We start from the raw sequence: 121,896 nt of genomic DNA, 5'->3' as shown, positions 1-121,896 counted from the left end.
CCGGTAAAAACCCGGACCTGTAAATCCGCAAAAGCAGCCACCGCCCGCGTGAGGCTTTAAGTGTCCTTAAACTCGAGGTAGTGGGCGGCGCCGGCAGATGATCCTGTCCACCCCTCCCATTGGTTCCCGGGATAACAGACAGGTATCTTCAGCCAGCTCCACCCAGAGAACGACAGAACAGACGCTCGCGGCTCGCTAGTTGATCCTCCGAGCGCCGGGCTGGAGCGCAGCCGGAGACTCCGAGACAAGAGGTTACGCATGCGTACAAGGAAACACGCGCTCCTACGCCCCCTCCCGCTCTGAGAAAGGGAACTAACTGCTCCTTAGGGAACTACCAAGGCTAGACCCTACCACCAACAGGGCCGAATCCTCTGCCGTTCTTTGCAGCCTATCCATCCTGCGACCTACACTCCAAATTCTTTAGGACGAGATTTCCTGTTGTGAAACTTAAACCACTTGCGCTGCAGCTTCATTTTATTTCTCAAAAAATACCCTCCCCCACCCCCGTGGAACAGGCTATGAAAACATCTTTGATCCAGAAACGTGCTCCAGTGCCCTCCCTACCCCACCTAAGTTCTGCCGTGGGTCTCCTGGGCCCTGGTTCATCTCCACACACCATTTCTTCGCTTGCCTCCTTCAGGAAACCTTTCCTGATTAACCCCGGTGGGACCGCAGCCATCCCAATTACTCGGGAGAGAATGCAAGGCCAAGATGAAGGCAGAGATTCGGGGGCAGAGGCGCCTAGCGAGCGGACCGGTTCCCGCCCCGCCCCCTCCGCTAGGAAAAGTCAGGCACGGCTCGGGGACACAGCTGTATTGGGAAGCGGAGGCTCCTACACAGTAGGAGGAGGCACGTCCCGGGAGGCCCGAGGAATCTGTACACAAACGCGCGCGCGGCCCCAGCCCCGTCGGTCTGTCCATCCGCCCTGCGGCCCGCCCGCGGCCCTGTCTATGGAGGAAGCCCGGAGGGGCGAGTTAAGGCAGCTTGGCTGAGGGAGGGGGGAGTGGGAGTGCGCCAGTTCCCCCCGAAAAGCTGGTTCACTGAGGGGGCGAGCTTCTCACCTCCCACTCCTCTCTCGAGGACAGGGGGAAAGACGTCAATAAATAAACCCGAGGCGGGCTGGGACCCCGGGAGACTCTCAGAGTCCAGGAAGGCTGGAGGTGTGGAACACGGAGAGAAGGAGGGCCTCTGTCCTTGGAGATGAGTCCACGCTCTTGGCCTTTGAGGGCACGGGCTTCAAGGGCGCCATCCGAAGACGTGGCTCAGCTCCCTTTTAAAAGTTAAAATGGCTGCCGTTGGGGACAGCCGGCTGGGAAGAGGGCGAGACGAGGGGAGGCTTCGGGGGCAGCTGGGGTTTTTCGACGTCTACCCTCTTCAGAGCGCGGCCCCGATACCCCTCCGGCCGGCCCAGGTACAGGAGATGTCTCCCGGGACCCCCGCAGTACCTGGAGGGCCCCCCCGAGGGGACCCGAGTGAGCAGGGCGGGGGGCGCCCGGTGCGTGGGGAAGGGCATCCTCCGACTGCTTCCGACCCCTAGCCGGGGAGCAGGGGCGGAGAGGGCGGGCCGGGTGGACGGCGCAGCACACTTCCCCTCGGGGGGCACGTCCAGCCTCAGAGGCGGTCCGCACTCCCGGGGGAGGAGGCTGGAGCCCGCAAAGAGGGAGGGGGCGGGGGTGGGAACCCGCTCTGGTGGGAGCGCCCGCGAGGTCAACGCTGCCACCGCCGGGGCCTCGGCCCCTTTCCTGGACGGCTGCGGGCCGTGCAGGTAGCGCAGCAGTTCTTCCAGGGTGGTGACTTCCACGGCCTGCCCGGGACAGCCAGGCGGTGGTGGCCTCACCAGCACTCGCGGCGCTGGCCCTCCCGCTGCGCTTCCGCCCCGCGCGCGGCCGGGGCCCTCCTTGGCGTTGTTCCCATTCTGGTTCCACTCCCAGGGCCCCCCAGCGTGGCGTAGGTGCTTGACGGGCAGCTCGGGCGTGGACTCCGGCGTGGGCAGGCAGGCCACCTCCGGCGGGGCTACGCCGTCGGGGGGAGGCAGGAAGGTGGTGTAGAGCTGGGGCACCTGCGCCGCGTCTCCGTCCTTGGGCGGCAGCTCTGGGCCCGCCCCGTGCAGCCGGGCCAGGCTGCGAAGGGAGAGAGGGCGCGGGAGCCCCGGAGTCTCGACGTCCTTGCTCCGACGTCTGTGGGCTCGGCGACAGGCGCAGGAGACCAGGAGGCCAGAGACTGAGGCTCCCAGGGCGAAGGCTGCAGCAGCACAGGCCAGGAGGAGTGGGATGGGGACGGAGAGGGAGGCTGAGGCTGGGGGGAGGTCCCGGCGCACGCCTGCTGACCGAGAGGGGAGGAGGGAGGCTCAGCCAAGGTAGGTGGGCATGGAGGGCAAGTTCGAGTTTCACCTCTCTGCTGCTGCTGCTCAGCTTCACTCCAGCACGGGCTGACCGTCCTCATAATGACACTCCCCCCCTCGCCCCCCCCCCCCCCCGCGCTCAACACACAGTCAGTCCACCACACTAGACATCACACACAGGCTAGGGCTTGGGCCTGGGGAGTACCCATCCCAGCTCCCGGCCCTGTAGCCATGCCAAGAGCCAGTTCCAAACTGCCAGTGCAGAAGGCGGTGGGTCTGAGCAGCCCAGCTCTGGGGAGAGGAAGCTCCAAACAGGCATTAGTGAGCACCAAACGCGTCAGTGAGGGGCTTAGAATTCTTCAAGACTCACCAGCCCCATACTTCACTCCTATCCCTCCCAGCCAGCCCCCTTACCCTGAGTGTGAGCTCCAAGAGTGGAAGACTGGGGCCAGGGGTGGGCATCACTGGGGGGGCTGGGGGTCTCAGGGGAAGGGCCAGGACCCAGAAGCACTGGTGACAGAGACCAGGTCAGAGCCAATGAGGCTCCTGTTTTTTACCTCTGACACCCGTTCAGTGGGTCCTCCCCACCCCTGCCCCCACTTTGGAACCCAAAGGTCCAGAACTCCAGCCTCTACTTTCCTCTGGGCATGGGGAAAGGCTCACCATGCAGGACATTCTTTCATGTATTTTTTTCAAAAACTATTTATTAAGCACCCTACTGTGTGCCAAGCACCAAGCTCTATGCGGGCTGTTTGGAGGATGCCAGCCCTCATCTGAGACCTAGTGTGTGTGGGCAGCTGTCTGCTGCCGCCATGGAGCACAGACGTGGGTGCGTGGGGGCCAGGCAAGGGAAGATGGCGTTGGGATAGGCAGACTCACCATAAGCAGAATCCCCTGTGCCAGACTGACTCCCAGTAGCTCCATCTATGAAGAAGGAAGGCAGAGAGTGACGATTGGGGGGGGGTGGTAGCTTCATGAAGAACCGAAGGGGGCGACTGCCACACAAGTACGTAAGCCCACACCTGGGCTGTAGCTGATGGCCGTCACAGCCTTGTGCAGCTATGGCTATGGCTGTCCCAGCCCTCTTTACCTTGGCAGTCGCCGTGCTCCGTGAATTCCTGGTTCCCAGCTGGGTCCACATCAGTCCTAGCAGGAGACGGAGGTAGCATAGGGTGGTTACATATCTTGCCCCCAGCCTCCACCCTGGCCCTGAGCTGCTTCATTGAGTGGGGCAAACAGAACTTTCTCCTCAGGAGATTTGGGGGCCCCTCACTTACCCACCAGGTCCCCTGATATCCACACAGCCTCTGGAGCTGTGCCATCCACAGTATGGGTCCTGAGAAGCCAGGCAGCTCCTGGGGAAACGGAGTCATATGAGTCTCACCGCTCTAATCCCATCCCATGGCCCTGCCCTTCCAGCTCTCACCCTGGCCTGCAGGAGGCCCCTGGCCCCATGTTCCCATCTTGTCCTGTCCCAATGCCTGTTCTAGGCCCTGGGCATTGCCCACCTGCACAATGCCCGGCGCACCCTTCCCTCCCAACCACCCCCTGCATTTCCCTGCCGCACCTTCCCCCATGCCTGTGTTCCCAGGCTCCTGTTGGCCCTGGGGGGGGTCAGGCCCCTCTCACCTCCGACAGGCCCCGTGCCGGGCACACCGGCTGAGAGGGAGGTAGATGATGCAGCCAGAAAAAGCCACAAAGAGCCTGTGACCTTCAGTGTCCAGCTCCAGCCCTATGACCCGCCGTGCTGTTTGGGCGGCCCGCTTCCCACTGCATCTAGGATGAGGCAGGAAGGAATCAGAGAAGGGGCAGGGGAGGCTCCATTCTCCCTGGGTCAGTTAAAGAACAGAAGATGGGGAGGTGCCCAAAACTACAACTCCCAGTGTTGCCCCACCACACTATCTAGCTTCTTACCAAACCCCTCTACCCTATAGCTTCGGCCACGTGGAAGCCTGCGTTGGAGTCCCCACCACATCCCCACATCCCAGTCTACCAGCTCACTTCCCATTCCTGCTCTGCAGGGTGATGATGGGGGGCGGGGAGCACTGCCAGACCAAGGCCTCACCTGAAGGGGCTGTAGGCATTGATTTCCTCCAGCAGGATGGGCTCACGTCCTCCAGAGGGCCCCCCCCGGGGGCAGCACCTTCAGCACGGTCCCATCATTGGAGCCCAGGAATAGGACTGTGGTGTTCCTGTAGGGACCAGCCCTACCATCCACAGCTAACTGGGTCAGTAGGGCCCTGGAGGGACAGGCCTCAGTCAGGGCCCCCCGACTGGTGGAATCCGGAGTGTCTCAAGGACAGTCCATGTATCCTGGTACGCACTCCTGGGTCCTTCCCCCCTCCCAGACATTCCTTCATACCTCTCTCCCTCCATGTTCTTGGGTTCTTCCTCTCACCAATGTGACTGACCCGTGTGAGGTCAGAGGAGAATGGCTGGGGCATGGGGGTTGGTCAGCAGTTGTTCTTTTAGTGGCATACCTGCTGGTGAGGGTGAGCAGAGGCTGATGGGTGGCCGGTGGCACAGCGGGGTCCAGCAGCGGGTGAGCCTTGATGAAGGTCAGGACATCATCGGGTAGGTCTCGAGAGGAGGGGAACAAGGCAGCCACACCGACTCCGGCACAGGATCCTGGCCTGGGAGGCACATGGGAAGGGGCAGCATTAGGACAGGGAGCCAGGGTTCAGTTAGGCTCTGTGCCCCCCACCAACTGCTCTCAGATACGATCGGTAACCCTTGCTCTCTCCCTTCACACAGATGTTCACACTACCGCTTCCCCCTTCTCTGCAGCTCACCAGTCCCATGCCAGTCCGCTAAGCCCTCTCCCCATAATCCCACAGACCCTCTCTTCATAATCCCATGTGGGAACTCGCTGCTTGCTTCTGCCCCGACCCCAAAAAAACCACTCTCATCCTGGGTACCTGGGGGAGGGAACCCTGTCCTCAGATACAGGTGTCCAGGCCCCATCCAGACTCCTCTGCTCTTTGAACTTGCCCTCAAACCCATGCTCGATATCATCCAGGTAGAAGGCACAGACCGCAGAGCCAGGGATGCTGAAGGAGCCAGAAAAAGATGCGGGCTAGGTGTTGGAAGGGATCACACAGCTCCTCCCAGGTGAGACGGCAGCTAACCTTAAGCACCATGTTAGGGGGCGGAGCCTGAGAGGGCGAGGCAGGCCCCCTGGGGGCCATGCTGGGAGAAAGAAGGTCAGAACAGCGAGCTGGCTTTGAAGGGAGTTTCCCCTCCAGGTAGGGGCATCGGGAGGCTTTGAGAGGGGAGCTTAGACGCTGGTGGGACAAGGACAGATTGGACCACATTGGTTAGTCTAGTACTAACCTATTGGTCTGGGTGGTGAAGACCCCAAAGAGAGCGGAGCGGCCATACAAGTCCACAGGCCCAGTTAAGGCCTGTAAGACGTCAAAATAGAAGGTAGAGTCCCCAGGGACAGAGCAGTTGAGCCTCAGCTTCAGGAAGGATGTCCAGTGGCGGTCCAAGGCCCGAGGCGAGCCACCCATGTCACGCTTACACACACGGGCAACTCGGGAGAACTGTACCTGGGGTAGGAGAGCAGGGGATGCGGAGAACAGTGAGGGCCTCAGGGCCAGTGGGGCAGGGTGCGGGTGTTGGGGGTATCTGGGAGCACCAAGGGACAGACGCCAGGGCCACAGCAAAGCAAGGGTATAGTGTGGTAGATCAGACTGGGTCAAGGATGAGGGACACAGCAGGATGTGGGGGCAACTCCAAGTTGGGGCTCAGAGTCCAGGGGATTGTGTGGTGGACATGAGGTCCAGCAGCTCTCCCCTGACTCTGACTGGCTCCTCAGGATCAAGCAGAACCCTCTAGCTACCCCCACTGGGGCCCACCTCCTTACCCTTCCCAGCCGGGCATCCTCCACAGAGACCTCCCGGAAAAAGAAGTAGACATGGTCTCCATGCTCCAAGGCATGGACAAAGTGTGGCTCTGAAAGGGGAAACGGAATGGTATGCTCAGAAACGCCCAGCCCCACGCAGCCTCTTGCCTTGGCATACAGGAACCGTACCAGCGGCCATCTGCCCGCTCCCTGCCACAGTCCTCCCCCTGCACCTCCTCCCCATGAGCAGCCAACCTCCCCCAGGCCCGGCCCTGACCTCTGAGCCACTTGGAGTCGTACTTGGCGGAGCGGAGTGGGGGCTGAGGCCCGAGGCTTCTGTAAACTACAGCATCACTGGCCTGGAAGTCCGCAGCCGTGGCTGAGTAAAGGCTGCCCTCTGGAGGGGTGGGTAGGGTGGGGTCAGGTGAGGGCCTAAGGATCTGGCTCTTCTGGGGTTGCCTAACCCAAGGCTTGGGTCTCCCTCAGCCTGACCCTGCCCCCAGCTCAACCCTGCACTCGGGAGCATGGGCAAAGATCAAATTGGAAGAAAGGCTAAGGCCGGAGCCCCCTCCTGCCACAGGCCCGCTTCTTACATGCCTAGGTGCACACCTGCAAAGACAGCCACGTTGGACTGGGTGGCATCAAAGGGGCATCGAGCCTGTCCACTCAGCTCTTCACCCTCCTGCTGCAGCGAAGTTATCTGGAGGCAGAGGAAGCAGGTTCTTGGAATCCTTGGTGTCTTGGAGTCTGGCTCCACAGCCCACTCCCTCATGTCCCTTTGCCTCTTTCCCCCACCCCTTCTGTACCCTTGCGCTCGGCACTCCCAATCCTCCACCGTGGCTGGCCTGTCCCCACCAAACTGGTCGCCCATCTTGGGTTCTCTTCCCACTCCCATCCTGACCTCGCTGCCACCCGCCTCCGCCTTTGTACCCCATAGCTGCGGCACACGGGGCTGAATGAATTCGTTCCACAGGCAAGGAGTGTCTGAGAGTCCCAGGGAACAAGAACACGAATGTAGTTGTGGCACTCGTCCTAGAGAATCCAAAATTCTAGGTCAGCAACAGGAGTCCGTAGGATTGGGACAGGGGGCCCAGGACGTTAAGGCCGCCTCCCTGCAGCCAGTCATAGCAATGTGGGTAAAGTCCCAAGTAAGCTAATCACTGCCCCACAACCTCAGGCAAATTCTTGGGCCTGCTGGAGCCTCACTTTTCCGGGAAGGAAGGTGAAAATCATTCATTCCCTTTCCTGCACATTTCCCCTATGGCCTGAGATGGAAGTGGGTGGGAAAGCGGGCACAGTGCAGGACCGCTCGGACAGAGCCTGGAGGCAGGAAATTCTCCCCTCGGAATTCTCATCCCACTCCTCACCGTCAGCTTTCCCCGTACAGCACAGTTCTCCATGTCTTGACTCCGCCATGTCAGATACTGAAGGGACAAGTAAAGGAGGGAACATCATGGGGCAACCTGGAGATCCCCTCACATTATGGCTCCTTTTGGAGTCCTCGTCCCCCCCTGCTTTATCCCCACCGGACCACTCCCAGCCTCATCTCCAGGCCTGCACCTCCTCCCACACGCCCCTCACCTTGTTGGGCACCAGCCCTGTTCCTTCTTCCTGAGCTTGAAGATCGAAGGAGAAAACGTGATCCCTGAAGGGACAGGTAAGGAAGGATCAGAGCCAAGCCAAGGCACCCCACCTGAGCTCCTTAGCACCCACCCTGCTCAGGTGTAGCAGCTCAGAGACAAACAGCGCAGATCTCCTGCCCTCTGTCCTCCCCCTTACTCCATGCCTTGGCATTTGTGCCCTGGGTCCAAGCATGTCCATGTCCCATGGCTTGTACACCTGCATGTGTCCCCTGCAAGATACTGCAGTGGCCATGCAGGTCCCATGGCTGCTCAGGAGCATGCATGTTGGCCCCACAACTGTGCCACGGTCAGTTTACCGGGCAGCCACTAGCAAGGTCCGGTTCAAGGTCAGGAATTTCTGAAAGTCCAGCCCAAGTTCTGCAACCACAGCATCATCCTCCAGGCCCCGGAACCAGGATAATGGGGAAGTACCTGGAAGACATAGAGATGTGGGGGATGAGGGCCAGCCAGACCTCCCTTCCTCAGTATCCTTCCCGACAAGACAAAGCTCAGCCGTGGACGTCGTGGAAGAGTGAGGTGAGTTGTGAGGTAAAGCTATCAATACAACTATTAAATAATGCTTGCTCACTCTGAGCACTTAACTTCTGCCAACCACCCTGTTAGTACTTGAGAACCGCCTAGTTTAAATACAGCTCTGTGAAGGAAGTACTAATAGTGGCCCCATTTTACAAATGAGAAGCCTATGGCCTTGAGCCATTAAGGAATTCGCATAGCTCGATTAGCTTGGAAGTGGCTGGTACTGGGGTTCCAAGTCAGGTCTGTCTGACTCCAAAGCCGAACTCAGTTCCTTCTGGGGAGGGCAGTGGGGGGGGGGTGTGGCGAGTGCTCCTCTCTAGTTCCCACATCGCACGCTGTCCTATCTGGAGCACTTACTCCATTTCTCCCAGCCCTTAAGGTTCTTCAGAGGCCACCTCAGCCCTCCCTGGTTCCAGCCTCCCCTGACCCACTCTGGCACCCACAGGCCTGACCATGGGCCTGACCATAGGCCTGACCATGGCGACCAAGATCTTCAGCGCTCCAAGGGAGCTCAGAGTTCAGGAATTGATGTCTTAGCATTTGCAAGGTGCTTAGGCTAGCGTCTGACACACAAAAGTGCTACTGTTATCCCCCAACCCTCACTCCCAGTGACCCAGCTGTGGTTCTTTCACCCTTAGAATTACTCAAAATCCTACATAAATAACAGGAACTTGCAAATAAAGTTTTTTCTTCTCAGAAAAAAAGTGGGTGTATGGTTTCCCTCACAGCAGGACCCCGGCTTAGTTGTGGCACAGATGGTGGAGAGGGAGGTGAGAGGTGTGGGGGCACCACCGAACCAGCCCCAAGCCTTCGTTGTGTAACTAATAATAATAGCAAACACACAGAAAACACTGAGTGTGTGCCAGACAGCGTTCTCGGTGCTTTCCGAGGATGCCCTCACTTAATCCCTAAATAACTCTAATGAGGAAGAACACTATCTGTTATCTTCATTCTGCAGATGAGGAGACCGAGGCAAAGAAAGGTGAACCACCTCAACCGAGATCTGCAGCTCCCAAGCAGCTGGGCAGGGATTCAAACCAGCTAAAGTATGTGGTCCGGCTGGGTTGTCAACCCCCTAGCTGGGTCTGTGCTGTCAACCCCTGCGCAACAGTGTGGCCTCAGAGTGCAGCAAGTGGGCCCAGCAGCGATGGGCAAGGGGCTTGAGTGCCGCCCCCCCTCCACTTCCCTCCGCTGTCTATCTTCCTGCACCTTATCTCCCACCCTCTCTCCTCCCTTGCTGGGGTCTTGAGTGCTGAGCTCACACAACAGGGGGGTGGGCCGAGGTCACTCACCTTGCAGGTCAGAGGTCAGCAGAGGGAGGGGGTCCTGGGGAAAGGCCGCCTGGGTGTGGGGAAGTGAGAGCAACAGCAGCAGAAGCAGCAAAGGCATGAAGTGGGGGGGCACGGGGCATCCTGTGCGGGGCAGCTCAGGCCCCAGGGGGTACCCCCTCACCCATATGCCAGCCCTGGAAGGAGACAGACAAGAGTGGGGACGGGGCTGAATCCTTCATCCTTAACACTGGCAGGCTGCTCCCCTGATCTATCCCCAGAAGACCCTGTGGGCTGGGGGAAACAACCCTTTCTCTGGCACTGCCTCGGTCCCAGCCAGCTGTCACTGTCACTCAAGGCGTTTCTCTCTCCAACTGGCCCAGACTGGCTAGTGTGAGGCCTGCAGGCATGACCCCAGGTAAGGACAGGGCACACCCGCTCCCCTTCCAAGCCTTCTCACTCAGCCTCCTCTCTTCTCTCCTGACTGGGCCTGGGACATTCGGTAGGTGACACCTCCTGGCCCCCCCCTCTTGCTAACCCCTTCTCAGTTATAATTAGACACCAAAGCCTTAAAATTATAAATAGTGACTCCTTGGCACTGGGAGGAGGAAGAGGGCACTATGTCTGCCTCCCCCTCCCTCACAGACCCCTGCGGCACCCTGGGAGCCATGCAGGCACTGTGCCCAGGCAGAGGCAGCTATGAAGAAGCTATCACCCTCGATAGGGGTGAGGAAGAACAGAGTCGGGGGAGGAAACCTAGGGGTCACCATCCTGGTCTAAGTTCATGGTTCAAGGGATCTTCCCATTGCTGGGGAGAAGCTGGGTGGGGAGGAGAGTGGTAGTGGGGGGCTGCCTTAGCCAAAAATGAATCTGCATCAAAGCCAGATCAGAGGCTAAATTTAGCTCTGGCTGCAGCTGTCTGCCCGACCACTGTGCCCCCTCCCAGCTTCTCTAGCCCCCTGTTCCCTCCTGGCTCCAAAGAACCAGTGCTCACACTTGCCGAGGAAGAGCAGAACCACCCCCCTACGAGGAGCCAGGCAGGGAACTGGCTGTCCTGGTGAGGAGAAACGGCTGCACATGTATGTCCCTCTCTCCCTTCCTTCCCTCTTCGGGCTGCCTCAAAATGGAAATATAAATAATTCAACGACAGGCAGGCAATGGTAGCCCAAAGTCCAGGAAAAGATGGATATGGTCGGAGGGACGGGAGACAGCCGTCCTTCCCACCAATCAGCACCATGGCCCACCCCCAGCTGACCCAGGTGGAACCCCGTGGAAGGTGTACACCAGCTTCCTGCCCTCCTTCCCCTCGAACTGGAGTGAGGGGCTCAACCGCTCCGAAATCAGGGCAGGAAGGGTGAGAATCCTTTCTTGCTGTGAACAGACTGCTATTCTTCACCCATCCTTAGGTGCTCATCCTGCCATGTCCCCTAAACAAGCGACCCTGGGCTTCCAGAACCAGCCCATTCCGTCTGCCCAATTCCACTCTTGAAGCCAGGACCCAAGTGTACCCCACCCCCAGTTCAGCGTCACTGGTGGGGAGGCTGACGTCAGATGGGGTCCCAAGAGGGCTGGAGGAGGGGAAGGGGTAGGAACACCTAATGATGACCCCCCCCCCCGGGGCCGGGCCGGCAACCGCCAAACAACCACCCCCCTGGTTCTGAAAGGCCAAGCCCCCCTACCCGCGCACCCCCCCCCCACCCCGCCATGTTTCCGGATGCTGTTGGTCCCAAGGGAAGAGAAAGGGACACAGCCAGTCTCCTATCCTCCCCCTCCAAGTTGCCCTGGGCAACTGGTATCTTCACCCAGGAAACAACTTTGGTCTCTGGCAAGTGGGGAGAACAGCCAGACCCTCTTCCTGTTCCCAGGCCATGCCAGCTTCCATCTCCTGCCCTCAGGAGCTGCTGCCCTTTCCTTACCTGGGGTGATGACTCCTGTGGGGGTTTGAGGGGAATAGGAGACCTCTGACCTGATGAAAGAGGGACAGGAGGGAAGAGGCTTAGCTACACCTCTTTACTACATCCCTTAAAAGAAAATGTGAAAATTCAGAAGTCTACTGAGGCCAGGGTAGGGGACGTGCTGCCCTGGAAGAGTGTGTGTGTGTGGGGGGCGGGGGAAGTTGACATTAAGCTTGATTGCAAAGGTGCTGGCCGCTTTGTACCTAAAGATGTGAGGGCAGGGGCTGGGGCTGGCTCCTAGCCAGAAGCTCCTGGAATTGCATGACCAGTCCTGGGGAAAAGGTTGACTGGGAGAGTTTGTGGGGGCAGGATGACCACCCCCACATTAAAACCCTCAGAATCCAGCAGGCTTCTTCGCAAATGCGCCCTAGCTGGGGACAATAGAGGCTAATTTCCATCTCATTTACATGCTCTTCATTTCTAGGCAAAATGCTCTGATAGCAAGCACCCCCAGCCCCTTTCTTCTTCCCTGAGAGAGCAGGTCCTGCTCCCTCCCACCCAATGTCTCTGCACCCCAACCCCCCAACTTAGACTGGATTAGTCCAGCCTCTGAAAACACTTGGTTGGCCTTTGCATTGGCCCCCTAGACTTAAGTATAATACATCTTTAAGAGGGCTTCCCATATCTGTTTTTGGAGAAGCAGTATCTAAGCAGTCCCCATCCCACTCCAGGCCTGGGGAAAGGCTTACTCCGCTGGGACCAACCCCAGCTGCATAATATCCCCCATCTGAGGAAAATGGCGGGGGGGGGGGGGGGGGGGGGGGGCTGGCTGTCTCTATCTCCCCCTCCAAGGTCCTCCCTTTGCTGGGAGAGGAAACAGCCCTTCTCTCTCCTCCTGGCCCTTGCAGCCACCTCTGGGGAGTGGCCAGGTCATAGCCAGAGTCATAAGCAGAGTCTTAGGGGAGGCTGGGGAAGGGATGGAGAAGGGGAGACTGGGCTGGGGACAATAGCAGGAAGCTCTCAGGCTGGTTGCCCACCCCAGTCCACCTTCCTCTGGGGGAGTAGAGGAGAGGTAGAGGGGGTGAGGGGCGGTCCGAGAATCCTCGAGGAACCGGCTGAAGGCGCCTTCCCTTCTCCAAGACATTTCCCCCACCCCCAGCCCCTGGCTCCTAACCTACCCTCCTTCCTACCCAGCCCCCAACGAGGATAATCCAGGTGTCTAGACCCTGGCATAAGGTGGGCCCAGGGCCAGGGGCTCGACGTGTCTCCCCTTCACTGGATCTGGGGCTCCAAGAGGGGCGGGTAGCAGAGTCTGGGCCGGGACCGGGTCCCAGAGCCACGTTAGCGGGAGGAGGGGCTGGAGGGGCCTGCGGGCGCAGACAGAGTGGGGATGGGAGCGGGGATTGAGGAGCGGAGGCGGGTCTCCGAGGCCAGAGAAACAGGGCCAGAGGCTGGGAACAGAGGAGGGCAGGCCTGGGACCAGCGCTGAGCGGGGTCCTCGGGCTCAAGGTGCAGTCGCCAGCCAGGCTCTTCTCCTTCGGAGACCCCGGTCTAACAAAGCCCCGGGGCGAGTGGGGTGAAGGAAGGAGGAGAGCATGGAGACTGTTGTTTCTCTGGGGGGGGCCCCCCTTCCCCCACTCTGCCCAAGCCAACCCCCTGAGAGGTGCTCAGACTCCCGTTTGCACAAGGACAGAGGTGCAGGCGTCACACCAAAGTCCGAACGACGCGTCCCCCTTCCCATCCCTGTAGGGACATCGAGAGGGTCCAGTTCTCCGCGGGTCTCAGAGCCTTAGTTTTCCTGCTGGGGAGTCAAGGGACCAGATTTTCCACCCTCTGTACGGTGCGCCCCTCAAATAATCGCCTTTCGCGCTCCGCAATGCAAAGGACGCGGCTCGGAGAAACCCGGTGGGAAGAGGCGCCCGGACCCTGCGCCCAACAGTGCATTGACAGGGTTCGGCCACGGTTCCCTCCTCCCTCCGTGCACCCCACCTCCGCTGACCCTCTCCGTTAGGCAGGCACACAGCGCGCTGGCACCCTCCCGGGTCCCTCTCGCACTTCGGAAGGTTGTCCCCAGCCTGCGGCGCCCCGGGTCCTCCTCGCCTCCCTGCAACCCCATCCCCGCTCCGGGGTACTTGCTCGGAGATCCGGGTCAGCGGGACCAAGATCGCAGCGGGCGGACAGCGGCCCCGCACCGCGCCGAGTTTGCAATCCGTGATTGGGGCTCTGGCGAGACGTGACGAGCGTCCGAATGGGATGGAGCTCGGATCTGACCTCGCGGGCGCAGTCGGGTCGGGCGAGTCCTGGGTCCCAGTCGCAGCCCCCACTCCCGCCGCTGCTCCGCGCAGGAAAACAATGCGACCGCCCGGGGCTCTGGGCCGGGCCCCAGCCGCCCCGCCCGCCTCCCGACTGGCCCCGCCTCCGGCCCGCCTCTGGGTCACCGCAACCAGTCCGGCTCTCAGAAGCTGTCTGGACACCGCCTTCTCGACACCTCTCCACCAGTAGTCCTTCTTGGGGGCGGAGCGTAAGGAGCACCGCCCACCGAGAGGGCCAGGCCGGGAGGCTGAGCCTGAGACCCAAGCCTGGCGCTAGATGGAGAGACCCGAGGACCGTCGCTAAGACTCGGACGGAGGGGATCACATGCTTTAAAATGGAGAGGCCTCGGGAAGAAATCTCACAAGAGAGGGAGGAAGAGAAGCTGGAAGGAGCGACAGACGAAAAACCCGGAGACCTTGGCTGGGCTGAGCTGTCAAAGCCGCGCGACTTTCCCTCCCTCCTTTCTCCCCAGGGGCTTTGGCTATCCTGCTTCCGCTTTGAGAGTCTCCCTCCTCAACCTCTACTCTGCCCCAACCCTCTGTCCCTCCTCTCTACTGTTTTTACTTCAACCTCCTTATGTCTCCCCACATGCCTCCTCCCTGTATTCATCATGACCCCAATAAGGGAGGCCTAGCATGCACTTGAGGGCTTGAAGCCTGGGAAAGGAAAGGAAGATGTCACCAGGAGGTTTTTCTTGTCCCCATCATCTCCTCCCCTCCCACCCTGTCAAAGCAGCATGGGCTTGGGCCACTAGGCCAGGAACTAGGGAGCCAGGAAGCCAGGGTCGCTGGCAATCAGGCTGTTGGTTGATGGAAGAGGACAGGTGAGTGGGGCTCAAGCCAAGAGAGAGATGTGGAGATTGGGACAAACTGACTCAGAGAATCACACAGAAAGAGGAGTAAGGTGGAGACTCCAAAGAGGGAAAGTGACCAGCTGTCCCAACCCCACATAGCCTGACTGACCCCCAGATACAGGATAAGTGTTGTTCCATCTTCCTTTAGAGAGCCCTGGAGATTCTTCAGACAGCAAAACAGCTCCTTCTCCATCTCCATCTCCACCCTCCATAAAGACCCTTTGATTCTGGGAAGGTCAGCAGGGAGGGAAAATGAGACTACTTCAGACAGCACTGCTTGGCTCCCACCTTGGTATTGCCTCCTTAGATTTTTCCCTGCGTGGGGGCTGGGACAAAAGACGTTCTCAAAATTCCCAGGATAGTGGGTGGCCTGGGAGATACTGGCATTCTTGGATAGTTTTATCTGAGTGGGCACCTCCTTTCCCCTCCTCCTACATACTAGTCTCTGAACTGGAGGAGAGGAGGGGCAGGGGTTTGCTACTTATGGCCAGTCTTTACTGAACTGAGATCAGGATGGGTAGCATCGCTGACTGGGCTAAGCCTCACAGCGAGTAACCAAGAAATATAAACATACACACACATGCACACACACACAGAGACATGGAGATGGAAGACCAGGTGAACCAGTGAGACTAGTCAGAAACAATAGAACAATACTTACACAAGGCTAATTACAGAGGGTCTTGGGTCCAAGGCAATTCGGTGTTTTAAAGGTTGTAAAGAGGTTTTGGGAGAAAGACAGCTCAAAATATAGAGGCACTTGGAGGTTGAAAGAAATCTCCCCAGCTCTTAGCAAGGACTTAGGTAATCAACTATATGCTCATTAAATAGATTAGTGAATGGAGATTGAGCTGTAATTTTTATTTTATTTTATTTTTTTAATTTTTTTAAAAGATTTTATTTATTTATTTGACAGACAGAGATCACAAGTAGGCAGAGAGGCAGGCAGAGAGAGAGAGGAAGGGAAGCAGGCTCCTTGCTGAGCAGAGAGCCCGATGCGGGGCTCGATCCCAGGACCCTGAGATCATGACCTGAGCCGAAGGCAGAGGCTTAACCCACTGAGCCACCCAGGCGCCCCAATTGAGGTGTAATTTATTTAAAATTTTAGGGCCCAACTAAAATCTCAGTTCCATCCAATAAGTATTAAGCACTTACTTCAGGTACAATCCACTGTGGGATGTGGTCCCAGTCTTTAAAAAAATGACCATCTACTCTCCCACCAGGGCAGCCCCAAGAAGGAGTGCCCCAAGACCACCAGCCCATGACAGCCACAACTCCAGCCAGCCAGCCAGCCAGCCAGCATAAGTCACCAGGCACACAGTCTATACAAATGGTGACCATACATAAGGCCATCCCTTTAAGTTTAAGAGTAGTAGCTATTCCACTAACTCATAGAAACAAACACAGAAAGGGGTGCCTGGGTGGCTGTCGGTTAAGTGTTTGACTTTGGCTCAGGTCCTGGTCTTGGGGCCCTGGGATGGAGCCTTTGTCGGGCTACCTGCTCAGCAGGGAGTCTGCTTCTCCCTCTCCCTCTGCCCTCCTCCTGCTTGTCCTTGCTCTTTCTCTCTCAAATAAATAAAATCTTTAAAAATAAAATGAAATCTCGAAGGTAAGAAAAAATAAACAAAATGGCCATTGGGGTGCTTGGCTGGCTCAGTAGGTAGAACTTGTGACTCTTGTGGTTGTGGGTTTAAGCCTCATACTGAATGTAGAGATTACTTAAAAATAGAATCTTTTGGGGCACCTGGCTCAGTCGGTTAAGTGTCTGCCTTTGGCTCAGGTCATGATCCCAGGGTCCTGGGATCAAGCCCTGCATTGAACTCCCTGCTTCTCCCTCTCCTCCCTGCTCATGCTCTCTCGCTATCTCTCTTTTGTGTGTGCAAATAAATAAGTAAAATCTTTTTAAAAAGAAAACTTTGTTTTTAATTAATTAATTATTTTTATTATTTAAGTAGGCTGCACACCCAGTGTGGGGCTTGAACTCATGACCCTGAGATCAAGAGTCGCATGCTCTACTAATCTAGCCCGCCAGGCAATCCAAAAATAAAATCTCGGGGGGGGGGGGGGGGAAGAAAATGACCATCTATTTGAGTTAAAATAAAACTTACATGCACTAAATGATTAAAATGCAATACTAAGTCTCAAGAAAGGAAGAAAGAAAGAAAGGTTGAGTATGATTTCTAAATGAAGAAAAAACTATAAATCTTTTTCATGATGACTGCAAGGAAAGATGTTGGATACATTTTATCATGGGGGATGGGAGAATTTTGGTGGGAGTTGGCTTGGTGCAAAAGAAAGGAGAAAATGTTCCAAAGAGTAACATAGCTTAAACAAAAGTTTGTACTTGGTAAGCATTGAGCCTGAAGCATGGATAACAAAAGGCTGGGTGTAAGTAATATAAGAAAGACACTAGTTGGGCGCCTGGGTGGCTCAGTGGTTTAAGCCTCTGCCTTCGGCTCAGGTCATGATCTCGGGGTCCTGGGATTGAGCCCCACATCAGGCTCTCTGCTCAGCGGGGAGCCTGCTTCTCCCTCTCTCTCTGCCTGCCTCTCTGCCTACTTGTGATCTGTCTCTGTGTCAAAGAAATAAATAAAATCTTTAAAAAAAAAAAAAGAAGAAAGACACTAGTTACAAGCAGAGGAAAGGGAAAAGGGAAACAAATTATGGAAGGCCTGGAACACTAAGGTGAGTAGGTTAAAATAATCTGACAGGAATAGGATGTTATTTTAAGTTCTCGAATAATGTTATTATTTGTCAAAATGCTTTATTTTAGCAAGAAGACAAGGAAACCTACTAGCAAGAAAATAGGGTGTTTGAGGATATGGGGACAGAGGCAGTCAGGTAAGGACAGCGGCACTGGGTATGGAAAGAAAGGGATGAACTCCTTCAAAGGACAAATCCAAATGACTCTGTTCTACTCCTCAATGTCTTGTGGAGAAAAATCCCACAGTCCCACAGATTGGAGATTTTAATAAATTCAGGGTCTCTAAGCTTAGAAAATCACCCTCTCCCAATCCTTAAAAGTAGTTATTTCAAACTTCCACCTCATTCCTCAAATTTCTTCCTTACTACCTCTTCCCTTATCTCAGCAGAACCTACATGCGTCTTCAGAGAAAACAGTAGTAATGTGAGAATTCCACCAACCACTTGGGCCCTCTCCAGATGCACTTAGCTGCATCCTCGCATCTCTGTCATCCCAGTAAATGAGGCACCCATGTTGCCTGTCCAAGGTTCACCTTCCCACGTTACCATCAGCTCTGTGCACACAGGGCCTAGCTAGGCTGTGTTGCTTGTCTCTCTGCATTTTGCACTAAGTACAGTGCCTGACACATAGCAGGTGTTCACAATTAACACATTGGTCGCCTAAATCTGTCCCATCTCCTACTCTGGGACCTTATTCCACATGTCTTCAAATCCTTTCTCCTTCATTTAAAAAAAAAAGATTTTTGGGGCGCCTGGGTGGCTCAGTCGTTAAGCGTCTGCCTTCAGCTCAGGTCATGAGCCAGGGTCCTGGGATCGAGTGCCGCATTGGGCTCCCTGCTCTGTAGGAAGCCTGCTTCTCCCTCTCCCACTCCCCCAGCTTGTGTTCCCTCTCTCGCTGTGTCTCTCTGTGTGTCAAATAAATAAATAAATAAATCTTAAAAAAATAATAATAAAAGATTTTTATTTATTTATTCGAGAGAGAGAGAGCAGGTGCAGGGGGAAGAGCGGAGGGAGAGGGACAAGCAGACCTCAGCCTGAGCCCAACTCAGGGCTCGAGCTCAGGACCCTGAGAGCCCAACCTGAGCTGAAGCAAAAGTCAGGTGCTTAACTGAGCCACCCAGGTACCCCTTTCTCCTTCATTTTTTCAGATTTTCTTTATTTATTTGAGAGAGAGAGAGAGATCACAAGTAGGCAGAGAGGCAGGCAGAGGGGGAGGGGGAAACTGGTTCCCTGCCAAGCAGAGATTCCCCATGCGGGGCTTGATCCCAGGACCCCAAGACCATGACCTGAGCTGAAGGCAGAGGCTTAACCCACTGAGCCACGCAGGCACCCCTCTCCTTCATTTTTAACCTTCCTTTTCCTACTGACATTTTCCCCTCAGTATCTACACATGCTCAAGGATTTTGTGTACTTAAAAAAGAATTCTCAACTTTCCCTTGATCCTTGTCTGTAATTAACTATCACTAGGTTTCTTTCTTCCCTTCACAGCTGAACTACATAGCCACCTATACTCTTTGTACCCATTTCCCTATTCTCATTCACTTCTCAATCATCTTATTTTTTATCCCTATTAATCCACTGAGATTGTTCCCCTCAAGGCCGTTAATGACCTCCCTGTCACATTCAGTGAACAGCTCTTCTGTCTTTATCCTTTTGCCTTCTTTATGGCGTTTGACCCCAGTAACCCCTCCTTCCTTGAAATGCTCTCCTCTTTTGGCTCCTGGGTAGTTCCTCTTGACAGAAACTAAGAACTTAATAAGTATATATTTTTAATTAAAAACTTTTTAAAAAATATTTATTTACTCACTGTAGACTAGAGTCAGAGCACAAGTGGGAGGGGCAGAGGGAGGAGAGAGAATCTCAAGCTGACTCTGCATTGTGCCCAGAGCCCAAGGTGGGTCTCAATCTCACAACCCTGAGATCATGACTTGAGTGGAAACCAAGAATCAGACACTTAACCGACTGCGCCACCCAGGTGCCCTAATATGTATTTTTTAAATGAATGAATGACTTTACTTCTGTTAGTATAACCTCTCTTTCTCAGCCTTCTCTGAACTCTCCTTAAATGTTGGTGTTCCCTAGGGTCATGTCCTTAGCCATCTCTTCTTGCTCTACACATTCTCATTGGTCAAGATAACCCACACCAAATCTTACAATAGTGACTTATGCAGGGTGCCTGGGTGGCTCAGTCAGTTAAATGTCAGACTTTTGGTTTCAGCTCAGGTCATGATGTCAGGGTGGTGAGATCAGCCACAAGATGTGCTCTATGTTCAGCATGGAGTCTGCTCAAGATTCTCTCCCTCCCTCTCCCTTTGCCTTTCTCCCTATTCATGCTCTCTCAAATAAATAAATAAATAAATAAAATCTTAAAAAAAAAATGACTTATGTATTCCTCATAAAATCTACCTATTCAACCTGGGTCTTTCTCCTAAGCTCTAAACTCACTTTTACAACTGCTTATTGGATACTTGCATTTGGATTTTCCATAGGTTTTTACCACTCAGTGTAAAGACAGGAAGCTTGTCTTTTACCTTTGTATTTCCAGCACTTAGTCATGACGCCTGGCATTTGGTGCATGGAGGAAGGAATAAAAGCATCAAAGATGTGAACTACTTCCAGCTATGTCAGGTTGAAGTCTGGCCTGACTACTTCAAATGACACTGAACTCTCTCTTCCTAAAATGATTTGAGAGTACTGATCTTTTTTTTTTTTAAAGATTTATTTATTTATTTGACAGACAGAAATCACAAGGAGGCAGAGAGGCAGGCAGAGAGAGAGGAGGAAGCAGGCTCCCTGCGGAGCAGAGAGCCCGATGTGGGGCTCAATTCCAGGACCCTGGGATCATGACCCAAGCCGAAGGCAGAGGCTTTAACCCACTGAGCCAACCAGGCGCCCCAAGAGTACTGATCTTAACCATGATGCAATTTCAGCTAAACAGAAGCCTAGGAATGTTCCCTTCTGCATATTGTTCCAGATAACTGAAGTTTATCCAATTAAGTTTATCTAATTAAACATTTTCATTTAAGGGGCGCCTGGGTGGCTCAGTGGGTTAAAGTCTCTGCCTTCAGCTCAGGTCATGATTCCAGGGTCATGGGTTGAACCCTGCATCAAGCCCTGCATCGGGCTCTCTGCCTTCTTGTGATCTTTGTCAAACAAATAAATAAAATCTTAAAAAATTATTTTTCATTTTAAGTGTTTCAAATAGGGATTATTCAAAAAGGTATTATTAATTTCCTGTGGATTATATATAGCAGTAAGACCATGACTGGGTCATTAATACCTAGACTGAGCTGTAGAGTATGACTTTGGATAAATCACTTCTCTCTAAGGCTGCGTCTGCCATCTGTGAGCGGCCACTTTCCCTGCTTGCCTACCTCACAGGCTCAAGTAAAGTAATACAGGTGAAATGTTTCATAAATCCAAAAATGTTTCACACATTTAAGGTGCCATCACTTAACCAGTTGTTTCCTTACTCAGAGGAAACACTGTGAACTTAATTGTACAGGAAAACAGCGAGGATACCAAAGTCTAGAATATACATGGTTAATACTATGTGCTCCTGTTCTATATGGCCACAAAAGCTAGTTTTCATTTGTCTCCTTTTTTGTTTTCCTAGTCCCCTCTTTTGATCCGTGTGAATTTTCTCTCTTTTAAAAAAAAAAAGGTTTATTTATTTATTTGAGAGAGAGAGAGAGAATGAGCAGGGGGAGGGTGAGAGGGAGAAACAGATTCTCCACAGACAGGGAGCCAGACGTGGGGCTCCATTATAGGACCTTGGGATCATGACCTGAGCCAAAGGCAGATGCTTAACGGATTGAGCCACCCAGGCACCCTGATCTGTGTGAATTTTCATTGTTATCAGTGCTCTTGCTTCAAAAGCTCCTCTTTCCTCTTTAAAAAAAAAAAAAAAAAAAAAAAAATTGGGCGCCTGGGTGGCTCAGTGGGTTAAAGCCTCTGCCTTCGGCTCAGGTCATGATCCCAGTGTCCTGGGATCGAGCCCCACATCGGGCTCTCTGCTCTGCAGGGAGCCTGCTTCCTCCTCTCTCTCTCTCTGCCTGCTTCTCTGCCTACTTGTGATCTCTGTCTGTCAAATAAATAAATAAAAAAATTAAAAAAAATATTTATTTATTTGAGAGAAAGACAGTGAGAGAGGGGAGAAGGTCATAGGGAGAAGCAGACTCCCTGTGGAGCATGACCTGAGCCGAAGGCAGTTGCTTAACCAACTGAGCCACTTAGGCACCCTCCTCTTTCCTCTTTCAATCTGCTGCTAATTATATGCTGTGGATTCAGAGGTTACTCAAAATGGGTATAGATTAAAAGAAAAAAAGAGAAAGAGTTCCCCATGAATGAATTAAATGCACAATATAACCTGCGACTGTTATGTGGCTACTATTTCCCCCTTATCTCCTGGTGCTGGGATGCGTTTTGAATTTATTCTTTCAGCCAATATTGCTTGAGCACAGTGTATGCCAGGCACTCTGTGGCCTCTAAGGCATCAGCTCTGCCCTCCTGGAGTTTATAGGCTAGTGGGGATGTAGTTAATCAAGTCACAAATTATAGCGAAGGGAGTCATTCTAAGAGGGAGGTAGACAGTTCTAAAAGACTATGTATCAGAGGGGTCTAATACGATTTAGGGACTCGTGATGGCTCCACAGATTTGACTACCCAGCTGAGACATGAATGCTGAGTAGAAAGAGAAGAGGTGTGTGTGGGAAGTGTTCCAGGCAGAAAAACAAGAAGTGGCAAAGTCTAGAACACAGGACAAGGTGGAAGGAGAGGGACAGCAACCACACAGGGTGAGTACTGGAGGAACCGAGAGAATTGCAACACATCTCCCGTACAACGAGCAGACAGAGCTGAGAGCAAGGGGCAGACTCAAGGAGAAGCCAGGACGTCAGTGCATAAGGAATTGGGAGAAGCATTCTGGATTCAGCAAGTATCACTGTATTTGCATCTTCCTGTATTCACACTTCCCTTATTTTTCAATTGGATCGCACATTTCTTTTAAAAAGGACTCTTGCCATCCCTGTTGTTTTGGCAGTGTCACCTATGACTGTCCCGGAGGACATAGGATCAGTGACTTCATCAGAAGAGGATGCCACATTCATTATGAAGTCGAACTCCCTCCTCATAATCTCATGAGGTAATGAGCAGGAAAGGCCCAGGTTGGGGAATCACACAAGGCCTTCTGTCGGCCACTTAACTAGCTCTAGAATTTGGGGACAGGTTATCTAACCTCTCAAAGCCTCAGGCTTTTCCCATCAGCAAACAGGATACGGCGACATTTAATTCATAAGAGTACCAGAGAGTTATAACATGAGGCAGAGTGCACTCAACAAATGCGAGCTCCGGTCTCTCCTCACTATCCTCTCCGGAACTCCAGTCCACTCTTTCCATCTGCCCCCACACCTTGCTCCTCAGCCATTCCCTCTCCTTTGCACTTTGGAAGCCTTCCTCTCCACTTGCTCCTTCCGCTCAGCCTACAAATGTCCTCAAACCCCAAGATATAAGTAGTCCCTCTAGGGCACCTGGGTGGCTCAGTTGGTTGAGCGACTGCCTTCGACTCAGGTCATGATCCTGGAGTCCTGGGATGGAGTCCTGCATCCGGCTCCCAGCTTCACGGGGAGTCTGTTTCTTCCTCTGACCTTCGCCCCTCTCATGCTCTCTCTCACTGTCTCTCTCTCAAATAAATAAATAAAATCTTAAAAAAATAAAAAAATGTCCCTCTCTCAGTCCAGCTCCCCACCCCCTTAAGTTACCTGGAAAGTAGCTTGCTTTTCATCCCCTTACCATCATACTCCTCAAAGGAGTTGTCAGGAAAAAAAAAAAAAGAGTTTTCAGCATTACCCAGTCTAGGTTGTATCAGGGGCACTTGGGTCTAGACCCTGCGGTGAGAGATGGAAATAAGGAAGAGGCCAAGACTCAACCACTATCTCCAAGAGGCAGAACCCATGATTGCAGCGTCCAAGCTGTGAGGATGGCTTCTACTTCTGAACTTCAGTTTACTCTTCAACTTTTGCCAGTCGGCCAATGGTTCCAATTCTTCCCCTTCTGCTGCAGCTTCTTGTAAAATTACCAAAGCCCGAGATCTGGCCTCATCCTGTGCTGAAGCAAGCTAAACCCTGATCCAGCAGGCCCTCCCACAGCTAAAAACTTAATGAAGCCTCACACCCATTCCCACTGAGCTCCTGATACTCTCCCCTGATGAACCGAAATGCCGAATGTCTCCCTACTGCCCACAGATGTGGGAATGCTTGAGCAATTTGTTAAAGCTTACCACGATCTGCTTTTCCTTCACTTCTTTCTCAAACAGCCCGGGTTGCAGACATACTGAATAAATCAGCACTTCCTGAGTATGCCCCACATTACCTTTTTTTTTTTTTTTTAAGATTTCATTTATTTATTTGACAGGCAGAGATCACAAGTAGGCAGAGAGGCAGGCAGAGGAGGTGGGGGGAAGCAGGCTCTCAGCTGAGCGGAGAGCCCGACTCGGGGCTCGATCCCAGGACCCTGGGATCATGACCCGATCTGAAGGCAGAGGCTTTAACCCACTGAGCCACCCAGGCACGCCCCCCCCCCCACATTACCTTTATTTGTTGAATGGCTTATGCTAATTCCCATCTTCAGAAGAAGCACTTCTTCCCCATCTCTGCCTAGTAGATAGTTGAACCCACCCTTCTCATTCTGCCTCTTCGGCCCTGGTATCAGATATAATCTAAACTTCCCTTTATTCTAATTCTTCTTCTAATTTCTATTAAGTTAATGACATCATTTGACTTGCACTGTAGTTACATACACTTAAGTTTATCTCCCTGACAAGGCTGTCTGATTCTTTTTTTTTTTTTTTTAAGATTTTATCTATTTATTTGAGAGAGAGAGAGAGAGAGAGCGAGAGAGAAACCAAGCATGGCAGGGAGGGGCCGAGGGAGGGGAGCAGCAGACTCCCTGCTGAGCAGGGAGCCCATCCCGAGACCCTGGGATCACGACTTGAGCTGAAGGCAGACTCTTAACCGAGTCACCCCGGGGCCCCAAGGATGATTCTTGATGGTAAATATTTTGGCCTCATTCAGAAACTATAACTTACCTTCTTTTCTGCATCCCTGTAGCAGCTACAAAGCAGAGGAAGCAGGTTTGTTGCCTCTAGTGCTTCAGTGCTTTGCTGACACCTGCTGGTCACATCTGGTTGGGCTGCTGTGGCCCCAGCACCTTGCTCTCTAAAGTTGGGGGCAGGAACAGTCCCTGCCTTCCGTTACCCAGACAGGTACTGGAAGCCTGTGCTCAGGTACTATTGCCCCAAGCACCGCCCTTCCCTGGAAACTCCAGGAACATACTCACGTCTGCTGGCCTCTGGCCCAAACTTTTCCCACTGACTCCACCGTAGCGGTTCGTACTTCACATCCTTCCCAAAACCACAGAAATGTAAGATGATCCCAAGGAACTGGGTATCAAGGAAATAGAGGCAAACAATTTGAGTGCAGAGGATGTGCAATCCCTCTTCCTAACCTCACAAAACCACGGCGATTTCCTGCAGACTGCTATTCCTTTTGACCTTTGTTGCATTTCTAGGAGGTTGCTGGGCCACAGGCGGTCTTAGGGACAGTGTGATGAACCGGAGGTTGAGCACAGGGTAGGAAGGCGGGGCTTGAGGGGTGGGGCCAAGCCAAAGGGCCTCTCACTTAGGAGCTTCTCCATTCTGTCAGCTCTCCCGGAACGTCCAAGGCAAGACTGGCACCCAGCGCACGAGGCAGGTGAGGGGCTGTCAGTGACAGAAGGGTGCAGGCTTTAGGCGTGATGGTGGCAGAAGAGTCCCAGCTCTGTCAGCCTGAGCCTTCCATGTTGTGAGACTCCCTTGCCAGAATTCTTGGGTCCCCAGCAGAGGCCCAGCTCAGCCTGCCCCGGGGCAGCCTCAGAAAGGAAGACATGGTTTGGGATGGTAGAGAAGCAGGGTGGAGGCACAGGGGTGATATGGGTGTGTGACAGAGTACTGAGAGATGTGAGGACACCGTAGGAGACATGGAGGTAGACATAAGGGCCGGGGAAGAGCTTGGCTAGAGGATCGCAGGGCAGGACCCAGGCAAGAGAAAAAGGGAGGCTGAAGCTGGAGGGACAGGACAGTGGACCAGATGTGAGAAAACCATGGGTGCAATGAAGAGCTGGGTAACAGGAAGGCCAAGGAGGAAGGAAGGCTCACATGGAGCAATCTCCTCTTCCGGCTGTGGAGCCCAGTCCAGAAAACCCCAGGCAAGCCCAGGAGCAAAAAGCAAGGCTCCAGGTTAGCACTGGCCTGATACGGCGGGGGAAGACTCTTCCCGCCACAGTGCCCATCTCCCCTGTGTCTTCAGACTCCCATTTTGGTTTGGGGGAGAGGGCGAGGCTGCTCCTCGTTGTGGTAACAGCCACATCCTGCAGAGCAGGGGAGGGGGAAGTAAGAAGCAAAACAAGCAGAACCGCGGGCAAGGACCATGGGGAGAGCACCCTGGATATGCGGTGGTGATGTGCCACCAGGAGGGTCCTTGGTTCGGTCCCCGCAAAAGACTGTGGGCCTCCATTATCACCTGCCCCACCGAGAGGTGTCTCATGCTTCTTTAGTCCGCAGCAACCCATTGAAAGCATTCCCGGGAAGGAGGTTTCTGTGGTTGGAAGCCCATTTTAATCATTTCCTAGTGACTTTGGCAGAGTTGCTTGATTTCTCTTAGCGTCAGTATTCTCATTGCAGGATGGGGACACCTACCTTACAAAGGGTGGGAAGACTGGGACAGTTCCCATAAAGCAACTTGGCACATAGGTTCTCCATAAATGTGAGTGAGCATTTTTATCCACACTCCTGGGACTCTCATCTCACTTTCTTAAAGGCAATACAGCACACGAGCTGCCACTGACTTTTCCAGAGTCAGGAAGAGGGTTGCATCTGACCTTGGGTCAGTTATTTAAGGCAAGCCTCAGTTTACCTGGCTGTAAAACAAGGAGAGTAACAGCCACACCTTATAGATGTCTGGCCCCTGGTTAGTGGCGGCCATGGTTGCTCTGAGAACTAGCTGCCAGGTAAGCCTTATCTTCTACCCTGTAGGCCAGCAGCAGCCAACTAACTTCCGCTTTGGGCTGCACTTGTGGGGGCTAGCACCCTGTATGCCCTCAGCCCCCCGCCAAAGCTGTCACTGCCCTGCTGGGAGGGGTGGAGCTCAAGATCTCCTCCAGGTCCACAGGAAAAGAAATGGGAACAAGGCATAGAAGACTGAGGAGGCTCAGGGGGGAAAAAGATGGCAGAGAAAGATGACAATGAGATAGAAACCAAGACAGGGAAAAGCCATTGCTGTCTTTCTAAGGAAGCCTGTGGCCTTCCCTCCAGTGACTGACCACAGACCCCCCACCCCCTTCTTGCTCCCCCAGGAACTATGGAGTCCTTCAGCTCAAAGAGTCTGGCACTGCAGGCGGAGAAGAAGCTCCTGAGTAAGATGGCTGGTCGCTCTGTGGCGCATCTGTTCATGGACGAGACGAGCAGTGAGGTGCTCGATGAGCTCTACCGCGTTTCCAAAGAGTACACGCACAGCCGGCCACAGGCACAGCGGGTGCTCAAGGACCTCATCAAGGTGGCGGTCAAGGTGGCCGTGTTGCACCGCAGCGGCTGCTTCGGCCCCGGTGAGCTGGACCTGGCCGCCAGCTTCCGCCAAAAGCTGCGCCAGGGTGCCATGACGGCGCTCAGCTTCAGCGAGGTGGACTTCACCTTCGAGGCAGCAGTACTGGCCGGCCTGCTGACTGAGTGCCGGGATCTGCTGCTGGAGCTAGTGGCGCGCCACCTCACGCCCAAGTCCCATGGCCGCATCCGCCACGTGTTCGACCACTTCTCCGACGCCAGCCTCCTCACGGCCCTCTATGGGCCAGACTTCACTCAGCACCGGACCAAGATCTGCGATGGGCTCAGGAAGCTGCTGGATGAGGGCAAGCTCTGAGGGCCCAAGCCCTAGGGCCGTCCACCCGAGCCGCGTGGCCGGACTGAGAAAGTGACACCGAAAGGGCTCTCTTGCCCTGCTTGGTGCACTGATGCTTTTCAAGCCTCAGGCTTCAGTCTTTCTCCAGAGTGCTTTTGCCTCTGAGACAACCCCACCCCCAAACTGCTGGTGGAGAAGCAGCAAAGCTGAGTGTTGACGCCTCTCCCACTCCAGCCCTGGGACAGGAAGCAAAGCTGCCTGAAAAAAGACGAAGTGAAACTTGGATCTCTATCTCCCCCCAACCAAGGGACATTTGAAACAGGGAAGCCCCCCTCCCTGGTGAACCAGGGGAAGAGGGCATAGCTCATCTAACCCTTCAGGGGACACTAAAGACAGAAGGGGGAATGGGATCCCAGACCTCCAGCTCCAGGCAGAGCCTGGACAGATACCAGAGGCTTTGTTCCAGAGCGCAAGAAGAAGGGGTTAGGGCAGTGGAGAGTCTCACAGGGGAAATAAAACTACTGAAACATGCACAGGGCTCAATGTTTAATCTCTCCAGCTTCTTATACCTTACGACCATCACAGAGGCAAGAGATAGAGAAACACCACTCATCTCTCCTCTCACCATTTCCATTATGAGAGACTGAGGCATATTTCCAAGTATCATTGGGGTCTCCTTGCCTACTTCTGCTTAAGAAACTAAAAAACAACAACAAAACAACAAAAAACCCAAAAAACCAACTGTACTGCAGATCAGTGCTACAAATTGCAAATAAATATGCAGTGAGGAGCAAGGCATAGATCAACAGGCTCTGGTGGGGAGGGAGTGTAACAAAGAAACTCCCACAACAAAAAGTCTCCCCCAACTGTCCTCTTCAAACTCCAAGGTTAATTCTTCTTTCATCCCTTAGCCTCGCATAGGCTGAACAGAGGAGCAGGTTAGAAGGGCGAACTGGTGGCATGGAGAGTTCTGGTCCCTACACTGCTGTTTTTCCTCAGAGCAAGAGTTATGAAAAAGTTATGAACTGGTTAGTCAAAACTGAGCCCAAATTCTTTACTTTGAGATTGGGGGACAGGCCCAGCACTATCTGCCATTCTCTGCAGAAGGGCTAGATCACGGACTGCCCCATCCTCAGTAACATGCTTGCCTAAGAAGGTGGGGAAGGTGGGGAACCAGTAGTCACTGGCTCACTGTTCCCGGATTCCCCTCACTCCAGAGCTATAGAAATCCTCTTTCTTCATTATAAGAGGGAAACAGTAAGATACAGCAAATAAATACTATAAGATAGCACCAAATAAATTAGGTAATACAGTCTGAAACGGGGAGGGGGTAGGGGTTGGGGGAGTCCTTGTCTCCCTGCTCTAAGGCCAAGGAATGGTAAAGGGGATGGGAAAGGCAGCAGGGACGTAAAAAGAGCCTTTTTTGAATCTAAAATACAGTTCTAGATTCAGCCCAAGAACTGAAGAGGGTTCTGTTCCCCATCCCCAATAAAGTTGGCCCAGGCCAAGGAAATCTAGATCGACTGGAGGCTGGGAAGGAGGCAGGAGGGAGGGAGGTAGGCTGGGAAGCCTTGTTCTTCAGCTTCACCTCGGGCTCCTCTCCCCCGTCAAATTGCTCCTTCAACATCTTGTTTTCTCAATCAGTTCTGGGGACATCAGAGTTTGAAGATTTCATCCTCCTGGTCCCGAAGCATCCGGGTCCGAGAGGTCCGGGTCAGAGGCACTGGCCCTAGGACTGCTCGCTGCTGCATCCGAGGGGAGCTCAAGTGAAGGCCTGAATCCTCCCCAGGTACCCTGCAGGTGAGGAAAGGAGGCATGACAGGTCATGGGAAGAACCTGAGAAAGGGCTCATGGGAAGCTGTCCTCCCCACTAACGTACATGAGCTGCTAGCTCCGAGATGGAGTCTCATCACCCTCTTGATAAATTCTCACCCTAATGCTCCTTCATGATCATCGGAGCTACAACGACACCTATTTTACCCCAATGAGAACGAAGAACCCTTTCCTGCTGCTGTACCCATCCCAGCAGCCACTGGCTCTGCTGTTGGGACCCTTCCCCCCACGGTGGGGGACAGGGTGAAAGGCTTTACCTTGTTTCTGCTGACATTGCGCTTGCTTATTTGTGTGACGGGTCAGGTTAGGCTGTAAGGATGAAGAAGTCTGCGGAGGGGCTTAAAAGGAACCATTCAAGACTCACCCACTTTCCCCCTTTCTCAGCTTCTGGGCAGCAGCCTTCTTTGACAGGCTGATCTGTGAATCAAGCTTCTTAAGGAAATCAGAGGCGGAGAGGTCATGGATAGGAGTTGGGGGTTCCCGGCCAGGTGTGGGAAGGACCTCCCCGTTAGCACGTGCTGAGCCTGTCTCTTGTTTCTTCCTGTCAGCTCTGTGTGGCGGAACTTCATCCTTACTTGACTGGGCCTCTTCCTCTCCATCCTTCTCTTCCTCAGAATCCAAACCATTGAACAGGTCTCTGGGCTCTGTCAGGATGGGGATGTAGAGGGTTTTCTTCAGGAAGATGGAGTCATTAGTATAAAGGCGGTTTGCACGCTTAATCTGTTCCATCTTTAAAAAAAAGTCACCACAATTAATGACAGTAAGAATGATCAATCTTCTACCTGTTCAGTATCTCATCCCTTTTAAAGTGACTGTACAGGGCGCCTGGGTGGCTCAGTGGGTTAAAGCCTCTGCCTTCGGCTCGGGTCATGATCCCAGGGTCCTGGGATCGAGGCCCGCATCGGGCTCTCTGCTTGGCGGGGAGCCTGCATCCTCCTCTCTCTCTGCCTGCCTCTCTGCCTACTTGTGATCTCTCTCTCTCTGTCAAATAAATAAATAAAATCTTAAAAAAAAAAAATAAAGTGACTGTACAGAGTCTTATGTGACCCTATCACAACCAAGCTAAAATACAAAGGGCTGATATTAGTATCATTCCTATTTTATTTTTTTATTTTTTTATCATTCCTATTTTATTGATCAGCGGTTACCATACTTTTCAGTGTTAGGGTCCCTTTACATTATTAAAAACTATTGAGGAAAAAAGCTTTCTTTATGGAGGCTATAGTTATCAACATTTAAGGTATTATAAATTAAAACTGAACAAACTGAAAAATGTGTATTTATATAAAATAACCCATTAGGGGCGCCTGGGTGGCTCTGCTGGTTAAGCGATTGCCTTCAGCTCAGGGCATGATCCCAGGGTCCTGAGATCGAGCTGTGTTGGGCTCCCTGCTCAGCGGGGAGCCTATTTCTCCCTCTGCCACTCCCCCTACTGTGCTCTCCTGCTTTCTCTCTGTCAAATAAATAAATAAAAATCTTAAAATAAAATAACCCATTATGGGGCACCTGGGTAGCTCAGTCAGTTAAGTATATGACTCTTGATTTCAGCTCAGGTCATTATCTCAGGGTCGTGGGACTGAGCCCCAGGTCAGGCTCCTTGCTCAGCAGAGGGTCTGCTGGAGCTTCTCCCTCTCTCCCTTGGCAACCCCCACCCCATGCTTGCTCTTGCTCTTTCTAAAATAAATAAATCTTAAAAAAAAAAAAAACCATTACATGTTAACATAAAATATTTTAATGAAAAAGGACTATTTTCCAAAACAACAACAAATGGAGCAAAAAGAGAGGCACTGTTTTACATTTTTGCACGTCATTTAAATGTCTGACTTAACAGAAGACCACAGAAGATTCTCCTATCTGCCTCTACATTTAATGGGCTATAATATTAAATGTCATGTAGCTTCTGGAAAATGTAGTTCACTCATGAGAATGAGAATGAAAAAGACAAAGCCTTATTAGCATTACTATGAAAAAATAGTTTTGACCTTGTGGATCCCTGGAGAGTCTCTGGGACTCCTAGGGATCCCTAGACCGCACTTTAAGAACTTCTGTTAAAGATGAAGGAACTGAGGCTCAGAGAGGTTAAGTTACTTGCATAAGACTATCCAGCAAGCTAAGGACAAAGCTAGAACTGGAATTCTGGGCCTTTTTACTCCTTCTGGGCATGCTTTTTCATACTGATATTAATAATTTCACTGACCAAATATTTATTACCTATTTTATTCATCACCAGACATAGTGATTGGCATTACCTTCCACTTGCCATCCAAGGTAGAAATATCAATGCCATCCTTAAGTTGCTCTTTTCTTTCACCACCTGTGCCCAAATGGTCAATAAAAATGCTGCAAAAATCTCTCCCCTGTCCAGTCTGACCTTCATTTGACCACCATCACCTTAGAACAGATTCTTAATATTTCTCATCCGGGTATTGGAACTGTTTTTTTTTTTTTTTTTTTTAACTGGTCCTCCTCTCTCCATTTCTATGTATCTCCACCTTGCTAACATCTATCTTTCTAAAAAAATTAATCTGATCAACCTACTACCCTGCTTATCAACCCCCTATGACTTTCTATTGGCTCAGAGATAAAATTCAAATTAGCATTTCAAGGGTTCTCAATCTATCTCCCTAAGTTTGGCCTCCTCTCTCTTCTTCTCCCATCTATACATTTTACCATCTTGAACTTTTCATTTTTTTTTCTGAATATTTTAGGATTTTTCACACCTTCGTGTCTTTATCTACCTAAAATACTTCTCCACCATCCCCTTCTCTGCTGAGAAAACTTCTTCTCATCAACTATCACTCCCTTTGTGTTACCTTCTCCAGGGCTCCCAAGGTATACTGTAAATATTGCCATATAATACCTACCCTATTATATTGTTATTCACCTCTTTGCATATTTGTCTTGCCCAAACTCTGTGAGTCCTTTGAGGGCAGGGATGCTGTTTCTGTATCCTAAGGCACTCCTCAGCATCACACAAACCTGGCACACAGCAGAGGTTCATTAATGCTTTATGAGTAAATAAACTAGGTAAGAAAATATAGAAACCACCAATGTAGTATGTTAGTAAAAATCTTATGCTATATATAAAGTGTTTCAAATAAAACTGGATTAATTTGAACAATAAAAAAAGTTAAAATTGGCTTGCAGTTTTTAACCTTTATTTTGCAAAGCACTTTGATGCTATAAATTTTATTTTGCCTAGATTAATATCCTAAGTCCCTACCTTCAAGATGCCATGACTTCTGTGAATTTTCTGGTGCCTTTATTATTTCCTAGAAGTGCCATATAAGACTACATCATTCCCCCCTTAAAAAGGGGCTCAGTGGGTTAAAGCCTCTGCCTTCGGCTCAGGTCATGATCCCAGGGTCCTGGGATGGAGCCCTGCATCGGGCTCTCTGCTCAGCAGGGAGCCTGCTTCCTCCTCTCTCTCTGCCTGCCTCCCTGCCTGCTTGTGATCTCTGTCTGTCAAATAAATAAATAAAATCTTAAAAAAAAAAAAAAAAAAAAAAAAGGATGTAACCAAAGCCAAACCCCAGAGGAGTCCTAGGCTGCTGAGCCATCGGCTGAGCTAGAAAGGCCATTAGAATCTAGTTAGTTTAACAGAGCAGTTCAAAGTGAGGATTTTAGAATAAGGTATCCTGGTCTGAATCCTAGCTTTACAAAGTAGACCTGTAGTCTGTAGCAAGTTATCTCCCTAAACCTCACTTTCCTTATCTTTAAATATTTGGGGACTAGTTATATCCACTTCATAAAATCTTACAGAGATAATAGGAGATGATATACAGAACTTGGCACATTCTAAATGTTCCTTAATGACAGGTAGGTGATAACTCAAGTAATTACCATTATTCAATACCTCTTCCTCATTTTACAAATGGCAAGGAAACTGAGGTCCCAGAGAGGTACAGTGACTTATGCAGCCACTCAGCTAGTAAGCAGCAGAATGAGGCCAAAACCTGGCACCCTTCACTAGACTACAGGGCTTTTATGTACTCAGAAAGGTACAGGGCTGTAAGAAAACCTCCATAAATAATTGCTAATTTACCAGTGGCACGGTTTCCTTCTTTGCATAGCTTCTGAGCCTCTGCTGGGATTGAGGGGCCACTTAGTACTTTCTTATCCACTTCCTTTGTTTAGGCCATGGCCTCTACTTGAAATGTTCACTTTCCTATCCTCCCTGTCTCCACCTGTGGAAATCTTAGCCATGCTTCCATTCATTCAAAACACATCTATGAGCTTCTATGTGATGGGGACTATGCCAGACTCCAGAGATAAAAAATTGAAAGAAAATAGTTCTGGGCACCTGAGTGGCTCAGTGAGTTAAAGCCTCTGCCTTCGGCTCGGGTAGTGATCCCAGGGTCCTGACATCAAGGCCCGCATCGGGCTCTCTGCTCCGTAGGGAGCCTGCTTCCTCCCTCTCTCTCTCTGCCTGCCTCTTTGCCTACTTGTGATCTCTGTCTGTCAAATAAATAAATAAAATAAAATAAATAAAATAAAATTCCTTTAAAAAAAAAAAAAAGTTCTGTCCCTTAAGGAAAGTACAGGTCATTGGAAAGACAAACATGTTAAAGGTATGACCTTTTATAGGTTTGTAGAGGAGCTACAGGAAGGAACTTCTAAATCTTTCAAGGCCCCTTAAAATTTCTGTAAAATCTACACTTATGTCCTTCCTAATCCCTTTCCAAATACAAATTAATCTTCTTTTCTGATTTCCAACCCTTTGTTAATATCTCTATAAACTCATCACATTCTGTCACCTGCAATCATTATCTGTGTCTCTTTATTTCTCACTAGGCTGCAAATTACATGAGGCCAATGGCTACACATTTTATTTATGTTTCTATCTCTTGGTAAGTCTAAAACAGTGCTTAAACATAGGGCTCCTGGGTGGCTCAGTTGGTTAAGCGACTGCCTTCAGCTCAGGTCATGATCCTGGAGTCCCAGGATTGAGTCCCACATCAGGATCCCTGCTCAGCAGGGTATCTGCTTCTCCCCCTGACCCTCTCTCCTCTCATACCCTCCCTCTCTCTCATTCTGTCAAATAAATAAATAAAATCTTTATTTAAAACAAACAAACAAACAAACAAAACATACCAAGCATAGAAATATTGGCTAGGGTGCCTGGGTGCCTGGGTAGCTCAGCTGCGGTTGAGTGCCTGACTCTTGAACTCTGCTCAGGTCATGATCTCAGAGTTGTGAGATAGAGCCTGGCATCTGGCTCCAAGCTTAGGAGGGAGTCTGCTTGACACTCTTTCTCTCCCTCTCTCCCTGCCCCTCCCCACCCCGTGCTTTCTCTCTCTAAAATAATAAATAAATAAATCTTTTTTAAAATGTTGGCTAAAAAAAGTTGTAATAAAAAAAAGGAGGGGCGCCTGGGTGGCTCAGTGGGTTAAAGCCTCTGCCTTCGGCTCAGGTCATGATCCCAGGGTCCTGGGATCAAGCCCCGCATCGGGCTCTCTGCTCAGCAGGGAGCCTGCTTCCTCCTCTCTCTCTGCCTGCCTCTGTGCCTGCTTGTGATCTGTCTGTCAAATAAATAAATAAAATCTTTAAAAAAAAAAAAAAGGAAATGGTGGCTAAATTTGACATGATATGAAAAAAACTCATCAATTTCAATGCAATGTATTTTTACACCTATTAAACATACCACATGCATGGCCTGAAATGCCTGGTGTAGAGAGTGCCTGTTTTGCACCATGGAGGGCACCCTACTGGAAAGAAGGCACAGAGCTGAGGAGTAAAAAAGAACCAGAAGAGATCGAGTTTACAAACTTAGAAGTAGGGGCGTCTGGATGGCCCAGTCGATTAAGCGATGGACTCTGATTTCTGCTCAGGTACTGGCCTTACAGTCCTGGGGAGGGCTCCATGCTTGCCTGTGAGTGGGCTTGGGATTCTCTCTCCCTCTCCCTCTGCAATTCACCTCCCCTCCCCCAATATAAATACATAAATCTTAAAATAACAACAACTTAAAACTAGAGTGGTTAGAGTTCTGGTCTCATAAAAATTTAGAATTAGAAACCAGCTCTCCATTGCTTGCTGTAAATGTTCAATCACTTGCAATTAAAAAGTTTTTATGTGGTTAATAGTATGAGCTTTGGAGTCAGACCTGTTTTAATTCCCGCTCTAACACTCGTTAGTTATTTGACCTTGGTTAAATTGGTTAGCCAATCTAGGTCTCAGTTTCTTCGCCCATAAACAGCAGACAATAATTGTATGCTTGGTAGGGATGTGAAAACCAAATAGGCCAATGTATGTAAAGTCTCTAGGATAGAGACTGACAGAATAAATAGAAGCAGCTCCTCTCCACTGGTATAGTGGCACAAGATTTGTCCCAACCAGACAGGGCAACACTGAGATGGGAAAAGAAAAAGATAAAGGTGAATCAGCACACAACACAATTAGGAAAATTTCTGGGGAAGTTGCCTAGAAGGGTCACTACGTTCTAATGAAGAATAAATTTCTTCTAAATAGTGTCTGCATTCCGATTGTGGAAGACTCACCGTTACCCCGTATTTGAGTGCTAGTCCAGCCAGGGTGTCTCCGGGGCCCAACTGATGCTCCAGGCGTCTTTCCCTCACCGGGGAGCAGGCAGATTGCACCAGGCTTCCGTAAGAACGAGCCCTGCTCCCTTGCAGCAGTCCTGACCCCCCGAGTGGGGCCTGTCTAGAGGGAGAAGCCATCTCCTCACCCTGCCGACAGCTGGGGTTGCAACTAAGGGAGGCCTGGCTAAGTGCCCGATAGTGACGGGACTGAGGTCTAGGAATGGATAACCAGGGGATTCCTCTCCCCTCCTGCCTCCTCTCCTAATTCTCCGCCTCCCCTGGCACTACGCGCCTCCTGAGCTCTCGTTTGTCCTCCTTCCAAGCCCCCTTCCAACAAATCTGCGCCCTGAATATTCAGTCCCTACCTGAGACTACCCTTAGCACCCTACTGACTTTGGATCCTCCCACCACAATTCGCTACGTTGACCTCTGACTTTTGAACGGTAAACCTTCTTCCACACTCTGCTCAGTTTCCCCCCTGCCCCAGTTCTGGCAGCCCCGGCCTCGGGGTTTACCCCCCACACCCAGGCTCCGTCCCGTCCCGGGGCTGGCCCGCTCGTGTCAGGAATAAATCCGGCCCATCCCTGGTGGGCTGTCGGCGGCAGAGGAGGCGCGTGAGGGCCGCGAAAGAGTTTGTAGTACACTTTCCACTCAGAGATCCTCCAAGGCCCGCTCCGCATCAAATCCGTCACAGCATCAAAATCGGTCTCCCCGTTCAGGTTCTTGTCTCTCCGGACGCCTCGAATCAGCCAAGATGCAAGGGTCGGGAGGCAGCCGAGCGGCAAGCTCTTTGAAAAAAGACTTCATATCCCGAAAGGCCCCGCGCATGCGGGGTCGCCGGATCGCGCAGGAAGTGCGGTTCCCTCGGCGGGCTGTGGGCGGGCTTTCGAGTCGCGCTGTGAATGCAGGGAAGCGCTTCCAGGGAAGTAAGGAGGCCAACCGGAAAGAAACCCTAAGGAAAAAGGAGACGCCCCATTTTTTCTACGGTGGCCTGGAAGGAGTGGGGGAGGCGGCTCAGGAGAATTGCTCGCTTCTGGGAGTCAGTCGTAATGTCTTTCAAGAGGGAAGGGGATGATTGGAGTCAACTCAATGTGCTTAAAGTAAGCGGAGAAGAGAGGAGAGCATCGGGAGCAGTTTCACTGCTGGCGGAGGGAGCTGTTTTTGTTGCTCTGGCAACAGCTGCGGTGGCGGGGGTGGGGCGCGAGAGGGAGAGACTAGAGCTGGGTAGTGACCCTCTTCTTCGCCCTGTGATCTCTGTTCTCATGGGCCTTATTCCTATTCAATCCTGGTCCCTGTCGTTTCCCTTCCGTCCCGCCCTCCTATCCCGCCGATCCTGCCCCATTCTCCCCTGTAGAAACGAAGAGTCGGGGACCTGCTGGCCAGTTACATCCCAGAGGATGAGGCGCTGATGCTACGGGATGGACGGTGAGGGCGAGGAGTGATCAATCCCAGGGTTCTGCGGTTAGAGGCTTAATAAAATTTTGTTATTAAGAGGAAGAGCGGAAGTATCTGGATTCTTTGGTGGGGAGTGAGGGACAGGGATTGGGTGGTGGAGATTGGGAGACGTCAGAGTTTGGCTTTGGAAAGGATTGCTAGGTCAAGGTGGGACCTACAGACCAGACCCCACTCACCCAGAACCAAATATCTTCTTCTCCCCTACTACCCAGCTTTGCATGTGCCATCTGTCCCCACCGACCTGTACTGGACACCCTGGCCATGCTGACTGCCCACCGTGCAGGCAAGAAACATCTGTCCAGTAAGTTGGAGGGAAGACGGAGTTAGAGAATAAACCCTCCAAATCTCTGAAGATCACTCTTGCTATTCTGTTTTTTAATTCTCTTCCTCTCTGTCTTCAGGCCTGCAGCTTTTCTATGGCAAGAAGCAGCCAGTAAAGGGAATGGAGCAGAGTCCAAGACAACAGAATGCATTGAGGCGATCAGAGACCAAGGTTGAGGTAGTCAGGGAGGGGGGGATGTGTGTTTCAGGTGGGCCTGCTGCACACCTTAGGCTTGAAGGGCTCTGACATGTTTCTAGCTCTGAAGACTCTGACTCTGTTTCCCATCTCCATACCAGGCTCCTCTGTTAACCCAGACTCGACTTACCACCCAAAGTGCGCTGCACAGAGCTCCAGACTATAATAGTTGCTGCCGCCGGAAGTACAGGTCTGTGGGGTAGGAAAGCCAGAGGTAGGGAGGGACAGAGGAGATAGATGGCTCTAAACTGATGGTATTCCAAACTGTATTCTCAGGAATACTACTATTCCTGAGATGTTAACTGGTATTTCAGAAAAAAAGAGAATTTTGTCTTTTTTTTTCTTTAGTTTTGGAAGTGGCACTTTGTAATCTACTTGAAGAGTAGTAATGTTAGTATATTTGAAGGTCTCTACAAAGTCTTAAGATAAAAAAAAAAACCTCAAAAGTTTTAACCTAGCCTTTTATTTTTTTTTTATTTTTTATTTTTTTTAAAGATTTTATTTATTCATTTGAGAGAGAGAGAGAGATCACAAGTAGGTAGAGAGGCAGTCAGAGAGAGAGGGGGAAGCAGGCTCCCTACTGAGCAGAGAGCCTAATGCGGGGCTCAATCCCAGGACCCTGAGATCATGACCTGAGCTGAAGGCAGAGGCTTAACCCACTGAGCCACCCAGGCACCCCATAACCTAGCCTTTTAAAAATTCATTTGATTCCGGGGCGCCTGGGTGGCTCAGTGGGTTAAGCCTCTGCCTTATGCTCGGGTCATGATCTCGGGGTCCTGGGATCGGGCCCCGCATCCGGCTCTCTGCTCAGCGGGGAGCCTGCTTCCTCCTCTCTCTCTCTCTCTCTCTCTCTCTCTGCCTACTTGTGATCTCTCTCTGTCAAATAAATAAAATCTTTAATAAATAAAAAAATAAAAAAAATTATTTAAAAAATTCATTTGATTCCAAAATTCCTTGTTATGTAGGATACTTACTAATATCTTGAGGAACACAGTTTAGGAAGCACTGCTATAAGGGGTTGGGAGTCATAGGAAAATTGCCCTTTTCCTTTATCACTTTTATAGACGTTGATTCTTCTCTACCCAGACCAGAAACCCCTCGTCCCTCTGTCTCCCATTCCCCTTTGCCACCCCCAGAGGTTGAGCCCAAGGGTGGGAAGATTACTAGAGAACCCATGCCCGGGACTGGCCCACAGACCAAAGAGTCAGCAACTGTCTCGTCCCCTGCACCCATGAGCCCCACGAGAAGAAGAGCCCTGGATCATTATCTCACCCTTCGAAGGTGAGTATAGAGATTCACTTTCTTCAAGTTTTCTCTTTTCTCTCTGAGTCTCTTTATTTCAGTCCTTCTCATGTTATCTGCACTAACTTAAGCCTCTTTTCATGACCTATTCTGTTTTCTCTGATATTTCTAGCTCTGGATGGATCCCAGATGGACAAGGTCGATGGGTAAAAGATGAGAATGTTGAGTTTGACTCTGATGAAGAGGAGCCCCCTGATCTCCCCTTAGACTGACAGCCTCTTTCCCCTCTCAGTTCACAAATAAATTTCAATGGGCTCTGGGAGCCTAAGTTTCCTTGAGTCTGCTTCCTTGTCCATTTTCAGGATTTCACTGGTGGATTTTTTTTAAGGAGACTGCGTGCCCAGCATGGAGCCCAAGGTGGGGCTTGAACTCATGACCCTGAGATCAAGACCTGAGCTGAGATCAAGAGTCAGATGCTTAATTGACTGAGCCATCCAGGTGCCCCCCATTTCAGGATTTTAAATCTGCATTCTTAGCCTGGCTAACTCTTCCCTGCAAGGTACATGGTTCCCCATACTTCTAACCCCTCCCCCACCTTCTACCAAAGTCATGCCAAGCGTCAGCTGCACGCAGCCCAATGCCCTATTAATAAGTCTGTCAGAAGGAGGTCTTTGCCCTTCATGTTCTCTGCCTTCTTCCTCACCTCCACTCAAAGTCCTTTCCTCCTTTAGATCACATGAGGGTTGTGGGTAGGCACCAGGGGGCCTGGCCACATCTGGAAAGAGGGCTGGGGTAGGTACCCTGTGAGAGCAGAAGGAACTAACAGCATTGGCAGGGCCATGGGGAACACCAAGGGAGGGTGCTCCCCCACCTCTGCCTGGTAACTTGACCCTCCCTGCCTGCTGATCCCCAGAGTATAAATAATCCCCTGATGAACTGGCAGTAATCCTTGGGGGTTAGCGCCAAGATTCCCACCCCAAAGCCCAACGAAGGAGGCAGGCAGAGTGGACAGAAGGGCCTTTATTTACAGGAAGGGGAGAGATGAGGATTTAGACATTCAGGGCTCCCAGCTCTAGTTGGTAAGGGGAAAAGGTAGTGTTATCTCTTTTTTTGCTGGCGACCTATAATGGGAGAGAGTAAACACAAGCCTTTGTTCCATCTTCTCCTTCCTGCAAAGATGCTCTTCTTCCCCTTTCCAGTTCCTCGGCCAGACTCATAAAGAGGTAATGTCTTCGGCCAGCAAGCATACCCATCCCTCATTAACAAAGCAAAATAAGAAATAACATGGCAAATAAAAATACCGTTCCCACAAACAGGTATGTCTAGATTCTTTTCCTCCTTTCTACAGGTATAAATTTGGGGCAGGGGACTTTTCTATCTACTTTCTGGTCACTTAGGACTTCTCATGCGATTATTGCTTTGGCAGCACCCCAGGCTATTAGTCACTAAGTCATCTTTCCAGAGGATCCACTACTTCCTTGCCCTTTCCTCCATAGAACATGTCTGCATTTACTCACGTAGTTCATTGTTCCGGGTCATGGCCTGGGCCGCCCGAGCTCGTGGCCCCTGCTGTGTAAAGTGGTAGCCAAAGCGGACAATGGAGGGACACTGTTCCAGCACGGTGGCCATCTCCATCTCCACTGCATCGCCAGGCCACTGGCGCTAGGGGAGGGAGAGATGAGACCCGTCAGCTACACTCTCTGTGTTGTTCATGGCCCCATACCACCAACCCTTTGGGGGGTCGAAGAAGCTTGTTTCATCACAGTGGGTGATGAGGGGCTGACTTGGCTCCCTCCATAGAAACAATGAAGAGGAGAATTCAGATAAAAGTAGATGAGATCCTGACTCAGTAGTGGCTGCCCAAGGGAAGAGAGTCAGTGAATATTAGCTGAATGCAAAGACCAGAGAAAGGGAATGCTGACCTGGTTGTCTACACGGAGCTCAGTGAGTGTGGCATTTTCCCGAACTGCCTTCAACACAGCCATGAGCCCTGTGCTGCTGATGAAGTTGGATTCAATGTTCAAGCTCTGGAGGCTACGATTTTCACGCAACATGTCTGCCACCGCCTGGGGAGTAGGGACTTGGGTTAGGATTAGGGGACAGTTTCACAAGTGACTGAGGAAAGAGAGAACAGGAGCAAGAGGGAACACAGCTCTTTAAGAAGAGGCCTTGAAAAAAAAAAAAGAGGCCTTGAGGAGCTAGAGGCTAGAGGGAGACAGAAAGGAACACAGGTAGTAGGGGAAACACAGAGGTAAGCTTGTGGTGGAGTCGGTGGGCTGATGAGACGGTTGTGGCTCTCTGAGAAGGTAATCTGAAGATTTCAGAGCGATGAGCCATAGGAGTGAGGGTAGAGTCTCCATCAAGTTACCCTAAGAGAACATGATGGGAATAGCACCCCCAGCACAACCCCTTTGGACAGCCCTGGTCGGGGTACATGTCACGGTATGGGAGGAGGGCTAGGGGTTTCAAGTTGCCTTACATTGGCAATGGGGTCACCACTCCTTGTGGCCACCAGACTGAAGCTCCGGACGTAGGTATTTGTCTTCATTGCTTCACATAACTCTGTTAGCATGGGGATCGGGATGTCCTGTCACAGGGGAAGAGATGGCAGGCTAAGGGACTCACATATCTGGGACTCACATAGTTCAATGGGAAGAATGGCAGGGGGCGGTCAGATACCTGTATGTTATTGAGGTTCACCTCCTCTAGCTCCTTGTCATTGTTTCGAACACTCTTTAGGATCTCCTCGATGTTTGTGGGATTTGGGGGCTCATCTGGCACTGGTTTGTACTTGTCAGGCTGCACCACGCCTGGTGGGTGAGGGCCAGAAGGAAACCCCAGCATGTCCCCCACAATCTCCTCCCCATTGGTTCTCTTATTATTCATGTTTCATACTCTCTCCATGATCCCCCTGTCTCACCCTTCACTACCTTTCCTCTGACTTTGGGACTGCCTGCCAAAGCCCCGGGTGCCATGCCCCCAGACACACTTACTGCTGATGCCTTCCGTGTTGCAAATCTCTCCGCTGCAGATGGCGTCATAGTATTGCTTGTTGCTCATCAGTGTGTACATGCCCAGAATTGCTGGAGAGAGCAAGTAGAGGGGCCACAGGTTTGTTCCCAGCCCCCCTCCCTCCTCATTCTGAATCGGTTGTAGTTTTCAGGCCTGACCTCTTCCACTCTTCCAACGAGGTTCCCACTATCCCTAGATCCCAGAGTTCCCTTCCATGAACTGCTTAAGGTGGTGGTTTTTAAGACTTTGAGACAGGGCTAAGGGTAAGTCCCTAAAGAACCCCTAGAGGATGAGGGAGAGAAAAACAACAATAGCATTTCACATTCAGGAAAAAAAGGGTGTGTGTGTGTGTGTGTGAGGGAGTCTGACTTCCTCCTGTTTTCAGCTGGGGTAGTTCCACTTTTATCTGCCTTACAATCCCTGTAAAATTGCCTTTGAGATGTGAACTATGAAATTAAAAAACGAACGAGTGAATATATAAACCAAAAAAAAATTTTAAACCACGACCTGAGGCTTTCTCTAACATCTGTGTCCTATTCAGGGCCTTCCTCACTAGTCCCATGCCCTGGGTGGAAACCCCTGGCCCTGGTGTCCCTGCCCTCCTCAACTTCCCATAGCAGCCCACCTGCAATATCACACATTTCAGCATCTGTGGCATTGGCCAGTGCCTCTTCCAGTTCAGGCTCCAGGGTGATCTGTTCCTGTGCAGGAATTTCTCTCTTGGGCTGAATATAGGGTTTCCCTGATGGGAAGATGAAGGACGGTTCAGGTAGAGGTCATTCCTCCTAAGATCCTGGTCTTCAGCTTCCTTTCCTTCTCCAGGAGGTAGAGGTATGAGTCATTAGGGGCCACTGTAAAGCTTGAGTCCTCTACCAGCTCAGGACTCCTGGGTCCCCTGATCTCTTCTAAAAGTTGAACAGTGAGGGGCGCCTGGGTGGCTCAGTTGGTTAAGCCGCTGCCTTCGGCTCAGGTCATGGTCCCAGCGTCCTGGGATCGAGTCCCACATCGGGCTCCTTGCTCAGCGGGAGCCTGCTTCTCCATCTGCCTCTGCCTGCCACTCTGTCTGCCTGTGCTCACTCTGACAAATAAATAAATAAAATCTTAAAAAAAAAAAAAAAAGTTGAACAGTGAAAGATGGCATGTAGGTTTCAGGGTGGCCGAGTCCCTGGGCAGCTAGAAGCTGGAAGGTGAGAGGGAAGCTGGAGGGGGTACACTTGAGAGACACCCATTTGGATTTGGGTAGGCATGGTTGTTAGGGTCTCCATACCTTTCTTCTCGCCTGTGAAGGGCACCAAGTCATCACGCTCTTTGACCTCTAGTGCCTGCTGCTCCAGGTACTGCAAAAGGGCATCCCGGTCCAGGGGCCCTGTTGGACTCTTCTTTGTCTGGTCACGTTGTCTTAGTCCAGCTGGCAGGAGCATGTTCTTAGGGATGAGTTTTGGGGAGCAAGTAAGACCTCTGATCTGGAGCACCTCCAGGGCTCCCTAAAACATCTACAGACACCTTTTCCCTGGCCCCCTGGGGACTCCAAGCCCTGTAGGCAGCCCTGACCTTAGCCACCCAGGACCCCTCACCCTTCCCAAATGCCTGGAGACTGCTCCTGGTCGCCTGTGCTGGGGCCCCTACCTCGGGGTCCATCTCCTGTAGCTCGCAGTCCAGCTGCTCTAGCTCCTCAGGGCTCAAGGTCCTTAGGATCTCATCTTCATCTATGTCTCTGTATTTCTCCAGTTCCTTCTGATACGATGACATGATGGTCCCCACCCCCTCCCCACTGTGTGGCACTCAGGGAGCCTGGGGGACATGGGGAAAGTGATTGGATAATGGAAAGATGTTCACAGACGCAGCAGGACATAAAACAGCCGGGGGTAGAACAATGAACTAGATGCCTTGGAGGTTAGAAATCTAGTCAGGCCTGGGAAGATGGGGAGAGGTTAGGTTGTGTAGTTAGAACCAGAGCTTGCTTCTTCCTGCTTCCCCAGCTTCAGCCACTCTGGATGGGGATCCCAGGCATCCAAGCTGGATTTATCTGCCCATTGTATGACAGAGAAATCCTGGCAGCACCCTCCCCTATAACCTTGCCCGTTGGTGCCTCTTGCCCAAGCACAGCTGCCAGGGCCCCAGCCAACACAGCTGGCCCCATGCCCAATTCCTATTGAGAGGAAGGGGGGGCATACAGAGAACTTCAGGGAAATTCCTCCTCTCTTCCTCATAATCCAGCCTTTTCCCTAAACTGGTTTAAGAAAGCAAGGTGGGAGGGTTGGGAGTAAAAGAGACAGTTCTCTTCCTCTACCCTCATTTCCTCTTTTATTGTGGGGGAATCACAATTTCACTTTCTATGTTTGCTAAAATTCTAAATCCCAAGGGAAAGCAAGGGCTCAGAAGAGCTGGGGGACTTCCAGGTTGGGGGAAGGGTGGTACGGTCTCAGAAGGGACCGAGTCCCTACAATTTGTCCCTGGCTTTGGACGGGAAGATGACACCGGACCAATGGGTGGGAAATGCCTTCTAAATGCGATAAAGTTTCTCTAAAAACAGTGGGAAGATTAAACTCACACAGTCTTTTACATTAGGGAAAATACACACAAGCTACACATACACACCATGCCAAATATGAAAGATCCAGAAAGTGTGTGAGATACTTGCATTGACAATGTAAACTACTGTTAATAGATAGGACGGACAGTGGCAGAAACATATGCTGAGAGACAGAGACACACTCCGTATCATTCCCAATAGGAGACACCCCTCTCCTCGCATCTCCCGCCAGGCTCTGATCCATAAGCCCCCTGCCTTCCCCACCTACCAGTCCTGGTGGCCACCTCCCTTCTCACCTCCCCTTCTGTCGGTTGGTCTGTCGGTGCTACTGGAGCACTGTCCCAGCCGCGGGAGGAGCCCAGTGCCGGGGAAGAGGGTGGGGGAACAGTGAGCTCAGCATTTTATTATTTTAGCTCTGGCCAGGTGGGGGGTGGTGGGAGATCACATATACACAGCCCCCATACCCTGCCCGGCCCGGAGAGCCTCTAGTGGCCACCAACAGCCATGGCACTTCCTTCCCCTCCTGCGTAGCAGCCTCAGTCCGAGCAACTGTTCTAGGAGAATCACCCAGTTCCTACTTATTTGGTGCCTTGCTATATTTGAAGCAGTGACTACAAGGTGATATAAAGGTAGGTATAAGAATTTTGTTTGGATGTCTAATTTAAAGTTGTTTATAATCCAGCTGCAGGAATGAATACTTAGAATTTTAAAAAGGAAGCTCACGATCAACTCTATTAAATAAAATGAAGACCCTTATATACTCAGACATTCACAAAGACTTCTTGCTCCCAACTCTAGATCAGACACCAGACAAACGGGATGCTTCTTTTTTATTAGATTAAAAAACACAAAACCAGCAGGAACCGGGGGGGGGGAGAAATATAGAAAAGGGCTGGGCAAAGTTCAGAGCTGACAAAGGGGAAAAGCAGGGAGACAAGGGGAAACGTGAAGAGCCCCAAGTCAAGGCAGGAGAGGGGTTTCCAAGGACTAAGCATCTTATTTGATGACAATTTTCTGGCGCAAGGCTCGGGGCCCAGAACCAGGGAGGGGCTCAGGAGGCGGCGGGCCAGGGCCCAGCGCTGAGGCAGTGGGCGGCAGTCCGTGGGCAGTGATGTACTTCTTGTAGGCCTCACGGATGATCTTGAAGGCTCGAGCAGTGGCATAGGGGATGTCTGTGACAGGGTCCCGGTACAGGGCTGGCCGATGGGTGACAGGGCAGACCTCCCGAACAGGGACCTTTGGGGGCCGCCCTTGGGGAAACCATTCCTCAAATGTTGCATCATCGCTAAAAGTGATGAAGGTACGGGAGCAGCGAGCTGGAGGGACGACGGGTCCAGTGCCTGCACGGGGAGTCAGCGCAGAGGCTGTGGGAGTAGGATCCAGTCTAAGGGGCGAGACAGAAACACAAAAACTTCTGAGGAGAAAAAACAACAGATAAAGAGAGATCAGACAGGCAAGGAAAGAGATGAAGGAGAAAGAACGATGGGAACGTTCTGAGAGAATCAAAGTGACAGATGGGGAAAAGCAAGCTGGGCTGAATGAAAAACTGGAGAGAATGAGGAGAGGCTAAAAGAAACATGGAGCTGAGGGAACAGGACTCTGAAAGACATCCACATGTTGGAGAGAGCTGCGTGAGGAGAGCTGAGGAGGGCAGGAGAAGGCTCTCTCCCCTTCTTCCTTGTGACACACTCACCCTTCCACATCCACATTCTCCTCTTTAGGGCCTGGCTCCCCAACAAGCGGCACCGTCACCGAATGATAGGTGATTATGGGCCCTGGGCACTTCCGCTTCTTGTGCACCTGCTTCTTTTTGTCAGCCTCGAGCCTCTCGTATGTCTCTTCAGGGTCAAAGGAAGGAATGAGGGGAAGGTGAGTTCCCCCTGTGCCCACAGTCACTTCTGTCCCACAGTCTTGATGACCTTCCTGGCTGTCCAGTCTCTGCCTAAGCCATTCACACAAATCCTGAAGCCCCCTCGCACCTCTACTTCTGATGTTTTCTGCTTGCCCCCGATATCCTCTCTGCCCATTTCTCCTGTCCACTTGGTTCCTCATGCACTCAGAAGAGTGGGACTTTAGAACTAGAAGAGACCCTTGGATAAGGAGCCTGCTGTTTCCCTCTGTATCCCTCCACAGCTGCCCTGTCCACTTGCTCCCAGCAAGAGCATCTCGCGGTGTCTTCAGGCATCTTTGGTCATTACAGAGTTCCTTCCTATTTTAAGCTGGAATATGATGCCTGATGACACTGTTTTATCTTTTTGGGCTATAAAGAATGCAGGTCTGCTCTGTCTTCCATATGACAGTCCTTTACACAGTTGAAGTTATTGTCCATGTCTCTCCAGGCTGATCACAATGCCCATTTCATCGAGCCATTCCTCGTACAAAATGGTTTTGAGATACGCTCTCAGAGGTTATAAGCTGGGCAGCCCACTTAAGTGTTTTGTGTGATCTGTTTTGTATTGTATTATTTTATTTTATTTTTTTAAGATTTATTTTGGGGAGGGGATAGAGTGTGTGAGCACATGGTGGGATGGGGAGAGGGAGAGAATCCTCAAGCAGATTCCCTGCTGCTAGAGCCGGATGTAGAGCCCAATCCCAGGACCCTGAGATCATGACCTCAGCTGAAATCAAGAGCTGGGTATTTATTTATTTTTTTTTAAAGATTTTATTTATTTATTTGACAGAGAGATCACAAGCAGGCAGAGAGGCAGGCAGAGAGAGAGGAGGAAGCAGGCTCCCTGCTGAGCAGAGAGCCCGATGCGGGGCTCGATCCCAGGACTCTGAGATCATGATCCGAGCCGAAGGCAGCGGCTTAACCCACTGAGCCACCCAGGCGCCCCAAGAGCTGGGTATTTAACTGACTGAGCCACGTAGATGCCCTAAGGAAATTATATTTAAACACAGAGATTTCGGGGCACCTGGGTGGCTCAGTTGTTTAGCATCTGCCTTTGGCTCAGGTCATGATCCCCGAGACCTGGGATCAAGCCCAGCATCGGACTCCCCGTTAATGGGAAGCCTGCTTCTCCCTCTCCCACTCCCCCTACTTGTGTTACCTCTCTTGCTGTGTCTCTGTCAAATAAATAAATAAATAAAATCTTAAAAAAATTACATAAACACAGAGATTTCTGGTTCCTCTTAAAATAACAAGAAAATCTGGCAACCCTGCATTTGCACTGTCATGTGGCAACAACGAGCTGAGCGGAATAGCTGCCTCTCCTTCCGAGCACTCTTCTAATTCACCACAGTCCCCTGGCGGACTCGTGACACTGCACTATGGCAGTTTGTGGTTCGTATACACGTCTCCTCCTCAAGGACAATGACTGTGACTCATACTACCTACATATTCCCGGGGCTGGGCAGTGTTCTGCACATTACAGGCATTCAACAAGTATTTGTTAATGCTCAGTGGTCAGAAATATTCCTGTCCCTTTCCGCTGAATGAACTCCAAATTTCTGTTTCTTAAATATGGGTACAATCCTCTAGATAAAGTCGGGCCAGAAAAGTGTGCTCTGGGAACCCCAACAATGATTTAGCCTCTTTTGTACTTGGAATTCGGGTAGGTAATATTGCTTTCTTTCCCTTCAGCCAACCTTCCAACCCTTCTTCTTTCGAACACTTCCCTGTACCTTCTAGAAATCCTCCATAATCAACCAATGCATCTATGTCCTCCAGTTCCTCCCTCAGCATGCCCTCGGCAACTTGTCTTCCTGGAAGCCCGTCACCCTGTCGGGCCCTGCTCTCCCTGCAACCCTCTGGCAGAGGCTGCTCATCCTGCCACATCCCAAGCAGCGCGTGCCTGTGTCCTGCTGAGTGCACTTTGCACTTTATACCACAGCTCCTCTACCCATCTGCAGACCCACCTCCCCGCTGACACAGATGCCACTGGGTTAGATCACCTCTCCTTCCTGTCATGCTCCCTCCCTCCCTCACCGAAGACTTCAGCAATCTTTTCTACTCTTCCTCTCCACCCAACTCCTGTCATCCTACATCACGCTGGTGACCTCAAACATGCACACACGGGTAACCCCTTCAACCTCCCATCCCCACAGTTTCTTTACCAATCTCATCTCTCAACAATCTTCCTGTCTAGGACACTTGAGTTATTCCATTCCGCTCCAGCTACAGCCCATACTTCGTTACTGCCTGCAACTGCCCCAGCTCTGAAATACTGCAATCACACATCCCAGGCTCTGGCCCCAACATCCTACCCTTTGGGTCTGTTTGCTCCCCTCTCTAGATACCTCTGTTCTTCCTCCTGTACACAGACCTCTCCATATTCTCTCTGCCTAGTGGCCCCTTCCAGGCTTCATTTCCTTTGTAAATCAAGGTTAGGTTCCTCAGTCTATCATTTTAGTCACTCTTATCAATCAAAACTCCATGGCCCAGACCTAGATTGCTGAGTGCTCCTGGAGAAGTATTACACAACAGGGTAGACTATGGACATATGTTCCCAAAATTTAACAGACTCCCCCAACATCAACAGAATATTCTATCTCAAAATTTCAAACACTCTTCACTCTCCCCTCAAGCTTTCAACCCTATGCCCAACACCTGACAGGTGATAGTGCCTAAAAAACATCAGATGAGAACCACTCCAATGTCCTGTTATGGGTTACTAACCTCCAACTATAAGCCATCCTCCCTCCCTCCCTCTTAAGCTAATTCCTTCACCTGTGCTCTAGCTACCCCTTCTCCAAAAACCCGCACTATTAATTATCCTTTCTTTCTTCTTTATCATTATACTCAGGTGCTTCTCATCAAAGACTGAGTTCCTCCGATCTTTGAGTAAAACAAGCAAAGAAAACTCTACATTGACCCTAGACCCTATAGCTTTTATTCCTTCTTCCACCCTTCACAACCAAACTTTTTAAGCCTGCTTCAAATTGGCGTGGTTCTCAAAAAGTGCTCTTTAAGGTCACCTCTGACCTCTTTGTCACCAAAACAAATGGACACTTCTCCATTCTCCTCTTGGGTGGCATCTCTGCAGCATTCAGAAGAGACTCTCTCTCAAACATTCTCTTTGCTTGGCATTCTTAAGGCAATTCTCCTGGAATTCTCTAACTCTCTGGCCACTGCTAAGCTCCTCTTTGATGAGCCATTACATTCTAGTGTCTGCAGGATTCATTCCCTTCCGCCTCTGTCTTCTCTTCCTCATGCTTTCTCCCTGGCTGATCTGACCACTCCAACATCAACAGTGCTATCTATAATCAACAGACTTTCAAACTTGTTTCCAGCGCAGATCTTTTGTCCAAACCCGGGTGTGTACACTGAACTGAACTCTCAGCACTGCATGGACTGTTCCCAGACTCCTCAAATTCAACATGTTCAAAAATGAACTTATTTTCCCCTGCCAAACAAGCTTCTGCAAGGTCTCCTATGTTAGTTACTGATGTAAGAAGCCTGGGAGTTACCCTCTTTACAGTGGTCCAAACCAACCAATGTGGTCAAAGGATGTGGACTCTAATTACAGTGACATCAAGGTCACCTCACTGTTTGTGATGGTCCTAAATCATTTCTGTTTTGAGGGACAGCTACTGCTTGAAAGCACTGAATTACCATTATACAGATAAAGATTAAATATCCAATTTTAAAGTCAGTATAATGAAACAGTCATGAAAATATATCCTGAAGATACTGGAAGTGAAGTAAACCTTTTTTCAATCATCGTGTTCTTTTGGAGTTATCTAAATTTGAGAAATATAAAAGTGGAATGGATTGGGTCTCAGATATTCTGGGTAAAGAATCTTCCACTCCACATTTGGGCTATAAACATTCAACTGTACATTCTTGCTCACATAAGAGAAAAATTCAGAGAAAGAAAGATTGGGGTGGGGGGCAGTATAGAGAAAAAAAAAGAACAGATTAAATACTACAGCTGATTCTGTGTTATTTCACCCAATGAAAGTATGCCCCACACTGAGCATTTGATGGGATGTGTGCAATCTGCTATTCCCTCATGTACTCTCATGATTTAAGACTCTCAGCACCCTATAAAGAAATGTGTGTTCTGGAGCACCTGGGTGGCTCGGTCAGTTAAGCATCCAACCCCCTGACTTCAGCTCAGGTCTTGATCTCAGGGTTGTAAGATTCTCTCTCCCTTTTCCTTTGCCCACCCCACTATAACCCTCCTCCAGCATTCTCACTCTCTTAAAAAAAAAAAAAGTATGTTTTGTACAGTCTATTATTGTACACAATTGTGTACTCAGCATATAAACTGAAGAGATTTTAAAGAATTTTTTCTTTAAAATAGTTCATCTTGGGGTGCTTGGTTGGCTCTGTTGGTTAAAGCCTCTGCCTTCGGCTCAGGTCATGATCCCAGGGTCCTGGGATCAAGCCTCGCATCGGGCTCTCTGCTTGGCAGGGAGCCTGCTTCCTCCTCTCTCTCTGCCTGCCTCTCTGCCTACTTGTGATCTCTCTGTCAAATAAATAAACAAAATCTTAAAAATAAATAAATAAATAAAATAGTTCATCTCATGAACTAATTCTGGAAAATGTCTAATTTTCATGATTATCATTAAAGTAGGCATTATCACCCCACTTTGTAAACCAGAACCGCAAGATACAAGTAGGTTAAGTAATTTGCTGGCAGTCTTACAGCAAGCTAACAGCACAACTAGGATTTGAACTTGGTTCTATGCAATTCTTATTTTATAACAATACACTTCCTCTTCCCTGTAACTTGTACTTTAGAGCTCTGCTAACTGCCTTGTTTCTTGCTCCTCATCCCTCACTCTGCATTTCCTTCGATTCCCTTGTTCCGAGTCTCCATCTCCCCAGCTGCTCAGGTCCTCCAGTCTCCATTTTTCTCATGCGCCTCAGCCCTCTGTTCTCAAAACCACAGACTGACCCAGTGAACGTAAGTTGAGCTCCTCTGTTATCTTGGCCTCTCTGAGCAGCTCTTCCTGGGTCAGTGGCCGCTCACAGTGGGGCCCCTTTCGCCGCCGTGACTGGCCCTGCCTCTCTTGTACCCGAAGGAATGTCTGTCGCGTATGCTCAGCTGTAGACTGACGCATAGACTTCCGACCTGGGAAAGAAGTAAGAGAGGAAAAAACCTTTGAATTCATGTCCACCTCTTTTATTCATTTATTTTCAAAATTTTAAAACTTGTTTGGAAATCATTTCAAACTTATAGAAAGGTTGCAAGAAGAGTCCACAGAATACCTATGTATCCCTTACCAGATCAACTCCTGTGAACCTTTTGCCCCATTTGCATTGCATATGTTTTCCCAAATGATCTGAGGGTTAAGCTGCACACATCTTAACTCTTGACCTTAAATACTTCAGTGTATATTTCCCAAGAATAAGGGTTTTCCAGGTACCTGGGTGGCTCAGTCCGTTAAGCGGCTGCTTTCAGCTCAGGTCACAATCCCACATCAGGCTCCCTGCTCAGCAGGAGGCAGCCTGTTTCTCCCTCTGTCCCCACCCCAAGGGCGCTCTTTCTCTCTCAAATAAATAAATAAAATCTTAAGGGAAAAAAAAAAAAAAAAAGAATAGGATGCCTGGGTGGCTCAGTTGGTTGGGCAGCTGCCTTTGGCTCACAGGTCATGATCATGGAGTCCCAGGATCGAGTCCTACATCGGGCTCCCTGCTTAGTGGGGAGTCTGCTTCTCCCTCTGACCTCTCCCCTCTCATGCTTTCTCAAATAAATAAATAAAATCGTTACAAAAAAAATAATAATAATAAGGGGTTTTCTTATATAGCCATAGTACAGTTATCAGCTTTGGTAAACTTAACACTGATATAATACTTAATCATTACGTTCCAATTTTGTCAATTGACTCAAACATCTGCACTCACTGTCAGAGCCATCATCCTGTAGTTCTAGTGGCAGCAGTGCCTTCTCTTCTCGGGCCTTCTGAGAGCTACCAGCTGGAGTGCTGACCTTTCGAGGCCTCAAGCTCTTGAGAGGCTCCTGGGGAGAGACTGGAATCAGATACCAGTCCCTGGTATCATAAAAATGACAAGGAGAAAGATGAGGATCTTAAGAGAAAACTAGCATTGCAGGAAATTGAACTGTTGGGGGTGGGGGTGCAGAGTACTGGGACCTCATAAAGGGCACAACAGAAATGATGAAATTATGGAAGTACAAGAAAACCAGGATACCCCCAGCACCTTATATGCTTTGGTGACTACTCGGCGCTTCCTTCTTGGCTCTTCTGCTTCTCCATCACTGGATGGTTCATCCCCTTCATCAATGTCAAAGTCAGAGTCCACCTCATCCTCTGTGTCTGACTGGTCCCCTTGATACTCATCATCACCTGATTCCTGAGGACATAGGGAGATGAGGTTCTCACTGTCACTGAGTCATCAGTGCCCCTCCAGAACAGAATCTCTTTGCTTTCTTGATGTAAGCGTTGCTCCACTCTCCTTCCCAACCCAGCCCTTCAATTTCTTCAGGCAAGAAGCCTTCCAAGCTGATGGCCTTTGGCACCAGCACCACCCCTTCCAGATTAATCAACTGCTCTTTACTTGTTGCACACCGTGTTAAATGCTGGGATACAAAGGATTTGGTTTGATCTCTACCTTCAGGGGTCTCACAGTCTGGCAGAAGACAGGACTTAGTGTAAAAGGAAGTTTGAATACAAAGCAACTATAAAGTATCAAACGGTACTAAACAGTACTAAAATGTTACAGGAGGGACGCCTGGGTAGCTCAGTCAGTTAAGTGGCCAACTCCTGATTTCAGCTCAGGTCATGATCTCAGGGTCCCGAGACTGAGCCACATGTTGGGCTCTGTGCTCAGCTCAGCGGGGAATGTGCTTGAGGACTGTCTCTCCTCTCCCTCTGCCCCTGCTCCCACTCTCTCTCTCTCTCTCTCTCTCTCTCTCTCTATCAAATAAATAAATAAATAAATAAATAAGTCTTTTTAAAAGTACAGGAGCTCAGAGGAAGACACACTTCCCATAGACTGGTGGTCTGGGAAGGTCTAAACTTTACACTTTATTCCTTTAGAGCAGGGATTGGCAAACTTTTACTGTGAAGGGCCAGAACAGACAGTGGGCCACATTTGACCAGCAGGTCAGGGTTTGCTGAGCCCTGCTTTAGACTCTAAAGAACAAAGAGGACTTGAGTTGTGGTTTAAAATACTGGGAGGGATGCCTGGGTGCCTCAGTCGGTTAAGCCACTGCCTTCCGCTCAGGTCGTGATCCCAGGGTCCTGGGATGAGTCCCACATCAGTCTCCTTGCTCAGCGAGGAGCCTGCTTCCCCCTCCCCCTCTGCCTGCCTCTCTGCCTACTTGTGATCTCTCTGTCAAATAAATAAATAAAATCTTTAAAAATAAATAAATAAAATAAAATACTGGTAGTGTTCAGACAGCCAAGAGGGCAGAGGTATCATGGGTAGATAGAACAGCAAGAACAAAGGTGCAGAAGCAGGAATGTGTATACCTTGTTTATGGAATAAAGATTTAGACCTAAGTAAAGCAGGTTTGTCTTGGTAAAGAAATCTTCCTAGCTGACTGCCTTTGATTCCAGCACAGCCTTCTTCCAACATTAACTAACTGCCCTATGCTAAAAGACTTGAAAAGACGGCATTCGGTCAATAGAGAAACTTACATATCAGGCTAATAAATTCATGACATATAATTTATAAGCAAGTGATTCTCAATCCTCTCCCTCTCCTTCCTTGTCCCACTACTGATAATCATTGCTGACATAAACTTACTGAGAAATAGGTCTCATTCCTCAGGTGTGTCGGAACAGAAAAATTATGGGGTACTAGTATTCCGTATAATGGGGAGCCAATGAAGATTTGGGGAAATAGAAAAACTATATACAAGGGTGTTTCAGAAAGCTCTGGAGGTGTTTAGCTGAGTGGAATAGAGAAGATGGAGTATAGCCTAGAATTGAGGGGCTACAGGTCAGGGCTAGAATGGCAGTCACATCGAAAAGTAAAGGGAAAAACACAGTTGTGGGCAGGGGAGTCAACTGGGCAGGGTGGCACCTCAAACATGTGGCTCTCTCTTCAATCAATGATGTAGACCAACAAGCTAATCTTGGTATACATGCTGCCAAAGCAGGCAAATAGCACAGACAGTTGACACTCCAAGCTAGCCAGAGTTCAATCTTGCACAGATGACCATCATTTCCTCCTAACTGATGTTTGTGAAAGACAGCCTGGGAACACATTAATCCCCTAGCTCTAAGTATTAAGTCATCTCACCAGAGAGGAGTAGTTCAACCACATGGTAGCTTAATGTCCAATCAAAATGCTTTCGCTAAGTTATGGATTTACTACCATTCCTTTGGCTTTTATCAAGGGTCATTAATAGCCATGACTAGATAAGAAAATGTTTCTACATTATCTACTGAACTCCTGTTACTCTATATATCTTATACAAGGATGCAATTCTTCCTGGGATTTAATGCTGAATAAGTTTTTCTCTCTTAAAGAATGTATATGCCTCTTTCTTACTGAAAAAAGAAATTCAGGGCTTGGCTGCCAGGAAGCTCACAGCTAAATTTAATATCAATTGCTATTACCAATTTAGCAGAGGCTCCTGGTACAATTACTTCTGATCTGTCTCTATTTTTACTGTTCCTACTTTTTGTTTGTATGGTAAGCCTCCTTTAATCCCTTTTGGAAGCATGAACGGTACATATTAAATAACGACTCATAAAATGACAGGAATAGGAAAATGGCCTTTGGGGGAGGGATGAGAACGTTCTATTTTAAACTGTAGTTGGTCAGGGCTGTGTAAGTAATGACTCCCAGTCATTAAGTCCTGTGGATTCAATTTCCTTAATTTGTCTTGTAACCTACTGCCCATGTTTCCCTACTCCCACTACCTCCTTCAAGCCATTCTCCTCATTAAAGAGTGAGTTTTCTAAAGTACTTATTTGATCATGGTACTTTGATGAATGGATGGACAGTAAACTCTTTAACATGGTTCACAAGGCCCAACATGGTCTGGCCTTTGCCTACTCCCTCCAGCCTTACCAACCTTTATTCTACTACAAGGTTTGGAGAATGAAAGTAGGCATGCATGTACCAGACCGAGACTCCGTACCTTTACACATTCTGCCCCAGACCCTTGGTGGGTTAACCTTTCTCCTTACCCTGCTCCCAGCCAAGGCTTACTTTTCATACTGTAGTGAGTTTAAACACCATGTCCCCCAGGGATGCCAATCCTGACCAGTAACTCGGGCTCCCACATGTTACCACAGCATCCCTACACTTATTTTACCCTTTATCACACAATATTTCAACTGTTAATCCAACTGGTTGCCCCACTGGGGTCAGGAATACAAAGTGGTGTTTTCAATACTCTCTGTTTCCCCCAGAACTTAAAACAGTGGTTGGCTTGCCCTAGCTTCTCAAAAGATATTTTAAGAATGGACAGATTCAGGATGCCTGGGTGGCTCAGTCGGTTAAGCAGCTGCCTTCGGCTCAAGTCATGATGCCAGTGTCCTGGAATCCAGTCCCACATGGTGGGGGGTGGGGGGGGTCCTTGCTCCGCGGGGAGCCTGCTTCTCCCTCTGCCTGCCACTCTGCCTGCCTGTACTCTCTCTGACAAATAAATATAAAATCTTAAAAAAAAAAAAAAAAAAAAAGGACAGATTCAATCAGTACCAGGACCAACCCAATCCAGAGAATGGACGTATACCGTTGAAGAAAACAGACCATTTCTAAACTTACAGAGCTTACAACCTAATAGAAAAGTATAAACAAGTAAGCAAACCAAATCTAATTACAATTTGAGCTCTATTCTAGGAAGAAGCAGTCAAGGAAGGGTTAGTTAACTAAGGAGCATTTACATTAAAAGTTGAAAGCCGAAAAAAGAGCAGTCTAAGCCCCTCTATCTTTTAAAGAGACTCCTTTCTGTACTTCAGGTGGACAGCTAGCTAAGCAGTGGATCAACGAGTATATACCGCGTGACTACGATGAGCTCGCGCACGTTGTTAGACGTCGGAAGTGCGGTGAAACATGCAACTAGAGAAGTACACAATTGGTTTCTTCCATATTCTGGGGTGCCTCCGGAGAGCCCCTGCATCCCTGACCCCTCCAAACCCATCCAGGACTCTCCTCTCCAAGGCTCCATCTCAACCCCCCGCGACTCTCCCACCCGGTCTCCAGTCCCAGCTCCCAGGGCTCCTCTACATTCCCCGCCCCCTTCTTTGTCCGAGGTTTCTCTGTTCAGGACTCCTTTTAGCTTCCTCCCCTCCCTCTTCCTGGGCCCGGCTCTTGCCTCCGTGAAACCCCCATAAGTCGTCTGGTAGAACTCATCTTCCTCCTCTGCCTCCAGGAGCCCAGAAAGCCGGTTCCCCGCTGTCTTCCGGGGGGCCCGGCCCCCAGCCAAACTCATCCTGCCTACCGAGACTGCGCCGCTACTAGCGGCCCCTCACCCAGTGCGGCTATCGGAGCTCGGCGATCGACACCACTACCTGCGGATGGCAGGCGGCGGCGGAAGCCTCTGGTCCACAGGCAGACGTAGCAGAGCGTCGAGAGGCTTCCAGTTGCGTCTGCCAAGCCCTCTTCACTCTGCAGCCCCGCCCGCTGGGAACACCGGGACCACCCCAAACTCCCTGCCCTAGCTCGCGCGGACCTGAACTGTGGAATGATTGGGTGTCACCAGGAGGCTTAGTACCCTAAGTCCAGAATTGGGGAGTCAACCAATTTTCATTTAAAAGAGGTCAGACCCCCCTCTGCTCCAGTCCGTTTTCCATTCTGCTTCTAGTAGTGAACGTTTTTAAAAACCCAGACTTTGTCTCTCTTCTACTCAAAGATCTTTAATGGCTCCCCGGCATCTTCAGGTTAAAGTCCAAAATCCTTGAGGCGGAATAGTAGTGTGGTTAAGAGCATAGCTTTAGAGGCAGCCAGACTTGAATTTGAGTAGAAGTTAGTATTCTGGCTGTGTGATTTTGGACAAGTGGCGGAATCTCGGTTTTCTCATCTGTAGAAGTGCAACTAGGGGCATCCGGCTGGCTCAGTGGGTACAGCATGCGACTCTTGATATCGGGGGTCTTGAGTTCAAGCCCCACTTGGGCCTGGAGCCTACTTAAGAAAAATAATAAAATGGAACTAATAATATCTACCTTTTAAAGTTGTTGAAAAAGGAGTGGGAGGATAGGGTGGTTGGGATAGGGATAGGGTGATGGACATTGGGGAGGGTATGTGTTGTGAGCACTGTGTATTGTGTAAGACTGATGAATTACAGACCTTACTCATGAAACAAATATATAAATAAAGTTGTTGAAAAGGGTAAGAGAGGGCGCCTGGGTGGCTCAGTGGGTTAGGCCGCTGCCTTCGTCTCAGGTCGTGATCTCGGGGTCCTGGGATCCAGTCCCGCATCGGGCTCTCTGCTCAGCAGGGAGCCTCCTTCCCTTCCTCTCTCTCTGCCTGCCTCTCTGCCTACTTGTGATCTCTCTCTGTCAAATAAATAAATAAAATCTTTTTTTTAAAAAAAAGGTAAGAGATATAATCCTTGTAAATTGCTTCACACAGGATTTAGTAAGCATATAGATGGTTAGAAGGTGGTAACTACAACTAACATGGCATTCAAAATCCTAATAATTTGGCCTCTCCCTGTCTTTCTAGCCTTACCTCCTGCCCTATCCTATCCCAGCATCACTTCCCAATTCTCTGTCGTGCCTGCATGCTTTTCCTTCTCCTGAGGATTCTTTCCCTATCTTGTATACCTGGCAAAATTCTGGTTCTATAAGATGGGGAAGTCTTCTTACTCACCCACCTCGCTTCCTGGTCCTGTGATATGGTCTGACTGCTTTCCATGGCCCTTTCTGACAGGTCTTCATTCATTTACTTATCAAATATTTACTGCATTCCATAACTCTGCCCATAACCATGGAGACCATGCCTCCTCCATTCTCCAGAGTAGTTTTAATCTCATACAGTCTGTGGTATTTTCAAGACCCTTTGTCAACTTCTTTCCCCATCTTTTACATTGAAAATGTGGTTGTCAAACCATAGCAACTGTATGTACTCAATGATGGCAGCTATTACATTTTATCCTAATGATTTCTATGTATATTTTATTAGCCTGTGACCTTTTGAGGGCATGGACTTTATCTTCCTCTGTGTATACCAGGAACTCTCATAGTGCCTAGGATATAGTTGGAGCTAATTAATATCAATTCAATGAATGAATTAATGAATGGCTATTGAATGAATAAGATACCCATCCTCTTATTTTGCATCTAGGTTGATCTTGCTTGCCTCTAGCCCCTCCATTCCGACCTTAGGAACTGTTATGAAAGTCACTTTAATAAAGCTCTGTGTGTGTGTGTGTGCATGTGTGTGTGTGTGGCACACAAGCACATTATATCTGTTAAGTTTGTATATGTTAAGTTTCAGATCGCCAGATTGCTCTGCTTTTCCAAAATATATATTGGTCAACTCCCTTCTCAATTTCCTTGGGGGCACCAAGCCAACATGTCCTGCTTTGCCTCTGCTTCCACACCCTGCCACGTCACCCCGGTTCTGCTATGCCAGGAATGTTACTGGGGAAGAGTGGTTCTGTGACTCAGAGGACACCCCAGGGATTGAGTGGGAGTGGAGGCAGAGACAAGGTATGGGAGAAAAGATGGGAGACACCTCTAGCCCCACTTTTTGAATTTTGCATTCATCCATTCACATATTCAGGAGACACGTATTATATACCTACTTTGTGCCAGGCAGTATTTTAGAGGCTTGAGATCTAAAAATGGATAAGATGTAATCTTTGCCCTGAAATGTTTAATCTTAGGAGGGAGACAAACTAGTAAACAGTCTGCCATAATACAAGGTAGTAGGAGTAATAGTCGCCATTTTCTGGTACATAAAGAGAAATAAAGATCCATAAGAGGCTACAAAACAGGAATCTCCTCTTTTCAGGAGGGCTGAAACCAAATTCGCTGATCAAATCCCAGGGAGAACATCCCCCCGTTTGACCTACTGCCTTGTGAATCAGGACTTTATTGGTCTCTTTCCAATTCTAAAAGCAGAAACAGCTTTATATCTACACCAGATGATTTCTAAAATAACTCAGGAAATGGTAGCAGCTCCATCCTTTTATGAAAACAAGGATAATTTATTCAAGAAATATTTATTGACGATCTGAGTGAAATCCTATGCTAGACAGTGTGCCCCCAACTGTTTAGTTGGCTGCAATTGTAAAATACTTAAGTGTCACACAATTCCATTGCTATGGGATGAAATGTCAATCCAATCATGTGAAGTTTGTCTACCTTCAGCATCCAAAGGAATATGAATAATCCAGCAGGTGGCAGCAGGGAAACAATTATTTTTGTCTTGATTTGCGAGAGGTAGAAGGCAGCGTTAGTCTGGGCTTTCCGGTCCTAGGTTCCCTTTCTAGAATCTGGAAGACACCCGGATAGAGGATAACCAGACCATCTTGGGCGCTACAAAAGCGAGACCCCCCCCCCCATTTCTCTAAATTTATTAATTCCATAAATAATTATTAAGCCTCTACCATGTGCAGAGTCACAGATGGGAGAAGCTGGAAATACAAATGTGAAACAGTGTTTGCTTACAGTCTGATCAAGGAGAGAGAGGTCTTAAGATCTCTACCTAGGTTCACAAACTCTAGGGTACTTTGTTAAAACTGAGTAGTGTTAGTCCACACACTAGACTAGAATGGGTAATTCATTGTGTCTCCATGCTCTTTGGTGCACAGATTAACAGAGTTAAAGAGCTAAGGGCTTGCTTGGATGGCGGGAAGACTGTGATATGGTCTGACTGCTTTCCATGGCCCTTTCTGACAGGTCTTCGTTCATTCATTTATCAAATACTTACTGCATTCCGTAAGTGTGCCCAGGGCTGCGTTTGAGGCAGTGTAGACCTGTTTTGAATGTCATTCAGAGGCAGACTAGACTGCCGAGCACGTTACAGTAAACAAAGCAGTAAAGCCGGAAGAATACTTAGTCGCAGGTGATGTTTTGTGACATCTGAGTGCTTAATATCTTTGTCTCGACGAAGAGTGCTTTTGTCGGGAGTTCTTCCCTGGGCTCTAAAATTGAGGGCCGGCAGAGTAGACTCACTTATCCCCAGCTCCGGCAATTCAACCGGGTCCTTTCGCAGAGCGGAATATAAATTGACCCACTGAGCCACCGTAGGGACAGTCTACAGTCGGGAAGGGGTTGTCTTGGACGGGTGGATTCGTTAGGGCGTGGGGAGCCCGTGTCATATGACCAGTAGCAGCCTCCCCTATTGGCTCTCAGGGGCCACCCTCTCTGCCCAGTCGAGTGGGCTGAAACGCTGGAGAGGTTAAGCGCATGCGCAGTTCTCGGATTTCCCTAGCCACCCAGAGTGGAGCGGTGGGGTTGGGCGATACACAGGCTGTGGCTAGGGAGGAGGGGTGGGGGCGTTTGTTCCGTTGGGACTTTTCACGCCCTTTTATTCCTTTAGGTGTGGTTAGGTTCAGCGGCTTGAGCGAGCGTATTCTCTTGTGAAAGAGGAAAGTAGCTCCCGCGGAGAGCGGTCGAAGTTGCGGAGGGGTGCGAGACAGGAGTTCTCCCCTATGCCAGCCAAATGGTGCGGCCCTGAGCTGTTTCACGACCCGGCCGGACGAGTCTGAGAGAGGCCCCGGAGGGGGCAGGGAGGCGGCCCGCAGAACGCGGGTTCTGTGAAGAGACGTGGAGAAGATTCGATTCGGAGAAGAGGAAGAGCCCGATTGAAGGGGAGCGAGGCCGCTGAGGGGGAGGGGGCTGCCAAGATGGCGTCGTCCTCCTCTGGGCCGTCGGCGGCCGGGGTTTCAGCCTCGGATCCCGCGGTCTCTTCCGGCGCCTCTTCCTCAGGTAATCAGGGTGGGGCGTGGGCAGGGGTCTGAGGACTGCTGGTGCGATGGGAAGGAGGGCGAGACCTGGGAGGGCACCTGTAACTGGGGATGTCCGAGGAGTTGCCGGTAAGGAGGACAGAGGCCGGGCTTTCAAATAGGAGGGCTTTCTGAGCGGGCACGGGGAGTCTGAGGAAAGGATGGATTTGGTTGAGGAGAGGGTGACTGTCAAAAATACTGTCTTCAGGAGACCGAATTGAGGACTTGAAGTAGTAGGGTTAGGAGGGGATGGAGATTGTAAGTGGGGGTGGGAGGGAAACAGAAGAGAAATCGAAAGGAACGGACAAAACTAAAATAAATGGAGGCTTCATAAGTAGAGGAATTAGTGTGAAAGGCAGGTGGAACCCAAGTTGATTGTGGGGTTAATTTGATGAACCTGTGGGAGAGAAGCCATGGAGTTGAAACATGTTTAAGAGTTAAGTGACGCTTTCTTTCGATTTGCTGTGGAGTTAGGGAATTGTGGATTTTGTTGGGGGTGGGAGTTGAGACCTCTTTTTCCTTAGAGACTCCCCTTCATGCGTCATTCCTTCTCACTTAGTGCCTCCCCCCCCGCCACGCGCACGCATTTGTACACACCTATATGTTATATCAAACACCCTACTTCGATGATTCCCATTTCTAGACTGCCCACTTTTGGGAAGGAATGGAACGTTTTGAAGGAAAGTGGAAAAAAGACCCTAAAAACAGATGGAGAAGGTGGAATGATGCATTACAGGGTGAGAGAGGTTATGTTGAGGATTAGGCCTGGGACGGATGGTGTGGTTTGGGGAGGTGGTTCTGCGTGCTGTGGGAGAATATTGCATAATAGGAAATGGACTGGAAGAATGCTTAGGCTGTATCAGGAAATTGGCACTTGGAGAATGGAGCCAGGGAACATAGCTCAAAGTAGTTAGAAACTATTGGAGATTGAGGGACTGCCGAGGAGCCACAAGAAAAGCAACAGATTGTGTGTAGGAGGAAAAATGTGTATAAGTGTGGGGAGGGGGTGGAGATTGAGTCAGAAACTGTTCTAGAGCTTCCATCAGAAATGTCTGGTGTTCCATAGTGACTGTTGCTTCTAAACTGTGAGCAGGAGAGGCTTTCAGATGGTGGATGCTGTACTTGAGATGAATTTCCTTAGGCCTGGGATGTCATCCTTGCCTTTTGAATTGGCTATATAGAAGGTTCTACCTTTCATATTTCAGCTGGGTTGGGTACCACTATATGGTCACAGATACTTTCTTCATAAGCTGCAGTTTTATTTATGTGCATCTATTTTTAGTTTCTTGAGAGGTGATTTTTGCCTTTCCTGTAAAAGCATGAAAGGACCAGATCAACTCATGTTGCATTCTAAGTGTGAAGAATGAAGTAAAGTGACAGATTTTGTTTTTATAGAGTAGTTCCTTAATTTAAGACCTTTTCTTCTTCCCCCAGTGCAGAAAGAACAATGGTTGTGTGTAGTCATTAAACTTAACTATCAAGTTATGTGTTCTATTAGAAACTAGGTTAACCTTAAAAGCCATGTGTTTATATCCCAAAATTTGATTCAGTACGTGTCTAATGGAAGTACTGGCCATGTGGACAGATTTAGAAGTAAAGGAAGTAGTTCTTTGTTACTTACTGATACATTTTTCTCCTCTTCCATCTCTGCTCCTGCTTCAGATAGTTCTATCTTTTTTAGATGTCACCGTATGGTATTTTTTTTATGTTTTTCTGCCAGATCCTAGGGTTGGCAGTTAATAATTCAGATTGCGTAAATGTTTTGGTCCTGTTTTGTTTTCCCAAGAAAATAAAATTAATAGGTTTCAGTGGACTTTACAGCTCCTTGATTCTGCTGTGTTCATATGAGAAGTCAAGGTATAAAAAATATCTAAAAATAGTTTTAGATTCCTGTTTTTACTTTTGTTTCTTACAGCTACCCTCTTTGCTCCTTTGACAGTTATTGAAGCAATTGTATTAAGAAGTTAAGAAAAATTAAATATTTCTGAAAACCTGATGGGATTTTTGTGTCCAGATACACAGTGTTGACTTTTATTTGTGTGTCTGCACTTTCACTTAGGTTTGGTCTTAGTAAATTTAATTTAGTAAGATAATTCATTTTAAGGGTATGATTGAAGACAATAGAATATTTGATTCTGATCCAAAAAAGGCTATTAAAAATGGGGTTTATTTGTCTTTACATTTTTTTTTAATGGGTTGTATTTGTGACTGGAGGTGAGTATTGCTGTATCTGGATGGTACCAGGAGAATTAGGACATTGACAGGAATGAGTGATGGTTTATGGTTTCCTAAATTGTTAAAGGCAAGAAGGCTGGCCTTGTAGAAATTCAGGGTAGGGAGGGTGTGTGTGTGTGTGTGTGTGTGTGTGTGTGTGTGTGTGTAACCATTCTAAAACCAGCTTACTGTTCTGAGGTGTTTAGCTGAATTCATTTAAATTTGGTGAAACTCTGAAATCCTGAAGGCAAGATTCTTTGGCAGTGTTGAAAATAGATTCAATATAAGAATGTTAGGATTCAGGGACAGATTGATCTTTTAGATAAGCCACTCATAACCTTTGGAGGCTCAAAATCTTTTGGCTTTCAAATTAGGAAGGACAGATTATTTAGAACAGTTGTTACTGTCTAGATGTTTTCACCATTAAGGCACCAGTAAGCTGGTCTTTTATACTGCTGACAAGTGAAATACAGATGGTAGATCAAACCATATGTTCTAAGAGATGTTTGACATCTTTTCCCATTGGAGTAATTTACATGTTTGGATTTGCAGGGAGGCAGTTATAAATGAATATCAATTTACAGAAGTCATCATCATGTGTTTGTTCTTATACTTTGTTTTTGTTTTTGTTTTTGTTTTTTTTTAAAGATTTTATTTATTTATTTGACAGACAGAGATCACAAGCAGGCAGAGAGGCAGGCAGAGAGAGAGGGGGGAAGCAGGCTCCCTGCCGAGCAGAGAGCCCGATGCGGGGCTCGATCCCAGGACCCTGAGATCATGACCTGAGCCGAAGGCAGCGGCCCAACCCGCTGAGCCACCCAGGCGCCCCTGTTCTTATACTTTGTTAATAAAAACTGATGCAGTTTGCCATCCAGTCTCAGCTGTTAGGTGTGTAAAGGAAATTTATTCCTTCTTTTGCTTTCTCCCCCATCCTCATTATTTGGACAGTGACACCACTTAAAAATAAAATTAGCCCTGAAGAGGTGCTCTTGACAGTATGACCATCTGTCATACCAGTGTGTGGAGAGTCTGTTTCCCTATCTGTAATTGGCCTAGTTTATCAAGATCTTGAAATTCAGGGGCGCCTGGTTGGCTCAGTTGGTAGAGCATGTGACTCAATCTTAGGGTTGTAAGTTCAAACCCCACATTACTGTGTAGAGATTACTTAAAAATAAAATCTTTTTTTTTTTTTTTTTAATTTTATTTATTTGTCAGAGACAGTGAGATAGAGAAAATAAGTGGGGGGGATGGGAGAGGGAGAAGCAGGCTTCCCACCGAGCAGGGAGCCTGATGGGGCTTGATCCCAGGACTCTAGGATCATGACCTGGGCTGCAGCCAGACACTTAATGACTGAGCCACCCAGGCACCCCAAAAATACAATCTTAAGGAAAAAAGAGAGAGAGAGAGCTTGAAATCAGCTACTGAGTCCTTTTTTTTTTTTTTTAACCGCAGGGAGGGAGTGAAGACTTTCTGTTTGGGAGACTTGATTTGAAGTTTGAAGGAGTTAGAAAGTTAGAAAGTAAAATTAGAATGCTAAAGCTCTTCTGAAATAAGAGCTGTTTGATAAAATCACATGTGATACCCCTTCTAAGGAAAAAGCACTTGAAACATTAGAAGATCATAAACCTATAGTTGCTTTTTACTTCAGAACATTTCTGAAATTGTCACCCTTTACCTATATGATTTTATCATGAGCACAAATGATTTGGAAGTAACTTTACAGCTCCTTTCCGACTGTATTTTACTTAACTACTTTGGGCAATCCCAGAGGACACAGGACTGAAGCATTTTTAAACTTTTTTTTTTTTTTTAAAGATTTTATTTATTTTTTTGACAGAGAGAGATCACAAGTAAGCAGAGAGGCAGGCAGAGAGAGAGAGGAGGAAGCAGGCTCCCCACTGAGCAGAGAACCCGATGTGGGGCTCGATCCCAGGACCCTGGGATCACAACCCGAGCCGAAGGCAGAGGCCCTAACCCACTGAGCCACCCAGGCACCCCCAGGACTGAAGCATTTTTATTTGGGACCTTTATCATAGGGCCAGCCTCATCAGTCCCTGATTCTGGTGGTTTTGTTCTTTCTAGAAGAGCTTTACCAGTAAATTATGCTCTAATCTGATAACACCAAATGGTAGGGGTTTTGTAGTTTTTTTTTTGGTCTGTATTCTTTGTATCTGGTGTAAAACATTTGTAGGCTGATCCTTTTCCCTTCCCTTCTTCCATATTAGTGAAAAGTAATACAATTTAAGCCACTTTACTAGAGTGAGAAACTGAAATTTGGAAATTTAAAAATAGAACAGAATATCATGCAGTTAGAATATCACCAGGTGCCATTTTGGACGACATTTTATAAGTAGGGAGAGAGGTTTCTGTTTGTTTTTTACATGGGGGTTTTGACACTTTTTTTTTTGCCAGAAAACTGACACCAGAATGTCTTTGTTTTTGATTAACCATTTATCTTTTTTTAATTATTGAAAAAGATTTTATTTATTTGAGAGAGAGCGAGAAAGTGCAGTGTGCACACAAGCAGGGAGTGGGAGCAGAGGGAGGAGAGAATCTCAAGCAGAATCTGCACAGACCGTGCTAAACTCAGAGCCTGAGGCCAGGCTGAATTCCAGGACCCCAGGATTATGAAGCCAAAACCAAGAGCCAGAGGCTCAACTGACTGAGCCACCCAGGCACCCCTGATTAACCATTTATTTCTGCCATGGCTGCCCAAGCCTAGTCAAGTATGATTATATAGACTCATTAAGTATCCAGTATCTGATAGTAATTGGTAGTAATGCACTGATAAGTTGGCTTTGGATATCAAAATAATACGTTTTGCTTGTTAGTTTCTGTGTGCAGTTCTGGGTTGATACAAAAGTCTTCTGATTCATAACTTGGCTCAAACAGGTGCCAACTACTAGTTATTACATATTTTATTAGTCTGTTTTTCTCTGATGATATAGTGGAAACTATAGCTGGTGTAATGAACAACAGAGATAACACCAGGCCAAAGACAGAACTGGGGATAAAGAAGGAAGGTGGTTATTTTATTCTTTAAGCTGTATATTTTCTTTCCAATAATTTTTGGGTGTTCTGACTAGATACAAAGCAAGAGCAAAGTTGTTAATTTCTTCTTTTTCCTGGGTGTATTTCTTGATCACGAATAAAAGTATACTTCAGGAAGTATGCTATTTTCTGATAGCCTGGTAGAGGGAATCTCTTTTTCTATGTGTTCCAAACCCCAGCCCACCATTCAGTCTCAGAGAGAGTGGCCTGATGGTATTTCCTAGAGGAAACCCCTTCCTAGCCCATTTCCCCTATTGCACTTCACTTCTCTACCCTTTCCTATCAAAAGAGCACTGTTTAGTTTCTAAGTATGTGTTAGTTGGTTTTGTTCACATCTCCTGTGAGCGTCCATCGTTCTTTTTATTGTTTACTATTTGAAGTGAACCTTTTTTGCTCAACCTATTTTTTTAAACTTTGTCCCGTCATTTTTCTTTGTCCTTCTACGAAATTCCAGTCTGTTTGTTTGTAATGACTGTCGACAATAGATATTTTATTTTAAAGCTTTTATTTTTAAGTAACCTCTGCACACAGCATGGGTCACTAACCTAAAAGATCAAGAGTTGCATGCTCTACTGACAACCAGCCAGATCAGGCACCCCTGTAGACAATACGTATTAATTGGCAATCATCTGATTCCAGAAAAGATTTCTTCCTGATGAATCTGAGGAAGACTTTGGCAAAAAGTAAGGAGGGCAGGTTCCTTGTAGGGAGTACAATATATCTTATTATTTGCTTTATGTACTTAACCAAGTAATATGGAAGTAACCCAGAATTAGCAGTATACCAAAGGATCAGTGATGTTAATGGGAAGTAGGCTAAGGGAAGGTAATCAAAGGAAGTTGTAGGGAGAGAATGGGAAGAGGGTTTTTTAAGGATTCATAACTAGCTAGAGCAGAGTAGCTTTCCTGTGCACAGTGTACGTAAACACCCTGGTGAACTTCAAATTTTCGTTTACAAGAATGTGTATAAAAGAGATGATGAAAAAGTAACATATCTCTGATTTTCCTTGTAATTGTCTTGAAGTGCATTGTTGGGCAATTAATGTTCATTATGATATCATTAAAATTAGACTTTCTCTGCTGAAACATGTACATTCCAATCCAGCAAGAGTCATTGCTTTTTCAGGATAGATAGAGCCAGATTTGGAAATAAGAGGTGTCAGTCTGCCACGAAATCTCAAATATTTCTTGGCCATGGGTGGCTTATCCAAGAGACTCAGGTCTTTTATTTATTCATTTTTTAAAGATTTTATTTATTTAGTTGTCAGTGAGAGAGAGTACAAGCAGGGGGAGCAGGAGAGAGAGAGAGGGAAAAGCAGGCTCTCCACTGAGCAGGGGGCTCGACACAGAACTCTATCCCAGGACCCTGGAATCATGACCTGAGCGAAGACAGAGACTTAACCAGCTGAGCCACCAGGTGTCCCGAGACTCAGGTCTTCCCCCCCCCCATTTTTTTAAAGATTTTATTTATTTATTTGACAGAGAGAGAGAGGGAGAGAAAGAGAGAAAGAGCACAAGTAGGTAGAGCAGCAGGTAGAGGAAGAAGGAGAAGCAGGAGATGTGGGGCTTCCATCCCAGGGTCCTGGGATCACGACCAGAGCCAAAGTCAGAGGCTTAACCAACCAAGCCACTCAGGCGCCCCGAGGCTCAGGTCTTTTAAAGATGACCTCCCTCCACCCCACCATTTTGAAAGTTTTAGGGCCAAGAGATACATATTTGAGGCCTGAGAACCATGAAATTTGCCTAGTAGGGATGCCTGGGTGTCTCAGTTGGTTGAGCATCTGCCTTTGGCTCAGGTCATGATCTCAAGAGTTCTGGGATTGAGTCCTTCATTAGGGCGCCTGCTTCTCCCTCTGCTTGCCTCTCACTCTAACTGCTGCTCCCCCTGCTTGTGTTCTCTCTCTCTCTCTCTCTGACAAATAAATAAGATCTTAAAAAAAAAAAAAAAAGAAAAAGAAATTCGCCTTGTAGAAGCAAAAGTTTACCAAGAGGGAAATATAGAGATATTTTAATTAAATTTGGAAACAGGTTCAGGGAGCTTGTTACTAGTGGCAGAGATGTTGCATTGAGGCTGTATGTTATCAAGATGAGTCTTAGTTTAAAAAAAAAGGGGGGGTGAGTCTTAGTAAACTTGTGGCTCATTCCTTGCTGCTTAACAGTTGGCTGTTATCTGAGGTGACCCCAGGACTGGTAGATCAGACGGCTTTGTGTTTTTGAGCTTTTGCTTCTAGGAGCATCTTTGCCTTTCTGACTTTTTCCTAGAAGATCCTTAGGAAAACTTGACACTTAGTAGGAAACAAAATTCAGTTTTTCTCTGGGCTGTGGCTTGGTTTCTTAATCGGCTTAGTTTAGTCCTTATTGAGGGTATAGTAATGGTCCTTTTTTGTTTCTAAACACTAAGTTTTTGAGTACTCAGCGCTACTTCTCAAGGGGTGGACTGATATTTCAGACATTTCTGAGTATTTTCATTTGAAGAACATATTGTGCCCCCTACCTGCAGGGGTATGCTTAAAATGGTTTTCAGTATCTCAAGGTAACAAGGACCAAAGAGATTGCTTCAAATAGTGCAGCAGATAACTGGGCTGTGTTTGTGTTTTGTGTGGGGTTTTGCTTTGATTGGGGGTTATTTTTTGTTTTTGTTTTTTTCTTTTAAACCCTCTCTCAGTCTGATCAACCAAGAGAACTCCTGAGATTTAGCATTTTGTTTCCCAAAAGTCTGCTTATATCGCTTTGTGCTCTGTGTTGGTATTACGGACACATTTGTATGCAGTAGTATTGAGCTTTGTCTTTGGGATTGCTTCTTTACAACCTGCCCAGGCAAACTCGAGTTGTCTAAGGAATGCACATCCGGCCAGCCTCTAGCATCCCCAAATTATATGGGTACTTCAAACATTGAAGTCAGTCACACACTGCCTCTTAGTTTCTCATCGGGTGGATGATGTCATTTCATCTCCGACGGAAATGCTTCTGCTCTGAAAGTGCAGGGAGAGGCTCTGGTATTAAGGCCAACTCTGTTTTGTTCCGCACCCTGGGGGCGGGGAAACAACTCTTATATCAGAGGTTTTCACAGTTTGGAAATATCTTTATTTCAGTTATCTCTTTTAAAGCCAACTCATTTACCCCCCTGAAGTTTGCCTTTTTTATACTTCTCAGAATTATATTAATGATTTTTCCCTTCCTCTACATTTCCTCCTTCTCCTCAGTAGTGAATCTTAATGTCCTGTAGTTCAGTATTAGCAAGCAAATGTATGGAGAGTCACAGTGGTGTTTTGCCAAGAAACCAGCCCCTCCAGTACCTTTTTAATCAGAAACACACTTTAGGGTGGGGTCAAGGACCAAAATGGAGTGCTTCCTTAAGACTAGGACAGAGTTACTCAGAAAAATACTCTGACGTGGTGTGATGATTCATCATTGTATTTTAGCAAGAATCAATTGGGTTGTTGCCATTTTGGCCCTTGACTGGTTCAGCTGCTTTGAAATTATTTTCATAACATTAAAGATTTCCCAGGTTATTTTCACAAATTAGCAGATAGATTTTTTATATTTTTCAGGGCTAGGTATCCAGGAGATAAGCTGAAATTAGGTATCCCCATTTTATAGGAGAATATTAATATTCTGGAGGACGTGAAAGATAAACCTCTTCAGGGAGAACCTCTTGTATGTGCTGATGAAGTTTTGTTTCAGGTTGTACAAACATCTCAGAATAATACATGGTAAAGAAAGAGAGTGAGGGGCGCCTGGGTGGCTCAGTGGGTTAAGCCGCTGCCTTCGGCTCAGGTCATGATCTCAGGGTCCTGGGATCGAGTCCCGCATCGGGTTCTCTGCTCAGCAGGAAACCTGCTTCCCTCTCTCTCTCTCTCTGCCTGCCTCTCCATCTACTTGTGATCTCTCTCTGTCAAATAAATAAATAAATAAAATCTTTAAAAAAAAAAAAAAAGAGAGAGAGAGTGAGTGTAGAGGAGTCATGTGTATTTGTAGCTCAGGATTGTCAGCAGCATTCTGGACATTGTCTTTTTACATTTTTTTCTTCTAGTGTGTCTCTGCAGCAGCTTAATATGATTGTAATGAGCTTGAGTTAATGTGTGGGGTAGGAGTGATGTTGGTCTGTATATGTGGGACTGTTGAGTAGTGGTTTACTGGGGAAAATGGAGTATACAGCAAAGAGCACAATAAAGTCAGCCCTGTGTATCTCTTTTCCTTAATTACTAAATTATTGATGTAATTATTTTTTATATAAAATTTACATGGATAAGGAAAAATAGATATTTAAAATTACTAAATTAATCTAATTCCACTATTCAAGATAGTTATACTTAAACATTTTGATATATATCATTTTTTTGGACCTTTTCAATGTGTATAAATAATACAAGTGAATTTATAGATAAGTTTTTACAAAAATATGGTACTATGTAATTTTTTTTTTACATTTTTCCATGTCCTATCATAAATATACATAAAAATAATGGTTTATATGTTCCATTTTATGGCTGGATTTATGTCACCAATCTCCCTTTGTTCATTTAGATTTTTTCTAGTTACAGTATCTATCCAATAAATAGTTTTGACATACAGTGCTGCAGTAAGTAACTTTGTATGTACATTTTTGTCCACTGATGTTTCTTTAGAATAAATTCCCACTTCTGGGTCAAATTGTACATGTATATTTTTAAGACTTCTTGCTAGATTTTGCCAAATTACCCTCCCAAGAGTGGAAAACCCTCAAATAAGATACACACATTATTTTTTGAAAGGGCACATGCCTGTATGCAAAGGAGTTTTGTACCTGAAAAATTTTTGCCAATATGAAATCACTCCAGGGTGAAATGATTTGGGTTACAAATTTTGTGACCACTCTTGGAATTTTTCTGCCTGAACTTCTCCTTTACTTGTTTTTTGAATGTTAACCTAGAGCTACAAAAAAAATCATTTTACATTTCATTGTATGGTGCTAGGGGTCAGGTTAGGTCCTGTTCATAATTTTATATTTCAGAGCTTTTTTTTTTTAATATGCTTATTCTGCTGTAAGCAAGTAGAACCCCAGAAGTAAGTGATAACTTTCTGTTTTTCCTCATTTAGGTTTCAACTTTCTGTGCTGTGGGGTCAACCATAAGAGAGGTAGATCTGATGTGTATCTGTGCTGAAGAAGCATGAGCTCCTTGTAGTAACTAGAAGCCAAATCCTCTTCCCTATAACAATTGCAGACTTTTTGTAGTAGTAGTACATGGCCTTCTTCTGAGAAGGCTATGGATGTCTTGCAAGCATTATTTGACATTAGCTCACATTCTCTCTGCCCTCCCCAAAAAAGATGCTATAGTAACACAGAAGTTTCTTTTCTCACAGTTCCACAGTATAATATGAATTAATTGACTACCTTTCGTCTCCCTCAAAGTTTTCCTATACCTTCATTTCCTTTTTTTTTCAGTAAATGAGTCTCAACTCTTCTTTTCCCTTTCTGCTGCATCTGTCATTTCCCCTGACCCTTCCCGTTCTATAGATAGGTTTCATAATTCACAGTGATGATAAAAAGTGGTAGTATTTGTAGAGCATTTATTATATGTTAAGTGCTGTACATGACTTACTTAATTCTCTTAACAGTCCTGTGAGGAACATGTTGTTATTTCTCCATTTTATAGATGAGGTAACCAAGGCCTAGAGAGTTAACTAACTTGGCTAATGTTGCCTAGTTAAGTGGTGATTTAGTACTCAAACCTAGGTGTTCTGATTTCAGAGTCTGCATTTCTGCCTACCATGCTGTTACTGCTCCCCTGACTAATCTGATAGTCTGTGTGTGAACGAACTTGATTTTAAATCAGATTAACTGTTTGATATTAATTGGGTACTGACTGAACCAGGACTCCTTGGTGAAGGAAAGAATAGTACAGAAAACAACTTCCTCTTCTGACCTTGGCTCTCCTGGAAAACAACAGAATTTTGAGCTCTTCTGTACATAATAATGTGGAGTTACTGATTCTTTCAGTCTTTTATCTTAGATATCTTCAAATATCTTAGAAGTGAATGTGCCAAAAGAAAAAGTTAATTGCCAAGGATTGGTAACTGATTTTGCAGTCAATTACAAGATCCCTAAAACAAAAAGAGTTTGTCTATCATATGCCCTCTTTTTATCCACTGCAAATTCAGTAATCATAAAAGCCTTATGCTTTTAATCAGAGCAAGTCACAGTCCCACATACACCAAAAAGAAAACTTTAACCTGAGATGGATAGAGCTCTTTTTTTCCTCTGTTAAAGTTGTTGTTTTATTACAAAGACAAGTGAGGACCTTAACATCTATAAAACTGTGAAACTGCTCTTTCAAGAATCAGACTTGAAAGAAGTTTCTGCTGCTCTAGAATATTGGCATTATTTGGTTCAGAACAAGGATAACCTCACTAAAAGAAGTGAAAGGTATTTCCTACTGTTTTTCCCAGTAACTTTGATGACCATTGCCAGAGGAACAGAGTTGTCATTATTGTTAACTTAAGACTGATACAGGAGTACCTGGGTGGTGCAGTTGGTTACGAATTTGACTCAGGTCATGATCTCAGGGTTGTGAGGTCGAGCCTGGTGTCAGTCTCCTTGCTCAGCGCCAAGTTTACCTGGATTTTCTGTCCTCCTCTCTCTGTCTCTTCCCCCCATGCTTGCTTGCTCTCTCTCAAATAAATAAGTAAATCTTTAAAAGAAAAGTAAGAGATTGGGAGGAAATGAAGGAGGAGGGACTCTGCTCTTAATCCTCTTTCAGTGAAAATGAAAAATAGATTTCCTTGTCCCAAGGGAAAAGGGTACCCAGGGAAAGAAAATATGTGTTCCTATTGTCTATTAGCAATTCTGAGATTTATTTAGTTTGTAGAGCATTCTAGTTCCCCTGATGCTTTCTTGGCCCACCTAGACTTTAGATGGCCAGAAAATAGAAAACAATAGATGATGTAGAAGAAATAATTAAATTGGGATTAGGAATGTGAATTCCCATTCTGCCTCTGTCATCTTTGGTCTGTGATTTTGAGCACATCCCTTATGCTTGTGCTTTTCTTTATAAAGAGGATTAGACTAAAAATATTACAGGGCCTTTCAGAATGATTTTTTCATAATATAAATGGTTATTGATTTGTTAGCTTGGCAGTGGGTAAGTAGCATCATTTGTGACTGAAGGAGCTAAGTTTTCAACTTGTTTTGTTTAAAATCAACTCTCATGGGGCTTCTGGGATGGCTCAGTCAGTTAAGCATCTGCCTCTTGATTTCAGGTCAGGTCCTGGAATCAAGCCCCAAGTCAGGCTCTGTGTTCAGCACAGAGTCTGCTTGTCCCTCTCCCTCTGCTCCTCCCCTTCTCATTCCTTCTCTCTCTCTTTCTTAAATTAATAAAATCTTTAAAAAAAATTTTTTTAAAGTCTTTTTTAAAAAAATCAGCTTTAGGGGAACCTGGGTGGCTCAGTGGGTTAAGCCTCTGCCTTCGGCTGAGGTCATGGTCTCAGGGCCCTGGGATGGAGACCCTCATTGGGCTCTCTGCTCAGCAGGGAACCTACTTCCCTCTCTCTGCCTGCTTCTCTGCCTACTTGTGATCTCTCTCTCTCTGTCAAATAAAAAAATCTTTTAAAAATATATAAAAATAAAAATCAGCTTTCATCAGGAGCTATAGATTTCAGCCGGACTGAGCTTGCTTGGCCAGAGTTTTTAAAAATTTCCAAAGTGAGAGGGATGACTGGGTGGCTTAGCCAGTTAAGTATCTGACTTTGGCTCAAGTCATGATCTTAGGGTCCTGGGATCAAGCCCGCCCCTCGAGCTACCCGATCAGCAAGGAGTCTGTTTGTCCCTCTGCCCATTCCCCTGCTCATGCTCTTTGTTTCTCTCTCTCAAATAAATAAATAAAATATTGAAACAATTACCGGAGTTATTATACCTTTGCTTCTCTGGGGTTTCGTTTGTTGTGGTTGTTTCTGCTTCTCTAGGTATTTTACATTTTCTTTCTGCAGAGGAACTAGGATTCAGTGTTGCTATGGTTGGTTCTATACATCTGTTGATCCACTCAAAAATAATTTTTTTCTAATGCAGTCTGTTTTGCTTTTAGTACTGCAACATTAACTAGTAGTTTAGAATGTTTCTTGGTCCAGGACCTGTTAATGAGTAGGAGTCCCAACTTAGTGCAGTATAAAAACAAAGTCACTGTTAGAGCTTCATCTTGATGCTTCCTTTTACCGGAGAAAACCTCTCAGAAAGAAGCTAGCTCAGGTGAAGAAGCTTGATTATCCAGACTTGTTTTCTTCTATGGTATTTTTTCCCTAACCTTTTAATTATAAAAATTTTCAGACATAAACAAAGTAGAAGGAACAGTATAAGGAACCTCCATGTGCCCATCATCTAGACTCAGCAGCAACATTTTGCCAAACTTGTTGCATTTCTTCATCTTCATTTCCCAACTTCCACCCTGTGGAATGTTATAAAGCAAACCCAGTCTTCATCTGATTGCAGCATAGGGGCTTCCGAATGTTATTTCTACAGATAAGGACTATTTTTTGGGGGGAGGAGGGGGGTAGGGACTTGTGACATAACACAATAGCATCGTCACATCTACAGAATTAATAGTGGTTATTTATTTTCTTCTCTTGAGGCTTTTGTCTCAGAAATCTTTTAAACTACTATTTTTCTTACCTATTTGTTTGTTTGTTTATATGGAATGCTTCTTGAATTTGCATGGCATGCTTGCGCAGGGGCCATGCTAATCTCTAACCTTCCAGTTGTAGTATATGTGCTGCCAAAGTGAGCACTACTTTACTGTTTTTCTAATCAGCATGCAGTCAAGTTTCATACGTTCTATTTGGTGGCTATGTCTCTTACGTACTTCATTTAATTGGTTCCCATACCCTGTAGTAATGTTTTAAGGGTCTGATGAGCTCCATTTGTAAGCTTTTAAGGTGTTGTACAAATAAAAATTTTGTCAGTGGAGAGAAATACCCTTTTTAAAAAGGTATCTGTTCATTTTAGTTTTGCAACCAGTATTAAAGAGAACTAGGAGAATTTGGAGATGCCTGAGTGATGGCAAAAAATGCAGAAAAATTTGTGAGCTCCTCCAGGTCAGGAACATAAAACTCTCTGTCCATAGTGCATATGCATTGCTTCTTGACATGTAACAGATAATCAGTAGTTTTTGAATAATTGAATGAGGAGGGGGAGCAGAAATAATTCAACATTGAACTGGTACTGAGGTGTTAAAATTGAGCCAATGAGGAGAAGCCAAGCTGTCAGCCTCCATACCCACCCTGACCTTGGGTAGTGTGCTCTCTCCTCTTCTGTAGCACATGCTACATTTCATGGTGTGGACTGATCATGTAGGCATTTTATTTTTTTATTTTTTTTTTAAAGATTTTATTTATTTATTGGACAGAGAGAGATCACAAGTAGACAAAGAGGCAGGCGGAGAGGGAGAGAGGGAAGCAGGCTCCCTGCTGAGCAAAGAGCCCGATGCAGGACTCGATCCCAGGACCCTGAGATCATGACCTGAGCCGAAGGCAGCGGCTTAACCCACTGAGCCACCCAGGCGCCCTCATGTAGGCATTTTAATAATCCTTTGGAGTTTTGGCTTAGATGGGAGAGGTAGGTCCCTGAGAAAGTTTTCACTGGGTAAAGTAAATTTTAACATTTGAACTCTGCCCTATACTCTGTTTTTCCACCCCAAAAGGAAAATGATATATATGGATCATGGATATGGATTATAAGATAATATATCCTGATCAGAGAATGTTTTTCGCAAAGATGCTAGAAAACCAACTTGCTGCTGAACAATATTCTGGTCTTTTTTTTTTCTTTCTTTCTTTCTTTTTTAAAGATTATTTATTTGAGGCGTTAGGGAAGGTGGGGTGGGCAGACAGAGGGAGAAGCAGGCTCCCCGCTGAACAGAGATCCCAAGCCACCCTGGGCTCAGTCCCAGGATCCTGGGGTCATGACCTGAGCCCAAGGCAGAGGCTTAACCCACTGAGCCATCCAGTCAGCCCCAACAGTATTCTGATTTTATCTATAGGGAGGAATCTCATTTCCCTTGAACATTGGCTGGCTGGCATTACCAAGCCCAGTGTGCCCATGCTGAGTTGGTCTTCTAGTCTTTTCTTTCTCTCTTCTCCCCCCCCCCCACTTCTTCTCCTGCCTTCTGTTCTTCCTCCTCCTTCTGTACTAATAGGAGAGAAAGGTTGATTATGAGGTGAACGTGTACAATGTTATTGACCCTTCAGTCTCATGGACTTCTCCAGTAGAGAGTTTATCATTAGCAGAGACTTGGACCAAGTGGTCCAGCCTTAGCAGATGGTATCTTGTTCCTTAAAATGTCATTCTGTTCTTCATTGGGTTTCTGGACCACCTGGGTGTTAACAGCAACATTGGTAAGACTCTAGGTATTTTTCTCTTCCCTTCCATTCTTCTGTGATAGGTTAGAGGTCTGATTTGTGCAGGAGTAAAACTTCAGGCAAGGAAGAGAGTAATAAGTCTTAGGTCTTTGTTCTCCTCCTCCTCCTGTGTTACTTGTTCTGATTATCATTATATATTTTTAAAGATTTTATTTAGAGAGAGAGGAAGAGTTGTGAGTAGGGGGAGGGTCAGAGGGAGACCAAATCTCAGGCAGATTCTGTGCTGAGCAAGGAGCCCTATGCAGGGCTGTCATGTCACAACCCTGAGATCATGACCTGAGCAGACTTCAAGAGTCGGAGGCTTATGGGACGCCTGGGTAGCTCATTTCATTAAGTGTCTGCCTTTGGCTCAGGTCATGATCCCAGGGTCCTGGGATTGAGTCCCACATCGGGCTCCCTGCTCAGTGGGAAACCTGCTTCTCCCTCTGCCTGTTCTTCCTGCCACTTGCCTTGCTTCCCTTCCACTGAGTGAAGTCCTCTCACCCTGGTTCTGGGTACTTTGCAAGAATGTAGCAGCTCTAGAGCTACTTGTTGTGGGATAAAACTAGGAAAGGTAGCAAGGTAGAGCTTTTCAGGGAAGTATAGGACTTTCTTACTAACTCTTGTGCTTTGAAATCATTTAACTGCCTTTTTTTCCCCTCCATTGTTTAATTTTGTCTAGTGACTACTTATGTACAGAGGAGGTTATTTTCTAGATAAGAATGTCAAAGAGGATGGGATGTTGGCCCTTCTTGATTCTGCCAGGTCCTTCCAGACCTTTTTCTCAGTGGCAAAAAAGGAAGGGCTAGGTCAGGCACTGATTAAGGAGTCCAGAATCAGTGTTTGTCTTCTCAACTGAAAGCATACTGATTTTCTCATTGAGAATCAGTGATTCTGTAGTTTGCATGTGTGCAGTTGCAGGAGGGTGTGGTGGAGGGGTACAGCTGAGGGGTTTGGGAGGAGCCAGGTAATTTGAGATGCTAATTAAAATTCCTTGAAAGTCTAGGTAATTGAGCATTAAACCTTGCTGTGAGCCCAATTTTGCTTTTGCTTTAGAAATCACACAGAAAGAATACATTTGTATAGCACCTTATGGTCCATTTGATTTAGCTTATCTCATCTAATCTTTACATAAGATTTTTTTTTTTTTTTTTTTAAGATTTTGTTTATTGAGAGAAAGCGAGAGAGAGCACAAGTGGAGGGGAACAGAGGGAGAGGGAGAAACAGACCTCCATCTCAGGACGCTGGGATCATGACCAGACCTGAAGGCAGACACTTAATAGACTGAGCTGCTCAAGCATCCACAAGATTTTTTTTTTTTTTTAAAGATTTTATTTATTTATTTGACAGACAGAGGTCACAAGTAGGCAGAGAGGCAGGCAGAGAGAGAGGAAGGGAAGCAGGCTCCCTGCCGAGCAGAGAGCCCGATGCGGGGCTCGATCCCAGGACCCTGAGACCATGACCTGAGCTGAAGGCAGAGGCTTTAACCCACTGAGCCACCCAGGCGCCCAAGATTTTTTTTTTAAATGATGCCATGTGGGGCTTGAACTGACAACCTTGAGTCAAGACTTGAGCTGAGATAAAGAGTTAGATGCTCAACTGACTGAGCTACCCAGGAGCCCCTACATAAGCCATTTTTTAAGATTTTATTTATTTGACAGAGGAGAGAGAGAGAGGAGCCCAAGCAGGCAGAGCAGCAGGCAGAGAGAGAATTGGCTCCCTGCTGAGCAGAGAGCCCAATGTGGGACTCGATCCCAGGACCCTGGGATCATGACCTGAGCTGAAGGCAGACACTTAGTGACTGAGCCACCAGGCGCCCCAAGCCGCTGCCTTCTTTTTTTTTTTTTTTTTTTTTTTTCTTTTCTTTTTAAATGTTATTTATTTATTTATTTATTTATTTATATTTTTTATTTATTATTATTATTTTTTAAGATTTTATTTATTTATTTGACAGACGGAGATCACCAGTAGGCAGAGAGGCAGGTAGAGAGAGAGGGGGAAGTAGGCTCCCCGCTGAGCAGAGAGCCTGATGCGGGGCTTGATCCCAGGACCCTGAGATCATGACCTGAGCCGAAGACAGAGGCTTAACCCACTGAGCCACCGAGGCACCCCTATTTATTTATTTTCAAAGATTTTATTTATCCATTTGACAGAGATCACAAGTAGAGAAGCAGGCAGAGAGGAGAAAGCAGCCTCCCTGCTGAGCAGAGATCCCAATGTGGGGCTCCATCCTAGGACCCTGGAATCATGACCTGAGCTGAAGGCAGAGGCTTTAAGCCACTGAGCCTACCCAGGCACCCCACTGAGCCATCCAGGTGCCCCATCTTTTTTTTTAAGATTTTACTTATTTACTTATTTATTTGAGAGAGAGCACACGAGCAAGGAGGAGAGGTTGAAGGGAGAAGGAGAAGCAGACTTCCCAATGAGTAGGGAACCCGACTCAGGACTCCATTCCAGGATACTTAGTGACTGAGCCACCCAGGCACCCCCATAAGGTTTCTAATATAGGTTCATTGTTTTAGTTAAGCATAGAGAACAATTTGTCTGATCTAATAGGGATTTGAACCCAAGTCTCCTGATTTTTAAATAGCTCAGCATGTTGACTCCTGGCTAAAAGCTTATAAGATATAAAAGGTTAGACCTTGGGGTGCCTGGGTGACTCAGTCGGTTAAGTATCTGCCTTCAGCTGAAGTCATCATCTCAGGGTCCTGGGATCAAGCCCAGCTTTAGGCTCTCTGCTCAGCAGGGAGCCTGCTCCCCCGCCCCGCCCCCGCCTGCCTCTCTGCCTACTTGTGCTCCCTCTCTCTATCAAATAAATAAATAAAATCTTAAAAAAAAAGGTTGGACCTCTTCTTCTTTGTTGATGGACACCTTAAATTTTATAGTAAGTCAGTAGCAGTTTTATTCATAAGTCAGAGTTATCCTTATTGTTCCTTGGAAGCTTTAGCTTGGGGTTCCAGTACTAATTTATTTTGTCTTTTACCTAGCTGAAGTTGATCTGATTAAAGATGAAACATCTATAAAGGGTGTAGATAATTGGGCTTTTCTGGTTTTCCAGTTTTCTGGGTCATTTTATGTAGCAGATCTTCCTAACAGCTAGATGACATTTCCATTGCCTCCTATTTTGGGAAGAAGAATGAAAACCATCTGTTCCCTTTTTTTTTGCCACCCTGACTGACTATGGGGAAGAAGTTTTGCTGCTCTGCTTATTGGTAACAGAAGTATGTGGTCTATGGCCTATGTACGACTAAGGTCTATTGTCATAACCTTTCCTCTGAGCCCAGCTATATTCTGAAATTCTCAGGGCCCTTGATTATTTGCCTTAAACAATGATAATTAGAGCTTCACCTTGTTGCCCTTAATCCCATGTGTTGCTGCCTCATCATTCGTCCTTAAACATACACTGGAACCTGGGATCTTCCTGCTCAGGTGTTATTGCAGATCCATCCCATTAGGCTCCTCTTTTTAATTTTCTTTAATATGGCTAATCTTTATTCCCTTTGAATTTGTTAGAATTAGATTGTAGGTCTCTATCAGTAGTCTTTGTATATGAAGGTCAATATTTTCCAGTATGAATGGGGGTGGCTTGGGGAGTAGGGGGACGACACAACAGTCTGTCTTCCTGAGTGGTCATGTGTCTCCAGTGTGATCATTGATGAAGGTTATGGGGATGACAGACCCTTAAAAACTGATTTAACCTTTCAGAGTAGATTTTCTACAGATAGGTTCTTTTAGTCATTTTGTAAACATATTCTTAAAATCTTTCCTAAATTTAAATGGATAAAAGTAATAATACTTACGAGATTGAACTACACAATTATCTTACACATCTGCACTGATTAAATATTTGGTAAGTAAAACTCACTTTAGTAAGTAAATGCTAATAAATTCCTATTGAGTTGCAGCAGAAATCAAAATGAGGTAGGGATGCAGAATCATTATTTCAACATTGTATTGTCGTATCCTTAGCTGCCTTATTTCCATAGATCAACTCTTTACCTTTCTCTGAAATAATAAATAGAGGAGTAAAGCACCACAGATATGCTCTAGAAGTTCTTACCCTTTTAGCTGTACGGGAAGAATTATTAATCAAGCCCTAGACTCTCCAGTGAGTCTTATGTATCTCTTATGCTCTTTCTCTTTCAGCCATGGTATCAGATGAGACCCTTTTATCCTGATGGTTAAGTGTATCAAGAACAGATATATTTCCTGGAGAACTGACTAAGAAAAGGGACTAGAACAAGAATGGAGTATGCGGGGGCGCCTGGGTAGCTTAGTGGGTTAAGCCGCTGCCTTCGGCTCAGGTCATGATCTCGGGGTCCTGGGATCGAGTCCCGCGTTGGGCTCTCTGCTCAGCAGGGAACCTGCTTCCTCCTCTCTCTCTGTCTGCCTCTCTGCCTGCTTGTGATCTCTGTCTGTCAAATAAATAAATAAAATTAAAAAAAAAAAAAGAATGGAGTATGCATAAGGCCTCTATGAGTATGGAAGAAGAGGAAGGGATATTTAAAATCCCTATCCAAAAGGATTTAGTATCACAGAGCAAAAGGCAGGAGCTCATTGTCAGGTTTAGTTGGACTCAAGCCCCAATTGTTTCAGTGTGCTTGATAGAAATTGTGGGCCCTAGTGTGTGTGTATGTACACTTCTGATTGTGGTTTTGTTTATTCTTTCGACAGCATCAGGAATCAAGAGATCCATGCCGTCTGAGGTGAGTTTGATACTGATACATATTTCTGAAACTTTAATTCTGGAATAGAAGGATACCTGTTTAAGACATCTTTATTTTCTCGGGGCGCCCTGGTGGCTCAGTGGGTTAAAGCCTCTGCCTTTGGCTCAGGTCATGATCTCAGGGTTCTGGGATGGAGCCCCACATGGGGCTCTCTGCTCAGCAGGGAGCCTGCTTCCTCCTCTCTCTGCCTGCCTCTCTGCCTACTTGTGTTCTCTGTCAAATAAATAAATAAAATCTTAAAAAAAAGACATCTTTATTTTCTCCCTACTTGAATCTTGGAAGCTAGACAGGACTTTTACATCTCTTTGGTAAACTAGAGATTAAACAGCTACTTTTGTTGTAGTTTATTATAGATATTAATAATAGCTCGCATTGATTGAGCTTTTTTTTTTTTAAATGTATCAAAGGTAGTGTACCAAAGAGTAAATAATTTATCTAAGCGTCCTTTATTCTTATTTAATCTGGTAAACACTCCTGTGAGCTAAGTACCATTGCTATCCATGTTTTATAGATAAGTAGAGTGAGGATTAGAGGTTCTACAGTTGGCCCAAGGTCACACAATTAATAAGGCTGGGATTAAAACCCACATAGTTGTCACTAAAGCCTACTCTTTGGTTTTGCTGTTACTGCTTCCTGGTTGCATAGCTTCAGTGAATTTGAAGAACTTCTTTTAACCATATAGATGCTGTTAATTTCCTGAGTTTTTCTTTTCTGTGCAGAATATCTTCCATTTACTTAACTTTCTTCCTATTCAGTATTTCCCAAACCTCTTATTTCTTGCCTCTCTCCTGGGTTTTGTGACAGGATTTCAGAGTGCAGACCCCCTTTGGCCTGAGATTTTAGGTTTTTCTCTTAGAACCTCTTCCAAGATCTTTGAGATGATATACTGAGGGTTTTCTGATATTAAGGGCCTTAGAAAGAAGAGTAGAACTTGAATATCAGGCCCTAAGATCATGACACCCTATTTACACTGGCCTTTTTGCCTCTGGTTTATTAACTTAATGAGTACTAACATCACGAAGAATACCTTTGCGTCTTTTGTGTTTCATCTTGATGTGGGAAATAACCTTCTAAATTCTGCTCTACTGGTATTACTCCTTCCTTATTTTAGGGTCTATCCTGTGGGTGGAAAACAAAGCCATATCATGTTGCCAGGAGTCTCTTCAAGGCACTGAGGGCTCCTATCTCAGAAGAATCATCTTATTGCCTCAGCTTTTTAATTCCTAGGCTTGCAGTACTTGAATTTGCAAGTGGCTAGATCATTTTTACTGGTGAATGCACTTTGAGCAGGTAGTATTCATGTCAGGTTGAAAGTTACAGGGGTAGAGGTTTCTGAAAGAAAGCTGGTGAAAAAAGATGGGGGTCTGTGGAACTACGTTTAACCTGCCTTTTGTGAACTAAGGTTTGTTCTTTTTCCTGGAGCAGCTGTTTTATAGTTCTCTTGTCTCTACTTTTCCTTAATGTCACTCATTTTTTTATGTCCCCCCCCCCTTTTTTTTCCTTGAGGATCAAAAGTGAAATATGTGTCCCTTGGAATTTTCTTTGTTCTTTTAGCCAGTTAATTCATTTGGAAACAACACTAAAACTGTGTGGGTCTTGTGAAGATTTTACAAAATATTTGTAACGTAGAACGGGTGGGTTGAGTGTTCAGTTTGTTTTAATGTATCATGGTAGCTATATGGTGTATTACATGGGGATCATATGCTAATTTTGACTCTTCTTTTTCCAGGTGCCTTATGCCTCTGGCATGCCCATCAAGAAAATAGGCCACCGAGGTGTTGATTCCTCAGGAGAGACGACGTATAAAAAGGTGTGTCTGGGTGGAACACTTTCATTTTAGTCCAGGAAGGGATAGCTCTGTCCCGTTGGTTTTATTCTCCACATTTTGTCTCATTTCTTGATATCCTAAGCCTTTTGCACAAGAGCTATCATACACCTTGGACTTTAGAGTTTACTTTCGGTTCTGGACCACTTTGGGAGGTGCTCAGGCTTCCCAAGGACAGTGTTCAACCGTTCCATTGAGTGTTTATACCTTGTTTGATACAGTGTGTGTAGATATCTTGGAGTTCTTGGAGTTCTGGCCCATGTAAATTTTTCTTGTGGGTGTTCTCTGTCTTTATTCCATTGTCAGGTACCTGACCCGTTCTGGGAATGGGCTCGAGGCCCTTGTCAATCCAGCAGTTACTTATTGAGCTCTATTTATGTGCTGAACATTGAGACAAAAAGATGAGTTTCTAGGCTAATTGGAGAGGCACACACTTCAAAATCTAGTTACATATATATGTATGTGTATGTGTGTGTATATGTATAAAATTTGGGGGGCAGAGGGTAATCTCTAACAGGGCACCTGGCTGGCTCAGTAGAGCATGCAGTTCTTGATTTCAAGGTCATGAATTTGAGCCCCACATTGGGCATGGAGCCTACTTAAAGTAAATTAATTTCTGACCCTAACATGGGGCTCAAACTCATGACCCTGAGATCAAGAGTCACATGCTTTACTGACTGAGCCAGGCAGGTACCACTCTAGTTAACATTTTAGTGCCTAATGACGACTAAGTAGAAGTACAAGTAATTTAATACTTGGTAAGAGTCGGGGATAAGGGAAATCATTTAGAACAAAACTGTCCAGTAGAACTTTCTACAGTGATTGAAATGTGCTATAGTCTGTGCCCTCCAATAGTAGCCACTAGTCATACTTGAATGTGGCTGGTAAGACTGAAAAGGCAGATTTTCAGTTTTTATTTTAATGAACTTAAGTAGCTATCTCTGGCCAGTGGCAAGTATATTGGACAGCACAGATCTAGATGATTTGATATTTTCCCATGGGATTATAAGAGTGAGGTTCTTGAATTCATTGTTTTTGATTATAGTGTGATCATTTTAAACCTAAACACTTCTTTCAGAAATAATTTTAGTTTTTCAGGCTTTCTCTTCAATTAGGAACTTTTTTTTGTCAGCCTGTCGTCCTTGGGACATGAGTCAGGCTCTGCCCTAAAGGACTGAAGCTTCTGTAGCCAGGTAGTCCTTCGGAATATCAGTCCGTATTTTAGTTACAGTCTATTTTTCATGAATAAAATGTTTGGAGAGCCCCAGACATTCTGCACGCAGGAATCTTTGTAGTGAGACTTAAAATTTTTCTCTCAATACAACGTATCTTCCAAATGTTGATATGGATTGTGGCTTCCAGCTATAAATTTGGAGAAGCAGGAACACCTTGCCTAGCTCAGGCTGACTCAGTCCTGCCTTTGCTACTGTGTATTTTCATACCCTTGCAACCTTTAGCAGGCTTAACAGCCATGTAAAGCAAGTAGATGGAGGAATTGGACTGCCACAGCTTAGTCTGAAGTACCAGAAGTGCCATTTGCTTTTGAGTGCTTCTTCTGGCTCTTCCCTCCTGAGTTTTTATTGTTCTGATCAGATTTAATACTAGAAACTTTCCTATTTTCTCTTTTGTTTCTCAGACAACCTCATCTGCCTTGAAAGGTGCCATCCAGTTAGGCATTACTCACACTGTGGGGAGCCTGAGTACCAAACCAGAGCGTGATGTCCTCATGCAAGACTTCTATGTTGTGGAGAGTATCTTCTTCCCCAGGTACAAAGGTTAATGTTCAGGGGAATACCGTGGGAAGTGTGGCTTTTTCATATCAACCTCAGGCCAGTTTTCGGGGTTCAGGTCTAATTTAGGCATGTGCCTAATGTCCAGTCCTTGACTTGATCTTGGGGTGATGTAGGAATAGAGAATTTAGAGAACAGATGGTGTCCTTTGAATGCTTCCATAAGCCTCCGGCCCTAGGAGTGAGCCCTAAAAAGCAATTCAGTGCACTGGGTAGGGGCAGTCTGACTCCCTGTGCCATGTCTTAATCCCCATGTTGTGGCTTTGTCCCACTAAGTAACTGACTCATCTAATCCCTCTCTTTCTCTCAAAAGGGGTGTATTGACCTGCCTCTGGGTTACTCTGAGTGTCTGCCCAGGGTGGACTTCCCGGATGACAGGGACTGGTAAATTACAGCTTTTTCTATTTTAACCCTACAGTGAAGGGAGCAACTTGACCCCTGCTCATCACTACAATGACTTTCGGTTCAAGACCTATGCACCTGTTGCCTTCCGTTACTTTCGGGAGTTATTTGGTATCCGGCCTGATGATTACTTGGTAAGCTCTCGTTCCCAGGACTCTATGACTCCAGTATCAGAGGCATCCTCCTAAAGGAAGACCCTTTCTCCAGTCTTGCTCTAATATACCTTTAGAACAGAATTGCATCTGTACTTAATTTCTGGTCGGACAGGCCCTGGTATTTCTGAACTTCTTACTCTCTTCTTCCTGGGCCCCAGTACTCTCTCTGCAGTGAGCCGCTGATTGAACTCTGCAACTCTGGGGCTAGTGGTTCCCTCTTCTATGTGTCCAGCGATGATGAATTCATTATTAAAACGGTTCAGCATAAAGAAGCGGAGTTTCTGCAGAAGCTGCTTCCAGGATACTACATGGTGAGGGAAGAGGAGCACTGGCCACCTCTGCTGCCCACTCCACTCCTAGACAAGGCTGGGGGGCTCTCTTGGGACACCTGCATGGCTCAGTCAGTTAAGCATCTGCCTTATGCTCAGGTCATGGTCCAAAGGTCCTGGGATCAAGCCCTGTGTAAGGTTTCCTGCTCAGCGAGGAGCCTGCTTCTCCCTCTCCCTGGCCCCTGCTTGTGCTCTCTCTCAAATAAGTAAATAAAATCTTTAAAAAAGGAAAAAAGGCTGGGGGGCTCTCTTCAGCAGGGCAACACAAAGTCAGCATTTCTGTCTTAAAGATGTAGTTTGTTTTGGGGCTTTTTGCCCCATCTCTTTGGCGTCTCTGGGGCTAAAAGGGTTTTTTTGTGTCTTTTTTTTTTTAAAGATTTTATTTATTTGAGGGCGATAACGAGAGAGAAAGAGCACACGAGTGGGAACAGTGGCAGAAGGAGAGGGAGAAGCAGACTCCCTGATGAGCCCCACAGAGGGCTCCATCCCAGGACCCTGGGATCATGACCTGAACTGAAGGCAGGCACTTAACTGACTGAGCCACTCGGGGACCCCATCTGTCTTATTTTAAGTGTTATTTGACTTAGACCATCCTGCCCAAAGTTGAAATTCAGTGATAATTTGTTTTCTGTTCTTAATCTACCTCCTACACTAGGGAATGAAGTTGTTACTTCTACTCCATCTTAACTCTGAGTGACTGCTCTCAGGGCTTCTGGAGAAGTTAGTATTGCTTTGCATCACAGCCACAAGAATATACTATACCAAGGGCTTAGAGTTAAGACTTTTTCAACATGATCTTTTCTTAAGCCTCTCTAAAAGAATACCCATCATATATTGAGTATCCTGACTGATTACTCTGTTGGACAGTTTGTGGCTCCATCAGGTCTGTGGCTCCATTAGTTAAGCATCTGCCTTCGACTTAAGTCATAATCTTTCATCCTTGGTGGTGCTCCAATCACTGAGGTAGATGTATTGGGAAATTGTAAACAAATTTGATGTGGGCTTATGGACAGATAGATTGTACCTGAATCCCATATAGCAGACAGAGGAAAGGGGGTGGCAGCCTTTACCCTTGGGTTTCACTGAAAATCGTCTGACTTGCTCTCCTGCTTCTTTTTACTTTTGTGCTCTCAGAACCTCAACCAGAATCCTCGCACTTTGCTGCCTAAATTCTATGGACTGTACTGTGTGCAGGCAGGTGGTAAGAACATTCGAATTGTGGTGATGAACAATCTCTTACCACGGTCGGTCAAGATGCACATCAAATATGACCTCAAGGGCTCAACCTACAAACGGCGGGCTTCCCAAAAAGAGCGAGAGAAGCCTCTCCCCACCTTTAAAGACCTGGACTTCTTACAAGATATTCCAGATGGTCTTTTTTTGGATGCTGACATGTACAATGCTCTATGTAAGACCCTACAGCGTGACTGTTTGGTGAGTTTATCATATTTTCTTCCCTGTTAAATACCAAAAATCTCAGCCACTAAAACAGCTTATTGTTCTTAAGGTTCAAATCGGTGCAAGATGGGACTTGGTTCCTTAGCTCCATATGTCCCAGACTTCATTTAAAGTAACTTTTGCATTAAGTTATTGCTGAGCCTTTACATTTTGCATTCTGTTATCCTCCCCGACCTGGCTTCATTTTCTTTACCTCTCCTAGGCCTCATAAAAAGCTCCTTATTTTCATACCAGTACCATCATTCCTCAGATCTTGGTCCTGCCTGCCAGATTCAAATTTATATCTTGGAACCTGAGTGCTGCTGAAGGAAATCACACACCTGGGTCTATTCCACCAGCATCTCTACAGGTTGACGCTATCTGGCCTCAGTATTATTCACCACTCTACCTCCTGTTCCTCTCAGCACAGATGTCACATGATTGCAGTCTCCAAACCATTTTCTGACTGCTATCCCCCAGCCTTGTTTCTAAGCAGACTACCCCTCTGTTCTATTACATACCATCCATTTGTCCCCAGTTTATAAACATGTCTACGCTTACCCATCTTTAATCTCCTTTTTGCCCAATGTGATGGCTTCTTACAGGTCACTTTTTCAGAACTGTTTCTTTAGGGTTCTGTTTCACATCTTGCTTCCTTTCCCTTCCCTGGCTTCAGCCTCTATCAGCTGTTTTCTTTCTGGATGTAAGCCAACTTTTATCTCTTCCATCTTAAGGTTAGGAGGATTTTTTTCTTTCTTCTACTTCTTTTTTTGTTTGTTTAAGATTTTTATTTATTTGTCAGAGAGATGACAAGTAGGCAGAGAGGCAGGCGGAGGGGGGAAGCAGGCTCCCTGCTGAGCAGAGAGCCTGATGCAGGGCTCAATCCCAGGACCCTGAGATCATGACCTGAGCTGAATGCAGAGGCTTAACCCACTGAGCCCCCCAGGTGCCCCAAATAAATCTTTTTAAAAAAAGAATCCAGGGACGCCTGGGTGGCTCAGTTGGTTAAGCAGCTGCCTTCGGCTCAGGTCATGATCCCAGCGTCCTGTGGGATCGAGTCCCACATCGGGCTCCTTGCTCGTCAGGGAGCCTGCTTCTCTCTCTGCCTCTGCCTGCCATTCTGTCTGCCTGTGCTCGCTCTCTCTCCCTCTCTCTCTCTGACAAATAAATAAATAAAATCTAAAAAAAAATAATAATAATAAAAAAAAATAAAAAAAGAATCCAGGCTCCTTAATATGACACATCAGGCCTGTCACTGTTTTGCCTCTGTCAACCTCTGTAATCTGCCACACCTGTCCTTTGCATTTTCTGTTTTAGCAGTGCCAAATTATATCTCCCTGCACATAATGTGCTGTTTCATGCTTCCAGGTGTTAGAATATTCCTTCCTTTATTTATTCGGACTTATTTCTAATTTTTCATAAACTTACTTACGTATCACCTCCTGGCCTCCTCCATACTACCAATCGTGCAGTTGCTTCTGTTGTTGCAAGTTTTAGACTGTATTGGATTTATTTTTGCATTTGTTTTCTTTCCTAAATTATAATACTGTTGAGAACAGAAACACTTTTTTTTTTTAAGATTTTATTTATTTACTTGACAGAGATCACAAGCAGGCAGAGAGGCAGGCAGAGAGAGAGAGGTGGAAGCAGGCTCCCTGCTGAGCAGAGAGCCTGATGTGGGGCCGATCCCAGAACCCTGGGATCATGACCCGAGCTGAAGGCAGAGGCCTTAACCCACTGAGCCACCCAGGTGCCCTGAGAACAGAAACTCTTGAGTATCTTTGTATCCCTGTAAACAGGCACAATGCCTGCAGGTGGTAGGGCTTCAGGAAATACTGACCTGAATCAAAGCTGGTCATATAAAGTCCTGCAACAGATTCACTCCATCATGAAATGTACTTTGACCAGACTGTCCTTGTGGATTTTTTTTTTTTTTTAAAGATTTTATTTATTTGTTTGACAGAGATCACAAGTAGGCAGAGAGAGAAGGGGAAGCAGGCTCCCCACTGAGCAGAGAGCCCGATGTGGGGCTCAATCCCAGGACTCTGGGATCATGACCTGAGCCGAAGGCAGAGGCCTTAACCCACTGAGCTACCCAGGCGTCCCTACTTGTGGATTCTTTTTTTTTTTTTCCTTTTTTTTTTTTTTACTTAGGCAGGGGGCAGAGAGAAAGGGAGAGAGAATCTTTTTTTTTTTTTTTTAGATTTAATAGAGATCACAAGTAGTCAGAGAGGCAGGCAGGAGGGAGAGGAGGAAGCAGGTTCCCTGCTAAGCAGAGAGCCCGATGCGGGGCTCGATCCCAGAACCCTGGGATCATGACCTGAGCCGAAGGCAGAGGCTCCAACCCACTGAGCCACTCAGGCGCCCCTCTACTTGTGGATTCTTTACAAATATGTATTCCACGTTCTCTTGAATACAGGGCTCTTTTCACAAAGAGATACAAGGAAAGAACAAAGAGGGTGTTGTGGGCTAGGCAGTGGCCTAATATATATTTACTCAAATAGAACAAAGCTGAGGGGATAGAAATAATGAGTGACTAGAGGAGGTTAATATATTCTTCCCCAGGGAGTAGGAGGAGCAAAGGATAAGCCTATACTTAACCCTGAAAGTCAAGAATAATTGAATCTTGGGCACCTGGCTGGCTCAGTTGGGGGAATGCACAACTCTTGATCTTGTGGTTTTGAGTTTGAGCCCCATGTTGGGTGTAGAGATTACTTGAAAATAAAATCTTTAGGGGCCCTTGGGTGGCGCCGTCAGTTGAGCATCCAACTCTTGGTTTTGGCTCTGCCCCTCTCCCTCCTCCTCCCTGTGTGCCTCTCTCTCACTCTCTGTCTCTCTCTATCTTTGAAATCTTGAAGAAAAAAAAAAAAAAATTTAAAAAAAAAAAAAAAATGAGGGCGCCTGGGTGGCTCAGTTGGTTAAGCGACTGTCTTCGGTTCAGGCCATGAACCCGGAGTCCCAAGATTTAGTCCCACATCTCACTCCTTGCTCAGTGGGGAGTCTGCTCCTCCCTCTGACCCTTCCCTGTCTCATGCTCTCCCTTCCTCTCCCTCTCTTTCTCTCTCTCTCTCAAATAAATAAAATCTTTCTAAAAAGTTAAAAAAAAAAAAAAAAGATGGGGCGCCTGGGTGGCTTAGTGGGTTAAAGCCTCTGCCTTTGGCTCAGGTCATGATACCAGGGTTCTGGGATGGAGCCCCGCATCGGGCTGTCTGTTCAGCGGGGAGCCTGCTTCCTCCTCTTTCTCTGCCTGCCTCTCTGCCTACTTGTGATGTCTGTCAAATAAATAAATAAAATCTTTGGGGGAAAAAAAAGATTAAAAAAAAATAAAGAATAATTGAATCAGGAAAGCTGTGAGATCCTGAAAAAAGTCCTCATACTTCCCAAGGCTCAGAATGTGTTTTTGTTTTTTTTTTTTTTTCCTTCCTTTAGGTGCTGCAGAGCTTTAAGATAATGGACTATAGCCTTTTGATGTCGATCCATAACATAGATCATGCACAAAGAGAGCCCTTAGGCAGTGAAGTGCAATCCTCAGCTGACACTCGCCGACCAGCCCCCCAAAAGGCTCTCTATTCCACAGCTATGGAATCTATCCAGGGCGAGGCTCGGCGAGGTGGCACCATGGAGACTGATGACCAGTGAGTGGGCTCAGGGGCAACAGGGTGGAGAACATAGAGTCATGGTATTTTTTTTCTTGGAGAAAGGGTGCAGCTCCTGGCATAAGAATAACTCCGACTCAGCATTTAAGCTGACAGTATTAACACTTACAAAACTATGGAACTAACCTTAAGAATGTAAAAGGAAAAGAAGAGGTCTTAAGTTGGGGATCTGTAGTACATCTGGGAAGGAGAGCTATTTAAAATTAAAACACCTTTCAAAAAGAATATACTCAGAGCCTTAGACACATGTCTGCCTGTTCTATTAGAACTTCACCAGAAGTAATTTACTATAGGCCGCTTTATGGAAGGTGCCTTTCTCACCATAATGGATCTATCTATCAAGGAAGTATATTTACTGAAGCATCAGAAATGTCTTGTAAGTGGTTTCATTTTTAACGTATCCTTTACTGTGACTCAAGAAGAGTGTCCTAGTGGGTGTGAGTTAAAATATGAAAGTACTGAGGAAGTGCAGAGTTACCTGAGCATTTTCAGTGTTGCTGAGTAGGGGTGACTTTAGATTCTCTTTGGTAGAATTGGGGTCAGAGAGCAGGCGAGTGAGACTTGGAGAGAAAGAGGTTATAATTCATACTCCAGAGTGGCTCTTGGGGTTGGAAGAAGGTTTTCACTCTTCCCCAGCTTACGAAAGATGGGACAGTTATGTTTAGATCTCTGTTCCCTATCCTGATCTGACTCGAGGTGAGGAGAAGCCCTCATGTGCCAGGCCAGGGGTTTTCTTACTGTTTTCTTCTTGTCTTTTGGAACAGTATGGGTGGCATCCCTGCCCGCAACAGTAAAGGGGAAAGGCTGCTGCTTTATATTGGGATCATTGACATTCTCCAGTCTTACAGGTGAGGAGCATATGGATCCCAGATAAGGGGACAGAGTGTTTGCAGATAACCATTCACACATTTCTCCTTTAGCTGGGTTTGTCACTAAATTCTTCCTGAAACAGGAACAGCGGGTTGGATTCTAGTGGCTTACCTCCTTGGGTTTCAGATAGTGGTTTATTTCCTTGATTTTTGCCTGTCTCCCTGGCTTCGCTACCCTGCCACCTTCTGAAACATAACATATACCTCTGTGGAGAGCTGAGTCAGTCCTCAGAAGCACCGGGGTAGAACACACCATCTGTCTGGCTCTTTGTGAAAAACTTGTGAGATGAATCATACTCCACATTGGGGTACAGCTGGAAACATGTTCCTCTTTTCCTCGGAGGAAAAACAAGAGGATCACTGTGTCCTGTGCTATTAACCTATGGAACTGAGGCAGTGAAGTGACAGGGAGAATTTGGAAATGCTAGATCCCAGTTTTACCCCTGTAAACAGGTTTCAACTACTAGTGAAGACTGGACAGACCTTGGTTTACTGTTTCACAGTATTATCATCCGGTTTTAACTCCTGTCTTCCAGGCATGCTCATCTGTCCCTTCACTGTTCCTTTTGCGACAAATGTTCTTATCCCTGATTTGCCAGGGACATATTAAGTTCCCTTTTTCAATAGGGGAGGTAATGAACTTCCCTAGAAACAGCTTTGATCGCTGTCCTGAACGAGTACTACTGTGTCTGTTCTTTAGAAAGCGAGTGTAATAGAGGGAGTGCTTTCTCAGCTTCTTTAACTTCATAAAAGAAATAACTGTCATTCATTTAAAAACTTGGTGACTGTGCGATACACATTTTTCTTGGCAGGTTTGTTAAGAAGTTGGAGCACTCTTGGAAAGCCCTGGTACACGATGGGGTGAGTAACAGTTTGCTAGTGGCTCTCCTCCTGGCTCCTTCAATTGTGATTTGCACCCTCAATTTCTTCTTTCTGTCTTACTTCATTTGTGGGTTCTGCCTTTCTGTTAGGGTCTCAGCCTAGAGGAAAATAGCCCTTGGACTAAATAGCGATCCTCTTGCCGGGCCTTCCCCCTCTTTAACTCTGCAGCCATCTCTTCTGCTCTGTAGGACACCGTATCGGTGCATCGCCCAGGCTTCTATGCTGAACGGTTCCAGCGCTTCATGTGCAACACAGTGTTCAAGAAGATACCCCGTAAGTGGCTTCTACCAGATGACCCCCCAATGACTCCCTTACTCCAGGAGATGGGTGGGCAAGACACCTCTGTCAGGGAACTGCCAGAGCCTCTTCTGCTCCACCCACATCCCATGAGAGCTGCTGCCCGTCTTTATGTCAGTCACTCTGTCTGTCCCAGTGGTTTCCGAGTTGCTGCTTTTCCCCTGGCTCTCCCTTCGTGTGTCATTGAGGTGAGGGGCATTTCTGGGAAATTGGTGGGATTTGGGCAGGGTTGGGGGGGTAGGGAGTGTCATTGTGGGAGCAGGATCCATGCCATAGGCTGAGATAGAGCCAGACTTCTAGACAGAGATAGGCAAGCATATTACCAGTCTTCTGTTTTCTCTTCACATCCCCAGGGCCAAGGAATTCTCAGACTAGGATCAAAGGGTCAGAGAAGCATTTACTGATTGTATTTAGCAGTCGTTCTTACTCTCTTCCCTCAACTTTCTTGGTTGGAAAGTGCCAGTATTCTTCTTTTCCAGCCTTCCAGTGCTGCTGCCATTGGCAGATTTCCAACTCCTTCTTCCCCTCTCCTCATCAGAGGCCTCAGTTGTCCCTCAGTGTGGCAGAGAGGACTTAGGCATGCCAGACAGTATTAAGAAACATGGGAAAATCCCTTCAAAGTCTTTTCAAAGTGGCATATAAGCAAGTGTAAAGTATCATGGTGCTGTGTGCGTGAATGCTACAAGCACGTAGAGTGAAAGGGTCATCTTCGTCAGCTTGAGCTGGAGGATACTGTTAAAGAACAAGGGAGTGACGGAATGGAAGACACCTCATCGGGTGGAAGCAAGCCAAGGAGGTTGTGTGTAGCGGGGCCAAGATATGTATGTGTCTGCTTTCCTCTAGGTTCTCTGCTTTTCAGAGTGAGGTGAACTGAGATGCACACCCTCTCTCTAGTTCATAGAGCCTGTCTTTGTTGACATTAGTCCTTCTTCCCGCTTTGCAGAGCATCTTTGGGTCTGTGTTGGGGATGCTAGCGATTTGTATCTGTGTCTCGATGACGGTTTCTCGGGTGGGTGCTAAGTAGGCTTTCTCTTTCCCTTTTGAAGTGAAGCCCTCTCCTTCCAAAAAGTTTCGGTCTGGCTCATCTTTTTCTCGGCGAGCAGGCCCCAGCGGCAACTCCTGCATTACTTACCAGACATCGGTCTCTGGGGAGCACAAGGCACAAGTGACAACCAAGGCGGAAGTGGAGCCAGGTCAGCGCCAGGGCTGGGGTTCCCATGTGATTGGGGACTCCCTCCCTCCCTCTGAGCCCTAGATTATCTGCCTAGAACCTCTACTCCCCATTCATATCCAGGAAAAGCCAAGTTACACTTTTTTCCCTCTGTATTTCCCCCACCCCGTTTTGTCTTCTTTTTTATTTATTGATTTTCTTCCCTTTTCTTTTTTCCAGGCGTCCACTTCGGTCGTCCTGATGTTTTACCTCAGACTCCACCTTTGGAGAAAATCAGTGAGGTCTCGACTCTTCCTGACCCCTATTTCTCACCTGTAGTTGGAGAGACTTTGCAAATGCAAACTACAAGGTTGGTTCCTTGGCCCCTTTCTTCATGTTCTCCTTTCATCTCTCTCTTCAGGTCCTTGGGAACCTCCATAATTTTGTTTTTTCGAGAGATCATTGTCTTTTGCTCTTCACTAGATTTTTCTGGGTTTACTTTCCTTTAGTTCATCTTTACTGACTTGAAGGAATGTGTCAACATCTCTGCATCTTTAAGGGGTGTGCAGACTATTCTGATAGAATGTGCCCCAACTAACCCTTTATCTCCTGGTGAGTTAGGTGAGAATTCTCAGCTTACTTTGTAAGCCTGGAAAAAGATTCCTGGGCAGGGAAGAAAATGAACAGTGAGTCTTGTAAAAGGATACATTCTAAAGGTTGTGGTTTAATTTTGTTAGATGGTGTGTTGATTATCTAGTCCATCATAATAAATTAACCCAAAACTTAGTGGATTAAAATAACAAACACATATCATAGCTTCTGTGGGTGCAGCTTAGCTGGGTCCTCAGGCTCAAGGTCTTTCATGAGGTGTTAGCCAGGGGCTCCCATCTCATCCGAAGGCTCAACTGAGAGGCTTCACTTCTAAGCTCCTTTATATGCTTGTTGGCAGGGTTCAGTTCCTTGTGGGTTGCTGGACAGTGGGGCCTCCCATGGTTTTTTGCAACATGAGCCTCTCCTTAGGACAACTCAGAACATTGCAGCTGGCCTCCCTCAGAGCGAGCAAGTGAGAGTGCATGCACCTATCCAGAAGCCATAATCTTTTTGTGACCTAATCTCAAAATTGACCTCCTATCACCTGCGCTGCATTCTAGTCACTAAATCTAGCCCACACTCACAAGGAAGGGATTACACAAAGCTGTGAATACCAGGAAGCAGAACTCATAGGGTGCCCCCTAAAAAGCGACCTTTCGCAGTCCATCTTCTGGCACCCAATGCTTCCTGTCCCTCCCTGTGCGAAATGCATTCATTTGCTCCAGTGGTCTTCAAAAGTTTGATCCCATTACAGCAGCCGCTTAAATTCCAGAATTTTGTCATCTGAATTAGGTCTAGGTTTGGAGGAGCTCCCCAGGTACTGTTCCTTGAGTACAGTTGCTCTTAGTCTTTGGACCTGTGAAACTAGAGACAGCTGTTTTCTCCCTACACACCCAACAGACAGTGGTGAGGCAGTAAGTAGATAACACTGAACACATTCCTGTACAAAGAGAAGAGTGAGGGAGGCACAGAGGAGTCACTGGTGCATAGCTAGTCCAAAATCCAGCAATTGTTGAGTTTCTTTGATCAGGTGAAATACAGGGAAAAAGCTTGGGAGTAATTCTCCCATGACTCTTTACTCCACTCTTTGACCTCTTGGTTTTGCTTTCTGGGTGTTCCTTTTTCATGAAAGCCAGAATGTGTTTGCAGCTAGTAGTTTTCTCAGCCTGCTTCCTATTTTGGTGTCCAGCAGTTTCTTCCTTTTACACTGTGTATGCCCCTTTCAGTCCAAGCTGTGAATGTTTCTGCTGTTATAATGCCCTCAAAGATTTTGTGGTCCTCCTGTGAGTCTCAGTAAGATTCAGTCTCCTAGATAAAAGCCACACCCACAGATACCCTCTTCATAAGCCCTGTACTGCTTAGAGATCCTGTTAAGTTGAGAGGATCTGGAAGACTTTAATCTTTTTGAATGGCCTTTTGTATGATTGAGTAGTACTCTAAGGAACCAACTTTGATTTTTCTGAAGTCTTAGAAAATGTTTTATAGTCATACCCTTGGCTTTGTCTCTAGACCGCATTTTCCTGGTAGTGCCCAGGTTTTGTGCTTGCTCATAAGCTGTTTCTTAATTTTAGCATTGTTTGCTATCTGGAGGGACTCAGAATTTTCAAAACCATCAGGTCCTGAAAGTCCTTTTATTTAATAATCCTTCCCTTAATTTTTTTCTTCTCGTTTTACTGTAAGCATTAAGAGGGAACCAGGTCGGTCGGGTGGTGGCGAGGGAGAAGGAACCACGTGGCACCTTTAGCACTTTGTTTAGAATTCTCCTTAGGTAGATCACCCAATCCGTTAGACATGTATTCTGCTTTTCACATAACTGCATATGACATTGTTGCAAAACTTTGTTCCACTACATTACAGGGGTGCCCTTTCTTTCAGTTTCCCATAAGATTTTTCTCACTTTCCGTTGAGCCCACACTGGCAACTCCCTCATCAAGCCTAAGATTCTGCAGTATGTTCATGGCCCTTCTAGACTTTCACTAAAACTCTCCTTAAAGCCCATTTCCCTCTTCCAAAGCCTGTTCCACTTTTTAGTTCAGTAGCACTTTACTTCCACGTTCAAAAATTTATATTATTTATTGTGTAACAAATTACTCTCAATTTGGCAGCTAAAAACTACAACATTTATTATTTCAGATTTTATGTGGCTTGACTCTGTAAGTGTGACTTAACTGGGTGCCACTGGTTCAGGGTCTCTCAGGAGGTTACAGTAAAGCTGTGAGTTAGGGCAGTAGTCTCATCTGGAGGCTTGCCTTGGGGGAGAATCAACTTCTAAGCTCATTTACGTGGTTGTTAGCAAGATTCAGTTCCTTGTAGGCTGTTGGCCTGTGGTCCTCCCTCAGTTCCTTGTCACATGTTCTCTCCATGTGGCAGCTAGCTTCCCTCAGAGCAAACAGTTAGTAAGAGAACTCGAGCCCAAGAGGAAGCTAGGTAGGGTCTTTTTGTAACCTAATCTCAGAATTGATGTTCCATCACCTGGCCTACATTTTGTCCTCTGGAAGAGAGTCAATAAATCCAGCCCCCATTCAAGAGGAGAGAATTACACAATGGCACAAATATCAGGCAGCAGTAATCACTGAGTGCCTACTACACCTAGGAATTGAAGAAAGAAGGGGAGGGTATCAGGAAATATTTTTGTAGTACTCATGAAACTAAATAGTTAATTAAAACAACATGCTTCTAAGTCTGGTAGTTTCTTAGCCTCTTTCTGAATCCTAAGTTGATCCTGAAGTGAAATATGGAGAAGCATTACAAGATTTGACTTGAGAGGATTGTCCTTTCTCTCTCTCTCTTTTTTAAATATTTTTTTTATTTATTTGACAGAGATCGCAAGTAGGCAGAGAGAAAGGAGGAAGCAGGCTCCCCATGGAGCAGAGAGCCCGATGTGGGGCTTGATCCCAGGACCTTGGGATCATGACCCGAGCTGAAGGCAGAGGCTTTAACCCACTGAGCCACCCAGGCGCCCTTTCTCTCTCTCTCTTTTTTTTTTTTTTTTTAATTATTAATAACATATAACGTATTATTTGTTTCAGGGGTACAAGTCTGTGATTCATCAGTCTTACACAATTCACAGCACTCATCATAGCACATACCCTCCCCAATGTCCATCACCCAGCTGCCCCATCCCTCCCACTCCCTCCCTGTCCTTTCTCTTTCTTATCTTCTAATTCTTCTCCTCTCTGCCTCCATTTTTTTTTTCTTCTGCTAGTTCAACCCTCTTGGAAAAGCCTGAAGTTGCAGAATCAGAGTTCACCCATGTGAGTGTCTGGGATGTGGGGGAGGTGAATGCTTGCTTTGAAGGGTATAAAGAGGATTACTGATGAAGTGGAACAGGGAGTTAATTTGCAAGGTTAGAGGGACCAGGTACCCCTTCAATCTTGCCTTTTTAAATTTTGTAGGGACCTTGTACTTGGAAGTGAAGGATGAAATAGAAAACTTAATTTTGCCAGTCAAGCTGGAATGAACTTGAATTCCCTTCCTCCCTCCTCATTTCATACTCCACATCCTTAACCTTATACCCTTACCCTTTCCAGTGAGCAGAAAAATTCAGAAGACCTGGAACAAGATTCTGCCAGGTTGGTGATCCCAAGAAGCCAGCCCTTGCCCCAGCAATGCTGAATTTTCTTCTTCGTGGTCATCACAAAAGGAATATAATGGAGGCTAGGGGAGCTCTCTGCCTCCTTCCTGAAGAAGAACCTCTTCTCCTTCCCCTTCCTTATGAATGGGCACCAGTGCCTCAGACAGTTGAGGACAGCAACATCTTCTCCACTTCTGAGTTAGATGGCACAAGTTTTCAAGGGGCCAGCCTTGGCTTCCACAACTGCATTGTTTTCAAACCCCCATTCTTCCTGCTGGAAGTGGGGTTGCTGGATTTGGTGGTTTTCTTCCTCTTCATCTACCTTTCACCGGGAGCTGGACTCTTAAATTTCCTCAGGCAGACTGGCTGGCACATTATCTCCACCTTCTCACTTTCTCTGGAAGAAGATCCTTGTAATCTCTGTAAAGGTTTTGGGGATAAGGGTGTTAAGCCAACTCCCACCTTCCTTTTTTTTTTTTTTTTTTTTTTTTCCTTAAAAAAAGGAAAAGAAAAACTAGCACACAGCACACAATTTGAAGCCAGTTAGTTTCAAATCAAAACTGCAGAAGTGTCAGGAGAGATGCCTATTTGGGGGCTCCCTCAGAACCCCCTGGTGTTTGAGAAATGGAAGTGTGGAACTGCTTTGCCAGGAGCAGCTCCTCTTTAACTCCTCCTCTCTTGATGAATTTCTTAAGGCTGAAGGAATGGAGAGAGTGGGAACATGGGGTAATCTTTATCCCTTTTGTTGAAACAGTAGGGCAGTCATGGGACCAGAAGATCAGAGCCCTTGTTAAGCAGGACCCTGCTCACTGCCAGGCCATCACAGTTGTTAGTGTTTTGCAATTTGAAATGTATTCTGCTTATTTTTCTAAATACGAAGACTTAAATGAATTTGGATCCTTCTCAAAAGGAGGTTTCTTCCTTGCTCTTCCCACCTTCTCCAACAGTGTTCTGCTTTTCAAGGAGCTGAGGTGGGGAGGGGACACCTCTGTCCCTTTAACAGGCAGTCCGTATCTATGAGGCTAGAGAATATTCACTTAGACTGATGGGGAGCCAGCAGATTCTTGCCTAGGTGAGGTCATTGCTGTGCCACATGCCCTGCCCCTTCTCGTGCAGAGAACTCGGAAATGAGAGCTGTGTAATCTGTCTGTTCCCCCTCTCCAAGAGTTGTGGTTCCCCACCTGATCCTCCTCCTCCTGTCTGGGGGCTAAGGGGGCCTGGCATTTCAGGCAGATTGTTGAATACTGTCCCATCTCCATCCTGCCCGACCTTGATAGTAAGTTAGCCCGTCCCCCAAATAACTGTCTATATTAGACACCCCCAGCCAGTTTCTGGCTGCCTGTCTTTGCTGCCATGTTCTTTTTTACAAGAAGGAAAGAAACAATTCTTGCTATTTTTTTTCATAATTTACTATTTATGATGTATTTAAGTGTTTTATTCAGGACAGAGTTCTGTAGGGAGTGGGAGGGAATATTTGAGGGGGGCTGGGTCTTAGGGAAAGGAATGGGGAATCAACATTTTTATGAAGTGTCACTATTTGCCTCCACTTTGTATTGTTCAGATACGGCAAATGCAATATAAAAGTGATAAATATCTGGTTTTAATGTATTAAACTTTCATCAGTTATTTAGACCTCTTGTTTCTTCCTGATTTCTTTTTCATACACCATCTGCTCCAACCTCGTGTCCCAGCTCGGGCCGTGTTATTTATGTTGTTTCCCTGAGCAAATGCAGCCTCCTCGCCAGTTGCCTTCAGTCTGGTGCAGGCCTGTGCTAGCTTCATTCCCTACCTTCCAGCCACCTCTCCACTTGATCAACTTCACCTTGAAAAGCTGTGAATGAATATGAAGGGATTACTGTTGGTCTGTTGCCTGAGTTGCAACCTACTTTAACTGATGAATCTGGGAATCCAAAGGAGGAAAGGAGGAGGCACAAAAGCTTGAGATCATTTGGCCTTTCCCTCTTTTTCCCTCCCCTGACCTGGTGCTAAGGTGTCACTTTGAAGACCACAGGGACTGTTTCCTTCAGTTGTTTTCCTCTTCTGTGAGGTTGAACTTCGTTATTAGTTAGGCTTTTTTACTTGGATGGGAATCTAGACCAAAGAGCGGGTGCCTGTTCTAAGTCATGTGGGCGGGGAAGTTTGGAGAGAAGCAAGTTAACTAACTAGTGTTCTTTCCACAGCACTATCCCTTATTTTGTTAAGATCATTCTGCGAATATTTCTGCAGCACCTAATGAGCAATTCACTGGGTAGTTGGAGGTCAAAAGAAGTAATTGACCTTCAAGAGTTTACAGGAGGAGCACACACATATTTGTGTATACACAAAGACGTTTTAGATGGATTACAGTTTAGGATTTCAGTTCTCTGAGAGAATGGTACAGAATATATTAGGTGGAAGAAAATTAGAGGTTAGTGTGGACTAGAAGTGTTGGGGAAAGTTGCACATGAACGTATGAGAAGGGTTCTATTTTTAGAACAAGGGAGAACCCACACTGGAACAATGGTGGAGGAGATCTGAGTAAGAATCTTGGCGTAGGTGGAGGTGGAGGCCTCACTGATAGCTAGACTGAGGAATTGTTTGGGGTTTTTTTTAAGATTTTATTTATTTATTTGACAAAGATCACAAGTAGCCAGAGAGGCAGGGAAAGCAGGCTCCCCGCTGAGCAGGGAGCCTGATGCGGGGCTCGACCCAGGACCCTGGGATCATGACCTGAGCCAAAGGCAGAGGCTTAACCCACTGAGCTACCCAGGCACCCCTGAGGAATTGTTTTTTAAGATTTTATTTATTTGAGGGGCGCCTGGGTGGCTCAGTGGTTGGGGCCTCTGCCTTCGGCTCGGGTCATGATCTCGGGGTCCTGGGATCGAGTCCCGCGTCAGGCTCTCTGCTCAGTGGGGAGCCTGCCTCCTCCTGTCTCTCTCTGCCTGCCTCTCTGCCTACTTGTGATCTGTCAAATAAATTAAAAAAAAAATCTTAAAAAAAAAGATTTTATGTATTTGAGTCTGAGCAGGATGGGAGTATGCAGAAGGAGAGGGAGAAGCAGACTCCCCACTGAGTAGGGAGTCTGACCTGGGATTTGGTCCCAGGACCCTGGCATCATGACCTGAGCCAAAGGAGGACATTTAACTGACTGAGCCACCCAGGTGCCCCTAGGCTGAGGAATATTTTATTTTATTTTATTTGACAGATTGAGATAGCGAGAGAAGGAATACAAGCAGGGCTAGTGGGAGAGAAGGAGCCCGATGAAGGGCTCGATCCCAGGCCCTTGGGATCATGACCTGAGCCAAAGGCAGACGCTTAATGACAGCCAACCACGCATTCCAGGAATTTTTTTATTTCAAACTGTAGGAAGTGAGGAGCTGTAGAATGTTTTTTGCCTCTAAGTAGAACATGATCAAAATAATTCAGACTAATCTGTTGACAGAGTTCTGTAAAAATGGATAGAACAAGCAGATTAGACATAATTTAGGTGTGAAGTGGTGTGGGAGGCTGGAGGTGATGATAAAACTATGATACAACAAGTAGTAATTGGAGTGAAGGAGGAACTGGGGATTGTCAAAGTTTTGAATTTGAGTTTAAGCCACTCCTTTAGACTGGATAAGGAGAAAATTCTTTCCCTAACAGGGATTGGATCCGAACATGTTTTAGGCATACGTGGTCTTTCTGCCACCGTTACCTGGTCACTCCCTCTTCAACTTACCCATGCAACTGCTGAGTGTGTGCAGTAAATACCCTCTTACAGTCAGAGGGTCCCTCTAGTGGTGAGCCCCAATCGCTAGCTACTTCTAGAGAGGAACCCTGCAATCCCAATGCAGGTAGGGCCTGCTAGGGGAAGACTGCTGTAACTAGAAGTTAAGGAAACCAAATGAGACCATAAGATAATAAAGCTGGAGGGTCACCTGGGTGACCCTTTGGCATCTGACTTCAGCTCAGGTCACCATCTAGGGATCTTGGGATTGAGCCCAGTGTGGGACTCCCCACTCAGAGAGAGTCTGCTTCTTCCTCTGCCTCTGCCCTAACCCCCTGCTTGTGTTCACTCTGTCAAATAAATGATAAAATCTTAAGAAAATAAAATACATTCAAGATTAAACTGTATTCTTGGGATGCATGGGTGGCTCAGTCTTTAAGTGTCTGGACTCCATGTTCTTAAATACCTTCTTGCCTCAGGACATTTCCACTTGCTCTTTCCCCAGGTATTCTTTGGATCTCTGTTCAAATGAAAGGATTCCTTAATATCCTATTTATATTAAATTCAAACCACATCCAACCCAGTTTATTGTTCTCTGAAGTGATCACCCATTATTTGGGGGGGAAAAAAAAGCGTGTGTGTGTGTGTGTGTGTGTGTGTGTGTGTATTTTTTTTTTTAAGATTTCATTTATTTGTCAGCGCACAAGCAGGGGGACTGGCAGGCAGAGGGAGAAAGCAGGCTCCCTGCTGAGCAAGGAACTCAATGAGGGACTCCATCCCAGGACCCCGGGATCATGACCTGAGCCGAAGGCAGACACTTAATGATTGAGCCATCGAGGCGCCCCTTAACTGAACAGCTTCTGACATAGTGCTAAGGGGACATCTCTGTTCAAAGAAGAGTTCTCCATTCTCCAGGTTAAATTAAATCAATCTTATAGTATCTATTTTTCATTATCTCATTTTTAAAATTTTTTGAAAGATTTTATTTACTTATTTGACAGAGACACAGTGAGAGGGATCACAAGCAGGGGGAGTGGGAGAGGGAGAAGCAGGCTTCCCACTGGGTAAGGAGCCCGAGGCAGGGTTCAATCCCAGGACCCCTGGATCATGACCTGAGCCAAAGGCAGTCGCTTAATGACTGAGCCACTCAGGCCCCCCAACTATCTCATTTTTAGAAAGATTGATTTATTTGAGAGGGAGAGAGTGTATGAGGAGGGGCAGAGGGAGAGAATCTTCAAGCAGACTCCCCGCTGAGTGCAGAGTCTGTCATGAGGCTCGATCCCACAACCTTTGAGATCATGACCTGAGCCAAAGCCAACAGATGGATGCTTAACTGGCCAAGCCATCCAGTGCCCTTATTATCTCATTTTTTAATGGTCACTATATTTTGTATTATTTATAATATCTCCATAGACTTTTTTTTAAGGATTTTATTTATTTATTTGACAAACAGAGATCACAAATAGGCAGAGAGGCAGGCAGAGAGGGGTGGCAGGGTGGGGGGGAAGCAGCCTCCTGCCAAGCAGAGATCCCGATGCAGGGCTCGAAATCCTGAGATCATGACCTGAGATCATGACCTGAGCCAGAGGCAGAGGCTCAACCTACTGAGCCACCCAGGTGCCCCCACAGACTTTTTTTTTTTTTTTTTAAGATTTTATTTAGGGATACCTGGGTGACTCAGTCGTTAAGCATCTGCCTTCATTCAGCTCAGGTCATGATCCCAGGGTTCTGGAATCGAGCCCTGTATGGGGCTTCCTGCTTGGCAGGAGACCTGCTTCTCCCTCTTTCACTCCCCCTGCTGGTGTTCCCTCTTTGCTGTGTCTCTCTCTTTCAAATAAATTAAAATCTTTTTAAAAAGAAGTTTATTTAATGGGGCACCTGGGTGGATCAGTCATTAAGTGTCTGCCTTCAGCTCACTCCCTCTTCCACCTCCCCTGCTTGTGTTCTCTCTCTTGCTGTGTCTCTGTCAAAAAATAAAATCTTTGAAGATTTATTTTAAAGATAAAATCTTCAAAGATTTTATTTATTTATTTGAGAGAGAGCATGAGTCGGAGGAACAGAAGAGGGAGAAGCAGATTCCCCGCTGAGCAGGAAGCCCCATGCAGGGCTCAATTCCAGGACCCTGGAATCACCACCTGAGCCGAAGGCAGACACTTAACTGAATGAGTCACTCAGGTGCCCCTCCATAGACTTTTTAAATGTGTACTAACTAGGGTGCCTGGGATTGAGCCCTGCATGGGGCTCCTTGCTCAGCGGAGAATCTGCTTCTCCCTCAGCCCCTCACCCGACTCTCATGTTCTCTCACACTCTCAAATAAATAAAATCTTAAAAAAAAAGATTTTATTTATTTATTTGATAAAGAACAGTGAGAGAGGGAACACAAGCAGGAGGAAGGGGAGAGGGAGAAGCAGGCTTCCTGCCAAGCCCAATGCAGGGGCTCCATCCCAGGACCCTTGCTGGGATCATGACTTCAGCTGAGGCAGATACCTAACGACTAAGCACCCAGGTGCCCCAAGTAAATAAAATCTTAAAAAAAAAGTATACTAGGGACACCTGGGTAGCTCAGTTGGTTAAGCATCTGCCTTCGGCTCAGGTCATGATCCCAGGTTTCTGGGATCAGGACCCCCCATCTGGCTTCCTGCTCAGTGGGGAGTCTGCTGCTTCCTCTCTCTGTGCTGTTCCCCCTACTTGTTCTCTCTCTCTCTCTCTCTCTCAAATGAATAAATAAAATCTTTTTAAAAAATTGTACTAACTAGGGGCGCCTGGGTGGCTCAGAGTGTTAGTAGTAAGCCTCTGCCTTCAGCTCATGTCATGATCCCAGGGTCCTGGGATTGAGACCCACATTGGGCTCTCCGCTCAGCAGGGAGCCTGCTCCCCCCTCTCTCTCTGCCTGCCTCTCTGCCTACTTGTGATCTCTCTCTCTGTGTCAAATAAATAAATAATATAAATAAGATATTTAGAAAAAATTCAATAACTAAACACAGGTCACAATCTATTAAATATCTGACTAAAGCTGAGAAGGTGACACTTTCCTGCACAGGGATCATGTGTCATGGTTTTCCATAACAGTGATGACATTCCAGAACATTCACTTCCTAGTTCCTTTGTTTGGGTTGAATGTGTGTCTTTGTTTACTTACACATTTAGAAGAATACTGACTTAGTTATCCCTGATGTTCAACTTGTCTTTGGAACTGCATTATCCCGATTAAACCAGAGCATTTTTTTTTGTTGATGAATTTTATATTTTATGAAATATCCCTCTCCTGATCTGATCTCAGCTATTTGTGTTGATTTTTGTTTTGTACAATATTAATATAGTTACACATGCTTTCTGTTATTACTATTGTCCGGAATATTTTTTGACTCTATTTTTACCTTTTTAAAAAAGATTTTATTTATTTATTTGACAGAGAGAGAGAGATCACAAGTAGGAAGAGAGGCAGGCAGAGAGAGAGGGAGAAGCAGGCTCCCCGCTGAGCAAGGAGCCCGATGTGGGGCTTGATCCCCAGGACCCCAAGATCATGACCTGAGCTGAAGGCAAAGGTTTAACCCACTGAGACACCCAGATGCCCCACATTATGCAGCTATTTTTAAAATGTATTTCTTGTCTTGTTTGCAAACTGTTTTTGTTATGTTTGAACTTGTCACTAATTATTTATCTTACTTGTTTCCCCTTTCCTGTCTATGGTTATTATTGATGGCTTCCCCCCCAATGATAGATTTTATTCCTATTCAAGCTCTAATGGTTACCAATAACTTCTGAACATATCTATTAAAACCAACATCTAGAGGCATCTGGGGGTGGCTCAGTTGGTTAAGGTTCAGACTCTTTTTCTCCTCAGGTCATGATCTCGGGGTTATGAGATGGAGGCCTGAGTTCGGCTTTGTGCTGGGGCACTGGGATGGAGGCTGCTTAAAATTCTCTCTCTTGGAGGGGCACCTGGGTGGCTCGGTGGGTTAAAGCCTCTGCCTTCGGCTCAGGTCATGATCCCAGGGTCCTGGGATCGAGCCCCGCATCGAGCTCTCTGCTTAGCAGGGAGCCTGCTTCTCCCTCTCTCTGCCTGACTCTCTGCCTACTTGTGATCTCTGTCTGTCAAATAAATAAATAAAATCTTCAAAAAAAAAAAATTCTCTCTCTTGGGGCACTTGGGTGGCTCAGTCAGTTAAGCAACTGCCTTTGACTTAGGTCATAAACCCAGGGTTCTGGGATTGAGACCTGCATTGGGCTCTCTGCTCAGTGGTGAGTCCGCTTCTTCTCCCTCTCTGATCTCTCTCGCTTTCACTGTCTCAAATAAATAAAATCCTTAAAAAAAAAATTCTCTCTTTGTCTCCCTTGCCCCTCCACCCCCTCTCTAAAACAAAACAAAACAGCACAGAACAAAAAAGCATTAAAAAAAACAACATCTAGGTAATACCCAACACTCCTCTCCCTGATCTCCAAGTATGGTGTGCTGTAGCCACGCCAGGTGTCTTCCTCCTTTTCCCTTTCTCTTCTCCAAGACACCTGGGATTTCCAGGTTGGGGGGCGGTGGGGTGTGTGTGTGTGTGTGTGTGTGTGTGTGTGTGTGTGTGTGTGTGTGTGTAGAACAGGTTGGGGGGCGGTGGGGTGTGTGTGTGTGTGTGTGTGTGTAGGGAAAGCTAACCCGAAGCATTTTTTTCTTTCTTTCTTTCTTTCTTTTTTTTTTTTTTTTAAAGATTTTATCTATTTGAGAGAGAAAGCACCAGTGAGGGGAGGGAGAAGCAGACTCCTGGCTGAGCAGGAAGCAGAAATCCGGAACTCAATCCCAGATTCTTTACCAACTGAGCCACCCAGGCGCCCAATCCAACACATTTTTTAATGTTATTCTTCACTAACAAACCAAAATGGTTTACTAGTTTGTCTCCCATTCTTTGGGAGATTAGTTATAAAAGGATTGATTCGTCAAACCTTTTCTGGGTTCTTACCATGTGTCAGGCTCTGTACTGGCTCAGGGATTACAAAGATTAAGACACCATTCCTGGGGCGCCTGGGTGGCTCAGTGGGTTAAAGCCTCTGCCTTTGGCTCAGGTCGTGGTCCCGGGATCCTGGGATCGAGCCCCGCATCGGGCTCTCTGCTCAGCAGGGAGCCTGCTTCCACCTCTCTCTGCCTGCCTCTCTGCCTGCTTGTGATCTCTGTCTGTCAAAATAAATAAATAAAATCTTAAAAAAAAAAACCACCATTCCTGCCCTTAATTAAATGGGAGAGAGAGATATATTCAGTTCTGGAGAATAAGGACTTAGTGGTTAGGTGCACAAAGCGCTATGCCGAAGCGAAATAGCTGAAACATTAACAATCCCACCACTTTCTAAAAATGAAGATGCTGGCAAACACATCCACAGCAATTTCAAGGGTTCCTCCACAGACTCTTTTAGATCCGCCAGCGGGGAACTCAACCAGAGAACCTGAATAACAGGGAGGGTGGGGGGACTTCTGTGTGTCACTTCAGTCTTCCGGCCGTTTCCTACACAACTTTTTATGTTGGCGGTGCCTACAACTCCCAGAGTGCAACGCGGCTGGAAGCGGAAAGTAGCTGGCTGAGCGAGGCCTGTGATTGGTGGTGAGCACTGGGCCAATGGGAGGAGTTGTTGTTTGGCAGTCTAGAAGAGCCGGTCAGGGAGGGAGGAAGGTGGCAAGATGGTCTTGGAAAGCACTATGGTTTGGTGAGGATTTACCTCGGGGCCCATGGCGGGCGGGACTGAGTGAGGGGGCGCTTGTCGCGCCGAGGCTGGGTGGGCTTGGGGTGGAGGGGGGGGGACCGATCGGTGAGATGCGGCCTTGGGCCCGGAAGGAAGGAGCCCCATTGACTCCCTGAGTCATCCCAGGGCCCGGGAGAGGAGGACGGGTCCGGAGTACCTCAGTACCCCTCAACCCTCGGACAGTCATTGACTGGCCGATCCTTGCTTCTTCGCTCTATTTTAGCGTCGTCTCCCTTAGACTAGCCCCAAGTCTGCTGTCTGTAGGGAGTGTTGCTTCTCAGACTCACCTCTCCTGCTCTCTTCTTTTCAAAATAATGGATATTAACAAGAGATTGTAAATCCTTTCTCTGTCCCAATGGCTCAGGTCTGTCTCCATTAACTTCCCCTGTATCATCTTCAGAGGTACAGCTTATAAATTGCCTTCTATGTGTCAGGCATTAATTTACGTTTTTTCACTTAAACTTCACAACACTTGTAGGTAAATATTCGTCCGTTTTACAGGTGAAGATACCGAGTCTCAGCATTTTTTTTTTAAAGATTTTATTTATTTATTTGACAGACAGAGATCACAAGTAGGCAGAGGCAGGCAGAGAGAGAGAAGGGGAAGCAGGCTCCCCGCTGAGCAGAGAGCCTGATGTGGGGCTCCATCCCAGGACCCGGGGATCATGACCTGAGTGGAAGGCAGAGGCTTTAACCCACTGAGCTACCCAGGCGCCCGCCGAGTCTCAGCAATTTTAAATGACTTCCCCAAAGTCGCAGGGCTAATTGAGTGGGGGAGCCAAGATTTAAACCCTAGGCTGTCTGACATTAAAACTCTTGTCTGCTGAGCTAGCCCTCTTCTTCAGTCTCAGATTTATTATGAGTGTCTTATGAGTTGGATTATTATGTATTTTATTATTACTATCTTACTATGAGTTGGATTAGAAGCAGAGGACACAGACTTTTGCAAGATTTCCACAGTTTCTTTGAACGATGAGAGTAGAATATAATAAGGAATAGTATACAAACACACAAATTGCCAGTTGGATGGAACAGCTACCTAAGAGTTTCTTTTGATGGGGTGGGGAAGGATAACATTGCCAGGTAAAATATAGGGTGCCCAGGTAAATTTGAATTCATGTGAACAGTAGTTTTTAATATAAAAGTGGCTATAGGGGCGCCTGGGTGGCACAGTGGGTTAAAGCCTCTGCCTTCGGCTTGGGACATGATCCCAGGGTCCTGGGATCGAGCCCCACATCCGGCTCTCTGCTCAGCAGAAAGTCTGCTTCCCTTTCTCTCTGTCTGACTCTCTGCCTACTTGTGATCTCTGTCAAATAAATAAAATCTTAAAAAAAAAAAAAAAGTGGCTATAAATGTGTCCCAAATATTGCAGGGGATGTACTTATACTAAAAAGTTATTTGTTAATTATCTTTAGTTCAGATTTAATTGGGAGCTCTAGATGTTTATGTTGCCAAAGCATGTTAGAATAGAAAAAGGACAGGATCTGGAATCCAAAGTCCTGTGTTTTCTGCTACTTACTAGCTGCATGTTCTTGAGAATGTATTAAATCTTTCACTGGGAGTAATCTTAATCTCCACTTGCCTTATAACACAGGTAGGTAGAATGTTTGTGACCATGCTTTGTAAACTGTATAGCACTGTACATCTGTTAGTCGCAGTGTACCTGAGAAGTCCTCAAGAGGCAATTTAAGAGGGGCCTTGAAGGGACTTTAGCAGATGTTGAGGAGAGACCATGACAAGTAGAGGGTAGGGCAGAAACTAAGCTGCTGAAGTGTAAATGCCCAAGGTGTGGTTAAGGATTAGGAAATAGATTAGTGTGACTTGGTTTTAAGGTTGTTGGTTTAAGGTAGTTTCTTTTTTTGAAGGGTAGAAAACCACAAATGTTGAGCTCAGGAGGTTGGACTTTGGTACCTTTCAATAGAGGACTTCTGGAAGAGTTCTGAACATGGTGGAGGCAGAGCCATGTAAACCCGCATACAAAATGGGGTTTTTTGGTTTTTGGTTTTTGGCCTGGGGACACCTTGGTGGCTCAGTGAAGTGTCTGGCTCTTGAACTCAGAGTCCTGAGTTCAAGCCCCTCCCAGCATGGAGCCTACTTCAAAAAAAAAAAAAAAAAAAAAAGACTATTGGTTTGTCTTGATGTATAGGAGGAAGGATTATGTCCAGAGAGACATATGGGTGGCCATTTGTAACAGCACAGGCACAGAATAGTGAGGAGACCCACTCCTTTTTTTCTGTAGAGGTTCTTGCTCTGCTGTGCATCAAAATCCTGCAGAGGAGTTTATTAAAAATGGCAGGTATTTGACTCCGTTTTCCATCTGCAGAGCCAGATGCCCATCCAGGAAAGTCCAGGCATCTGTATTCTTTTTTATTTTATTTATTTATTTATTTATTTATTTATTTATTTATTTTAGATTTTATTTATTTGACAGATCACAAGTAGGTGGAGAGGCAGGCATAGAGAGAGGGGGAAGCAGGCTCCCCGTTGAGCAGAGAGCCCAATGTGGGGCATGATCCCAGGATCCTGGGATCATGACCTGAGCCAAAGGCAGAGGCTTTAACCCACTGAGCTACCCAGGGCCCCTGTATTCTTTTTTAAAATAAAGACTTTATGGAATAGCTGGAAAATTTCACAAGCCCTTATTTTGAGATGGATTTTTGTTGGGAAGAATTGTATACGGTTGAGCAAAAGTAGTCAAGAAATAGATACATTATTCAATTCATATAAAGTTCAAGATTGGAGAAACTGAACTTTTTTTCTAGGGATACATACCTAGGTGTTAATGCATCTGTGTTTTTAATACCCCCATACTACCATCACCCTCCCAGTGTTCTGATGCAGGACAAAGTGTGAGCCCTGCTCCCACACTCTCCACTGTCTATTCTCCCTACCTCTCATGTCCCCATGCTCACTCTGACGCCTTTCTTTTTTTTTTTAAGATTTTATTTATTTATTTGCGAGAGAGTGAGAGAGAGCATGAGCGAGGAGAAGGTCAGAGAGAGAAGCAGACTCCCCGTGGAGCCGGGAGTCCGATGCGGGACTCGATCCCAGGACTCCAGGATCATGATCTGAGCTGAAGGCAGTTGTCCAACCAACTGAGCCACCCAGGCGTCCCTCTGACGCCTTTCTTGCAGGCCTCATACATCTGCCACTCTTGCCCACAGCCCTTCTATTTAGTAGCTGTTCCAGCTGGATGGTCCTCAAAGCCTCCATTGTTTTCTATGTTTGGACTCACTACTGTATTTGAAGCTAGAGAGGCTGTTGCTTCTCTGCTGGGAGAATAAGCAGAAACAGTGTATCAGAGAAAAAAAGAATATAATGAATGGTCAGGAGAGTGAGCCCTTGACCTCTCTCTACATAGATGGAGTTTCCACAGGAGAACTAGTCCATGTTTCATGCTTATTGTTAGGCACTGTGCTAAGTACTTTCTATGATTCATTATCATAGCAATCCTGAAAGCCTACCCTCACCTACATATAGTAAAACCCATTTTACAGATGAAGTAACTAGACTTTAGAGAAATTAAGTAACTTCCTCAGGATCATAGTATTAATAAAAAACAGATTGGGGATTTGAACCTGAAACTGAATACCGCCCTTTACTCCCTTTTCTGTTTCTTTCAGTAGTTTCTTAATTACCTCTCTTCATCATTTTTGGCTTATATTTATTGCCAGTCAAACGATACTAAAGAAAAAGATTGCACCCACCCATATATTTTTTTAAGATTTTATTTCTTTATTTGTCAGAGATAGAGCATGAGTGGGGGAAGGAGCAGAGTGGGAGGGAGAAGCAGACTCCCCACTGAGCAGGGAGCCCGGATTCAGGGCTTAATCCCCGGGGCTCCAGGATCATGACTTGAGCCTCAAGCAGACTCTTAACCCACTGAGCAACCCAGGCATTCCCCGCCCAGCCCATATTTTGTTTGCAAGTGGAAATGAAGTGTCTCATCTGGGAGAACATTGCTTCTTCCCAGAAGTACAGTTGGAATCCTTGATGATTAGAGTGCTATGAGATCTCAAGTTATCAGGAATTGATCCTGTTTGGGGCTTGAAGTATAACTCCTTCACTTTCTTGTCTCCTTATGGTCTCTGGGAAGCCAGAACTTGTATTTCTTTTTTTTTTTTTTTAAGATTTTATTTATTTGACAGAGATCACAAGTAGGCAGGCTGGGTGGGAAGGAAGCAGGCTCCCCGCTGAGCAGAGAGTCCTGCGTGGGCTCGATCCCAGGACCCTGAGATCATGACCCGAGCTGAAGGCAGAGGCCCAACCTACTGAGCCACCCAGGTGCCCTGCTTGTATTTCATATTATCTGGATTTCTTAGATTGGGAAGAACTGCAAGGATAAAAGATGTGAGAGCCCACTTCCACGGAACCTCCTTTTTGCAGTTTGGTCCAGCTGCCAGAGCTGGTAAACATTTAATAAGATGATTGCTTTGTGCTTTTCTGCACTCATTGCTGCCGAGCATGTATTATTTTGTAAATATTTTCTACCCTTGAAATACTTTTTTTTTTTAATGGATTCTTAAAGATTTTTATTTATTTGACAGAGAGAGCATAAGCAAGGGGAGCAGCAGGCAGAGGCAGAGGGAGAAGCACCCTCTCTGCTAAGCAAGGAGCTTGATGCGAGATTTGATCTTAGAACCAAGGAATTGTGACCTGAGCTGAAGGCAGACGCTTAACCAACTGAGCCACCCAGGCGCCCGAGGAATAAATCTATCTCGAAGGCAAATTTAGAATATTCATCCATGACACTGCTTAATAACATTGAATTGCAGCTTCTAAGAAGGTGATTGTGGTGCTTGAACAGACTGCAACCTTTGGTGCTTATCAGAATCGTCTGTGGAATGGAGATTTAAAATCTATTTCCTGGGATGCTTGGGTGGCTCAGTCAATTAAGCATCTGCCTTTGGCTCAGGGCCCTGGAATCGAGTCCTGCATCTGGCTCCTTGCTCAGCAGGGAGCCTGCCTCTCCCCTTGCTTGTGCTCCTGCGCACACATGCTCTCTTTTTCTCTCTCTGACAAATAAATACAATTAAAAAAATAAAGTATATTTCCTCCTTTCGTCTTTTTTTTTTTTTTTTAAGAAAGGTGTGGGGTAGAGAGATGGGGGCAATCTTAAGTAGTCTCCTCACTGAGTGTGGAGCATGATGTGGGGCTTGATCTCACAACTCTGAGATCATGACCTGAGCTGAAATCAAGTGTGCTGCCCAACCAACTGACCACCCTGTCGCCCCTCCTTTGATCGTTTTGAGTCAGTAAGTCTGGTGTAAGGCTTGGAAGTCTGTGTCTGTGTGTGTATATATATATGGGTGTGTGTGTGTGTGTATACATACATACACATTTAATATTTTTTAAGTTGTAGGTGGTTCTGTGTTTCACAGAGACTGAGAGCCACTACTGTGCATGATAGTGTCCCTCAAAGAAGTGTTGAAGGAGGGAAGAGGGTAGAGGTCTCTGGAATTAGAGAGAATGTATTGGCGAGATCTTACCATATGTCTTCTCTGTCTTTCTTTTAATCTGACAGTGTGGACAACAGTGAGTATATGCGGAATGGGGACTTCTTACCCACCCGGCTTCAGGCTCAACAAGACGCTGTCAACATAGTTTGTCACTCTAAGACCCGCAGCAACCCTGAGAACAACGTGGGCCTCATCACACTGGCCAAGTACATGGGGCAGAGGAGGAAGGGGTGTGGTAGGTGGGTGGCTGTTTTCTGACATGTGACCTGCTGTGGCATCCAGATTGCTGTCCAGGTCCCGTGAAGTTGCATTTGCCCATCAGCCTTCCCAGACTACCTTCTTCCCTATTCAGAAGAAATATTAATAGCAACTTGAGTTTATTTATTTATTTTAAAGACTTATTTATCTGAGAGGGAGCACAGGGTGGGTGGGGAAGGGCAAGGTGGGGAGAGAAGTCCCAGAGGACTCCCCACTGAGCAAAGAACCCCATGTGGTCAGGGCTCCATATCAGGACCTGGAGATCAGGACCTGAGCCAAAATCAAGAGTCAGATGCTTAATCGACTGAGTCACCCAAGTGCCCTGCAGCTTGGGTTTGATATTAATCTGAATTTAATACAGATAGGAAACTAAATCTTCTGGGGTGAAATTTCACAATGTATTTTAAAGTCAATGAAAAGTCATTTTGGGTTAAGAGTCCCCAGGACCTGTATCACATATCCTCATACCCCAAAAGTAATTTGTTTAAGGAACTAATAATCCTCAAATGAGTAACCTCCCATCCCAGTATGTATGTTGTTAGCTGGCAAGCAGGTCTGGAAATGGAGCGGCGGGGAGACATGCTCACTAGCATCCAGATGTGGTGGAGGATTCTTGGGGCCCTGGGAGCAGGATAACATAAGAAGAGTTCAAGGGAAGCATTGGGAGGAAGAGGGCAAGTTTCTTGTAAAGTCAACCCCTTACTTCCTGTGTTCATATCTATTAAATACTAGATTTTTTTCTAGTTTTATTGAGATATAGCTGACAATATGGCATTCGTTTAAGGTATACAATATAACAATTTGATATATGTATATATTGTGAAATGATCACCACATTAAGTTTAGGTAACACACATATCTCACATAGTCAGAAAAAATTCTTTACTTTTAATTTAAGATCTACCCTCTAAACACTGGATGTTTGATTAAGAACAGGAGAGATTACAGTTATTATCCAGGTCTTAAAAGATGAGTCGGGGGCACCTGGCTGGCTCAGTCGGTAGGCCATGTGACTCTGGATCTCGGGGTTATGAGTCCAAGCCCCATGTCAGGCGTAGAGTTTCCTTGGGGAAAAAAAAAAAAAGATGAGTCAGATACAGGTTCAGAGGCACTTGTCCAGACCTGAAATCATAGAAACCCTTTCCCTACATCCCAGTGACTGTGAAGTGCTGACCACACTTACCCCCGACACCGGCCGCATTCTTTCCAAGCTCCACACTGTCCAACCCAAGGGCAAGATCACCTTCTGCACTGGCATCCGTGTGGCCCATGTGAGTCCTACTGGATCCCTTTGATTGTTCCCCCTTGCTCTGAGGCTCTGCCCCCAACACTGGTTCATTTCTTCCCTGGAGTGTTGAGCTAGAAGCAGAGCAGGGAAGAGAAGTGACCCAGAGAAAGGAGTAGAAAGGATGTGGTGGGATGAATCCAGGACTGGTGAGGGTGGTGAAGGAAAAGACCCCTGGAATTAAGACAGCCCTTCTTCCTTGTCCACACGCAGAGGCACGGGAGGGAGGGATGGGTGGGGGAGGGGTTAGACCTTGTGTGAACATGATGGTGGACTTGAACATAGAACCCCTAAGAAAAGAAGCAGAGTGACAGAAGAGAGAGCTCAGTGGTTCCTCTGGCTGACTGTGAGAACTTCCTCTTCCTTTATAAGCTGGCTCTGAAGCACCGACAGGGCAAGAATCACAAGATGCGCATCATCGCCTTCGTGGGGAGCCCCGTAGAGGACAACGAGAAGGATGTGAGTCCAGGTGACAGCTGGGGAACGTGGGAATGGGGCCCCTTGGACCTTAGGCAAGCTGCCATAGGCATTGGGTTCATCCTTTTGGGAAAATGTGGATATGCAGAATTCAGTATTTCTGTTGGGGGTTATTGGGGAGGTTAACCGATTTCTGTATGCTTGTGAGGAGTATCCTTTCCCCTTGTGGTATGGAACAGATTTCCTCATTTCTCTTCCCTCTTCCTAGCTGGTGAAGCTGGCTAAACGTCTCAAGAAAGAAAAAGTAAATGTTGATATTATCAATTTTGGGGAAGAGGTGAGTAAGGACGGGTTGGGGGGCATGGACTTGATTTGGTTACAAACAGAGCAGTCCTTCCCCATAGCAGTGCCTGCGCTGTGAGAGAACAGCTCCGGACAGGTGCTGAAGTGGCAGAGGAGGGGGAGCAAGGTGGGAAGGAGAGCCTCCTCTATTCTTCCCTCTTCCAGGAGGTAAACACAGAAAAGCTGACAGCCTTTGTAAACACACTGAATGGCAAAGATGGAACCGGTTCTCATCTGGTGACAGTGCCTCCTGGGCCCAGCTTGGCCGATGCCCTCATCAGTTCTCCAATTCTGGCTGGTGAAGGTGGTGCCATGTTGGGTCTTGGTGCCAGTGACTTTGAATTCGGAGTGGATCCCAGTGCTGATCCTGAGCTGGCCCTGGTGAGCAAATGTTGACCTCAGGTAGAGCCCAAGGGTCCTCCTTTGTCCTCCTGTACTGAGGACCCACATACCACATAGCATCTCCAGGCTTAAACCTTCCTGAACACCCTCGCTCATTTCCCCAGACTCCCTTTGGTCCCTTTTCCCCTTAATTCTGTGTGATCTCTAAGGACACCAATGTCATACTCTCTTGTTCACTTCTGATTAAACCCCAGGCTTCTCCCAAATCCTTTTTCCCTATGTCACCTCTTACCTCCCCCAGGTTCTTGCCCATGTGCATAAACCAGAGGCTGCCACTTTATGTTCCCTTCCCACCCCTCAACTGACTTCCCCAAGCACCTGCAAGGAGGGAGGGCAGAACATCTGACCTTGCCCTGCCCTTTGCCAGGCCCTCCGTGTCTCTATGGAAGAGCAGCGGCAGCGACAGGAGGAGGAGGCCCGGCGGGCAGCTGCGGCCTCTGCGGCTGAGGCGGGGATTGCTACAGCTGGGGCTGAAGGTGAGGGATGGGACCAAGGGTATCCCGTGGAGTCGGGCGTAGACGCTGGAGTAGCGGTAGGGAGGCTGGGCAGCATGGGAACATAGGGGCTGGGGGAGCAGCTTGGGGATGGGCCTGTGTGGAGCATGGCAGCGATCCTACTCTGCTGCTCCCCTCCTTTTTCCAGACTCAGATGACGCCCTGCTAAAGATGACCATCAGCCAGCAGGAGTTTGGCCGCACTGGGCTTCCTGACCTGAGCAGTATGACCGAGGAGGAGCAGATCGCCTATGCCATGCAGATGTCCCTGCAGGGTGCTGGTAAGCCAGGGCCTGGGGAGCAGTGCTCGGCCGGACACACTGGGTAGGGAAATGGAGCTAAACGGACTGCCCTCTTTTCCTCAGAGTTTGGCCAGGCAGAATCTGCTGACATTGATGCCGGTTCCGCCATGGACACATCTGAGCCCGCCAAGGTGAGGGCCAACAATGACTCCCCACCCCCAGAACACTTAAGGTCCATTGGTGTTCATGTCTTTAGCCCTCTAGGCCTGGAACATTCTTCAGGGTTTCATAGATGAGCTTTTTGAGGAGCAGAGGGAAAGAAACACCTAGATCTACATTTCTTGTTTGTAAACCTTGCTAAGGCAATAGAATGAACACAGTCCAGGTTGGCTCAGTGTCCTGATGTTTTGTCGTTTTTCTTCCTTCTTGGTGGGAGCAGTCTGGACTGGTATATAGGGTGTTGTCTTCCCAGGAGAGTGAGAGAGAGTCTAAGGCAAAGAAGGAGTGGGTGTCTGATATCAAGAAATCTGAACGTGATGGCATCTGTTTTTATCCTGTATGCTCAGGAAGCAAAGTTCCATTTTCTCTGTTTGGTCACTCACGAATGTATGAGTTCGTACCATCCGTAGGCACTGGGTATTCCCCTCCGTTGTCCTTTCTACCTTCGGCCAGAGGTGGCCCCACCCACAGACAGGCGGAGAGGGGCTCAGGCAGCAGTGTGCTCCCAAGCTGGCCCAGCCCCTGGCCCGAGCCAACACTGCCCTTTTTCAGGAGGAGGATGATTATGACGTGATGCAGGACCCCGAGTTCCTTCAGAGTGTCCTGGAGAACCTTCCAGGCGTGGATCCCAACAATGAAGCTATTCGAAATGCCATGGGGTCCCTGGCCTCGCAGGCCAACAAGGATGGCAAGAAGGACAAGAAGGAGGAGGACAAGAAATGAGACTGGCAGCAGGGGTGACTGAGCCTGCTCAGGGGGCTGGATGCAGGCTTCCATATGTTATCTGTAACCAGTATGACCTGAATAAAGCTTGGTAGCCTTTGTTTCTCTTTTGCTTCCAATAGTGGTAGCTCTGAGGGCGACAGAGGTGAGGAGTGCCTGACAAGGAGAGTGTTCCCTGTTGAGTCCTCTGTGTCTCCAGCACCTGGCCTCTAACTCCTGACCTGCTCCCCTTCCTTCCGGCTCCATGACAGTGTCTCCTGACTCTTCTGCCCTAGGGCTGTTTCCCTGTCTCATGAAGAGGAGCTTTGCTGAAAGTGGTTTAGGGTAGGCTCTGGGCCACAGGACTGAGTAGAAAAGAGTACTGGCCTTGAGGCACCTGGCCGGCTCAGTCGGAAGAGCATGGACTCTTGATCTTGGGGTCATGAGTTCAAGCCCCACATCGGGTGTAGAGAATTCTGTACGTACATACGTACGTACATACATACATACATACATACAAACACTACTGGCCTTTGGGGACTCTGGAGTCCAGGGCAGGGCCAGCCTGGAAATGACTAATGACACACATCAGATAAGTGCCCAAGGGGCCATGAACAAGACCCTGTGAAAACAGGAGAAAGGGCCAAACGCTCACAGCCTCTGGGAAGGCTCCTGAGGGTAACATTTGAGCCTTGTAACAGGATGAAACGTTCATCGGCCAACAGGAAAGAGATGTGCAGTTGTCTCCAGTCAGTCAGAACAAGTATGTGCTGATAGCACAGAGGCACTCGGAAGCAGTTGAGGAGCTCAGAGACTGGTTGGGCAGATGGCACGAGATGGGACTAGGCAGCAAGCAAAACACTGAAGATCAGGGATCCTTGAGGCCTGACTTTCGCAAGGTGGGGTCTATGAAGCCACAAGATAAACATGGTATATCTCAATGCAAATGTGCAGACCCATATTTAGAGAAGGGTTTTCTTACAGGGTATAGGATAGAATGCAAAATTCAATTCACAGCAACTTCCTGAATGGGAGAAAATACTTGCAAATGATATATCTGGTGAGGGGTTAAATATCCAAAATATATAAAGAACATCTACAACCCAACAATAATAACAGTTGCCTAAATGATGGGCAGAGGACCTGATAGACATTTGTCCAAAGAAGACCTAGAAATGGCCAACACATGAAAAGATGCTCAACATCAATCATCAGGAAAATCTAAATCAAAGTGCAGATCGCCTATAGCTGTTGGAATGGCCAGTATCAAGAAGATAAGAAATAACAAGTATTAACAAGGATGTGAAGGAAAGGGAACCCTCATGCACTGTGAGTGGGAATGTAAATTGGTGCCATTGCGGAAAACAGATTGGTGTTTCCTCAAAAAATTAAAAATCTATACAATCCAGTAATTCCACTACTGGGTATTTGCCCAAACACAAAAATACTTGATTAGAAAGATATGTGCACCACTCTGTAACATTATTTATAGTAGTCAAGATAATGGAAGCAACCTGTGTCCATCAGTAGATGGATAAAGAGAATAGATACAGCTATATATAGAGATATCTCTATCTCTATAGGTACATCTAGAGATCTATAAACACAAAAGCACACTGGAATATCACTCAGCCATAAAAAAAGGATGGGATCTTGTCATTTGTGGCAACATGGATAGACCTAGAAGGTATAAGTGAAATAAGATGGAAAAAGACAAATATGGTTTCACTTATATGTGAATCTTTAAAAAAGGAACAAACACCAAAAAAGCAGGAATAGTTCCATAAGTACAGAAATCAAACGTGGTTGCCAGAGGGCAGATGAAAATGAATGAAGGAGAGTGAGAGACACAGGCTTCCTCATGGAATGAGTGAGTTATAAGGATGAAAGGTGCAGCATAGGGAATATAGTCATTGGTATTGTAGTAGCATTTTATGGTGACAGATGGGAGAGCACAGAATAGAAATTTACAGAATCACTTTGTTGTATACCTGAAACTAATGTAATACTGTGTATCAGCTATATTAAATTTAAAAAAAAATCCCATTGTCCTCTTGTTTACTGTATTTAAAGAGGTAATTAATATTTGACATAACATACATAAATCATGAAGCATAACAACAAAATGAACATATCATCTGCCATCAGTTTAAGAGAATATTCCAGGAATGGCTGGATTGCTGAGTCAGTTAAGGGTCTGCCTTTGGCTCACGTCACAATCTCAGGGTTCTGGGTTAGAGCCCCATGTCAGGCTCCCTGCTCAGCGGGCAGTCTGCTTGTCCCTCTCACTCATGCTGTCTCCCTGTCAAATAAATAAATAAATAAATAATATTTTAAAAAATTAGAATATTCCTAATGTCACATATCTATGTGTGTCTTCTGGAACCCACCTCTGTGTCCTCTTCAGAGATAACAATATATTTTTGAGGATTTTTAAATAAATAGCGTGCAAGCAGAGCGAGGGGCAGAGGGAGAGAGAATCTCAACCAGACTGCACTGAGCATGCAGCCCAACATGGGGCTCGATCTCACAACCCTGAGATCATGACCCAAGCCAAAGTAAAGAGTCAGATGCCCCACTGACTGAGCCACCCAGGTGCCCCCTCTCAGAGATAACTATTTTTTTTAAGATTATTTATTTGACAGAGAGCACAAGCAGGGGGAGCGGCAGGCAGAGAGAGAAGCAGGCTCCCTGGGGGCCGAGAGCCCAACTTGGGGCCTGACCCCAGGACCCTGGGATCCTGACCTGAGCTGAAGGCAGACATTTAAACAACTGAGCCACCCAGGCGTCCCACCCTGGAACTTTTTTATTTTATTTTTTTTAAGATTTATTTATTGGACATCGATCACAAGTAGGGAGAGAGGCAGGCAGAGAGAGAGAGGGGGAAGCAGGCTCCCCGCTGAGCAAAGACCCCGATGTGGGGCTCGATCTCAGGACCCTGAGATCATGACCTGAGCTGAAGGCAGAGGCTTAACCCACTGAGCCACCCAGGCGCCCCCCTGGAATTTTTAAACAAAGCTTTCATTTCTAGGGTTCTTCAAAGTTGTTGCATGTAGCTGTTCATTCACTGTTTCTGGTTGTATTCTATTACATGCTGTGACTATACCACAATCTTTCCATTTTCCTGTTGATGGCCATCTGCATTGCACCCAGTTATTTTTGTATTAGCAACAGGATTACAGTGGAGAGTTTTGGACATCCCTCCTGATGCACATGTGTGAGAGTTTCTGGACTGTTTCACAGAACAATGCTCAATTGTTTTTCAAAGTGGCTGTATGGATTTGCATTCTTCCTGTGGTGTAAGAATTCCTATTGACCAACATCCTTTCCAGCCCATGGTGTTATTAAGGCTTCTTAATTTCTGCCAGTCTAATTGAGATAAATGATAATTCTTTGTGGTCTTGATTTGCATTTCCCTGATTACTAATGAGATTGAGCTGTTTATAATTTTTAAAACTAGGTCTTCTATTTCCATTTGTATGAAATGTCTCTTCATGTCTTTTGTCCATTTTTCTACGGGGTTGTCTTTTTATTGATGCTTTGTAAGAGTTCTTTAACTCTTTTTGATACTAAATCACCAATTATATACATATTACATATTTTATTTATTATTTCTGTTTTCACTTTAAAGGTGTTTTTTAGGGGCACCTCGGTGGCTCAGTGGGTTAAGCCTCTGCCTTCAGCTCAGGTCATGATCTCGGGGTTCTGGGATCGAGCCCCACATCGGGCTCTCTGCTTGGCGGGGAACCTTCTTCCCCCTTTCTCTCTGCCTGCTGCTCTGTCTACTTGTGATCTTTCTGTCAAATAAAAAAAAAAAAATCTTTAAAAAAAATCGAAAAATTTTTTAAAAAGGTGTTTTTTAGTGAACAAAATTCTTAAAGTCAAATTTCTCTGTTTTCTTTCAAGGTTAGTGTTTTTTGTGTCCAGCAAACTCTTCCAGGGGTCAGAAAGATATCCTGTTTTCTTTTTAAAGGTTTATGGCTTTAAAGGTATATGGAATTATGGAAATTCCATATTCTCTTTAGAATTGATTTTTTTGTGGGGTGCCTGGGTGGCTCAGTTGGTTAAGCAACTGCCTTCAGCTCAGGTCATGAACCCGGAGTCCCCAGATCGAGTCCTGCATCAGGCTCCCTGCTTGGCAGGGAGTTTGCTTCTCCCTC

The 121,896-nt window shown here is 46.8% G+C and overlaps 8 protein-coding genes across 15 annotated transcripts; 4 read left to right on the top strand and 4 right to left on the bottom strand.

Annotated features, from left to right (window-relative positions):
- Window positions 1–1,011: 1,011 nt before the first annotated feature.
- Window positions 1,012–26,396, bottom strand: LOC111161991 (semaphorin 6C). Its single transcript, XM_022526119.1, is given in 21 exon segments — window positions 1,012–2,319; window positions 3,221–3,265; window positions 3,432–3,487; window positions 3,619–3,696; window positions 3,971–4,117; window positions 4,407–4,471; window positions 4,473–4,581; window positions 4,822–4,974; window positions 5,260–5,391; window positions 5,675–5,892; window positions 6,210–6,298; window positions 6,466–6,585; window positions 6,798–6,888; window positions 7,119–7,220; window positions 7,556–7,612; window positions 7,770–7,833; window positions 8,128–8,242; window positions 9,640–9,812; window positions 11,532–11,581; window positions 13,643–14,017; window positions 26,328–26,396. Coding segments are annotated over 21 exon segments (3,354 nt in total). The 3' UTR covers window positions 1,012–1,273.
- LOC111162057 (TNF alpha induced protein 8 like 2) lies at window positions 25,039–27,850 on the top strand. Its single transcript, XM_022526247.1, has 2 exons — window positions 25,039–25,127; window positions 26,767–27,850. The coding sequence occupies exon 2, from the start codon at window positions 26,772–26,774 to the stop codon at window positions 27,324–27,326; it is 555 nt and encodes a 184-aa protein (XP_022381955.1). The 5' UTR covers window positions 25,039–25,127; window positions 26,767–26,771; the 3' UTR covers window positions 27,327–27,850.
- Window positions 27,851–28,001: 151 nt separating this feature from the next.
- On the bottom strand, window positions 28,002–36,561 carry LOC111162056 (LysM domain containing 1). 2 transcript variants are annotated; one of them, XM_022526245.1, is made up of 3 exons: window positions 35,636–36,561; window positions 29,503–29,867; window positions 28,002–29,099 (listed from the first exon to the last, which is right to left on the bottom strand). In XM_022526245.1, exons 1-3 carry the CDS (start codon window positions 35,813–35,815, stop codon window positions 28,961–28,963), a joined length of 684 nt encoding a protein of 227 aa, XP_022381953.1. In that variant the 5' UTR covers window positions 35,816–36,561; the 3' UTR covers window positions 28,002–28,960. The 2 variants fall into 2 exon arrangements, with proteins under 2 accessions (XP_022381953.1, XP_022381954.1); XM_022526246.1 differs by having other exon boundaries at window positions 36,322–36,413.
- On the top strand, window positions 36,558–39,229 carry LOC111162055 (sodium channel modifier 1). The gene is made up of 7 exons (XM_022526243.1): window positions 36,558–36,777; window positions 37,032–37,102; window positions 37,345–37,433; window positions 37,534–37,631; window positions 37,751–37,839; window positions 38,736–38,930; window positions 39,064–39,229. Exons 1-7 carry the CDS (start codon window positions 36,727–36,729, stop codon window positions 39,161–39,163), a joined length of 693 nt encoding a protein of 230 aa, XP_022381951.1. The 5' UTR covers window positions 36,558–36,726; the 3' UTR covers window positions 39,164–39,229.
- A 402-nt stretch (window positions 39,230–39,631) lies between these two features.
- LOC111162001 (tropomodulin 4) lies at window positions 39,632–45,157 on the bottom strand. The gene is made up of 10 exons (XM_022526128.1): window positions 44,705–45,157; window positions 43,530–43,694; window positions 43,171–43,327; window positions 42,529–42,645; window positions 41,885–41,974; window positions 41,571–41,701; window positions 41,371–41,478; window positions 40,814–40,957; window positions 40,409–40,553; window positions 39,632–40,012 (listed from the first exon to the last, which is right to left on the bottom strand). The coding sequence occupies exons 2-10, from the start codon at window positions 43,650–43,652 to the stop codon at window positions 39,990–39,992; spliced, it is 1,038 nt and encodes a 345-aa protein (XP_022381836.1). The 5' UTR covers window positions 43,653–43,694; window positions 44,705–45,157; the 3' UTR covers window positions 39,632–39,989.
- Window positions 45,158–45,235: 78 nt separating this feature from the next.
- On the bottom strand, window positions 45,236–56,800 carry LOC111162000 (vacuolar protein sorting 72 homolog). 2 transcript variants are annotated; one of them, XM_022526126.1, is made up of 6 exons: window positions 56,622–56,800; window positions 52,547–52,699; window positions 52,232–52,346; window positions 51,282–51,458; window positions 46,130–46,274; window positions 45,236–45,850 (listed from the first exon to the last, which is right to left on the bottom strand). In XM_022526126.1, exons 1-6 carry the CDS (start codon window positions 56,736–56,738, stop codon window positions 45,433–45,435), a joined length of 1,125 nt encoding a protein of 374 aa, XP_022381834.1. In that variant the 5' UTR covers window positions 56,739–56,800; the 3' UTR covers window positions 45,236–45,432. The 2 variants fall into 2 exon arrangements, with proteins under 2 accessions (XP_022381834.1, XP_022381835.1); XM_022526127.1 differs by having other exon boundaries at window positions 45,236–45,820; window positions 56,622–56,799.
- A 3,909-nt stretch (window positions 56,801–60,709) lies between these two features.
- Window positions 60,710–100,146, top strand: LOC111161951 (phosphatidylinositol-4-phosphate 5-kinase type 1 alpha). Of its 5 annotated transcripts, none has more exons than XM_022526035.1 (15): window positions 60,710–61,185; window positions 81,506–81,537; window positions 83,288–83,368; window positions 85,020–85,150; window positions 85,591–85,708; window positions 85,888–86,040; window positions 87,193–87,492; window positions 90,925–91,130; window positions 91,916–91,999; window positions 92,833–92,881; window positions 93,091–93,175; window positions 94,246–94,392; window positions 94,590–94,719; window positions 98,146–98,194; window positions 98,471–100,146. In XM_022526035.1, the coding sequence occupies exons 1-15, from the start codon at window positions 61,104–61,106 to the stop codon at window positions 98,471–98,473; spliced, it is 1,650 nt and encodes a 549-aa protein (XP_022381743.1). In that variant the 5' UTR covers window positions 60,710–61,103; the 3' UTR covers window positions 98,474–100,146. The 5 variants fall into 5 exon arrangements, with proteins under 5 accessions (XP_022381743.1, XP_022381742.1, XP_022381741.1 ...); XM_022526034.1 differs by adding an exon at window positions 71,546–71,584 and having other exon boundaries at window positions 98,146–98,532; XM_022526033.1 differs by having other exon boundaries at window positions 98,146–98,532.
- Window positions 100,147–107,812: 7,666 nt separating this feature from the next.
- On the top strand, window positions 107,813–117,864 carry LOC111161952 (proteasome 26S subunit, non-ATPase 4). Of its 2 annotated transcripts, none has more exons than XM_022526037.1 (10): window positions 107,813–107,881; window positions 113,442–113,582; window positions 114,791–114,905; window positions 115,292–115,378; window positions 115,605–115,673; window positions 115,844–116,059; window positions 116,448–116,556; window positions 116,723–116,854; window positions 116,939–117,006; window positions 117,587–117,864. In XM_022526037.1, exons 1-10 carry the CDS (start codon window positions 107,856–107,858, stop codon window positions 117,755–117,757), a joined length of 1,134 nt encoding a protein of 377 aa, XP_022381745.1. In that variant the 5' UTR covers window positions 107,813–107,855; the 3' UTR covers window positions 117,758–117,864. The 2 variants fall into 2 exon arrangements, with proteins under 2 accessions (XP_022381745.1, XP_022381746.1); XM_022526038.1 differs by having other exon boundaries at window positions 116,448–116,562; window positions 116,720–116,854.
- Window positions 117,865–121,896: the final 4,032 nt, after the last annotated feature.

The sequence above is a fragment of the Enhydra lutris genome, unplaced genomic scaffold (assembly GCF_002288905.1).
Source record: "Enhydra lutris kenyoni isolate GAN:26980312 unplaced genomic scaffold, ASM228890v2 scaffoldscaffold88, whole genome shotgun sequence".
Lineage (NCBI taxonomy): Eukaryota > Metazoa > Chordata > Mammalia > Carnivora > Mustelidae > Enhydra > Enhydra lutris.
The sequence above is the reverse complement of the archived record's forward strand: the minus strand, read 5'-3'. Positions and strand labels throughout refer to the sequence as shown.

Coding starts and splice junctions, on each gene's coding strand:
- LOC111161952 (XM_022526038.1), top strand. CDS start 107,856: ATGGTCTTGGAAAGCACTATGGTTTG. Junction 107,882..113,441: donor TTGGAAAGCACTATGGTTTG/GTGAGGATTTAC, acceptor TTAATCTGACAG/TGTGGACAACAGTGAGTATA. Junction 115,674..115,843: donor TTATCAATTTTGGGGAAGAG/GTGAGTAAGGAC, acceptor TCCCTCTTCCAG/GAGGTAAACACAGAAAAGCT.
- LOC111162057 (XM_022526247.1), top strand. CDS start 26,772: ATGGAGTCCTTCAGCTCAAAGAGTCTGGCACTGCAGGCGGAGAAGAAG.
- LOC111161951 (XM_022526034.1), top strand. CDS start 61,104: ATGGCGTCGTCCTCCTCTGGGCCGTCGGCGGCCGGGGTTTCAGCCTCG. Junction 81,538..83,287: donor AGAGATCCATGCCGTCTGAG/GTGAGTTTGATA, acceptor TTCTTTTTCCAG/GTGCCTTATGCCTCTGGCAT. Junction 87,493..90,924: donor CCCTACAGCGTGACTGTTTG/GTGAGTTTATCA, acceptor TCCTTCCTTTAG/GTGCTGCAGAGCTTTAAGAT.
- LOC111162056 (XM_022526245.1), bottom strand. CDS start 35,815: ATGGCTTCTCCCTCTAGACAGGCCCCACTCGGGGGGTCAGGACTGCTG. Junction 29,868..35,635: donor CACTCAAATACGGGGTAACG/GTGAGTCTTCCA, acceptor TTTTTTTTAAAG/ATGGAACAGATTAAGCGTGC. Junction 29,100..29,502: donor CTGAGAAAGGGGGAAAGTGG/GTGAGTCTTGAA, acceptor CCTCACCTGCAG/GGTACCTGGGGAGGATTCAG.
- LOC111162055 (XM_022526243.1), top strand. CDS start 36,727: ATGTCTTTCAAGAGGGAAGGGGATGATTGGAGTCAACTCAATGTGCTT. Junction 36,778..37,031: donor GTCAACTCAATGTGCTTAAA/GTAAGCGGAGAA, acceptor TCTCCCCTGTAG/AAACGAAGAGTCGGGGACCT. Junction 37,632..37,750: donor GATCAGAGACCAAGGTTGAG/GTAGTCAGGGAG, acceptor TCTCCATACCAG/GCTCCTCTGTTAACCCAGAC.
- LOC111162001 (XM_022526128.1), bottom strand. CDS start 43,652: ATGTCATCGTATCAGAAGGAACTGGAGAAATACAGAGACATAGATGAA. Junction 41,975..42,528: donor TGAAATGTGTGATATTGCAG/GTGGGCTGCTAT, acceptor TGCTCTCTCCAG/CAATTCTGGGCATGTACACA. Junction 40,013..40,408: donor GACCCGGAACAATGAACTAC/GTGAGTAAATGC, acceptor CTCCCATTATAG/GTCGCCAGCAAAAAAAGAGA.
- LOC111162000 (XM_022526126.1), bottom strand. CDS start 56,738: ATGAGTTTGGCTGGGGGCCGGGCCCCCCGGAAGACAGCGGGGAACCGG. Junction 51,459..52,231: donor ACAGGATGATGGCTCTGACA/GTGAGTGCAGAT, acceptor CTTCTTTCCCAG/GTCGGAAGTCTATGCGTCAG. Junction 45,851..46,129: donor GAGAATGTGGATGTGGAAGG/GTGAGTGTGTCA, acceptor TTTTCTCCTCAG/AAGTTTTTGTGTTTCTGTCT.